The sequence below is a fragment of the Melanotaenia boesemani genome, chromosome 11 (genome assembly GCF_017639745.1).
Source record: "Melanotaenia boesemani isolate fMelBoe1 chromosome 11, fMelBoe1.pri, whole genome shotgun sequence".
In the NCBI taxonomy this organism is placed as follows: domain Eukaryota; kingdom Metazoa; phylum Chordata; class Actinopteri; order Atheriniformes; family Melanotaeniidae; genus Melanotaenia; species Melanotaenia boesemani.
The window spans coordinates 12,790,232-12,934,410 of NC_055692.1; the positions used below are offsets into that span (position 1 = coordinate 12,790,232).

Genomic DNA, 144,179 nt, shown 5'->3' on the forward strand with positions numbered 1-144,179 from the left:
GTTGGTGAACACCAGTGTTCAGTGATGCCATCAGGCTAAAGAAGAACTCCTATCAGGCCTTTTAGGCTTGTGGGACTCCTATGGCAACTGACAGGTATTGGTAGACTAAGCAGAATATGATTCACAGCTGAGTGTGAAGCAGTTGGGATGAGAATCAGCAACTCGAAATCCAAGACCATAGTCCTCAGACAGAAAAAGGTGGCGTGTCCTCTTCAGGTTGGGAATGAGGTCCTGCCCCAAGTTGATGAGTTCAAGTATCTTGGGGTCTTGTTCACGAGTGAGGGAATGATGGAGCATGAGATTAACAGGTGGAAGTAATGGAAAGAATAAGATCGCAAATACAAGCGGCTGCAATGAGTTTCCTCTGCAGGGTGGCCGAGCTCTCCCTTAGAGATAGAGTGAGAACCTCGTTCATTCGGCAGGAGCTTAGAGTAGAGCTGCTGCATCCTCCACATTGAGAGGAGCCAGATGAGGTGGCTTAGGCATCTGGTTTAGGATGCCTGCTTGATCCCTCCATAGTGGGGTCTTCCAGGCATGTCCCACCGTAAGGAAGACCCAGGACAGGCTGGAGGGACCGCATCTCTCCTGACCTAGAAATGCCTTAGGATCCCCCCAGATGAGCTGGAAGAAGTGGCTGGGGAGAGGGACGTAATGCTCCTTACATATGTAAATAGTGATGCCTGTTTCAAGTGTTATTATATGTCACCGTCCTCATACTTCCATGCGTGTTTTTTGTTGCCATGGTTGTTAAGTCAATTCCTCCACTAGTGGGCAGTGCAGAGTTCACTCCCCTGAGTCAACGCCAGTTTCACCATTTGGCAGCGGTAATGCATCCAACTGCCTAACATGCCCTAAACATTCTCATTTAGTCTTTCTTTAAAAGCTTGTGCAGTTTTTACAGTTGTGCTTGTCTTCATTCTTCTTCTGCTTTGTTCTGTTCCAGATCCTCTTCTTTGGTTTGTTTCTTTTGCTGGTTGCATGGTCAGCTATCCTGCTCAGCACTGCCCCCGCAATTTCCAGTGGTTTTGCTCCGTCTTTTGTGTTAAGCAACGGATAGCTAAGCTCCTTCAAAAAGGGACCAAAATACGTGCATAATCGACGTAGAAGACAGACGAAAGCATAAAATAGCATAAAAATTTCTCTTTAGAAAGAATAAGAATAAGAAAATCTTTATTAGTCCCTCAATGGGGAAATTGCTTTGTTGCAACAATACAGGTGCTGTAAGCAGAAGTACACACATGATTTCAAACAAGAACACACACATGCACACATACAAATAATATGTACAATATGGTCTGATAGTGTGAGTATGTATAGTATATAAATATGTACATAAACGTGTATCTAAATATGTAAAGACAGTTTACATACAGTGTTCATTGTAAAGTCTAACAATAGCAGTTAGGAAAGACCTGCAGTATCTCTCCTTCGGTATAGATAATAGAGGTACAGATAGATTTAGCCAAAAAAAAAAAAGTGTACACTGTTGAATGCATGCTGCATATGAACAAAACCATAGCAAGTCTGAACCAAAGTTATCAGCTTCTGCAGAGATCTTTAGCACTTTTTCTCATAAATGAAAAGACGAGCAAATATATTCTTGTTAATTTTAGAACACATTTGGGTTTGATAAGATCTGCAACTTGTGGGGACTGCTTGTCTTTGCAGTGTGTTACATAACCAACAATGCATGTTGATTCTATCTGCTGACATTTTAACTGACTACAGCTGGAGCTGAGGTGAAAGAAAAAATCCTTACGTACTAGAATCTGAAAACAGATGTATGAAAACCATGTCAATACAAAATTATCAAATTAATTTTAATGCTGTTGAGGCCCAGGTGTGGGTGGAACCTGAAATGTTTCCTCCAGCCTGAATTTTAAAGAGGAAAACATTTAACTTGCAAGTAAGTAAGTTAGTTATATATTTCCATCAAGTTTTCACACATGCTGGCTAGAACTGCCTGTCAAACCATGTTTAATTTTAGACCCGAGACCAACTGCTTCGACAGGTACCTACATTTAAATAAGATTTAAGGAGCACCGACTAAGATTTTTAAGCAAATAAACATGTAAACTGTCCTTTGGTAATTGAGAGGCACAGGCACTTGCAGCCACTCTTCATCAGCTTCTGCTGCTGAATACTTGTGATGATGACTCATGACTCATTTGCTCCATGCCCATAATGTCAATAATGCAGGCTTGGTGCTGACCCATTTTATGTGTAATTTCTTCTGGATCTTTTGGTTTCATTATGAATCAGTGGTCGTGTTTGTGATGGTGCTGGTACTGACTTTTCTTTGCTTCTCTTTTGGTTTCATTATGTGTCTCTTGTCATGAATGTGAAGTCACGTTTGTTTATCAGCTGGTTGTCAGGCGAAACACCCCACTCTAATTATTGGTTAGCTTCTCTGCAAGTCATCTGGATTATAAGAAATGTTGCTCCATGTGGTCCTTCAATATTTTAAATTTAAAGAAACACTTTTTTCCTGCTCTGCAGGTGTGCAAGCCCTAAGCATCATTTGCAAAAGAAATTGCTTATTTTTTCAACAAATTGCCAAAAATTATGGAGGGTACTTTAGATGGAAAAGTTTCTTTCTTTGCATTGTGGTGGAAACTGCGTGCAAACATTACTGTATGGAGCTTTAAGAACTGAGCTGCATGATGCCTCAGCTGCATAAAGATTAGGGTGTGTGCTGAAAGACAGGAAATCTGGAGGTTGTGTTTCTGGTAAATTCTAATTTTTGCAAAAATCAAAACAAAAAGCAAGTTAATTTAAAAATATTTTAGTTAGTTTAGTAATTTTAGTTTCATTCTGAGATCCTTTATAATTAGAAATCTAATATCTGCTTCAGCCATGTGGCCTCCCATCTCTAGTTTAATTTTGGCAGCTAGCTCAGTTGGGGCTATTTATAACCTTGTGTATTCTTATCTACTTATGTTTGGAACTTTTATACGTTTAACAAGATCTCAGAAGAAAATGTTCACATGTCAGATTTAATTTTGCTTTAATTGTTGTCATCTTTGTTTATCTTGCATTAACAGTATCTATCTTACATTGATTAAGTATCCATTTACCTAACTAATAAATAGCTCAAATTGGTGCTTGTATCTATTTTGTCAATAATCAATCATATTTATTCTATACTTAAGTAATTCAACCTTTTTTTGTGTTAATTTGTGTGTGTACTTAGCTTAGTTGTGCATATAAACATATATTGTATAGAGCTATTTCTGTTTCAGTATCCTCTGCTGCACTTTTTGAATGCAGTGCATGTGCTGAGTCTGGATCTTTAATTTTAGTCATTCACATATATTTTTTTATAGCTTTGATTGCTGGGATTGGCCTCACATTCCCAGCCTCTGGGAAGACCTCAGTTCTCCTCCACAAAAGGGCAATATTTAGACAGTTCAGCATCACTGATCACAGGAGAGTTCAGACAAAGTCAGATAAGATTATGCAAAGCACAGCCTGGAAAATGTTTGCAGATCACAAGTGCAATGCAATTGTGTTTCACACCATACTGGGTGCTTTGTTTAATATATCATGCAGCTGAGTCATTGCTGTACTGTATATGACCACAAATCTGTATGAATGTAAGAGAATTTCTTAGTAACAATACAGACTTGGCTTTTACATGATGTAGTGTGCTTACAGTAATGCTAATTTCAGTTGAGAAACCAAAACACACTGACAATACAGGCCCTGGCCTTTATCAGCATGTGATTAAAAAACAGTCTGACATGCACATGGTACATCATATGAACAATTTGTGTTATGAATGAGTATTTCACTATCAATGTTCTGAGGCCACTTTGATAAGTGGTTTATCAAAGCTATTCCGCTTTTTATGGTGTTATAGAAGGTTCTACATCACTGGCCTATTGTTATCATCACACAGTCCCAGATTCTACTTTGCACTTTCCGGTCTCAGCGCTCCCAGTGCAAAGCAAGGGTTTACAGAAGAACATGAAATCATATTTTATGATCTCTACCTGTTGATCCACAGATAGGGAGACTACTGAAGCACCATAAATTCAGAACCATGTCTATTTGGTGAAACAAAGGGAGACAAGATGTGTTTGAAATGGTGAGACAAAGATGAAACATAAAAAACTCCACTCAAAAACTGGCACATGTCTAATTATTTCAGGAAGTTGTTGCTAGTAGAGGCCTTCTGTTTGGAGCATGAAGTGATATCCTCCAAGGTCAACATGTAGACTGTGGAGGTTGCATATAATTTAATTGCATAAGCTTTTATCAACAGGATACTAAGACAATGAAGATAATGGGTATTCAGATTCCATAAGCAGAATGGACTGTTTAAAATGGGAAATTTAATTGCCATTTTGAATAGAAGGAAAGAAAAGAATAGCATTGGGCACCAAGAAGTTTTACACTGTGTGGGCGATGGGTCACAAGTGAAACAAGAAACAGGTCTTCCCTGTACTGAAAATGAGAGGGAGGGTCAGTAAGTGAAAGTATTGTAGCTTAAAGCTGCAGTGGTCCCAAGTTACTGGAAAGGATCATACATTTCTGTGACACCAGCCCTGTGTCTGTTAACAGATGGCTAAAGGGGACTGGAGCACATGCCCCTTTTTGCAACTTGACCCCAAAGTGCCCGCTAATCAGGGGCTTTTTTTGTGGGCAGGCTTCCTGTGGCCTTTCACAATTATTGTTATTAGTAATTTATAATAAGTAACTTTCTACCAGCCATTCCATCATGTCACCACATGACCCTTGACCAAAATTCTGCCATAGCATACAAAGCTGCTTAGCCATGGGAATGGTGTAGGGCCTGATCTAACACACCCTAGCACTTGGTAGCAGTATGCACCTATTGCTGGTTTGCGACCCGTTATTAATCAAGAAGAAGAAGCACAAAGCAAGCTGGAAAGCTGCAGCAGAGCAGGCCAGAGTGGGGTTGTCATCAGTCTATATTTCAGAATAACCAAATAAGTTAGTGAAGTTAAAGAATCGTAAGTGGGTGAAATAAACTGTACGTTGTTTTGTGTATTTTGCAAGACAAAGATCTGTTTAAGTAAGAGCCTGCTAAATTAGGGTAAAACTATAAATTACTGGACGTGAGATGTAGCCAGCAAGTGGGGCTGGGCGATACTGCAAATTTTGGTATCAATCCGATACCAAGTAAGTCCAAGGCAAGTATCACCGATATCGATACCGATACCTTTTGTTTAAAACTTCACAATCATTTAATGAGTTTGCCTTTAATTATCTATTATTATTATCTTAATCAAACACAATGTAAAGATTATTAACAAATAAAACATAAACTTATATATACTTTTACATATTTATATGCATATTCATATAAATTGTACATTATAAATTCTTTAAACTTCTTGAGTGTTTCATCATTAGCCTATATAATACTGTATATGAAAATCTGCATGGTTCCCAACCTGTTTTCCTTGGGGACCCCGTTCATGCATAGACTAAAAAATCATGGACCCCCTGCCCCACCCTGTGCTGAAACCATGCTGGTTTTATGCTTTCAAAAGTGAGATTCACACCATAAATAATGTATTCTGACTTCCTGTCCTTCGACAAATTAACATAAAGGCGTACTTTCTTTCTTAAAATAGGGATGATGTGTGGACATGGAGCATTCTTTAATGGGGTAATTTATACTGTCTGGACATCGTACCATCATTAATTTATTCGAAGTTTGATTTTTGAACAACCGTGACATTATTTCTTAAGACCATACCTATAGGGTACTTAGTTAGTTTAAAGATAATTAATCCCAAATATGTGGATTAATGATAGCACCTTTCAACAGAACACCGACCTTACCGTTCCGTTAAAGGAACAAAATGTAATCCGTAGCTCAGTTGGCAGGGCATCCGTCTCCAAAGTTAAGGACCTGAGTTTGAATCCCACAGGGGACATTGCTCAGACATCGCCCTCGAGGGCCTGTGCTGTCCTTCAGTCCAATCCTGACTCCTAGAAAGATTACTTAAAGTGGGATCTACTTGTTTTTCCAAAAGTGTTGGTGTAATTTTAAAGTTAAATTTACTCACATTTCCTAGTTATAAATTGTGTGTTTCCTATACTGAAAATATAAACTCAAATAGTTGTTTATTACATTAGGAGAGATCATATATGAAACATAAGTAACTCAGCAAATTATGTAGCAATCCATGTTCACAAAATTATATGACCTTTCATTATGTGTGGAGATATTCAGTCATGGAGCTGAAGTGTTGAAAATACAGATGGACAAGGTCTGGACACTCTCTGCCAAGTGGACAATAAAATAATGTACTCGGAACAATACCCCCGAGTCCAACACTGGGTATAAATATATTTGTTTAACTAGTATTTCAAATGATTTTGAAATTTTATTCAACCCAACACACAACTTGAAGTAAGGTCACATTTTTAATACAGTCACACACTGTACAGGATCTTCTCTAAAAAAGGAACACCATACACCTGAACAGTCACATTCCTTCAAATGGACTTAAAATTCTATTTGAGCCTTATTAACTACTTTGTAGTTATTACCTACTTTGTATAACCATTGCAGTTTAGATGAGAAAGCAAGTGCAATTGTAATTGCAAAACTTTTTTGTAAACCACAGAACCTGAAAATGTTAAGTACAAAAATGTTATTTGATTTTCTTTCAGAGGTTAAAGCAACAATACATATCTGCAATATGTATTTTGCCCACAGGTAAGTATAGAATGTGAATATAGGCACATTTCTCATATTATGGAGACCTTGTCCACAAGCCAGGTCTGGAAGGGGGTCTTATAGATGAGTACCTCATGGTCAGACTTATCTTGGGGTCCAGTCACAACAAGCCTGACATTGCTGACCCTTACCCTTGGTAATGTGTAAATATATTTTTATTATGTATGTTTAAAATCTTCAGAATTTAAATCTATAAAATCAATGTTTCATGTATACATAAATCTAAAATTAGTGCTCATTTTGCTTGTTTCCAGCAGTTACCTAGTACATCCTACTGTCTTGTACATATTAATTTTCCCAAATTATAATAGTTTATCAGTGATTTAGAACCTAAATATTTTAAGTATGCCTTTTAACTAATACTAGAGTAGTATTTACCACTATATTATATAAGAAGTTGAAAAATAGTCTTTTACTGCAGGGTTGTTGAGTAGGGTGCCATCCTTTCTGTAAGCTTCATTTGCAGCATAGAACAAGCTCAATGTCAAGAGAGAAGGTAGATATCTCAAACTGAGATGGTCGTTCATTTTAGACCAGGGATATTTTTAATTCATTTTTATACTGTTTGGAATTTAAATGTAATTAAACACGTTTTTCTAGACATTACTAGAGCTTGAATTTACAATATTAAGGTCTATATCTATTATTTGATTCAGTTGTCCACTAAAATCCATTTAAAAGCAAAAAGACCATGTATAGTTATGCGATTAAAATGTGATTAATCAAGATTAATTAATTACAAAGCCTGTAACTAATTAGATTACTTTTTAATTGAGTCAGAAAAATATACAAAAAAAAAATAATGTGTTAAAAAAATAATGCGTTTAATCGTAGTTTACGTTATATTGATGAACAAGTGAGAGCTCGGCTTAGACAGTGTTGCCAACTTAGCCATCTCAGATTTTTGGACATGAAACCATGTATTATAACTCTTCTAAATACCCCGAGGGTGCTGCCACAGGCTCCTCCCCTATTCAAAAGTCTTTGCTACACCAGACTGAAAATGAAACATGCAAAGCTGCCACTGGCTGATCCCGCTCTGGTGGTATAAAAAATGAATGAATGCAGCTATTTTACATGGGCAGTTTTTGATTCAGGTTTTTTTTCTAAATGCTGTAGACAGGATATAAATTCATCCATCCATTTATTTTCTACTGCTTATTGGGTTGCGGAGGCAACGGCCTAATTCTGTTCTGAATCTAGAACCATGGATCTGATCAGCTGGTCTCTCAGTGCAATTGACCAAATTTATTCGAACCACAAAACGGGGGTAGGCGAGCCCGCTTGTCCTGGCAGAACGTTCGCGTCTGGATACGTGATGGACTCTTGGGGGGTGTGGAAGGTTGTGTGTCTGTCGATTCTTTCCGTTGAGGATGCAGAGGACATCTATACATCTGGATTCATAATAACTGGGTTTCTGCTGCAGTTTCCTGGTGTATCTCAAAATTCGGACACTGTTGGAGGCCACTGGCAAGCTGGCGGATTTCTGTGCTAGTGTGTGTCGAGCTGTGAACAATTAGACTCTGGCGTTGCTGAAGCTTAATAGTAAACTGGATGCTATTCTAGCTCAGAATGGCAAGCTGGTTGCAGTTCCGAAGCTCGTACGCGGGGTGGACACCAACTTGGAGAAGTTGTCGGCTCGGCTGGGTGGAAACCGACACAAAATTTGGATGAATTGGAGTCGCCAGTGAGACCACTGAGAGACTCAAGGCAGACGAAACTTGCTTTAGCCTGAACCACAACAAGTGCTGTTATTTTAATCTGGCTTCCTGTACTGACCTTGGATGGCTAGTTATCAAGTTCTCCTGGAATGCCAATCTTCTCAGGCTGTGGACCTTTCCTGGATCAGCTCCCAAGGTCACCCCACTATCATCTGGTGGCAGAGACTGGAGAAAGGCACTAGGAGAAAGTTTACAGGTTCACTTACTTATACATACTTTCACACACATGCACGCACACAAGCAAGGACACTCACATACACCATTACAGACTCATGATTTCACTGCCTTGGTTGGTCCCTTTCCGCCCTCCCTCCAGGCGGCAGGTTGATTGGATGCACTTAAGTTAAGCTGCGTCCACACTTGACTATGATGGGAGATCCCTCCATGTTTTGAATGTCTGTATTATGTGCTTTCTATGTACTGAGGTGTGTTTTGTTGTATCTCAACATTGGGCCCTTCTAGCCTCATCCTGTTACTCTCCCTCATGTTATCTTTTTCCATTTGTGAAAAAGGCACGCTGCTCGGCGGCTGCTGCCTCAGTCTGCCTGATCCTGTTTATGTTTAGCTGTTGTTGTCTACTCTTGGACAGGTTTGTACTGGAAAAAAAATTTGTTGCACCTGACAATAAAGTTTCATTCATTCATTCATTCATTCATTCATTCATCATCGACCTGTGGCTTAGAGTGTCCTGGTGCCAAGTGCACAAGTGGATACTTATGGATGCCCGAACATGGTGTTCATTATGGACATTCCATGAAGAGCACAGAAGTCCAATAACAAAACAACACTCAGAGTCAGATCAGGGGGGTCGTTCTTCCCAATCACACCCCTTTAGGTCTCACTGTCATTGCCCCATGGGCAATGGGCCCAGTCACCAGGTGCTGGCCTCCATGCCTCAGAGGATTAACAGATTAATTCATATGTTTACATATAACTGTTTTCTAGTGGATTAAATGACATTTAAATATGTCCAAAACCTTAAAAAACAAATCAGTGCAAGCCAAATGTTTTTGTATTTAACATTGTTATTAATGTATCAACACCAAGCATCATCAGACTCTATACAGTCGTTTTACAGGTTGGTCTATCTTCTAAAAAATACTACACTGTGGTTGTTAAATTAACATAAAATTACAGTGTATTGTCTAAAGAAGGTAAGTGAGGTGTATGAAATTCCAGTTGGTCTGGCTCACAGTGATTATGGCCTCTTGCTGGTGCAACAAAGACTATCACTTCATTATTGCATAACTCTGTTTGCTGTCTGAGTGTTGGCCTGGTGCAGAGAAACTGAAGAGATTTTGACAAACTTACCTCTATATTACACTTTGCTTTCAGCAAAGGGAGCTGATAACAAAGTGTGGTTTCACTAAACTGTTGATTTTCACTTGAGTTGAGTCTGATATATAGTATAATTGTCACTGAGACGGGAGGTGAATAAGACAGCAAAACCACAAATTTACTTTGTAGTTACCATGCATTTGTATGTGTGTGTTTAAAGTGTCCACTTTCATTCCAACACATGAAATTTCTTAAAGAAAATGTTAATAATATAGGTACATTTAGAAGCCATTTAAGATGATCCACTCTTCCCCCTTCTTAATCTATATACAAAATCACTTTTTAAAATGCATTGTAAAGGAAAAGATTGCCATTCTGTGACATAACTTTCTTGCTCATTGACAAAAAACTAAAATCCTCTAAATGCATAAACACATCTAACATAGAAGACATTGTAAAGTGTCAGCATGATAACTCAGCTGTACAGACAAATTGATCTTTGCACGTACGCTCTCTTTGATTGCATCTTATATCTCTAATTCAGTCACTAATTCATTCAAACTATGGCACTAATAAAACTCTTGTTAGTCTGCCAAAGAGATGTTGACCGTCTACAGATGCTGATGTCTATCATTTATCCTGTTATCAGTGTACTGTTAATGTAATCTATTTATTGCTCAAGGTAATGACTAATCAATAGTTCCCTCAAAACCAAATAACAGATTAAAGTGCAGGCTGGAACATGAGTTTGCCCGCTAGGCCAGTGCCAGACGCAGCTTAGCTGTACATAAAATTTTGTATTACTGCTTTTTTTATGTGTCAACCTATGAACCATTATTGAGTTTGTAGCCAACATATTACACTTAGTATGTATCAATATGTTGTTTAAAGTGAAGATGTCTTTTGTCATTTTTATGTTCGACACAGGTTTTTGCATTTTTCCACTGAACATTGTGCATTGTTCATCCATGTTAAAAACTATATTAAACATGCATAATAAAGACAACATAGAGGGACATTTTGTGAAAAGGTAAAGGTGTTTAATGGTCTACAATTATTGCAAGATTTATTTCTGCATTACAGAAGTTGTGTATATAATTGACAAAGGTGTAAGATCTTATAGACTATGTCACTACAATCAACAGATGCCAAAATCCTGAGTGAAAAAATTTTATCTTTACAAACCGTTTTCTAGAAGACAAAATATTACCTCTAATCCTCTCTTTGTATGCACACACTCAGGAGCTTGCCAATTTTAAAAAAGAAAGGCTTCTGTGAGCAGGTAACCCTGCTAATAAATTACCATCGCTGAACTTTCAAAAATAATACAACTCTAAAACTTTGCATTTCTTACTCACAATGCAAACAGAACAAACTTTTGTAGTTACACTTTATAAATATCATCACATTTCTTTGACCATTTCCAAACAGGCATCAAGACAATTTCAGACGGTAAAAATTTACAGTAAATACAGAAAAGAAAAAGAAAAAATCAGTTGACAACAAAACTACTGATTGCAGAACTGCTTTCCTTTTCTGAAAATATAAGAGAACTTTAATAACAGCAATATCTCCTCTTTTTAAAAAGCTAAAGCTCTATTCTTTGTCTATAGGCCATAACCTTAGAAAAGTACGGTTACACAGGTTGTGGATGAACCGGAATGTTGTTATTGGAAAAAAGGTCTCTTCAGGCCCAGCAAACAAAAGGCAGATTCAATCCGTGTCCAAGCCTATTCATGCATTCATCCTGTGCTCATCAGTATTTGCCAAGCTCACAGTAAGCAGCGATAAAGCCTTTCTAATTAGTGGGTTGTCCTTTTGAACCAGCGCATTTATGATTTTAAAGTGGGTTGCTTAGTCATAGTAAGCCCAAAATTAGCTTCCCCAGCAGTTTTCCTTTGATTCATTTCCAAGCATTGCCATTTATAATGTATATGTCTTCATCATCTGGAGCCTCTGTTGATTTTTAGTTATTCTCTTTTGAAACTGTCGTTTCCTGGGAGAAGGATGACAAACAGAGGAAGAGTGAATTTAGAATCATTAGTCATAAAATCACATCCTTTTAAGCAAAGTCTGACATTTAAACAGGATTGTTAAAGTCAAGTTCCACATTTAACTTGAGTCTCTATCTGATCCAAAATCCAACTCAGACCATAGCAGCTGTTCAGAACTTGGAGCGTATATCGGGTTAAGTTCATTGTGTGCTTACACTCATGTACTTATCTTATCTCCCTCTTTTGGTGTTGCAATATAGTGGACTAAAAAGTCTATGGTCAAGGTATGCTTATCCAACTTATGGATTTCTGATAAGATTGTCGTTATTGGCAGGATGGCCAAAACAAGCAGACATCCTGACCAAGGCATGTTTTTATTTTACCCTTTTATGTGTGATTCTAATATATCAACCTTTTTTTTAGTTTGTTCATATGCAGGATCTCATATTACAAGTTTAAGGTTAGATTTTTATTTTAAAAAAATTAAACTGGAGTATTGCCCCCTCTTCTCTGCTACACCAGCAGTTTTATCATTACATAAGATGTAGAAAAGTTCTTCAAGGGAAGGTGTCGTAACTGCTTACATGCCCAGCTGCCTGGGGGAAGCAGGAAACTATAAAATCCTCCCAGCTCTTGCTCAGAGAGCATTTTGAAGAGGTGGCAAAGTCTTAATTCATTAACTGTTTGCAGTGTCCCTGTCTGTGGAAGTGTTTGGTAATAGCCAGTAATGTGAGCACAGTAAACAGCGTGTACTCATGATTAGCTGCACAAACAACATATAGATTACACCCATATGCATTTTTATACCTGGGTATGAAGTTAGGACTTCAGAAGTGTGTTTTTTTTCTAAAATTACTTTAAGTTTGTTGTCTTAGAATAAAATAGCCAAAACATCGGACAATCCACTCTTAGGTGTGTAGGTGTGTCAAAACTTTTGACTGGTGCATCAAAGGTTTAGAAGAATTTAAGTAATAAAAAGTCTCTTACAAATGGTGTCCTTTCTCCATATTTGCTCCAGAAGGTCATGCTGACCCTGTTCCTGTGGCCTGTCCTCTGGTCAAAGGTCTGGCAGGTGTCAAATGGAGGGCTGTACAGGTGCAAACTCACGGCACCCTCTGTGTGGCTGACATTCTCCACACGATGCAGGCCAATGGAGTCTAAAATATGCACACAAACACAAACAAAAAAAAACATCTTTAAAATCTGTGTTGGTCGAAGAGTTTGAACTGATGCACACAAGCTGTTACTGGCAACTCCGTAACCAGCAGCTGAGACCAAACATCACACCAGTGATATGTTTGATCAACAGCCATTTTGGAGAAGAGACCTAAATACCGTTCATTGTACAGTCACAACTGGCTGTGAATTCCTGTTGGGTCAATTTGGCACGACATAACTGGAAAGGCTGGAAACTGGGGTGCTCAAGGATTTAGCAGTTTTGCCCACAGTCCTAACTGATGCCAAACATGTCTAAGTTTCACAGACATTTTACATCAATATATCTCATGTTTGTTCCATAGCTCTCATCTCAACTGAATAACATTGTGAGTATCATACTATTTTACAATCTTTAGTTAGATAAACTATAACTACAGTTGGACTTCTTACCATTGATGTAAGCGACCTTGTTTTCCTGGAGAATTCTTTGCGACCTTGTGACCATTTCTCCCTGTGCTTTGTCTTTAGGCCACTCAAACAGAGTCTCTTTCAGCTGTCCCTGCAGCAGCTTCATGAAGCAGTGGGAGTCTGTGTGGTCATGGATGCTACTGCAAAGTGTTAAAGTACACAAAAGAATACAGCATGAGAATATGTTACCACTAGCTTTGATGTTGTAGTTATAAAACTGAATAAGGAGCAAATTGATTTGATTGTACTTTGCTAAATTAATCAGATGATTAACACTTTTTAAATTACCTGCCATGTCCTTCACCCCAACATAGAACAATAAGGTTGAACTTCCCATTGCCAGTGTCAACCAGGTTCCTTGTGTACCTGAAAAACAGGTGAACTTGCTGACTTGGCATGTAAACATATGATCCACAAAGCATAGACTCAGGGCAGATTAATAGGCTTTAAACGTTGGAGCGGTAATATTACAGTTTGTGGAACCTTTATCGGAAAAGTTATTTGGAAAAGCGTGACATTAAACAAACCCATACTATTTCAAACTTTGTCCAACTTATTTATGAGGCTTTTTGGAACATCAATATTAAAGCATTTTGAGTTTTTAGCGTAAAATAAAAAATTTGGTTTTAACTGGACAAACGTGCTCGAAAATATTAGTGCGTCACTTGAACTAAAGCCCATTGACGCGCGGACAGATTATTAAGCAGTCATTGACACTTTTAAAGTTTCTCATTTTTCTTCTTTACATCCCTCTGCCCAAAAACTCGTTCGTGGTTGATCTTTAATTGTGCTTGTCTGCACAGTTTTTCCTCTGCCGACTTCAAAGTAGTTTGAAAGCAGCCGCAGCTCCGCCAGCCATTGATCTCCGCTGCAGTCAGTTTGTGTGTCCCCGTCCTCGCTGTTGATTGGGCGTCACACTCACCCACCCTCCAATGAGTCAACGATAATCAAAACACCGCTGCAGGACGCGCTGGAGCGGCCAGATTGTACACAAACAAGATCTTATTGTAACATGGATTAAACTATTCCTGATCGCTTTATAATTTGATAAACTGCACCAGATAAGTGATGCATTTTCCCCATTCAAAGAAGAGTGATGGAGAATGGAGAAGTTTTCATTGTAGTGTTTCTTATGAGGTAGAGATTTATAGTAAGTAATGGTTAAACTTTATAAATAAGTTTTAATTTTGTGTCAAGAGATGCTCGTAGAATTAAAAAAAAATAAAAACAGCAGAAAAAAAACTAGACAAAATAGCAATGTGCAATTTGAGTTATCAAACCAACAAAGAATAAAGCATAATAAATGGATAATATCGGAATAAAGGTTTTACCTGTATGGGTCAAACTTAGCAAACTTTGCCCATTCCTGAGGTTTGCTCTCATACGACTCCATCAAGTCTTGAACCTCTTCAACATTGATGTTGTCACTCTCGAAAATCTTATGGAGTGCTTGAATGAGCTCATCCAGAGTTTCGGGCTTAATCACCTCGGTGTTTGCCATCTCAGTGCTGCTGCTGCTGTGGAGGATGAGGAGGAGAACTGTAAGTCTTTCCTTCCGTTCGAAGCTTAGAAATTGTTTGACCAACTTTGCTGCTGTGATGGCTACATTTATAGACAGGGACACAGAGAGAAGATGGACTGTACCATTATGAAAAAAGGTGAACGCCCACAACTGAGTCTAATTTAAATAAAGTGGCAGCGCATAATGAAATATTACAGAAATAAATAGCTTCTTGTTCCCTGCATCTGTCTTAAAGAAGACCATATTCTTTACATCCAAGTTTCCTGGTTTGATAATAAATGCATCTTAATGTCACACATTAACAACATGGGCTAATCCCCATCCCAAATCCACCCCCGCAACCCCCCCACCCCCACACCCCACCCCACATCCACAAACATTCCTCTAACAATGAATGTTACACCCTCTGTTTCACTCTCCAAGGTGTGTGCAGATGAGAATCTCATAAACAAGTGGGGAGGTACAGAAGCATGGGAGGAAAAAAAAAAGTAGAATGGAAATGTTTTGCTGGTATTTATTTTTACGGGTGAAAATTTGTTTTGAACATCTTTTTTTTTTTTTTTTTTTTTTTTTTTAAAGTTGAGTTTTGTGAGTGTGAAGTTATGGAAAGTGTAACTGCAATGTAGCCAATGGCATGCTATTAGAATGAAAATGAAATGTATAAACAGCAAAAGTCTTCTTACAGCACTTTGAATATGTTGCAGTTTAGATTAAATAAAATCTGTGCACTTTATCTACTTGAGGTGCTTCATAAAATGCATTAAGTCTATCAAACACATTAGTGTGCAGCAGGTGAGCATACCTCTCTCAAAGGTGTGTGTTGCTGCTAACCTGTGTATTTGTGTTTTCAGCTGCTTATGCTTTTTATGTCAAATCCGACTTCCAGTTTCACTATAAATCATTCTGAAACACGCAATGCATTCCTCCTTAGATATAAACATGTCAGTCACTCACAGTCCTCTGGCTCTCTCTCAGAGAAAACAACACTCCCTGTGAATGTGAGGTTTTTGTTACAGGCCATGTGTGATTAAGACAAAACGTACAAAATGTACAAAAGTTTGTTTTCTGTTGCCCTGCTCCAGGCTGCCTAGAAATAAAAGGTGTCATATCAATACAACTTTAAACATGAGTCCCTTCTCCGTGAAATTTTTGATTACATATTTAATAAGTTAAAAAGACACTGAATGGGTTACTTTGGACCATTTACCAGAAGCAAATTGTGAAATATTGTTTGATTACCACAGCTGAGCTGGGATATTCAGTCATCATGTGTCTTTATGTCAATGGGAAATCCTCTCCGGCTGAGGAGAACTCAGGCTATCATGTTTACTGGCAGCATGAAAAGGAACTTTCCTTGAATGAGTGGCTGAGCCCAGTTTAACTTTTAGCTCAGCTGCCACATCATCAGTACCAGATGTTCTTGGGCTCCACCCTGTGGCTGAAACTTAAATCTACTACACCTAGCATGGTCCATCCCTATGGAATTATAAACTGAGGTTAATGAGTTTTATAGGCTCAATGGAAAAAGACATTTAAAGTTTTTTTCTTTTTTAAACATACGTGTATATCTTTGTATAATGGATTATGTAATGCTGATTTGTTATCTGGGTATATTAACGGCTTCTTCTTTCAAACAAAGGTTTAGGTAGAAGATATTTGTAGTTTTCCCTTGACATGTTCCAACTGGCAATTGCAGTTTTCCTCAGGAGCATTAAATGACAGCTGCGTCGTGTTATTTTTCAGCTGTTATCCCTATAAGGAAGACGGCAGTTGCCAGTTGAAACATGTCAAGGTAAAATACCTTAACCCTCGTCTGAAGAAAAAAAACCTTTACTATATTAAGAAAGCATCTAAGAAAAAAATGAACTTTTTTATATATATCTGTGCAGCTGCAGGCAAGCTAACATGTGCTAATTACATTTAGTTTTTTGTTAGAATTGAATAATGCAATCCCATTTTTAAAAAAAAGTTGGAACACTGAAACACAGTTTGACTTTAACTTCTTATCTTTGCTTTCTTCTGTAAGTCACTCAGAGTAAAAATGTCTGCCCAGTTAATGTAATGTTGGGCTATATAGTGTAACTGATGTGATAATTCTTTGTTAGTGCATGAGAGGGTCACAGAGGCATGTTGTTGTAATATGAACACAATATGTTTTGGTATTGCGGATGGAAGCCACAAAGCCTGTACATATTGCAGGATTAACCCTTACAGATGTGCATTAGTACTGGTGTCATCTGCATGCACCCTCCCAGCATCATGGATGCTGGCTTTAAAACTTTGTGCTGGAAACAAGCATGTCTGGATGAAGCAACATCCAAGATGCTTTTTCAGAAAAAGGGTTGCATTATCAAGTTTGTAAGTGGTGTGCATGCATGCACAACAAAAGTCTGGAGTATTTGAAAAGCTTTTATTTATAATCAGTTGATAAGCCCTAATTGTGACTCTAACATAACCAACATTATAAGCAGTAAACTTTGCATGTAATGGGCATATTTAAAAGGTACAATGAAGAAACGGCACCAAAAGATTCAGAATACCTGGATTTTCTGGATGTTTTTGGTGGAATTGATGGTGTGAGGAGATGTTAAGTTATTTACTCTTTAACGTTTAGTTAATGTTAAAATATTAATTGATTACTTCTTATAGTAAGAAACAAACTAAACTAGACACAGATGAAAATTTAAAAGGAAAAAAGCACTTTTATCAACATTCACATCAAGTAAGATAACTAAACATTTAAGTGTAAAATTTACAATTAACCTTAAATTGCTTTGTCTAAATTTAGATTTAAGGTTCAGAATTAGCTACAGTTATTTAGCATCAGGAAAATGTGGTTAAAATGTAAAAACTCAGATATATACAGTATATTTCCATCATGAGCTAAACAGATTTTATGTCCTGTTGCGCCCTCGTGTGGACAAACTGAACATTACAGTTAAAACAGATAAAAGTCGTTTTAATTGTTCCCCATTGGTGGCAGAGGTTTGAGCCATCACGGTTGCCGTAGCAGGAGGAGGGGAAAAGATGACTGGTCTTTTGACGTGGAATATTTCCGTAAAGGGACGATGGAGAAGTAGCAGCGTGTAGCTCGAGGCCACCCCGTCCTAACCACGAATCGAGACGGGATTTAGCTCTGAATCTCAGTCAGGTGCGGGTGAACCAGGGCGGACAGACTCCGGTCTTCCATAGACTGACCCCTCTCTGCTCCCCGCCTCCCTCCGTTCAGCTACAATCATGATAAAAGCCATTTTAATATTCAACAATCACGGGAAACCAAGGCTTTCTAAATTCTACGAGCATTATGTGAGTAAAAAACAAAACAATGCAGTTTCATTGCTGTTATTTATTTCCCAAATTTGACCCAGAATAGAAATGACTGATTGTCTAAGATGCGGGGGGAAAAGAAGATTAAAAATGAAAATACTTTGAGTTCACTTGTTCAGATGGTGGGAGTGGTCTGTAAACACTAATGTAACACCGTGGCAGACTGTTTGAATGGGAGCGTATTTATTTTAGTGATGTGGCTGCTGTTATACACGGATCCTTGATCCTGATAAGACTAATGATATGAATAATTAAACGTGTGCAATCCAGAGCGAGGCTATCACATTCCGGTTGAACCGGTGTGAAGAGGATTGCTCCGTTTTTATTCAGGCAAGCCTGTTGTGGTGATGAATATAGTGAAGCGAGTTCAATGTTTGTCACATGACTTTAATGACGCCCTTGTGATTATCTCGTGCTCACTACCAATTTTTTAACACAACTGGTGCCTGTAGCTTATTGCCAGTATCTGAGACTAGTGTAGTGTACTTTCTGAGATCCTGCAGATAATAAATGACAGCTTATGTAATATTATTTGCTGGACAAGCTGCCCTGGATGGTTCTCATAATTGGATTTGTATCTCATGCTGGCTATCCTTGATTAATGTTGGTATTATGATAACAATGTGCACAGACAGTGTCCCAAACACACATCTGATTCAATTCTGGGCTGAAATGAGAGTAGATATGCTGATTAACTATTTTATTAACAGTAATTGCTGTTTATTATTATGTTGCATCATGTCAGATGAGATAATTTACTGATTTAGCTTCTTTTAAATTTTTTTTCTTTTTTAAATCATTACTAACAACATTTAAGCCTAATAGTTTACCGGTACTGTAGATCTAAAAAGCCCAACAAAACTTCCCAAAGCTGACGAGTTTAAAATTGCTTGTACAAAATATGAAAAAATGGCTCTGTGCTCTTTCCTCCTGCTGATTACTGTAACTGCTACTACATTATGTGGAGAGCAACTGTGCAAGAGCTGAACAACTCGGAGAGAAAAGAAAACCTGTTGACATATGTGCCAAACTCAGCCTCCAAGCCGAGCAGGTAGTAATATAAGAACAACATGAGTGTTTGCACATCTGCTGTATATGGAGTATAACAAGGTATTAATCAGACAAAACTAGAGTTGGAAAATTGTGACACTTATTCCTGATATTGATTAAAATGGATAACTTTGGATACATTTCACCATACTTATTTATAATGAAGACTATATTCATTTTAATTACATAATCTTCTTTTGAGACCAGCATCTGTTTGTTTGCTTCTCTGGAAGATGTATAGTAAAGAATTGGATTACATGGAAGGGATAGGTAGTCACCGTCTGTTATATTAGAAGCCGAGGTGTCAGCTTACTGGCTGGCAGGATATCATTTCCCTCATAAAGAACTGTGAGCTGTGGATGCCTTGTTTAGTTTATTGTAACTGCAGGAGTTTTGTTTGATCTGGAGGCTGCACAGATGATAATAACAAAAAAAAATGTTACCAGATGTTTTTTTTAAACGAGTGTTGTATGTGTGTGTGTGGAGTGGCAGAGCTGAGGAGGGGTTGCTGGTTCGGTAGAGTCGGTCTTCCGGCTCAAGCATAAAGCCAAAGCATCCTGGTGAATATCGGTGAGAAGAGAGTGAAATATTTGTACTTGGAAATCTGATAAAATATATACATTACTATTTGCCCAGGTAGACTTAATGATTTGGCCCCATAAAGGCCCAAATTATGCAAATGATGACTAATTTGACTCTGGTATGACAGAAAGGCCGTTCATAGCTGATATTTACTGAACTGCCTAAACTCAGATCACCACACACATTCAGTTCGTTCAAACTGGCTTAAATTCTGTCACCCAAAACCAGTCAAATGTGACGACCAGCACTATACTGGAGCTGATTCGCTTTTAAATGGGCTGCTGAGCAAAGCTGAGTATCCCATCAGTTAACCTCAGCTGGTTGTCAAGCAACCAGTTGTTGGTTGTGCATCCATATTATAATGTGTTTGCACCATTAGCTGATGTACTGATCCTCTGTGCTTGTGGTGCTGCGTAGACTAAGATTATTATCTTATTACCTGAAGATTATCAGTGGTTTATTATTTTAAAAAAAAAGACTGTGCAAGTCCATGGGAAAGTCAAGTATCTTTATAGATTTAGCAACACTTATTTGGTATATATTCGCAGTATATAAACATTAAATAATCAGTTTCTTATACACTGTATTGCATTTAAAAAGTAGTGAAATTGTCATTTTACCTGTATGCACATATAAGTAAAGGGAAGTGCATGAATGGTGGATTAAAATAAATAAAAAAAACAGTTGTAATGATATAAAATCTACAAAGCAGAAGGTATAAACATGATTTAACCTCTCTATGTCTGCTTGCAATTACATTACACTGTGTGAAAATATATCTGCTAGTTCTTGGGGAGTTTTTGCCTTTTAATAGACACTTTGGAATACAGCATGAAACTTGTGCTGAATCTAACTGAGGACCCAGAGTGTTTGACCCAGAGTTCGTTAGAGCCCTGAATGCAAGAAACATCTTCCTGCCGTTCTTCAGCCTCACTGCTGTGCTTGTTCGTATCACTAAGCCATGAGTACTGTTAATGCTCCTTGTCTCATGCTGTGTCACATGACAAGTTTAGCCTTCTAGCCAGCTGCATACTGGTCACCTTTTTCTCCTTGTGCTCACTGACCTGTTGTGGACCCAGAGAAGACATTATCCTCCTTTGGTGATGCTGGCTCAGTTTTGGGGTTACATTAAAGTACCAGATAAAATGCTTTCAGACGCTTTCTCCAGGATATTAAACATGCATTTTCATTAGAATTTACATCACATAAAACATGATTTAGGCCAAAGAATAATCAAATACAGAAGTCTAAGTTCAAACATGCTTTAAGATATTAAAGGTTTTGAACAGAAACTTGTTTATGGTTCAGCTTTGTGGCCTTTGGCTGTAGAAAACCAGTGTATTCACTGTATCAGTATGCTTATTCATGACAGGTTCTCTGGTTGGCAGTAATGAAATAGCTTGCTGGAAGCAGTTTGGTCCGTAAATAACACATTGTTTACAATAACATGTTTCCTAAGAGCTGTTGTCTTCTCATTGTTCCTGCAGAATGAAGACACAGAGCAACAGATCATCAGGGAAACCTTCCATTTGGTGTCAAAAAGAGATGAAAATGTCTGCAATTTCTTAGAAGGAGGAATGTAAGTGCCGAGCTGCTTATACTGGGTTAGGATTGATAGTAAATTAGAGTTTGTGTGCAGGTTAAAAAAGCAAGATGTATATTCCTGTAAATCATTTGCTGTGTTGGAACATTACATGAATGGTTTTTACTCAATAACGGAAGCTCTGAGGGCTTTATGCATGGAAATTGATAGCAGCAGCCATCTATCATTCATGAATGGGAGCTGAGCATTGTTTTCCCTTCTGGATCTACACCTCTTTCTCTTGCTCTTTTTATTTACCATTTAACTCACGTACTCATTATATTTAATAAAAACAAAGCTAAAAGACAAATATGATCAGTATGAAGCTGTAAAAAAAAAACTAATATTTCAATAATAATTGACTTTCAAGGTAAAAAGATGTTCAAGTGTCATTTTATTCACAGGATGTGTCATTTCCTGTGGTAACAGAAACAAGGCCACTGATTTCTTATCGACCTCATCAGCAGACTTCATAAGCACCGCTTGTCATATCTCCTCATGTTAGAGTATCTTGTGTCCTATCTTTTCCTTTATAACTGCAAACACCCTTTTTCTCAGCTTCTGGTTCATCCGTGTCATAACGTGTTTACTTCATGCTGCTCATATCGGGTCATGGCTCAGGGTAGAGCACCTGTGATAAACTTTACCTTCTTTGTGTCCAGGAGATTGATAAAACCTGAGATTAACCTGTGGAAAAGTACAGTAGAAAATATTTGATGGGTTGATGGTCCATGTGGGACCGTGCAGCTGTAAAGTTTTGTGTCTCCTGGCTTTCAGGTTGATTGGAGGATCGGACTACAAGCTGATCTACAGACACTACGCCACGCTGTACTTTGTGTTTTGTGTCGACTCTTCAGAGAGCGAACTAGGCATTTTAGACTTGATCCAGGTAAAAACCTGAGCGTATCATTTTCTGTTTGATTTGAGTAAAATATGTGATTTCTTTTGGGATTAATGTTTTTTTGTTTTTTTTTTACAGGTATTTGTGGAAACGCTGGACAAATGTTTTGAGAATGTCTGTGAGCTTGACTTAATTTTCCATGTAGACAAGGTAGGATTATTTTTCTTTATTTTATCAGTCAGTGATGTAACGTCTCAATTATACTGCTTGTTTGAACCTAGAAATGTCCATGATCTTTATGACATGCATATAATTTCACTTGTACGTCATTGTTGCCTGATATTATAGCTTATCTGATGACCTGTAATGTATTCAAACATGTTGCATAACTGAAGGAACATTGTTGTTGTTACAAACATCTTCTTAAATACAGTACACATTTAGAGCTGAGGGGATCAGGTAATTGGTTAATTAACTGTTAAATTAATTGATTAAAAAATTATTTATTTGTTTATTTAAAGAGGCAGTCTCGTCTTCTGTGTTTGAGCTTGTATCAAACAAACCACGAGACAGTCATCATACAACTCTGTCTCATTTTGGTGTCTTTAAGAAAAGACAGTTCAGAAGAAGAATCATCGTTAGGGTAGAATTAACCCTCCCAGGCTAATGCCCAGCATAACACTAGGACACATTTCTGAACTAAATAGCTTCATTAATCTGTTTTTTAGACTTTAGAAATGTTACATTGAGCTGTGATTTGATAAAATAGTGTGGAAAATGCACCAAAAGTTTAAACCAAACAGACCTCTAAACTGTTTCCATACCAGCATGGCAGCATCCCTGTTACTATAAGGAAAAAAGCCTGGATATTCCTGGCAGCCTCAAAACTTTCCACCATCCTAATTTTGGTCTGTTGGACCACATTTTTCATTATACCCATTGAAATTTTTTCCTGGGATTATTTCATTATTTATTATAATATATTTTTTTTCATTTAGTTTAGTTCTGCAGCCAATTTTACATTATGTTGTTGTTATTATTATTATTATATGTTGTGATAAATTGGATTGATCTGTGACTTACAGGACTGTGTCTCCTGTGTGATATTAAATAAATAATATATTTTTTAAAAACGATATTGATGCAGATTGCAACTAACCTGTTGTATTGATGTTCATTTGATGAGTTAATTACTGAAGTTATGTGTCACCATGGAGCAGGGGACACTCAGAAATTAGCATTTGGTGGATAATTTAACTGTTGCAACAGTGTTTCTCAGCAATAAATCTAAAACCATTGAAAGCCTGTTTATGTCCCTTTTTAAATAGTGCACCATTTGTAAGGAAAATGCAACTGTAGGATGAGCAGCAGAGTTGATTATGTGGGTTGTGCATATGAAAAACTCTGAATCTTTGCCAATATCAAACAACTTATTCTGCTACTGACTCTTGTTTTGAGCTTGGGTAAATGGAGAGATTTGTATCACATACACAGTGTACAGGCCTAATTGATGTATGTAGGTCTGTCTAATTTATAACTTAGTTGTACTTCTTTTAACTTCAGTTAAGTTGGTTATTTTATCTTTTTTTATTCCAGCTGTTATTGTGATTAATGTGTAAGAAGTGTGTTTGACACAGATGTTGACCAGCAGCCAAAAAAAACAAAACAAAACAATTGTTTTATTATAATTCATCACAAATCTAATTTTTCTCAGGTCCACAACATTCTAGCAGAGATGGTGATGGGTGGGATGGTCCTGGAGACCAACATGAACGAAATCATCACACAGGTGGACGCCCAGAACAAGATGGAGAAGTCTGAGGTAAGTGTGTCCCTGCCACTGCAGTGTATGTATGACTCGATTCTACCTCCAACCTCTCTGAAGTATTGTGTACCGTATGCAGGCATGTGTGTATGCTGCACCCTGCATGCTACTCTCCAGTGACTTTGTGGATGCTCCCTACCTACTCTTTAGTGTTTGTGATCTTTTTCGGCCTCTTCTCTCACTGCTGCGCTGCTCTCGACGCTGGTTAAGACTTGACATGTTCTCTATTGTAGACACGCTTTTACTAAATAAAGAATGGTATCCATCACTTAACCGTCCCATTGTCCAAAGCACCGCTAGAATCTGTCACCATTAAATCTCCCATATTCTTTAAATTTGACACACACATTCTCATTATTTAAGGAGAATATACATTTTTGGTTACTGTTGATATTTGATTAGTTGCTTTCTAAACGTCTCCAAGCCAGTGTCCTTGCCAAGACATTTTCTCTAAGCAAGTGCATTGCTTTGTTTTCCATAGAGCTTCTGCCTGCAGATAAACATTCATTCACTTATTAGAAAGTTTTAATCAGACAGACAGCCAGAGACAATTTCAACAAATCCATTTAGTGCTGCTCGGTATGGATTTTTTTTAGCATTTAATTGTCCTCAAGCTTAACTGTACTAATGATTTGGCTTTGTTTTACAAATCACAGCAAATTACATTCATAACTTTAAGATTTGTTTTTTTTGGGGGGGGGGGGGATTAGAAAAGCTGACAGTCACAAATTCATTGTATTGTCTAAGCCTAATGATAAAGTGCTGGGTTGCATTGACAGGTTTTGCAATGACTGAATTCTTAAGTCTTAAAGTATATTTTAGCAATAATCTGAGCTGCATTCTCTGCTTTAACTAGACAGACGATCCATGTTTGATTGACATGTTGTAAGCAGAATCTTTTACTGTTCTGTCATCGGAGCTGCTCTGTCTCTTCACTCTTGGACCGATCATAGACCACAGTTTGTTTTTCACAATGATGCTAATCAAAACTGACACTGTTCATTTATAGGACAGCATCTGGCGAACATGGAAGGAGCTGCCTTTCCTCCAGACAGGCAAAGACTAAGTTGCATTAGTCTTATTTTATTAAACTGAATCCTGTAATTTAGTGTCGATAATGTTAATATCACTTTGGAGTTCCCAGATGTGGTGTATGATGGGTCCTGTCACTTTCTGTGGAGAAAAACTGTAATTACTTTAATCTGCTTTAACATTCCTCATTCCTCTTTTTCCTGACCCTGTCCAGTTCTTTCCATTCTTCTCTCTCTTTACAGACGTTTATCTTTCAGTCTACCAGGCAGGACAGGTAGACACAGGTACTGCTAAATTTACAACCAAATACTGTAACCTTAACTGAAGTTGACTTCCCCATCGAGTCTCTCCACATGGTCCTCCATGTAATTGTAGACTGACGTCACTAACATGCAGTAGGAATCTTTCATGGCAGACCCAAAAATATTACAATTTCTCTTAAGCACAGTGCATTTACCCTGGTGACGCTGTAGGGGATGGACAAAATAACTGGGAATTATACACAATATACATTGTCAAGGTGCATCTAGTTTTGTTTCTTTTTTTTTTCTTTTTACTTTTAAAACTGTCTTAAAGTTTTAATGTCCATTATAGGATTTATATAAGTGTAACAAACCAACAGACATTTGGGAATTACTGCTCTATATAAAACAGGGAAAAAACATCAACCAGCTTCTAAAAAGTTCACAATAAACACATTTTAATGAAAAGTCTTGTATTTTCCTTTTCAAAAATTAGTTAGCTTTGATGTTTTAAGTAATAATCTGATGAACAAACGCATGCAAACCTCAATTAACTGAAGCGAAATTGAAAAGAAGACTCCAGATGGTAACATGGTGCAATGTGTCATATGTTCTTTATCTGAGGTTGTATTTGCATGAGTTTAAGACCTGGTGAGGATTGGATAATTAATATGTAAAATCTTAAAAGTAAAAATGGGCTTAAATGACTGATCTAAACAACCTAAATGAGTCAATCCATTATCAAACGTATGCTGTTACTTGCATCTGCAGGAAGGTTAGTTTTTGGCATCAAAAAGTTCTCGTTTCCACTATTAAGCTCCTCACCGTGTTCCAAATTATTATGCATATGCATTTTTATTTCTCCTAAGTATTTAATGCAAATGACTACAAAAATGACATGGTTATAGAATAATCCGACTTTTATTGAGCTAAACTACCAATGATGAAAACAACTATTTTTTGCAAGTCAACTCAAAAGACAGTGTTCCAGATTATTCTACATAACAGCTTCAACAAATTAAATAGGTTGTAAAGAACTGAAAATTGTACACCTGTAAAAACATCTTGACAGATAAAGTTACATGTTAGATGATGACAACAACGCTGTCATCCATTGGACTTGGAAGTCAATAGATAGTTTCCAACCGGATTTCATTTGAGGATACATGCAAAGTTGCTGTTTGCAGGTATATCCTCATAGATCTTCCTTTAAAGGGTGCTCCACATGGTTCTTCCTGTTACACCATGGCAGGAAATGGTCAGATAGCAACAATTTTGCAGAGGTCATTTTGAAACCCTATATGGGTTCACCATCTCACTCCCCATTATTTTAACATAAATAAGACTCCTTCACCACCTTGCTTCATCCATCTGGACCATCCAGTGTAGCACAACATTCATTAGTGAACAAAGCAGTTTTATAGTTAGTCTTCATGTATTTTTGAGCCTACTACAAACGTTTCTCATTGTAAGCATTGGTTAGGAGTGGCCGAAGTGCAGCTTTATGCACAACTGCAGCCTCCGCAGTATCCTGCATGGAGACGTTTTTGGGATTTCGTAGACACCAGCAGCTTCAAATGCCTGCTGACTACTCATCAGTAGGTTTTTAACAGCTGATCTCTTAATACCGTGCATTTGACTGACCAAGACGTTCCTTGATCTGCCTTTATTCCAGTGTGAAATGTTTTCATTCCTTTCACAAGGCATTGCAGTATTTCACACTTATCATTTGCTGAAAGGTCCCTCTTTTCCCCCAGACTGTATGGAACCTGGGACTTGCTTAATGTGGAGCATCCTCCTTAAGTAGTTTCCCTTAAATTAAGTTCACCTGGAAAACTAATAATCAAACCCATCTGATATTGCTATCAGTGATCTGATTTAACAGGAGAAACAACACAAGCTAAATCTTCCACAGAAAAACTAAAAACCCAAATGTTTAATCAACTGAAATTCAAAATGCAAAATAATTTAGAACATTGTTGAGTCTCCTGACTGGTCAGCCATGTTTATGTTTTCTTTAAAAAACATGCATTTTTTCAGTTTGATTGGAAAAATATTTAATGTAGACACAGTGGCAAGTTGCATTGAAAAGGCAAGTGTTTAATGCTGAAATTCTCTGAATGTCACATCTTGCCTTAAACCAGCAATAAAAACTGCAAAGTGACACCATTCTGTAGCTATGACATCCCTCACAGATCAGAAACTCTGCACGGCTTGAGCTTGTTTTTATTTTCTTTTATTTCTTTTTAAGTCTTTGACCTCCTCAGTGGAGAAAATCAAACCCCTGTTGTGTTTTTTCACAGCTGGTGTCACAATGTCTGCATTTAATCATGCAGCATTAGGTTTAAAAATCTACTATAATGGCCTCACACAGCAGGTATCTAGGCAACCTGCTGAAAAGGAGGGAAAAAAACTCAAGTCTGACTCCTGAATACTGAGGCCATGTGCTGCATCAGCATTCTTCTAGTTTAACGACACGGTTGCCCTCCCATCTAACACCAGTCTCCTTCATTCCTGGCAGAGGAAGGAGTCCCCTTCAGACAAATGGTGCATTGAAATAACCTTGTGAAAAAGGGAATTCATCTACATGCCAGACATACTTTGTATCACTCTGGTTCATTTCAGTGTGTTTCTAAGATATGCAGTAAGCTCTGTGTTTGAAGCTTTTAGGTCATTTTTGGGTCTGTCTGCTAAAGATTCATTTGGAGGCTCTCTAACCACAGTGGTTCTCAAATGTCTGCTCACACCTACAAGAGATTGATTTTCTATAGTTAAATTGCTCCAGAAAGGCTACCCTGACAATTTTCATACAAATTGAATTTTGCATGTACAGTTGGACAGTGAGACTCACTGTGTTAGAGTGTAGTACCTCCTCTGTCCCCTAGAGTAGGTCTCTCATTTTAGTTTAGCACCAATAGGCTTACAACCTCCTCATATCATCAGTAATTAACACAACAGATGTGTACATGGCACAATATTCATATTCCTCTGTCCATAAATTTGTATTTAGACAGAAAATGGTAGCTATTGTCATGTGTAGGCTCTCCAGAAGCAATTGGACCCACTTAGAGGTACAGTATGATCCGTATTATTATGGCTAAGCTTTGATGCACACATTCTATACCTACCTATCTACCCAAGCATCATTCCCGTCCGCATATCTAAATCCATTTTTCTGCTTTACCCAATTCTCTGCTTGCATTTTTACCCTTATCGGTCCTCAAGAGTCCGGTGGGTTCACTTCTCAAGCAATGCTGCCTTTTGTCCATCTGATAAGTGTCCAGTACTGTTCAGTACATGAGAATTAGAGAATGAATAGTCTAGTACAGTGTGTCCTCACAGTTGACCTTCAATTGGCTCTGGTTGTGATGTTCATCATTGTAGAAACAAATAATGCATGTGCATATGAAGCTATAAAAGCATCTGAATGTACATTTGCACACGTTGTCTGTCTCAGTGCTTTTGCATTTTGTCAGCAGTTGACTGTTTTTCGTCCAGTTCTCTGTTTAGCATTGTGTGTGTGTGCGTGTGCGTGCGTGTGTGTATGCGTGTTCAGTGTTTCGTGTCTTCTGGTGTACAGCATGTTTTTAGCTTCACTGGCTTGTATCTTATCAACCCTTCTTTGTGTGTGTTTTGTGCGTGTGTCTGTGTTTGTGTGTATGTACAGGCCGGTATTGCAGGAGCGCCTGCTCGTGCCGTATCAGCTGTAAAGAACATGAACCTCCCGGAAATGCCCAGAAACATCAACATTGGTGACATCAGCATAAAAGTGCCAAATTTACCTTCCTTCAAATAGTGGCAGCGAGATTGTGGAGCTGCAGATGTCTTCAGTGTTTACCGTGATGCAATCTGTTTACCAAAACCTCACATTACTAACTTTTATCAAAACTCTGCATCTTGAAGGTACTGTGTGATCTGACACTCCTTGCTTTGGTGTTATATCTCTTGTTTTCCTGTTAAAAGAATGTTTATTGGTGTTTTCTTATCGAAGGAGAAATTAAATATTTATTTATCAGTGGTACATTCCTTCTGCCTCCCTGGAGGCTGGCTCGTAACATTCAGCTCCTCCATCACAGATTTGTGGCGGCTTATAAGTGAAATGACTTCATTTAGACTATTGTTTACTTAAAAGACAAAGCTTGGAAGGTAGTGACATGGTGGGACAGCCTTACTGGTTTGGTTATTCCAGACCTGGGATATCATTCGAAGGAGAAAATGAATTAATTAAACCATTTTAGTTCCTAAATTGGAACATGTCTGCTACAGTGTTAAATACTAAATTACCTAATATTATGATTATATGACATTACAGATACTGTATGCTGTGTGACAAATATATAAGATGCTGAAATGACTTTTTTTTTTCTTTGTATGGAAAATATTTTAAAGAGATTTTTCATGTCTTATTAAATATTTCTCTTAGTTTTCATCTACGCATGACTTTTTTTTTCTTTTTCAACAATAAACTGTCAAAACTGAGTTTGTGTGTTTTGATTATTTCATTTGTAATATCTTACATTTTTAGGCTCTAGTAGCCTAGAGAGCAGGGAGTGATATGCAACAAAGAGCCCCAAACCAGGATTTTAGCCTCGATCGGCTGCATCAAAGAGCTGTAACTTCTATTTATAAGTGGCTACTGAACCAGTTGAGCTAAATGCGGTTCATTATCTCACATTTTCATTATGTATTTATCTATTATTATCTAGCTATTATTTATCTGATGAAAGACTACACTGTTTTTAACAAATACGTTAAAGTTTATTTTGTTGTAACATATGGGATGACAAAAATCTTTAAAATCTCTGAATGTAGTAATGGACCTGGGTGAAAAGCTGGAAACACATACAGAACCATGCATTAAAAAGACTTGGCAATGGTAGGATTAATCATTCAAAAGGTTTAATAATAAACAACCATGTCAACTGTCTCAACATTAATCTCTATGTGTCACAATGAACATGAAGCAAAGGATATTAAATATAGCCTCTAGGTTGCAAATATGGTGCAGATGACTAGTCTGACCTTATTATTTTAGTAAATATTTTCTATTTTCAAACCAAATATATTTGCGCTTTTACTGGACTGAATCATCTTTAGCAGATTTACTGAATACACTGAACATTAATGGAAAACCATCCTTCAAATCTTCTGCCTTTGTGGGAAACGTATTATAAAGTGGTAGTGCATGTTTCCATGCACTCCACTGTTTAATAGTGTGTCAAGCTAAGCTTCACAGAAAGCCACATAATGATGTGGCCTCACTTTCTCACCCTAGTTAAATCTTAAGAATTTTTGGGTCCTTTTCAAAATTAGATCTGTAGCCAGCAAAGACAATATATCTCTTCAAGCAGGATTGCTGCTTCCAAAAGTGTTTATTCATGAATGAAAAAGTGGTTTCTTTCTTTTCTTAAAATTGAGGGCAAGCAAATGCAAAAAAATAATTGTTATAACAATAGAAATTGTTGTGACTTAATCTTTATTTTTTACTATTATAATGTACATGGATTATATTCAGATTTCAATGTAATTTCTTACCTTGTGAATTTTGAAATACAAAATCTCTTAAATTGTGAAAAGAACATTTATTCTCAGTCAAATATTTTTATATTATATCCAGTTGCATCCACATTTCATATGTAATGTCATACGTTTATAGTTCAGTTTGGACATTATTCTGGATCTGTATGTGGTCAAACGTATTCCTGAGCTGTCCTGTGCACCTGTTCCATGGTGTCAGGGTTTGGCCAACACGCTTTCCATAATTACTGCTGCGCTTTAAAATGAATCATTTTCCGAGTTTCTACGTTAGAGCAATTTGAGCGTTCCAGGCTGTTATGTCCCCTGCCGGTTGCTGTAGAGAGTTCCTCTACACTTCACTGCGCATTATCACGCGCAGCTTTTACGGTCACGTGAGCCGTCTTGTGACAACAGGAAGAAGGAATGACAACAGTGTGAGGATGTTAGAACCGCTCTGACGCTTGTTAACTTTTCATTTGCAGAAAGAAAGAAAGAAAGAAAGAAAGACAACAATGACTTCTATCATAAAAGAAACACAAAGGTGGGCCAGTTTCTATTGAATTCGTGAACAGTTTTTTTTCTCGCTTACGTTAAATTACTTATTGCATCCTGAAGGGAATTTGGTACATGAGAGACAGCAAGGTGAATACTGATGCCATTATTAATCTCTGTCGGTTTTTCTTATAGATGTACAAATTTGTCTTGAGCTATTTTTAAAATTATACTCTTCCTAAGAAATTCACGACTTTTTTGTGCTAATATGAGCATGCATGGTAATTGTCACAGTAGGGGTTGTACTAAAATGATATGGCCCACTGGAGCAGTATTTTTAAGCAGTGCATTGTCATAAAACAGAAAATGAAATCCACAACAATGGACAGTGTGAAAAACAGGTGAAGAGACGTGTAGAAGCAGGTGGTAACGGGTTTGAGAAAAGTTTCAAGAGTGACGTGTGATAAGAGTATCAGCAAGAATGAAAGGAAAAGGTGTAAGAGACAGTAGTGAAATCAATGCTGTTGCGTAGTTTGGAGACTGAGACACTGAGGAAAAGACAGGAGGCAAAACTGGAGGTAGCAGAGACTAAAATGTTGAGTTCCTTTTGGGAGTGACAAGGATGGACAGGATCAGAAATGTGTTCATAAGAGAGCACATGTTAGATATTTTAGAGACAAAATCAGAGATTGTTTGGGCATGTACAAAAGAGGGATGGTGAATGTTTTTGTAGTTTCCTAGGGTTAGTTCCTATAGGGTTATATGGAGGCTGACGATTTGCTGTGGTGAACCCTAAACAGCTGAAATGGAAGAGAACAAGATGCTTTGTTTGTTGTTCAAACTAGTAATAAGTTTGTCTAACCATTTACAACAACTCAGTAAAACACATCTTTGGGTTCATTTGAGTATTAATGTGTGCATAAAAAGTCAGTATTTAACAATTACAAATAAAAATAACAGTTCTTTTAACTAAATCCTTTAGTGTATAATTAGTATTGTTCAATATTTTTACTTGTAATTGCCTGAAATAATGTTGACAAGAAAGTCATAATTAGAACTGAAGTAAGTGGAAAAAATGGAAATAGTTGTCTACAATATCACTAAATGTAATAACGTTATGTATGCTAAGATGCAAACACTGGACCTTACATCCACTGTGTTTTAAAGCTGATAGTTTTAAACATACACATTTTCCATATGCATTTGTACACAGCTAGTGAAATAATGGTATATGTACTTATGCATTACTCAAACAGTCTCAAACACATGGTGGTAGCTAATGTGTGTTTTGCTCAGTCTGTCTATTTTGGTTACTTTTTACACTTGTGCTATTGATCCTATTTACCCCAAAGAACCTGCTGCTTTGGTTATACAACAATAGCTCAATGTATAAAGATGCCCCTTGAATTTCACTGACAGCTAGAGTGAAACAAACTTGAGCTGTAAATTCCAATTTTGTTTCTTAAATTAAAATCCTGAACAATTCCTACATCACTGTCATCAGCACTCTTTTTTTCCAAACAGCATTAAAGAAGCAGTGACTTTCATCAATTCGATTGATGTGAGCAAGTTCACCAGACTCATCTCCCGCATCACACAGAAGCTTCATCTGAAGGTATGGAGGCTGCACAGTGTCATCAGAAGGGTCTCCTAAACTAAGATGAGATTAGTGAATTCAGTATTTTCAGTTTCATAATGACGGGGGTCTTAAACCCTTTGAAGATCACCATGGTAACTAAAAGCATCTCTTCAGTGATTCTTAATCTGATGATATCCCAGAGTCAGACTAAGATTATTTAAATGTTGTCTGATCAAAGTATTGACAGTTTATGTTTAACACTGTAAAAAAGCAGAATTTTCTTAATTGACTTTACATAAACAAAAAGTCTTTTGTCAACTGACAGAAAATCAATAATTCAGCCATCATTTTAAAAGTCAGCCAATCTGCCACATTTAGATGTTGATCAGTTTAACCGTGGTTAATGAACCAGTGATGAAATCCACCAGGGATTCAAACCTTCAGGGCGAATAAGTCCTAACCAGAAGTCAGTGTGAAAATTCAGTCTTAGCTGAAGGAGTACGTCATATATTCAAACCGGTTAAAACTCAGCACTGTGCCTTCCAGTTACAGAAACACAAGATGTGTGCTGTGCATATGTTTTATATCTTGTCCCAAATTGAAAAGAAGTCTGTTTTGAACTGGTGATATTGAATGTAGCACAGCTTAGTGTTTAATTAGTAGAATTAATTAGTCTAGGCCTGTATATCAGAAAAATATCCCTCTAAAACAAAAATTTCTGTTTGGTCCATGACTTGTGTAATTTCCATTGTCAGAACTAATTATTATTATGTGTTAGTGTCATAATTAAACCTACAGCTTATCAAACTAAACTTAATGTGCAGCTGTCATTAAATAAACAAGCTAATTTGCACAACTAAGAGTTTTCTGGCAGCTCATTTATTTATTTAAACAAATGAAGTGTGAGGTGGTTTCTTAAAATGTGTAGAAGGAGCATCAGATGACATCTAAAACTTCTTTTTATATCAGTGTGCACAGTCTGAAGAGTAAAGCCTTAGAATAAAAACAGCTATCAAACTAAGTTTATTTTAATAATTTAATGACAATCTTAGTCAAAATTTTATTAAAATAGGATAGTAAACTTTTAAAACATTAAACATTTGATATGACATTGCAGGGATACGAGACTTTCTGTTGCCCGCCTGTGTAAGAATCACAGCACCGTTTAGCTTTCTATCCTGAGAGGTAAAACTAAATAAGGAGAATCAGCATTTAGTTTTTATGCCCTTCATATCTGGACAAACCTACCAGAAAACCCAAAGTCTAAGTTCTTCTAAATTGGTTCTTAAAAGTCTTTTATTTGGAACTGCTTTTAATTTAGATAGGGAGGTTTTCTTTTCAGTGTATGTTCTTACAAGTGTACATTGGCAACGATGATGCATTTTTCATTGATGTCTGTTTGTGCCATATGTAACTAAGTGTATGTAATCTCCTGTCTGTCTCTTTTCATCACATTTAGCACATCGGGTTACGTTATGGATAAAATGTGCTATATGATTTAATTTGCCTTGCCTTGTTCAAGTTTAACAGATTTAAAATCTTTAATAAACATACATGTGGTCTTCACTTTAACATGAGTATTATTGCAAAATTGCTTTCAAAACTGTTGCTAAAACTTTGTAATTGTTAGTCCCTGTATTGATTTCATTTTTGATAAATCAGACTTAATTCAACACTGCTCCCCAAAGTGTTAGAGCTAATGCTGAAAGATTGTTTATTCAAGCAAAAAGCCATTTTGTGCTTATTTTAAATATTATTTCTTTCTCTTTGACTTTAGTCAAACACATTATTATTCAAGAATTCTTTTCACACTAATAAAGTGATTTTTCTTTGCAGGGAGAACGAACATTTAGCGAAGAAGAAGAGGAAAAACTCCAGGCTGCTCTCTCATTGGATAAAACTGCTCTCCATTTAGTCCTGGAAACAGCTGCTTTTATATTGGAGCAGGTGAGTGACCGACATCCTCGGTGATGTTATTAGAGTGGTATCATAGCATGACTGGAAAGCTACATTTGCTAGAGTATTATCTGTAGATTTATTTTATTTATTATTATGTTTTATTCACTCTTGGGATATCAGCATGAATTGTAGATGTGATATGACAAAAAGTAAATTAATATGATGGACTGATATGGTTTTAACTTTTAGACAGAAGTTTCTGTCCATTTTAAGTTATGGAAAATACTGAAATACATTATAATATTAAAATACATTATAATATTAAAAATAATTTAAATCTTGCTGTTGTTGGTTCTCCAAATTCGCTTATTGTTGTGATGGTTAATTTTTCATGTTTCTGCAAGGTTTTTCCTGTCATGTCACTAAGAAGCAACAATACAGTTTGTTTAAGAAAATATGATTAGAAACTCAACATAGCTGATTAGAGAAATGAAAAAGACAATGTCAGTACCTCTTTAATAATGCAATGACTCCATTTCTCCAGCTGGAGTCACTATTGTGTTGTGAATAGTTGAATGTGTTTAATGTTGAATTGGTTGTATTAATACTACGATCATTCATGTGCAGAAACCTGTACAAAATATCTATTTATTTGAAGTGATGTCATCTATTTATTATTATTTAATCTAATTTTCTTCTCCTTATCCAGGCGGTATATCATAACATAAAGCCGGCCTCTCTGCAGCAGCAGCTGGAGGTCATACATCTAAGTCCAGAAAAGGCTGAGGTGTTCTGTCAGATTTGGGCCACTGCTGGACCAGAGCTGGTGGAGAAACTAAAGCGTAACATCTCTGCCCCTAAGAAGGTGAACTTCATAAAGATTTTTTTAAACAACACATCCAGACACTGATTCATCATGCATACCGTAATAGTCACATGATACCAGTTTCAGAAACAACATGGGATTGCCCATGTCAGGGCTGATCTGCTTCTGGGTGAATTCTCTCCCGCTATGGATGTTGTTCTTTCAAAGCTTACACAAGTTGTAACATCAATTTTTAAGCTTTTTTGTGTCTGTAACTTGGTTAAAGAATGACACTTCAAACAGATCCAGATGAAGGATCTAACAGAATAAATAAGCAGCATGTACACATTATGCTGGTACTCGTGCTGCTGTCATACATACAGAGGTGTCACCTGGCTGTTCCTCACAAGTCATCTCTCACTCCCCCATGAATTTGTGAGTGAAAAGAGGTGACAGCCAGTGACTCTTTAGAGACCATCTGTCGCCACTTTGACAGTGAGCAAACAGTTTACTTTGTGTTTTCTGTCATCCACTTTTTTCTTTTTAAAGAGAATAATTTTTTGTTGTTTAGTAATTACTATGACTGTGAGAGACATTTTTCAACAATAGCCAGTTAAAAAAACCAAAACATTTCATTGCCAATCAATAAATAAATTAAATATTATCACCTTATTTCTTTCCAGACTTCATGCTTGTTATCCAGTAATGTTGTTGATTAATGATTTATTATTAATATCATTAAATTGGGAACATGGAAATAAAACCGTGACTTTGATTTTACTGCAGACAAAAAATTTCCCATTTTGTCAAGTCAATTTAATTAAATTTTTTGTAGTATACACACAAGTTTAACAAGTTTAACTGAAACACATTCAGTAAAGTAAAAATAGTTTTCACCACTTTGTAATATTTCCAGTGCTTCCAGTTATGGCATTGAAGATAATAAGCGATGCAGGAATTTAGGTGTGATTCTTTGCCAGTGTACCCTCTTCCTCTCCAGCCATGCCATTGCATGTGTGCTGGATGTCTTGTTAAAAAATGCATTGATGTCTCTAGGAAAGGTGTCATCTTAAAGAGAGCATGCTGCTGTGAAGTCTCCCTGTTCTTTTCTTTATTAATGCCATCACAGAAATGTGCTATAAAGTCCAAAAACATGATCGTCAAGTTTATTAGTGGTTCTAAATTAACATGAGGATTAAGCATGAGAGTGGATTTTTGTTGTTTGTCTCTAAGTTGGCCCTGTGAGCCTTCCAGGGTGTACTCTGCCTCCAACCCTGTGGCAGCTGGGTTGGCTACAGCTCCTGTGTGAGCCCTAAATTGGGTAAGGCAGATATGGAAAATTGATGGATGGATAGCAGAAGTGTAAATAATCATTGCCAAGGGCATTGATACAACCCCATATCATCCCAGACTCTGGTTTGTAGACTCGATAACTGCTGATAACAGTCTGGATGGTTCTTTTTGTTTTTGGTCTGGAGCACATATCACCCATTTTTATAGAAACTAGGTCTTCAATATTGATTTGTTTCACTGCTGTCCATGTTTTCACTGTGTGATTGTACTTTTCAGACACCTCTGAAACCAGAGAAGTCACACTGGACAAGTTTATCCTTAGGCTTCTTTTTTCATTGTAAAATTTTAAGTAGTATTTGTTAATTCAACTCCACATTGTAAGACTTGACAAAGGTTTCCCAAAATAAACTCTTGCCCATGTATATTAGCTTTTGATAAATATAAGTTATTAATACAGTACTGACTACAGGATGAAATATCTCAGCATTTTATAGATACTACTTTGTACTAAAACTTGTTTACAGTTGCCTTTGTGTTTATATATAAACCCGTGATTAGCCCTATATTTACCTGTATTCAAACCCAGGTATTTATATTGACTTATTTGCATTTGCTGAAACTTAAGTAAGTTTCATAATGAAGTTGTAATCTTCCAGTTATGAATAATGTGGTCGAACCATTTCCTACCTCGCACCTGTCCACCAATGATGTGGAATCATCCAAGCCTAATAATTCAAACATGGTTTATTGTTCTGGCCTCTGTCGGGATCGTGAACCACTTAAGTGCTCTGCCTTGACTCAGTGCAGCTAATCTATCACACTTCCACAGCTGACTGATGAAGTATCGCTCAGTAAATCAGTCTGGCAGGTTTCGGAGTTGGAGAGGCCTGTGTGAAGAGACACTACAAGGTTTTTGTAAGACTTCAGTATCACATGGACCTTCTGCTTCCTATTTAGATTTGATGAAAAAAGTTATGAGAAAATAAAATTTAAAAAAGACCAAACTGCAGCTTGGGAACATGTAACTTTAGATTAAGTAATGTCTGCAGTCAGAAATGTGTGGCATACATGACAGTGACCAGCAGTTAATACTCATGAAGATAATGGCAATAGCTGGTACGATAGTATTTTATTTCTTATTAATTGTATTTTGTTTATGTTGTTAGTTTTTGTTATTTAGCTAAATTAACTTGTTATGTGACCTATTTGTGGGGATCAGATCCATATGATGTCATGTAAAGCATCAGCGAGCACTGGGGTGGGCTTATATCTTTTCGATTTTTTAACCAGTATGAGAGAAGCAGTACGGGTCAGGAACATGTTAGATCTTTACCTTTTTTTTTTTTTTTTTTTTTTTTTTTGGAACAATGGGCCACATCAGCATACTTTTCACCAGAAAAAATTTAGTTTCCTAAACTTTGTCACCAGCCAAATGATTAAGTCATTACATCATTACAAGAGAATTAGTCTGTTTTTGTTTTGATAAAGGCTCAATAATTTAATTTAAGTTTATTTTATTCAGGGTCATCGCATGAAATGATTTATTTTACTTCATCTTAATTTATGACTAACTTATTTTTTAATTGTAAATTTCATTCTGTGAATATGATGTGATCACATTCTACAGGAATGTTTTACATATCTGATATAAAATTACAAAGAAAACATTTAAGATTTGTTTATTTAGATTAGCTATTAAATATAAATACTGTATACTGTACATTAAATCATTAAGAGGAAAGTGTGTGTTTATATAGAAAACATTTAAAATGACATTCATGACAGTAAAGTTTGTAAAAAAAGTAGGTAGAATATTGACAACAAATTGAGAAAAAAAAACGGCTCATTAAAAATCCGTATTTGCACAAACACTGTGGAAAAAGTGCAATTTGTCCCACAGTCTTTTAAAGGTGTCAAGATGATTTATTAAGTTGAAGTGTGAGAATATTATGTTAATACTAAAAAGTGGCTCTGTGTGTGTGTGTTGCAGCTGGAGTACGTCGGCTGGCAGCTGAACCTGCAGATGGCCCAGTCCAGCCAGGCTAGACTGAAGTCTCCCAGTGCTGTCCTTCAGCTGGGACTCCACAATGAAGACGCAGAGGTAGGAGCACAAACAAACAATAAACAGACACACACTTGCTGTGCTTGTCTTATATTTTCACTTATCTATTATAAATCCACTAAATTTGATTATGCAAAATAATCAAAGTGCTGTTTTATGTTTATGCCAAATAAGAAGCACCTCCCATCTGTCCTCATCTTTTAGCTAATTGATGGTAATCCCACTGCTGTCTGTCTTGACCCAGAGGAAGTCAGACATCTGGCAGTGGAGTAACTGTGATGTAAAAACCACAGAGCTTGTTATCTGAAACCTCCAAGGTCTCATTGTTCTCTTGAGAGACATGGACAGTAGCTTAAATTGGACAGTGTATACGTATAATATTTAGTCTAGATGTCTGCCTCAAGGATCGCATTAGTGATGATTAGTTATGCTCTCTATTTATATTCTAAATCTTTGCCCACAGAAATGAAAACAAAGGAGTTTGATAATGTGTCTTGACTTTAAATATTTGTTCGTAAAAGGAAATGAGAAGAAACATTATACAAACAGCTTTGGCTTTAGATTTTCTGCTGTGGTGCTTCCCTGTTTCCATAAATCTTTACATGGTAGAGGTTGTTTGAGTCCCACTTAACTAATGCCTAGTATTTACTTTAATAGCCCAGACCTTATGAGCCTTCTTTGCTCATTTCTGGATTTTTCTCCGGGAGAACCATTGCTCCATCGCTGTGGCAAAAGCAGTGAGAGCTGAAAAGGCTGTTTCTTTGTCACAGTACACGATTTTCAACCTTTGAAGTGTGGGAATTAATTGAAATATTTTCTCTAGGCTTAAGAGTTTGTTTCTTGTAACAACGTAAAAAAAATGAAGACAAATTTTGTGAGGTGCTGTTAATGAATATTTGAAATATATTCTTAAGACTCAATGCTATGTAGGACCTTTGTTTGTTGTCATGGATACTGAAAATTTTAGTCATGGCCTTCAGGCATTTGAATGGCTTACTTTAAAGGAGTTTTTGTTTCAAATCGGTGGGGCTGATTATCCTCTGAGCCAGGATAGTGTTGTTCCAGCTGACTGGTCAAGTGTCTTTCTTGCACGCTGCTTTGTATTCAGCCCCCTACAGAATTCCAGCTCAGCCTAAATATGGAATTAGGCATGACATATTTAAATGAGTTCTGTCTTAAATGAAAAAAAAATATATATATAACATATATATATAATTTTTTTTATATTAGTGAATGCAACTGTAGTAAAATTTTTATTTAATGTTTTGGACTATATTCAGCTGTTAATGCAAAAGAGGCATTAATTTATTTAAATCCACCTAAACCATTGCCCTTGTGGGAGGAGGTGGCCAGGGGGATAAAACAAAGCTGGTTGAAAGTGTGAAGGGATCAGCTTTACTGACATGCATTTCCACATTAACCTGCAGGGGGCACTGTTGTTTAACATGTGTGGGGCAGTGAAGTACCTGCGATGGATAACGTTCCTCTAACTTTGTTGTGAGACAGTTTTTCATTATTTAATTTCCATTTGTGTGTTCTCATCAAAGTTTCCCATCAGTAAGCTTGTTTTTTCACTGAGAATTTTCTTGCATGTTAAAGCTGTAATGTCTGAGAAGTAAAGCAGGTGTGAATAGAAATTAAGTTTAGGTTAAAGTGTCACCTGATTAGTGCAGATTTATAATACAATAAAACACTCACTACTGGTAAGTATCCAAAATAGAGAGTAAAGTGTAACTACAAATACAGTAGGGGTAAGTATGAAAAAGAGGTGAAAAAATGTGTTCAGTAATGAAGACAAAAAAAGGGGTAAGAGAAAGAAAATTAACAATAAGGAGTGAAACGAGAGAGTAGATGTCTATATTTTATTGATTGCTTGAAACCCAAGTGGAGAGTTAGAGACCTCCCCATCTAACCAGCCTTATACTTTATTATAACTCTCCCAAAGGAGGAGGAGGAGACGGAGGAGGAGTGCCAGAGTGCCTCATATCTCTCACACCAAACAATGTGTGATACTCAGTGTATGCACTCTAGAGTTCACTGGATATGATGTTGGCATTTGCATTTTATCAGATTTTCATTCATGTTTTCCCTGAAATGTTTAATACCATTAACAGGAGATAACACTCTGCCTTAAAAATGTGTGCATCGACAACATATATTGAAATTATATATCATCCTTTCTGTTTCCATGGAGCAGTAATTGGTGCACCCCACCCACGGGAGGTGATATTTCCTAAACTTAATTTGTATCGAGTTCAGGGAAAAGTTGCTGCTCTCTGTGTGGAAACTGAAGAGGCATAGAAGAACATTTGCTCACAAGCAGACATGTCCTCTAAGCGCTTCCTTAATGTTTCAAGAGTGAGATAATTAAAACACTCACATAGAGTGGTAAAAAGTATTGTCTCACTCAGTGCAGGTATGACACAAGACCTGTTGCGTAGCTTTTGACCACAAGAAAATGAAGCTGAAACAGAAAAAAATGTCTTAATTTATCTGCTGTCAGAAGAGGAGAAAAGTTAAAGCTAAATCATTTGATGTGAAAGGGAGAAGTAAAGGATGCTGGGGAAGGTGAGAAGAAGGACAAAATAACAGAAGATTTAAGAATGACAATAGAAAGATGATGGTAGGAATGGATGAAGATGAATTAAGGGAGAACTAGCTAAAATTTGTCCTGCTTTTCAGCTTTGAGTACTTGAAGTAATTTTCATAGTAAGAGTACATGCCTATACCTTGGGGAGTTGGCTTTGCCAGTTATTAATGATGTATAGTATGTAGTTTCACATTTATCAGCATGTGAAAACAACACAAATATGTTGTTTTCTCTGTGTCTCTGCGTTGTAACTGGATTTTGTTCTGTGCATTTTTATATAAATAAACATTTTTAATCAGATTAATCACAGCTTTCAAATTAATTAATCCGGATTAATTTTTATATGCCTGAAATTTGTCCGTTTTTACAGTATTGTTTCAACAGAACGAGCCATTGCTACTACAGATATTTAGTGTTAACTTGGCTTTCCTTGGATAATGTAATTATATATGTTGTTCTAAATCATCTCTACCATGTTCTAGATCATAATTCAGAATTCATAGATCATCATCTCACTAACCGTCTCTATGGTGAAAATAAAACCACCAGATCTGACGACTGAAGTTAAACAGCCAACATTGATGAAGAAACTCTGATAAAACTGATGATCTGGCAAAAAACAGGTTTTTCCTTTTATCATTGAAGTGTACATGTCTGTGCAGCAGTGATAGAAATCCTACAGCAGCATCACCTAAAGTAAACACCGTTGATAAAATAGATCATTGTCTGTTTGTTTTACAAGTTCTTCTTCACTTTTTTACATTAGATGATCACTTTAGTTGTAATAATCAGTTCAATATTTCATAAAATCTAGACCTAAAAAAAGGTCTAATTTGTGCCCCCCTTTTCCTGGTCAGTGCTCCTGCTTAGCCCACCATCAGAACTTTTCTAGACCCGCCCCTGCATAGCTGAAATATAAACCCTGTCTACCACCAGCCAACTACTATGTTAGAGAAGAGTCCTGCCAAAAACAACACTTTAGGGGGAATATGTGAACCATGAATCGTTAGTTTCCTCCTTCTCAGCTGAACAATAAACAAACGCAACAAAAGCCGATCAGCTGATCACCGACAGCCATAGCTGTACAAACAGAGACGACCGGAGACTCACTAGAGTAGACACGTTGGTGCAAAACGCAGCTGGGCTGTTGCAAGTTTAAAAAAAGAATACGGGAAAAGTGTGGGTGTGGAACCCTCTCACCGGGAAAAAAGTGTGTGTTAAAACACTTGCATTTTCCACAGCGGTGACGTCCATGGATTGTTCCATTAATGCTGTGTTTATTCTCAAGTCCATCCATATAGCCAGCCGAGTGATCTCTACCATCGTGCTTCTCCATGTCCCGCCGTCATAACAGAGAAATGACGGACAAGCATGGGGCTTGTCATGCCATGCATGCGTTAATTGCGTAAAAAAAAAATATATATATATATATATTTATATGTATATATATATATATATATATATATATCTATATATATACACACACACACACACACACATATGTGTGTGTGTGTGTGTATATGTGTATATATATATATATATATATATATATATATATATATATATATATATATATATATATGTGTATGTGTATGTGTATATATATGTGTGTGTGTGTGTGTATGTGTGTGTTTGTGTGGTATCCACAGAAAGTCCAGAATCTCAGCTACCAGCTTAGCAAAACCATTTCTATGACTAACAAACACAGTTAAGACAACAATAATTAAAAGACTAGGTACACAAAGTCTGAAAAATTTGTAAACAGATGATGTCTCTCCATGAACACGAACAAACGACTCCTCTACTGAAACGGCATTAATTAATCATTGCGTTAACGCGCGATTAACACGTTAATGTGCCCAGCCCTAATTTATATATATATATATATATATATTAAAAAAGCAATCAATGGCATTAATTTATTAATTAATGTATTAATGAAACAATAATGTGGTAACATGCCCAGCCCTAATATATTGTATGTATACTGTCCTATGTGAGCACAAATAAGTAGAAATGGGCATTTGTTTTTCTCTTGTAATGTGACTCACTGTGCATATTTCCTTTTTTAGTTCATAAGTTAAAAGTAGGCATGCAGCTATCACTTTGATAAGCCTGAAAGTTAAAATCACAGTCCTGAGGGTCTCTCTCGTTTTTCGCCATTAGAATGACATTCTGCTCCACTGGCCAGGAGTAGGGTGACATATATATAACACATGCCATCCAAGTCGGGCCCTTCAGAATTCAATATTTATCATGTAGCTACATGCTTGGCCACAAAGCAAGAACTTGTGAGCAAATGTAGCTTCTGCATGTCGGCTCAGGCTTCAGAGAATATATTTAATTGATGGCTTCGATAAGGTTGCTCAGAATTGATAAAACAATGTTCTCCTGGGTTTCAGAACTTAAAATGTCCCAGACTGTTAACAGATTTTTTCCTGTTTTAATTTACTAACACAGGTAATCAAAATTTGTAAGCTTGAACTGTAGACTTTTCCCTTTTGAACTGAGAAAATCAGTTTTTTTTTATTACAACAAACTGAAGAGCTGTTCGTCTTTGGAGAGGGTCTGAAAAGCAACAGATGTCTGGGGGGGTGGGAGGGAAGAAAGATCTGTACATAAACATTTGGGAAATACGATCCTGTGGAACGTCAAGAAATTTCCAGGTGTTGTGAAACAGATATGACTTAAGCCTCAGCATTTCCACTCCACCGTGACGAGCTGAGAAAAGGACAGATTGACAGATTACACAAACACATAGAAGTCGAAACTCAAACTTATCACTTGCGCTTGTAGGTAAGCAAAGCAAACATGCTGAAACCTTCAGGAGACTCATCCGTCATGTCAACCTGCATGATGGAAAACCGATTAACAAATATTCTGATGATTAAAAAAATGTTTAAATCATATATGAGGTTAAAATGCCAAAAGTTTGTTCTTTTTAGGCTGAAATGTTTTGCCTTTTTATCTGTCTGCAGTCATTAAATATCACTATGTTAGCTTTTTTGGACTTTTCACATCCACATGTGGATTTCCACATCAGGTTTTGAGTGTTGTTAAACAAAGGAATTTTAATCTTGGTTCATAGATCACACATCTGATTTAAAGTCATTTTTTTTATTGATTTGTTCAAGAAACATGTAGCAAGGCAAATTGATAATGCAAATACTAGTTGTAGCCTCACTCCCCCCTTGTACAAGATGATCAGAGGTTAACAGTAAAGGTCAGCTCCACTGAGCTGATACAGACATGGTGTTTGACTCCAGGTCATTTCAGCCTGCTACAGGATTTGCATTGAAAGGTCTCTGGTTATTGTCTTATCTCCCTTTGCAGTGCACAGTCTCTCCATTTTTGACCATATAGGATTTAGTTTTACCATTGTGTGTGCTGTTGTTGACTTGGCTGTGTCTGACCACTACTGTGTGTTTTTTATTATCCCTGGTTTTTACAGCGGGAGACCTCTGTGCGAACTGTGAGGAAACTCTATTGAACCTCAGAAGTAGTTTCAAATTTAATCGCAGTTTTAGATAAATGTCTTCAAACTGTTTTTAAAGTTGTTGAAAATTTTACCAGTAAACTTTAGTCTAGCTTCGATTTGGTTGCCCCACTTACAACAAAAAAGGTACAAACTAAACTGCATCAGGGATCTCCTACAGCTCTACGTGCCCAGCAGGTCCCTGAGATCGAGTCATCAAGATCTGCTGGTTGTTAAACCAACACGGCTGAAAACTAAGGGTGACAGAGCCTTTGCAGCAGTGGCTCCTGCCCTCTGGAACTCTCTTCCTCTAAGCCTGAGATCTGTGGACTCCATGATCTCTTTTAAAAAGCAGCTAAAAACACATCTTTTTAAACTTGCTTTTACTTAGTTTTATTTGTTTTTATTCTCTCTGTATTACTGTTATTTAGTGCTTTATCTTATTGTTAAGCACTTTGTGATTTTATCTTGAAAGGTGCTATATAAATAAACATTTACTTACTTACTTACTTACTTACTTATTGCCCCCTGGAGAAGCAAGGCAAGGGAATCAAAAAACTGTAAAGAACCAATTTTTTGTGACCAGCTGAGAATATATAATAATGCTATTTAAAACAATTCAAAAGGTCTCTTTTCTGCAATCAATCATTTATTTAACCCCAATTCTAGCAAATTTCAGATAACTCCTCTGTGAGAAGTTTGCTGATCACTTCTGAAAATAAAATAAACACTGGTCACTGCTAAGATTCTTGATGGTTTTCTCCACGGTGAAACCCACCACATGTATTTTAGATCCCGTTCCAACCGCACGTTTTTAAACATTGTATGGATCTTTCAGAAAGGAGCTTTTGAACATCCTGAATTGCTCTCAGCAGACTGGGGTCTTCCCTACTGCCTTCAAAAGAGCAGTGGTGAGGCCCCTGCTGAAGAAGAGCAATCTGGATTTGAATGATTTTAACAATTACAGACCTGTATCCAGCCAACGCAGTTGAGGTTAATGGGCTATTCTTTTTAATGCTTTTTTAAATCTGTAAAGGACTTTGTGCTAAATTTTATTGCATGAAAAGTGCTTCATAAATAAAGTTTGATTGATTTGGTTGATCTTACCTATTTCTGAATAACTGTAATTAAAGTGAAACTGTCCACAGTTCATTTGTTGCAGCTCCCGAAAAAGAAACATTAAAAAGTTTCTTTCCTCCACTTTTCCTCATGATTATGATGCTCCATAAAAGCTCACTAAACTTCCAGTAAAACATTTGTGCTTCAGAAATAGCTTTGGCTGCACTTGTTTCAGATTTCTCATTGGCTGAGTGTCTGTTAGCGTCATAGAGTCCCTGCTGTTAATTGTGCTCATTCATACACCTCTGAATTGCTAGATTAAAAAGCTGCAGCATCTTGTTTTATTATTCTAACTTAGCCCAAGCTTCACTTTTCATTAATCCCAAAATAAAAATTAAAATGCATTGCAGTCTTCTTCTATTATTTGGACTTATTCATATATGAATCTTTCATTTGTAGTTTGAGACTCTTGTGTGAGGTTTTCCCTAGCTAGCTCCAAATTATAAGAGATCCTAGTTTATGGAAACCTGCTTGTTTTTTTTTTTTTGTTTGTTATCAAAGCATCAGACTTGAAAGACTTCTTCTTCTTCTTGTGATTCTAATTTATTTTCTCTGTTCTGGCTTACAGCAGAAGTGCTGTAATCACAGAGGAGCGGAAGCTCTTTGTTTCAGAAGTGCACAACAATGCACACACTCACACTCGACACACATTTGGAACCATCCCAATGAAGGCTGCGACTTTATTTATTAACGCTGTTTGATGAGGAATGCAATTAAACATCCCGTTTTGACTTCTCGTGTGGAGGTGCTGTGATCAGAGCCTCCCAGAAGATCCCACCTCACGTGTATCTGTCAAACCAGTATCAGGAGCAGCAGGCCAAACTTTGAACGCATCTCAAAGCTCTCATGACGAGTTACGTAAATGCTCGGTTCTAGCCTCCCACATGCTGTTGTCATGTAGACCCCGCAAACAACACATCCAGCATAGATCCAAGCCTTTTCATTTATTATTTGAGGGATTACATGACCCAATCAATATATTGGAGAGCTCAGATGTAAATAGTACCATGTTCAAATCCTTCACTTCAAGCCACCCACCAGCCAGGAAGCACAAAAGCAGCTTTGTCTCAGCCTCTACTTGCCTTGCTCTACATGTCCCAAGATGCTTTGTTGCTTTATGTTCACATCTTTTTAAGGGTCTCCCTTTCTCCCTCCATCTCTCTCTGTCTCTTTCTCCATCTCTCCCTTGCCCTTCCACTTTCCCACTGGTGATTTGTTTTTTTCTCCTGTGGGGTTTGGGATCCCATTCATTAGGAGCACATTGTTCTGCCCTTATCCATTCCAGTGGATGGGCCCCGAGAGGCAGAATGGGTGACTGTGGGTGCTCTCGTCTCTGCCTACCCCCTTTCCCCCAATCCTCGTCACCCCACTCCTTACTCCTTGCCATGCAATGATGTCATGGCTTTTATTTGCTCCAGGGGTACTCATTGATTCTCTCTCCCTATTACACACTCTCTATATCTCCCCCTTCCACCCTGCTAACCCCCTCCCCACCCCCTTCTACCCCCATGCTAAACACCTCTTTTCCTCAGCCAGTCCCTCTTCCAAATTCTTTTGCCTCTCAAAAGATGCCTGGGGGATTTGGGGATGTTTGGATGTTGTTTACGACACCCACGATACATGCTCGACACCCAGATAGAAAAGCCATCAGTGCTGCAAATCCAACTGCAGCTCCCATTTAAATCTCATCGTTTTATATCCTCTTTTATTCTCACATCTCCCACTTCCATGATCTGCTTTAATTTCTCTCTAGTTTTTCAGCCAGTTATGTTTCACACCTATTTTATGAAGTAATCATTAATCCCCTGATAACGTGGTACAGTTTTGTAAAGGCTTGTAGTGACAGTAAAAAAAAAAAAATCATCTCAGTTTTTTGTTGCTGTTTATTTTAGAGCTCTGCCGCTGCCTCTTGGCTGAACTATGCTGGGGTGAGAAATCTATTTCAGTTTAAACAAGACGCACTGATTGCTGAAGCACAGTGCCAAATCACATCCATTCATTCCAGTGAAAGTTGTCTGATAGACATACATGTGGTGAAAAGGCTGTTTTATACTATTCAAATACCACATACAGATACTAATGTTGTCATATTATCACCTCCTGAGCAGGTTGTGATATTATGTTTGTGGTTTCTGCTGTGCTTATTCATTTCTGAGCTGTCTTTGTCTGCTTTGCTACACATTATGATGACATATATAAAGGAAATAAAAGGATATGAGCCACAGGCCTCTTCCCTGCCTTGAAATAATGATTATAATGATCGAGTTGGAGCCTGGCACTGTTGTCATCCGGCATTCGATGATGGAGCTCAGAGAGCTTCCTCTGCTAGTATCAACAGATCGTCACCAGTGTCATACTGAACGGCCAGCCTCTTTAATAGAACTCTGGTATTTGACTTTTGTGTTGAAAGGTGAAACATTGCTTTTGAAAATGGTCTCTGAGGTGAGAATGGCATGTATTTGGTTTATTTGCAGCACAGGTATGGAGGTATACAGAATGGTTCTGCCTCTTAACTGGAAGTACAACAGACATTATAAGTTCAACATGTAAACAGTTCATGTGTCATATACAATTCAAGTCCTCTGTGTGGATGTCTGAGGAATATGACTGTTAAATAACTGTTACTTGTTAAAACACCGTATTTGAAGCTTGGTTTGTGTTGTTGGTTAGTGGTGAAATATTTTTGCCTTATTGGAGGAGCAGCTACCATTGTCTCTTGCAAGCTGCACTGTAAACTCTTTCTCACCCCCCATTTTTTTTTACTCACACACATTTCAAACCCCCCTCCCTTCTCTCTTTTTCCCCTCCTTGTGTATGAGAGCGACAGTGTCTACATACCATTGGGGAACAGGGTGGCTGCCTTGGCAATCGTCTAACTCTGTCACATAGAGGGAAATAAAAAACAGTCCTTACAGTTGTGAATAACAGTTACTCCTCTTCTCTCTCTCTCTGAAATAGCCATACAAAAACACAGATGACAAGCAACTCTTTTGCCCATGACCCCCCTGCTATAATCTTGCCCAACCAGTACATTAAAATTCCCTTTTTCAAATAAAATACTTGGCTGTAGCGTCTGAGTGTCTCTTATCCTAGAACCTGGCATTGTGATACTTAGTTAAGGTAAGATGTTGGCTTGCTGCATTTTATTTTTAGCTAATCTACCCCGAACACACATTTAGAAGATTAAAGTTTGACACAGCTTTTTCTCTGTGCCAAGTTGTTGTAAGCAGATTCAGAGGTGAACATGAAGCTTGAAGGAAGGAGATTTAAATTTTGAATAGCACAACACTACATAGACATGGGCTCAGTATGCAGAAAAAACAAGAAACTCAAATGCAAGTTTCTAATATTAGTTCACATTATGCATTCAGTCTGTGGTGGCTGAACTTCATTTTCCAGTCCTGTTGGATAGGAAACAAAGTGCATGGGCTTGGCAGCAGAGGCTGGTACATGACATGGCATCCTCTCTCTTTCTCCATATCAGGCAAGGATAACTAGCTGCCACCTACATAATCGTCTTGTTATGGCTCACCAACGGCTCATGTTCCTTGGCTTATTTATCTTGGCGCTTATACTGATGGAGTTTCCATTTTCTTTGGCTTTCAGCGTCAAGCCTGCTGATTTAGAGGCTCTTAAAGATGAGTCCTTTCTGTTTGAACTAAAAGGCTTTATACATTTTAGAAAGTGGTTGTTAGTTCAGTAAATGAGGAAAATGTGAATTGTTTTTTTGCTACAGTAGTCTTTGGTGTCTGGCAGTCTTTTTCTTCAATGAAGGGATTATTGGTCATTATTATTAGTTCATTCACTTTTGTAGTACTTTCTTTTTTACTTCCTCTTCTCTACGCACCTGGTTTAATTAGCTAACTTTCTTCACCTGCTCCTTGTTTAGTTTGTTCTCCTGAGTGTATATTTATCCCTTGGCTTCTTTTATTCATTGCCAGATTGGCGTTGTTTCCCCAGTGTCATCTTTGTGTTTGTATGAGTCTGCTTCTTAGTTTTGGTTTTCCATCCCTGTTATTTTTTTTTAGTTATCCTGCCTTTGCTGTACCTTCAGTTATTTTCTTTAAACCTTTTATATCCAACTTCTGTCTGCCTCCTGCCTCTCCACTCTACCTTTAGGTCCTCATCCTCTATGCACTGTGACATTATCTTCCAGATAAACTTTTTGAGCTACTACTTTTTCAGGTATACAACAGAGATTCTAATAAGTTTACAGTGCAGCTAGAGAATTTGACATAGTTTTCATAAACTCTGTAAGTAATTATCGATGTGCAGCTGTGATCTGGGTTAATGTTGTGCATGACCTAACTAGACTCCACATGAGGCGCTACCAGCAGCTGTAACCTTGTTGAGAAGTTGGAGATGTGCAGGTTGTTGTCTGCAGCTCCTCATCTCACATCACACTGTGACCATGTCTCCTCCTTCTGTTACTGCTTGTAATATTGAAAAATCATTTGCTGCTAATTATGCCAAAAATATCTGTTGTCTTGTGGAAGTAGTTATTGTGAGTAATTTTGGTCAATGCTTCCAAGCTTTCCTTTCATACCATTCTATGTTTTGACTGTTGAATCCCTTTTATGAGAAACAGCAACACTAGAAAAGTTTGTAAAATTCTTTTGCTCAATTATGGCGGTTTCCTTGAACCTTGAAGAGCTAACAGTGAGATCCTGTGAACTGGATTTGTTGCATATTTGTTTTTTTAAACCGACTCTGGTCCACTAGGCAACTTATGTAAGTGTGATGGGAAAATCTGAAGGGTATATCATGTAGATATTGGTTTTGACTTATTTTAGGGAAAAAATACTGAATGCCATACTTAAACTTCTTTAAGTTATTTTCTTAAAGCAATGCTACATTGAGGTGCTTTGAGGCCACAGACTGGACAGTCCTCTATGAACCACATGGAGATGACATCAGTGCCACCAAGACTGAGTGTGTGACAGATTATATAAACTTCTGTGTTGACAGCATTGTGACAACAAGAACAGTGAGGTGCTTCCCCAGTAACAAATCCTGGATCACCAGTGACCTGAAAAAGCTGCTAAACATCAAAAAGAAAGCCTTCAGGGAGGGAGACAGGGAGTTATTGAAGGCAACACAAAAACAACTTAAAACAAAAATAAAGAAGTGCAAGGAGAACTACAGAAAGAAGTTAGAAAGTCGCTCCAGCAACATGAAGGATGTGTGGTCAGGAATGAAAAACGTCACCAGCTTCAAGTTAAACAGAGATCAGACTGATGGAAGTCTGGACAGACCTAAAGAGCTGAACATGCTCTTTAATGGGTTCAGTTTAGAACATCATTCAACAATATCCCCTCTGCCTCCAGCCAACAGGCTACACACCCTTTATGAGCCCACAGCATTCCTGTCACCCTGCAGCTCAGTCATGGACCTTAACACAGCCTCATCTCCCTCCACATCAGAACATACTGAGATCTCCTCTACCTCCATCTCTAGCCAGTCTGTCTCCTGCAGTCAGTGGAAGAAACAACTGGAGAAACTGAGCCAGAACAAGGCTGCAGGTCCAGATGGTGTCAGCCCCAGGGTTCTGAAAACGTGCTCAGAACAACTATGTTGAATTCTTCAGCACCTTTTCAACACCAGCCTGAGTCAGCTCCTGTGCTTTGGAAAACACCCTGACTTATTCCCGTACCTAGATTTCTCAAGTGTTTTTAATACAATTCAATGTGCTCTGTTATGTGAGAAACTCCATAAATACCAGGTGGGTACCTCCACAACCACCTGGATTTATGACTATCTAACCAACAGACCACAGTGTGTGAGACTGACAGGTTTCGTGTCTATGATATAGGTCAGCAACACTGAAGCACCACAAGGGACTGTACTCATGATTTCTCTTCACACTGTACAGCTCAGACTTCCAGTACAACTCTGAGTCCTGTGATCTGCAGAAATACTCTATTGACTCCACAGAGTTTTTATTTATTTATTTAAAAATAAAATAATAAAATACTCTGATTACTCTGCAGTTGTGTGGAGTATCGGTGATATGAAGACTGAGAACTGGTCAAAAAGAGATTGTTGACTTAAGGAGGAACAAGAGTAAACAAAACACTGTTTATGTCCTGGGAGAAGAGGTGGAGGTAGTAAAGGAATAAAAGTACCTTGGAGTTCAGCTAGACAACAGACTGGACTGGAAATGCTGTACAGATGCCATCTACAAGAAGGGATAGAGCAGACTATACTTCTTAATGAAGCTAAGATCATTCAATATCTGTACCAAGATGTTGCATATAGTCTATAAGACTGTTGTAGAAAGTGCAATCAGCTTTGCTGCCATCTGTTGGGGCACCAGCATCAGAGCCAGAGGCTTGAAGAAACTGAACAAACTGATCAACAAGAATGGTTCTGTGCTGGAGATAACTGCACAGAATGCTGCACAAGCTGCTGAAAATGATGAGCAATTCTTTGCATCCTCTACACAACACAGTGCAGAAACAACAGAGTGTGTTTAGTAAGAGTCTTCTTCAAGTCCAATGCAAGACAGAAAGGTACCGGAGATCATTCCACGCAGCAGCCATCATCTCCGGAAGAAGGCAATTTCTTCTTCTAATTAAATATTATTGTTTTTATTTGAAACAACAACAAACAAACAACAACAAAACAAAACCCTGCTACAACATTGTAGTTTTAGTCCATCCATCCATCCATCCATCCATCCATCCATCCATCCATCCATCCATCCATCCATCCATCCATACATAACTGCTATTCTTTTGTCAAATTACCTCAACAGTTTTGTTTACAAACCTTGTTCTCAAACACTCAGATTTCCCTCACCTACCATGCAGCCATTCACACTTGGTACTTATCATTATTTTAGACATTTTAGAAATGACTCTCTTTGTGAGTCATGCTTTGAAAAAAAACCCTGCACAGTGGAATAACGCTGAAGCAATCTGTAGTAAATTTATAAGTTAAATTCACTTTGTAATTCCTCTGTTGCACAAATGTTTAATCTTTAGCCCAATTCTTCTGTATTTTATTTGATTTCTTAAAATGCAAATATTAAGAATTTTGAGAGCTTGGATCAGCAACGCTGGTCCTCGAGGGCCAGTGTCCTGCAGGTTTTGAATGTTTCCCTACTAAAACACACCTGATTCAAATAAAATGGATCTCCAACAGCTTGTTGTCAAGTTCTGCACAAGTCTATTAATGACCCATTCATTTGAATCAGGTGTGTTGCTGCAGGGAAACATCCAATACCTGTAGTACCGGAGTTGCTAATCAAGGTGTAATGTTGACTCTGCTATTGCTGTTTAGGTGCTGCATTCACTGACAATTAGGAACTCAGAGTAAAAGGATATAAAACATTAGACAAATTACTACTAGATCATTCATGGCTTTTTCTTTTTAAATGAACTATATATAAACGCCTATACCAAGCAAACCAAAATGCAAGAGCTTAACTTCAACTTTCCATTTCTGACATGCAGAGGCAGCATGATTTGCAGGCTGGACAATTCTGTTTTGAGCTGGTTGTGTGATTTACTGGTATTCTGTGCATTTCAATGACTCAATTAATGAGATGTTTTCAAACTCAAGTGGCCCCTAACAAAGTTTCTAGGTTTTGTTTTGTCAGAGTTTCTTTAGTTGGTACTCACTTTACATGCCAGATACATGCTTTAAAGCACAGAAAAATAGATTTTCAGTTGGTATAGGCCTTTAGATGGAAAGGACTTTTATATTTATAGATTATGTTTTTCCAGCTTTGAATTGTCTAATTTTGGAGGATATGTAGAACTAATTAAGAATAAGAATTTCCAACCTAGTCATTAAAATTTTGTTTAAATAAGATCATTTCACACATAAGAAAACCAAATTCTTTTTCAAAGCGGAGCATTTTATATGTGTTGAATTTTACCTGATTGGGGGTCTATGTTGCTATTTCCTAATCTTGTAGTGAGGCTGTTAAGCATTTGAAAAAATAATTTGAATAATTTTTGCCGGAGATATAGTTTACATGTTAAACATTCTTCTTTTCTGTTAGTATTGACTGAATTATTAGAGCCAGAAGACTTGAGGGTTTAACTGTACACCTGTACATCTTACATGTTTTCCATTGACTACAAACAGTATTTACTGGATAAGTAGTCCAAGGAGGCCCATGGATAAACACCCAGCAATCATTTAAGTCCTGGTTTCGGCAGTTTGTAGTTGCCTAATGTGATTTGTCTTCTTGCAGCGTTTGCACCCTCCATCCAAGCAGTGTGGGAGGTGTGAACAAACAATGTGAAAGCACCAGGCTATTTCCAGACATTTCTTTTTTCTTAGTCAGGTGTCAGTCAGATACAGCATGCCATACTTGTTGCCTTTAAACGTCAAATCTATGGTTTTATTGCAGATCGGTGTTTCTTGTGCTACTGATCTCTGTTTTCTTTTGCTGTGATTTCATTTGGATCCTAGTGACTAATGCCTTTTGTTTTCTGTCTAAAGGTTTAATGTTTGTTTAACATTGAAATATTACTGTAACAAGGATTCCTCAAGGTCTAGAGGTTTTAGGTTTAAAGAGCAACCTTATGCCAAAACAATGGCTGGTTTTGTGTTTGCATTTTCAGACACAGAATCTGACCAGAGATGTGGGAAATGACATAAACCGCTTTGCTTAAAAAAACAAGCATATAGTCCTGCAAGTCTGTAGTCACATGATTTAGATAAATGGATATAAGCTGTTCTCATTAATTTTCTGTGGTGCAAATTGTTACACTATAAAACTCATAGATGTTCTCCTCCTCTCATGCCTTGTGTTTTGTATCCTCTGATTGTTGCTCATTGTTTAAGTTGGACAAAATGAATGAGGACTGTAGTGTGTGTGGTTGAAGCTATTTTTGGCTGCTCTAAATGATGAGTCACAGTAATATATTAATAGATAAGGATGATCCTTTCATCAGTTATAAAAAAAATAAAACACTTCTCCTACTTCACCATTCCCATAACTGCATCCACACAAACTGTAGTGCTGTTATCTTGATGTCTCTATACTCACTCATCAATCTCTTCAGTAGTTTACTCAACTCATCTCTGTGCTCTCCTTGCTCTTTTTTTCTTTACATCTTAATGAACACACAGCCATCTGCCTGGCTTATTTGTCTGTGTGGTAATTGCTACAGGCATCACATTGATAGTTAAAGCCCATGACAATTTGTATGTTCAGAGAATCACATTTGTCACCTGCTATTAACATTGCATTACGTTTTAATTACAAAACATACATGTCCCACTAGTAAAAGAGTTGTTGAATCTGACACTCACAGGAGCAGGTGTCAGGATGCCTTATGGAACCATCATTACATCTCAGAGCACAGATTAAATAGAAACAGGAACATGCCCCAACAGTATATGAAATATAATTGCCCCTTTTAATACAGCTGACACTGACACATGATGTTAACATTACAAGCAGCTGCTGCACCATGAAGAGCTTTGTGTGCGTGAAAGGGCAGCAATACCTGCTGTCAGGAATAGGACTCTGTAAAGTAAAAAAAAAAAAAAGTGAACCCTCTGAGGTTTTGCAAAAAAAAGGGCCTTAAACTAGAGCATTGCATGCCTGTACACACAGCACTGAATCTGAGTAGAGACACACAGTTTTGAGGTGGAGAAATTCTTATTTGTACACACACTAAGACTTTTTGAGTACAAGGGAAGAGATATTTCTGAGAGCAGCACAATATCTGAGCAATAAAACAAGAAATCTTTTTGATTAAAAATACTTAATACTTTTACCCTTTTTACACCAATCAACTTGCTAACATCTGGTGTTGAATCTCAAATGTTGAGAGGTTCTGATCAGCATTGATTGGAACAGAATGGGTTCACATATGGGTGTTGTGTTTAGGGCTAGAAGAGTAAAAACTCACCAAAACACAGCTGACCTTTCTTAATAGAGGCATACATTTACTGACTGTAACAAGCACCATAAAGGCCTTGACACTGGCATCAACAATTTGCATAAAAAGAGACAAGACTGATAGATTTAACCTGCCTCCAAGATAACTGGTTGTTTACTCTGTATGGGGCTGATTACCACGGTCAAATAAAAAATAATAAAAATAGAAATAGCAGAAATAATTGAAGGTAGTTAAAGTAGCTGGACCAGTTTTGAAAATACTGTAGCTCCCAAAACAGTGAGGGCAAAGACTGCTACTTTCTGTAATGTCTCTCTTTTTCTATTATTGTAGACCTGCATCGGTTCAGCTTCAATAAATCCATTTACATCTCTGTCTGTTATATACAGCATTTAAGATTAAGAAGTCTCTATTATAGATGAATGAAATTAATCAATTTGATAAAGATTAGAATCTGTTACTATATAATCAGCCCATTTATGTTAGAAATCTCCACAATACTTTTCTTTATGAGAGATGAGAGGCGAGTTTGACATCTGGCCATGCAGTAGGAGGATAAACCTCAACACACAATAGTTATAAATGTTTCATCTTTTCTCTGAGAATGATTGGGCCTTTCTAAATATTGCATGATTGTCCTCTTTATGAGCATGGGCTGATTACAGGTGCCTAAAACAACAAAAGAAATGTGGGACAGTGTTGAAAGAGGCTTTGTTTCTGCGCAGACGGCTCAATGAGTCATATTCTGACCTGTTTACAAGTCAGCCTGTCTGTTTCCTGATAATGTGGGTCAGAGAAAATCCATCGAGGTATTGAGAAAGAGACAATAAGACAAAAGTATTCACCATGTTAGTCTGTCAGTCTGCATGCTTTTTCCTGCCATCACAATCTGTAATACCTCTCATTAGCTCCAGGTTCTAGCTTTCCAGATATATTTTGTTTGCAGCTTTTGCAACCTTGTCAGCTCCCCAGTAGCAAGTCTGATGGGAACCAAACACTCTGTTCTTTGTTTAGAGTTTGTGCTATGAATTATAGATACAGGAAGATGCTCCAATATGCCACTTTTTTGAGATTGCTGCACACAACACAGACACACAAATTTACATACATTTTGAGGTAAATGTGTAAAAATGTATCCTAAACTGTGAAAATGGAACCATATGAATGCACAATAGAAAACCTGAACACACACTCTTATTGTAGACACATATTTGCATGTTCGGAAGCTATTCTTTCTTTTTCATTGTTATTCAGAGAGCTTTACCAAGGTTCCAGATACATACACCTTGGAAATGTATTCATCACTTGCCTTCACAGATGTTTTGAGATTTAAACTCAGGGCAAACACACACACACAAACATACACACGACAAACATGTGTTATTGAGGCACATCTCAGAACAAGCACAGACATATTTTCAGAATAATTGTCATCTTAACATTCACATCAACCAATGAGGTTAAATCTGTGCTCTTCTTTTTTACTGTTTACTCTCCTTTGGAAAAGACAAAAAAACCTCTTTTCACTTTTTCAACAGTTTTTTTTATTATTTTTATAACAAACTAATAGGTTTTGTCAATGGTGTGTTTTTGTACCTGATAATTAATGTGTATCTCTTCCACTGTACCACTTAGCTATTATCTTATTTTATCTTGTGTTATTGGATGTTATTCAGTCCATGTTGGTCTTAAAAGAAAATAAAAACTTTAATACAAGTGGCATTAAATTTCTAGTTTTGTCATCACTGCTGTTTGCATTATCATGTGAAAAAAGTATCACAAAAACTCAGTGATATTTGTATCAGATTAGTTTTTATCTAACCTTTAGCAAAAGGTTGACTTATGCTTGTATATTTTGTTTTTGTAGCTGTAGGTCCTCAACAGTAATGGCAATGGAGACAGATTTGTGATATACATACCATCTGCTATAGCAATGATGCTGTTTTGGTTGAACTTTGGCCTGAACCTGGTGTGTTGTTGGCTTGGGTTTGGAGTTCTGCTGCACCAGACAATCTTAACTGTTTGTAACACACACTTTTACTCAAGAAAAGGGTTATTTGGCCATCAGGACTTTGGTTTGCTCTTTATTCAGGCAATGTTAAAGGAAGCAAGACTAGCATAGACATAAGCAAAAGTAGCCTACGTTTCAGATGCAGGTTGTATCAATACAATGTCACGGTCAATTTTATTTATTTAGCACATTTATACAGCTAAAGCCTCAATACACATTAATGTGGTTTCATGCTGTAATTGAGCATATTACAAAAAAAAATAAGCCAAAATCTATCACAGCAGTGATATCAAATATTTTTTTATGTAAATAGATTTAATATTTTATTAAAACATTGGGCTTTGATTGCATTGGTTCTTCATTGTTTTCAGTGATCTCATAAAGCTGTTCAATTAACATCTGTCTAATCAAACGCAGCTCTTATGTTTAGTCTTACCTGAAATTATTATAGTATTAGTTTTAGTATTAGTAGATGTCAGCATGGAAGTACATTATTGTTATGGTAGACAGAAATGACCAAATCCAATGATTTAATAAGTCGATTGTTCTTTAATAATGATGCCCAATCATTTTATGTTTCCAGACTCAGTCTATTTATATTTGGAAATCTATTACCCAGCGGTCCTCGAGGGCCGCTATCCTGCAGGCTTTTGTTTCCCTGCTCCAACACATCTGATTCAGTTTAAATAGATCCAACAGCTTGTTGTCTACTTCTTCACAATGACCCATTAATTTCAGTCAGGTGTTAGAACAGGGAAACAACAAGAACCCGCAGGATAGCAGCCCTCGAAGCCCGGAGTTTGACACCTTTGTACTACACTAAAGTCTGAATGCCATACATTTTGACTCCACCTCACAAGACCACAATATAACTGGCCATTTAATTTGGAGATTCTCCAGAGATAAATGTGTCTGGAAATGCACCCGGGTGCATTTACTGGGACCACAGATAGATGTTTTTGTTGAGAGCTGCCAAAACTACAGACTATAAAAATTCTGAGTAGTTATTATGAAGCTTAATCTTGGAGACCAACGCTGGGCTGTCACATTTCAAACCTGACTTAGATTTGTTGTTGTTGTGCATCACAGTAAGTTTTTACTGAAGCACGGTTGAGCAGAGAAATAAGAGATCAATTCTTCAGTTTAGCAGTTTTCTTTTTAATGTCTACATAGGCTGATTAATGATAAATGTTGCTTAGTGTGGCAGCAGTTTTATTCTAAGGCCATTAGCCAAACCATCATATGCTGCTGCACTACAACTGTTTTCCAAATGATATAGGAAGGGAGCGAGAAGAACAGAGGAGTAAGCACTTCTGTTATCATCTCCTTGTCAGATCTTCACACTTCCAGTCCTCTATTACACAGTTAATAATACAGGCAAGCTTTATTGCTTGGATTGCTATCGCAGTAGGGTTTAGACTGAAAATGAAAGAAAGGCTGCTGTTCAGTTCTGAAAAATCCATATTATTTATTTATATTTTCTTAATATTGTAAAGGAGAAACTGAAACAGACAGAGGATGATGTACTTTCTCAAAGTGCAAAAACAAATGTTTTTTTTTTTGTCCCAAAAAGGAAACTGAGCCTGGGAAAAAAGAGGCCTGTGTGTGTGTGTGTGTGTGTGTGTGTGTGTGTGTGTGTGTGTGTGTGTGTGTGTGTGTGTGTGTGTGTGTGTGTGTGTGCAGTCTTTGAAGCTGAACATGTGTGGGAGGAAATAGGTGGAGTCAAGTTTTCTTCTGATACGAGATAAGTGTGATGCTGCAAGTTTAAAGATTGGAGTTTCATCAAAGGAACAAACCACCAAAAACAACAACAAAAAAAACTGTTTAGATTGAGGCAGATAGCTTTGCCGCATCAAAGTCCCCCTTTATCAAACTAAGCTAAATCCCCTGCGCTATCTGTTGTAGCCTTGGTGCTAAGGTCACTCAAATATGTGAAAATTAGCTGGATGGCAGTGTAGAAATGTGTTTGACCAAAACAATGCTCAAGGGTTGTGAGATGGCAGCAGATATATGGACACACAGATGGAAAAAGGATAAAAAAAAACCTGTCGTTTGTTGTTAAGTCATTTCACATGGGTTAGCTTACATGTTGATCCGACAGAGGCAGGAAGATGTTTGCTTAGTTATGTGAGAAGTTCTTACTGTTTACCGTCTTTGTAGAATTGAAAACATCATTTTGTGACAAGTGTTTCAAGGTTTATGTCAAATACCTTCTAGATTTAAATGGAACATCTATGTCTTTAATGTCATTTTATGTTTGACATAATGGATTGATGCAAGTAACAGAGTCAAGGAAGTGTTTATGAGCCTATTTTTATTTTGTGAAACTACAGTGACATTTCCATGGGTTACCCTTCAAGTTTGATCATATAAATCAGCTGTTTCTGTTTTATGTGAAGCAAAAACTCCTGCAGAACTTACATGTTTGTTCTTCTGCACTGTCAGAAGTTCTCAGAACACTTTGACAGGGTCTGAATATAGGCTAAGATAGATATGAAGTCTTTGAACACACAGAATCTCACACACACTCACACAAAATCTGCCCATCTCCTCTGAAATGCAAATTTACACTGTCCATCTTCATTTTATGCTTCCTTTCCAAATAGTCTCACATTCTCAGCCATCTTGAAATAGTCGTCTTTGGTCATATATTCTCTTTGCAGTGTAAGGGTTTGCTGGCTGACTTACTTTGTGCCTGTAATTCTGTTTTTGTTTGCAAAGAAAGCATAGGCATGGTTGCTGAAGGGTGGTCTACTGCAGAACATATATATTTATATGTGTTAGAGTGTGTAGGCATGTCTGGATTCTTGTCTGTATGTTTTGAAAGTGTATTTCAGAAAGTTTCTTGTCAGTTATAAATAATAGAGTGAGTGAAGTCTGAAAGTAAAAGCAGTCAAACTGACAGACGCGTCTTTGATGGTTTGGTCTTTTAAATGCTGAAAACCAATTAGGTGGGTCAGGGGCCTGGGGAGCACAGCAGAAAAGACTCCACTGCCACCGTTCTGTCATCAGCAGCTTCAATCAACACTGTGGTACTGCTAACACACTCTTTATTTCTCTCACACTCACACATTAAAGAGATTTATGCACATATTCAGGCGCTAAAGCAGCACTGAAAAGTCTAGTTATCTGTGTGGCTCTTAAACTATGTTTCCATTCAGCTGTCAAGTGAATTGTGAAACCACTTTGAAATACAGTAAAACATGTATAGAGAAAATCATTTACCTAAATGTCCCAAAGGCAAAAAAGCACTCAACTCAAGAATGGATTGATATGGTGTAGTTATGTTTTTTTTTTTTTGCATGCCTTTCAAACAAAAAAATAATACATGCTACCTCATCAAAAGTCACACACTTATATACTTTGTTGGACCACATTTGCTTTGATTACAACACGCATTCACACTAGTTTAAGTTTAACAAGTTTCTGCAATATTATAACATTCATATCCAAGCAGAGATAAATCTGCCAAGATTGTGTACTGGTGGCCCCACTGATTCCTAATGGTCTGGATACAGCTGTTGCTTTGGGGCAAAGTAAATCTGAAATTGATCACATTACCTTTTTCCATCTCTCCGGTGTCCAATCTTTATGCTCCATAGCTAAGTGTAGCCTTACTTTTCTGATCACCCTTACTGATAATTTATTTAAGGCTATTGTTTTGTCCCAGTAGAGTGAATTTTATTCACATTGGCCCTCATTTATCAAACGAACGTGGAAATAAGCGCACATCTGATCGCAGGAATGATCTTACAATTGGACCCATGTGTGATTAATGAAATGTTTGTATCTAACCGATCCCAGTGTAGGAATGATCGGGTCTTGATAAATGCAGTGGCTGATACCCACCGCATTTACGTTACACCCTTTATTATTTGTGGTCCAACATCTTGCCCAGTGAGGTCGAACAATGGCGAGAAGATGTTTAGGGGAAAATTTTCCAAGGTCGCGATCAAAACCCTCACTTGTAAACCTAAAAACCAGAGTTAAAGGCATGCATAAAAACGCACATGGAGGAGGATTACGGTCAATAGTCTTGCCATTGTTGAACAGACTCCGGCTGATGTATGAGAAAAATGCTCAATCAGTAGCCTATCTATATATATATATACCCACAATTAATGTTTTTTTGTTTTATTCGTTTTTATCTTCGATAATAGCCAATGCCTGATTACTGAAAAACACAATTCTTTACTTTGCACACTTGAAAATATAAATGACTCAGGGGTCTCCAACTCCGGTCGTCGTGAGCAACTGTCCTGCAGGTTTTAGATGTCTCCTACTACAACACACCTCTGCACAAGCCCATTAATGACCCAGTGATTTGAGTCAGGTGTGTTGCATCCCTGACAGGGATCTCCAACTCCGGTCCTCGTGAGCTACTGTCCTGCAGGTTTTGGATTCTACCCTGATGCAATATACCTGACTGAAATCACCTTACCGTTGTGGAGGAGTTTGCATGTCCTGATGATCCTAGTGTCTATGTTGTCAGTGGGGTTTATGCCCCTGGTAGGGTCACCCATGGCAAACCAGTGTCTAGGGGAGGGACCTGACGAAGCATGGCTCAAAACACCCCTATGATGACGACAAATCATGGACCCAGGTTTCCCTTGCCTGGACGCGGGTAACCGTGGCCCCCCTCTGGAGCCAGGCTGGAGGTGGGGCTCGGAGGCGAGCACTTGGTGGCTGGGCCTTTGTCCATGGGGCTCGGTCGGGCTCAGCCCGAAAGGGTGAAATGGGTCCCCCCCTCCCGTGGGCTCACCACCTGCAGGAGGGGCCATAGGGGTCGGGTGCAGTGTGAGCTGGGCAGCTGCCAGAGGCGGAGACCCTGGCGGTCTGATCCTCGGCTGCAGAAGCTAGCTCTAGGGATGTAGAATGTCACCTCTCTGGCGGGGAAGGAGCCTGAGCTGGTGCGCGAGATTGAGCAGTTCCGGCTAGATATAGTTGGACTCACCTCAACGCATGGGTTGGGCTCTGGAACCACTGTCCTTGAAAGGGGCTGGATCCTCTTCCATTCTGGAGTTGCTCCCGGTGAGAAGCACCGAGCAGGTGTGGGCATGCTCATTGCCCCCCGACTTGGCGCCTGTATGTTGGGGATTACCCTGGTGGACAAAAGGGTAGCCTCCCTCCGCCTTCAGGTGGGGGGGATGGGTCCTGACTCTTGTTTGTGTTTATGCACCAAACAGCAGTTCAGAGTACCCATCCTTTTTGGAGTCCTTGGAGGGGGTGTTGGAGAGCACTCCTTCCAGGGACTCCCTTTTTCTGCTGGGAGAGTTCAATGCCCAGGTGGGCAATGACAGCGAGACCTGGAGGGGCGTGATTGGGAGGAATGGCCCCCCTGATCTGAATCTGAGTGGTGTTTTGTTGTTGGACTTCTGTGCTTGTCATGGATTGTCCATAATGAACATCTTGTTCAGGCATAAGAGTGTCCTCATGTGCACTTGGCACCAGGATACTCTAAGCCACAGTTCAATTATCGACATTGTAGTCATATCGTTGGACTTGCAGCCGCATGTTTTGGACACTTGAGTGAAGAGAGGGGCGGAGCTGTCAACTGATCACCACCTGGTTGTGAGTTGGCTCAGATGGTGGGGGAGGATGCCGGTCAGGCCTGGCAGACCCAAGCGTGTTGTGAGGGTCTGCTTAGAATGTCTGGCGGAGTCCCCTGTCAGAAAGAGTTTCAGCTCCCATCCCGGGGGGAGGCGGGGCACATTGAGTCTGAGTGGGCTGTGTTCCGTGCCTCTATTAGTGAGGTGGCCAGCCGCAGCTGTGGCCGCAAGGTCGTCGGTGCCTGTCATGGCAGTAACCTCTGAACCTGTTGGTGGACACCGGCAGTAAGGGATATCGTCAAGCTGTAGAAGGACTCCTATCAGGCCTTTTTGGCCTGTGGGACTCCAGAGGCAGCTGATGGGTATCGGCAGGCTAAGCGGAACGCAGCTTCGGCTGTCACTAAGGCTAAAACACTGGCATGGGAGGAGTTTGAAGAGGCCGTGGAGAATGACTTTCAGACGGCTTCAAGGAGATTCTGGTCCACCATCTGGCAGCTCGGGAGGGAAAAGCAGTGCTCCATCAACACTGTGTACAGTGGGGATGGGGGGCTGCTGACCTTGAGAATCTGGGGACCCTGGTGTTGGCTCTCCCATCTCTGGGGCTGAGGTCGCTGAGGTGGTTAAAATGTTCCTCAGTGACAGGGCCCCAGGGGTGGATGAGGTCCACCCAGAGTTCCTCTGGATGCTGTAGGGCTGTCTTGACTGACATGCCTCTGCAGGATCACGTGGACATCCCCTACAGGGGGATCACGCTCCTCAGCCTCGCTGGTAAGGTCTATTTGGGGGTGCTGGAGAGGAGGGTCCGTCAGATAGTCGAACCTCGGATTGAGGAGGAGCAGTGTGGTTTTCGTCCCAGTCGTGAAACAGTGGACCAGCTCTACACTCTATACACAATCTTTCAGGGTCTTGGAGGGGGCATGGGAGTTCGCTCAACCAGTCTACATGTGCTTTGTGGACTTAGAGAAGGCGTTCGACCATGTCCCCCGGGGACTCCGGTATGGGGGTACTCCGGGAGTATGGCGTGCCGGAGCCCCTTGTATGAGCTGTTCGGTCCCTGTATGATCGGTGTCAGAACTTGGTCCGCATCGCTGGCAGTAAATCCGAATCGTTTCTGGTGAGGGCTGGACTACGCCAAGGCTGCTCTTTGTCACCAATTTTGTTCATAACTTTTATGGACAGAATTTCTAGGCACAACCAACGTGTTGAGGGGATCTAGTTTGGTGGCCTCAGGATTGGGTCTCTGCTCTTTGCGGATGATTTTGTTCTGTTGGCTTCATCGGGCCGTGATCTTCAGTGTGTCCTGGAAAGACCCAGGACACACTGGATGGACTACATCTCGTGGCTGGCCTGTGGATGCCTTGGGATCCCCCCAGATGAGCTGGTGAATGTGGCCGGGGAGAGGGAAGGCTGGGTTTCCCTGCTTAGGCAGCTGCCCCCGCGACCCGACTCCGGATAAGTGTTAGATAATGGATGAATGGATGAGTTATATGAAGCTCTTTGCTCCTGGGATTAATGTGGATTTCCATTTTGTTTTCAAAAATTTAACAATACCTGATTTTTATGATAAGGACTGACCTCCAGACAAAGCCAGCAGTACTCTGAGCAGTTGAGAACACAGCCATCTTTTTCCTCGATCCTCAAGCTGTTTGACCATTCAGCCAGCCAAATGTGCCAACCCCATCAAGGTGCTCAGCTTTGCCCTTTTCAATAATTCATCCCCAAATTTGCAGGGAGGAGTCGGATGTTAGTCTAATAGTTTGGCATACAGGGGAGAGCTTCCTCTAATTGGAGTGACATGCAGTCCCCTCCGGTCCACGTTAAATGCCATTAGAGTAGCGGCCAAATACCATGTGCTGTTAAAGGCACAGAGATTGAAAGTGGCTGTGTAAACTGTGGCTGACCTGAAAGGGATGAATATGATTAATGCAATGCTTGAAAGCACAAACTGCCAGGTGCACTTTATAAACATGAGCCATTCACTCAAACTCATTCATACATATATAGAATAAGCCATTGAGCATGCATATTTTTAAATGTTCTCATTTTCTCCTCCTCCTCTTTCTCTTACATATTCCTCTTTCTATTTCTAACAGTGTTTTATATTCAGACACACGTGTATACAAAATCACAGAAATTCAAATGAACCGGGTTATTCTGCACTCTGTGCTGCCTCCCCTATTTCCAACTCTAACTAATGCAACACTTTAATGGCACTGCTATTCTCATGGAGCTCATTAGTGAATATACAAAACACACATTTACACACGAGAAAATGCACATACACATGCATACATGCTATTTGCACCCATGGAGTCATGGGGAGGTGTAATTACAAAGTCTAATTTCTGTATTGTTTTACATTATTTATGAAGTAGTGTTGCCAGTGTCACACTGACCTTCTGCTAATAGTGGCACACACATGCACTGGAACACACAGGCATACACTGTTATACAAGTATTATGGGCAAACACACACATACAGAAGTACATTTAGATCCCCTACCTTTGACTTAGATTAATGTAATTCATGTTTACCCAAGCTCTAACCTTAACTTGTACATGGCTATCCTTAACCTTGAAGTAAAACGTAGTTGTCAGCTATTTCTTCAACAGTTAATTTTATGGGCTCTTCCTTTTTGTTTAAAAAAGGGAGTCAAATCTCCACAGTCTGACTATATGAATACAATTATGTCCCCATAACATGAGCTTGCACATATACAAACAGTTGAAAATCCATAATTCCCCATAGTGATATGAATATATCCCCATATTTCCAACCCCCTCTGAAAGGCTTTTAAGTAGCTGCCAGCTGTGACTTGGTGGTGGTTCAACAGCTTGAAGGTTGCATTCATTTTCAGTATAAATAAAGTGTTGTTGAGAGCCAGAAAAAACTGACACTGTTACATGAAAGACAACCAACTTATTGTTTTAAACAGGGGCTATAGCTTCTGGCACTGCTTTTGAAAATTTGCTTTGCACATTTCATGCGAATGGTAAAAAACTTCCATTTGCGATATCAGAGAGTGCAGATGAGGCATTCAGCTCTGTATTTGATACTGTAGTACCAGTGTAGGTTCAAATGGCTCTAGTTTAGCTATTTAAGTGATTGCCAATGGTGGAGATTATCTACTGCAGTATGACATATTTTTCATAAATCTGTGCAATTCTCCTACACAGTGTTTTTTCTTACCATTTGTCACCACAGCACAACATAGAGAGAACAATGCAGAAGTTGACGGCTTTTCATATAGGCCAGAACATACCAGTGTTAGTGGGTGGAGAGAAATAATCCACATTGTTTTAAGACTAGTACAAGTGTCAGAACCCACTTGTATATGTAGGCGTTGTCTGCCTTTATGTCTCATAGGCTTTGGCCCCATCATACATATATGTAAGTGTGAGCACAACAAGGTAGAGAAACAGAAACAGAACAGAAACAAAAAAAAAAGAAAAACAAAACATTCCCACAAACTATTTCAAGTAAATGCATCCTGTTGTATTGTGTATGTCAAAGCATTTGGAGCACAAACAAATTTGCAAGGAATTTACCATACTTTTTAGCTATGCAAGAAAATCCAAAGCAATCGAAGGATAAATGTGACATGCTTCGACTCACCAAGCCATTTTTTTTCACTTCGAGTTCAGCTTGTAAGCAAACTCAATCCAAAAAGTCTTCCTATCCCATCTTAAACATGATCTGTATGCTGGACAATACAGCACATACAGAAACGTTTCTGACCTTTTTTCTTCAGGTTTCATGTTTAAGAATAATGTTATAAATAATGAATAGAGTTATTAAGTTATGTAAAACAAATGGCTGATTATCAAATTTCAGTAAGCATTCTAACCTTACGACACTGGTACATTCGAGTAATATTACAGGCCCTGAGTGGAGACAACCTGTAGCCAAGTTAATTCACTCAAAATAACTGGGAGAGGCACACACCTGTCTGTACAGAGTCCAAAAGTTGATGATTTCGAAGGGCTCTTGGACACAAAATCAACATGAACAACCAGCAGCGATTAGTAGCTCCCTGCTGTGCTGCCTCATGTCAAGTATCTAAACAAGCAAAGTGGCATTTGAACACATTGCAAAGATGACTCCAGCTGTCAACCAGGACATACAGTTTACCTCTACACAAGAACTCCCCAGTGTAGAAAGGAACTGTAGTACATACACTATACAATAGAGGAAACCTGAAGATCATGTAGATTGTTTGTTTTGGAGAAATGAGGATGACAAATTAAAAGATATTGTGTAATGTGTTACCTTGCTATGTTGTGCTCTCATTTACCTTGCAGGACAACTAATGAGGTTGAGGTTGAGCACAAACAGACTGGATGGTTATAAACAGGATAAATCTGCTGAAAAAACATTGGCAGAGTCCAACAATGCTGATTGATTCCCTAATGCCCTAGGCATGCCCAGAGGCCAATTATTGGCCGGGTGTATAATGATCCCTAGACTTATGTGTATTTTCTGTAAAGGCACAGATCTGGGGAAAGATACCAGAACATTTCTGCTGTTTTACTTCTATCATTATAAGATGAAAGAAGTTTGCAACCACCAAAAGATATCTTATGTCTAACTGCCTGGCCATAATAAATAATCAGGTAAGAAGGTGTCAGTCAGACATCTAACTAAGAACACAGTGGCTGTTACCTCCGCCAAGGCAGAGCTCATGTTTTTGGCGGTATACATTTGTCTGTCTGTCCGTTAGCAACTCAAAAAGTAATAGATTTTGATTAAATTTTCAGGAAATGGAATAAGGGACAACTGATTAGATTTTGGGGGTGATCCAGATCACTACCTTAATCCAGGAAATTTTTTTAACAATAGAACCGCCAACATTTCAATAGCCCCTAGAACCGTCATTTTGACACTGCGCCAAAAATGATAAAGGTGCCATTTGCAGAGGCCTTATATTTTTCTTTGATTCTTTTTATTATTCAGAAATAGACGAAACTTCAATAAATAAATAATTTTTGATTATCATGTGGCATTACTTTGACCTTGTGTCTCAAATAGAAAATGTCAAATTTAGCTTACAGCATTCACCTATCAGCTAACATATATAACAAAATAGACTAATTTTTAAAATATATTTATGTTTTTCATGAATTATTTGAGGGCATAATTTAGATAAAAGCATCATATACAGAGTGCTGGATGTCAACTAATATTGATTCATTATACTGCACATTGAGAGCTCAGTAACAAATGCACGCCGGGTCATTCTGGAATTGTTCCAACTTTGGTAGAGGACCCATGCATTCAGTGCAGCCATGTCCAAAGCTTTTTAAAACATTACAACAGGCCAACTTTTAGGTGCAGCTCCAGATGAATACTGCCTTGGCATTGTCAAGGATATCTACTCCTAACTTGGTCTTATTGTAGTAAGAGTACTTGATAATTTCTCCCCCATCTGAGTCTCCTCATTGTTTGTTGGAGCATAGCAAAAGCTTATTCTGCATTCATTCTTTTGCTCCTGTTCATTTTTTTATTATTATGTTTTCGGCAGCGTTAGTTTGTCTGTCTGTTAGCAACATAACTTAAAAAGTAAGGGACAGATTTGGATTAAATTTTCAGGAAATGTCAGAAATGGAATAAAGCAACAAATGATTACATTTTGGGGGTAAACCGGTTCACTGTCTGGATCCAGGAATTTAAAATATAGGGGTTACTGGGTGGGCTGGTGGGCCTTTGGGGTTTTTCTCAAGTGAGTAACCTTATGGCTTGGTGGAGGTCTGTGCTCTCTCTGAGTGCTTCTAGTTATGAATGATATCCAGATTTTCTTTGTAGAGATGGTAAAACCTTACAAAAGGAGAGCCATCAGTTTAATACTCCACCGTTGAGGCTTATAAAGTCGAATGAACAAGCAGAATCCTTTTTTAAGAAACTCACAGACACATGAAAACCTGCTTAGAGTTTGTCAAAAGCAGGGCCATCCAACTCTGGTTCCTTAGGGCTACTGTCTTGCAGGTTCCTTCCCTGCTCCAACACACCTGACTGAAATCAAGCAGCTTGTTGTGAAGTTTTACACAATAATCCATTATTTTGTGTACTGAAGCACGGAAACATCTAAGCCCTACAGGACAATGGCCCTGAAAGGCCAAAGTGGACTAGCCCTGGTGAAAAGGCACCTGAATGACCACAAGAAGCAAATTCAAGTGATATGATGAATAAAAAGATTAAACTATAAGACCTTAGTTCCCAACAGTGTTTGTGGAGGGAAACGGGCACTGAGAATCACCACATTAATATCACACCTCAAGTCTAATAGGGCGATAGCAGCATCATTCTGTGGGGTTGTTTTTCAGCAACAAGAACAGAGAGACCAGCAAGGACAAATGGAAAAAGTAGATGCAGAAAAATACTGAGCAAGCTTGAGTGAAAATATTTTCAAGGGTTCTCTGTATCTCTCTGTATTCTTCAGTATGTACAGGCTGGGGCAAAGGTTTACATTTGAACATGAAAATGACTCAAAGCACACTGCAAAGAAACCACAGTAGTAGAGAGTCTCTTGGGAGACCTGCAGAAGGTTGTACAACAATATCCTACATGCAACCTGTTTCAGCTTAAATTTTTCTGCCAAGAAAAATGGGAGAAACCTCTGCAGATAAAGTGGGCCAAGCTTTTAGGATACGTCACAAAAAGACTTAAGGGTGCTACTGATGCCTGCATTGCTTTTATCGGGTTTTTAATTTGAAGTGTATGTAAACTAATCTTGATGAGTTAATTGATCTTATTTATAATAAACTAACAAAAAATGTTAATAATTTCTTCCTTCCTTTTGATTTAGAACTGTTGTGTTTAGACTAAGGAAGAATAAAAGAATTTCTTTTTAGGATGAGCATGTAGTGCAGATTTTAGTGCTCGCTGGTCATATAGGACAATAGCTCAAGGATGATAAATAAAGACAGTGAAGTAACACAAGCAAGCATTTGGAGGGTCTGTTTGTTTTTTCTTTTTTTTTTATTTATTTTTTTTGGTTATTCTTTTCTTTGTTTTCTGCAGGTTTGTACTATGGGTCAACCCCAAACACCAACGTATAGATATACATGTAGAGAATGTTGTAGATGATCACTAAAGGCTTTACTTTGTGTGTCTGTTGCTTCTAATTACAACCCCAGTTCCAAGGAAGGTTAAAATGATGTATAAAGACAACAATTTAAAACAATGCCATGATTTGCATATCTCATGAAACCAGAATTTTGTTTACAGTAGAACATAAAATAAATCAAATATTGAAAGTGTCACATTTTACTATTTATTAATAAATATTAATCTTGAATTTGATGGCAGCAATATGTCTCAGAAAGCTGAACTGGGTACAGCAAGACTGTTAAAACAGAAGTGGTACTAAAAAGAAATGGTGAAAGAACGTGTTGAAACTAATTTGGTAAATAGGCAACATGTCAGTAACATGATGTAGCATTTAAAGAGCACCACAGAGGGAGCAGATTCTTTCTGAAGTAAATATGAGGAGAAGGTCAGCAATCTGTCAAAAGCTGCATCTACAAATTGTTGAGAAATTACAGAACGATCTAATGCAAACCTAAGAAAACTTTGAATATTCCATCACCTACATCATGTCATCAAATAAAAGTCTGAGAAATCTCTACATGCAAGGAACATGACCAAAAAACATATCTGGTTGCCTCTGTTTTTTCGTCTGTCAGGAGGCGCAGCATTAAAAACAAGAAGATTGTCATGAATCACACTACCTGCATACATAAACACTTCCAGAAATTATTTTCTGCAAACAAAATTCACTGTACCATCCACAAATCCAGATTATCACATACAGAGGAAGCCATATGTCAACAAGAACCAGATATGCTGGCATCTTCTCTGTGCAAAAGATGACTTAAAATGGACTGAAGCCAAGTGTACAACTGTTTTGTGGTCAGACAAGAGACCATTTGAATTTTTTTATGATCCTCTAGACAAAAGAGAAGTGTTGCGGCTTGTTATTAGCACTCAGTAAGCATGATGGTGTGGGGGTGCATTAGTGTTTATGAAACTTGCTTCCCTGCATCTCAGAAGGCAACTTCAATGCTAAAAGGAAATATATACATGTTTTAAATTAACATATGTTCCCCTCCAGATGACACCTTTTACAGGAAAGATGTGTATATTTCAGTAAGATTATGCTAAACAGTATAATATTGTAGTAAAGGTTTTGCAGTCTAGACCTTTTACCAACTGATAACATCATAAAACAAAAATAAATAAATAATAATAAAAAAAAATCCATCTCCCAAGGGTCCAGCAACTGGGATTTGTGCATCAGTGCTGTCTGTTTCATTAACATTTTGCATACTATGCCAACGTTTTTGAATTGGGGTTCAATGTGGTGTAGATGGTTCAAATAAAGAGGAACAATATTCCCACTGGGAAGTACATATCTAACATCATAAATCTACAGGTACAGATGGATGACCATAGACGAATTTCCTGGCATGTCTATACATTTTTAGATGCTTTCTGCTAAACAAAGCTCAACCAAATGTTGCCGTTTTTATTTACATAAATGACTTTCTGTCATACAACACCACACCCTACTTTCTTTTCTGCCAGCTTACATACCTACAAGATGCCACAAGATGTTTTCATTAGAAATATAAGTTATTGTGTGCATGTGATTCCCCGGATCAACAATCAAAAACAACAGGTGCGGTTTGCATTGCTAGTCCAATACTCATCCCTGCAGAGTCTGAGAGAACAATGAACAAAGAGCAAAACTGTCTGCATGCCATTTCATGCTGTCTCTCTTTTTGTCAAACTCCTTCCTTTCATTCTCATAACTGATCTTACGTAAATTTTAACAGCAGGATTGTGTTTTTTTTGTTGTTTTTTTTCCTACCGACATGACTCATCACATATTCTAGGTTAACCGCTCTACAATAATATACACAGCCTTTATCTGTCAGTGAGTGTTTGGAAGTGACAAACGCGACAGTTGGCTGAGAAATGACAGGAATGAAGCATTGGAAACAAATCAGTGATTTATGGTTCTGAAGCAGTTATAGACAGAATAGACAGAAATAATTGTTTTGCAACAGTAAGAAACAAAAGCACATCTTTATTTATTCATTTATTTATTTATCTATTTTCCTTGACCAAGAATAAATTAAAATCACTTTGCCAAAATGCTGTTTTCATGCAGGGCTTTACTTACGGGCTAGGATTTAGATGTGTTCAGCATCTTATCTGAAAAAGGTGTCAGCTTGTAGCTTCACCCAGTCGTTTTTTACTGGTCTGGTTCCTCTTGACAGAATTCAGAAGACAGTTTTACAATTATGCCCATTAAGCACTTTTTTTTTTTTATTGCTGAGGCCCTTTGGGTAATTGCACTAGTCTAAACCAGACTTTTGTTTAGAGTTGATAAATCACTATGTTTGTGTGTATGTGTGTGTGGTGTGTGTGTGAGAGAGAGAATGGTATATGTGCTTGCTTGGGTATGCATTTCAGCCTCATTGTGACTGCCACGGGGCAGATAGGAGAGAGTGGGGTTGACAGTAGCTTCTGCTCAGCCTCGCCCACAGACCTGGGAAACCTTGATAAGACACTCAGGTTCTGAAGGCTCAGAAAAGACATGCTGATGTGCAGAGTAGAAGAACTTCTGGGAAGGAGGAGGAGGTAAAGAAAGTGGAAGACAAGCAGAAGGGAAAATGGTGGGCTGAGGACGGCGAGGATGCACAAAATCTTTTTGGAAGTTGCTCCAGTGAGAGAGTTTTCTCTCTCTGCCATTATGTTTGAAAATCCCCACAATCCTTTTAGTCACAGAGGAGATGGGGAGAAGCCCTAACAGGGAAACACATACACACAAAAACTCACTTACTGCCACCACTATTGCTGTTTTAAGAGTCAATCTTTTCCCGCCAATGGTTTGAAACTTGGTTAATTCTGTCTGAAGGCATGGCTCAGTCTTGCAAGCAGCTGTGTTTCTCATACAGATTTAAAATTCTCAAAGTTAACTTCCAAATTAGGTGTCAGAAGTATTAGCTTGAAGTTTTGATCCATATACCTGTAGCATGGAACAAACTTAATTATTAACGCAAAGCCAGGAACCATTACTATATGGGGATGTAGAAACACTGCACACCACTGTTAGCCATGGATGTAAACAGCAACATCTTAGCAGCAGAGCACCCTAACTCGCTTGATTCCTCTGTGATGTAGTAAGTACAGTAAAAAGTGGGGTAATTTCTTCACAGGATGCAACCTGCCTTCTTTGTTGCAGATATTAGTTTTGCCCCCAGCATAAAGGCAAGGCAAGGCAGTTTATTTGTATAGCACATTTCATGTACAGGACAATTCAAAGTGCTTTACATAAAACAAAGACATTACAGATATTTAGAATAGTAAAAGGCATCAACACATAATCAACACATAATCACAATAAAATAATAAATTACATTAAAATGATTAAAAGCAAGATAAGTTAAAAAAGTTACCGTGCAGATTTCATGCATAGGCGCATGAGAAAAGAAATGTTTTTAACCTGGATTTAAAAATGTCTACATTTGGGGAAAGTTTAATCTCCACTGGCAGTTTGTTCCATTTGTTTGCAGCATAACAGCTAAATGCTGCTTCTTCATGTTTAGTCTGGACTCTGGTCTGGACTAGTTGACCAATGTCTTTGGATCTAAGAGCTCTGCTAGGTTTATATTCTCTGAACATATCACAGATGTATTCTGGGCCTAAACCATTCTGAGATTTGTAAACAAGCAGAAGGGTTTTAAAATCTATTCTGTGACTGACTGGAAGCCAGTGTAAAGATTTCAAAACTGGTGTGATGTGTTTAGATCTCTTAGTCCTGGTTAAAACTCTAGCAGCAGTGTTCTGGATGATCTGCAGATGTTTAATGCTCTTTTTAGGAAGTCCTGTTAAAAGACCATTACAGTAATCCAGTTTACTGGAGATGAATGCATGGATGAGTTTCTCTTGGTCTTTCTGGGAGACTAAACTTTTAATTCTGTTGATGTTTCTGAGCTGGTAAAAAGCTGTCTTAGTGACAGCTTTGATGTGGCTGCTGAAAGTCAGATCTGAGTCTATCAACACTCCCAGGTTACGAACTTGGTTGGTGATTTTAAGAGCCCGAGTCTCCAGGTGTTTGCCAATGCTGACCCTCTTCTCTTTGCTACCAAACAGAATAATCTCAGTTTTGTCTTCATTTAATTGTAGGAAATTCTCCCTCATCCAGGTGTTTATTTGCTCCAGACACTGACACATTAAGTCTATTGGACTGCAGTCATCTGGTGACAGAGACACATAAAGTTGTGTATCATCAGCATAACTTTGATAATTAATGCTATAGTTCTGTAATATTTTACCCAAAGGGAGCATATACAAGTTGAACAGAAGAGGTCCAAGGACTGACCCCTGGGGGACTCCACAGGTCATGGCCACTCGCTCGGATTCATAGCTGCCGATCGTAACAAAATAACTCCGGCCTTCTAAATAGGACCTGAACCAGTTAAGAACCGCTCCAGAAAGTCCAACCCAGTAAAGACATTCTTAGCTTTTTAGATCTGAAGGCAGCTTCCATCTGCTAGCAGTTCATGGTTTTCCGTGGTTGTTTTAATGGTGGGAGAGGATGTGTCAGTGTGATGGCAATGTTGAAGAAACATTTACATTAAGGCAATCTGGAAGTCTTACTTTGCCCTCACAGATAAATAGCTTTTTCTGTAAGCCACTTGAGTTGACTGAATTTATCCAATTTTTTTGAGAGAGGGCAGAGGACCTTGACATTTTAAAATGCTTCACAGGCCTTCTGAAATTTGCCTGATGAGTTTCCTTTAGCACAAAGCATATTTAACCTCAGATAGTGAAAGCTCATTTCAGGGAGTTTTGCCGAAACAGCTCAACTACATCTTGGGAGCCATTTTCACTTGATTGTAGAGACATAAAAGGTTAAAGGTGGTGAGGATGTATATCTGTGTGAGAACGTGTGCTGTATGTGTACGTGCTTGTGTGAGCATGCTGGCATGTGAATAGAACAAGATGGATAGGGTTGAATGTTTTTATGTGCATGAGGCTGTGTGTGCTTTCAGGTTAGAAAAACATCAGTTGATGGATGAATGGAGGAGCAGGAGAGGGGTTAACAATGAGGAAGAAAGACACTGGGTGTGTTTTGATTTGGTCATGAAAGACTCAAAGATAGTGAAGGAATCCGCATGACACCTGAAGCTTCTTGTTCACTTTTTTTTAACCCCCATGTTTACTTTTTCACACCTGAAAAAGCACTCCAATCTGATTTTACTTACGTAATCAAGCTATTTTACTGATTTATCATGACTTAGCTCTGTCATGCCTTTTTGCAGGTTGAATAGTATTTCAGGAATGAACATGTTTCAAGCATTGTGACACTGTGCCTATTAATTTTAAAAAAATTTGACCTACATGCAAGTTCATCTAATTGACAGAAATAATTGATATGCTGTTACAGATTAACACTATGCATGCCTGCCGATAGGAAGGGGGGCAAACGGGTCTGTTGTCCCGGGCCCGGAAATTTTCTAAAATTTCAAAGCCAAAATGTTGGATTACTTTTCCAAACTTTAATCAAGTAGTTTTCTTTCCTAAATTTAAATCCAATCACTGAGTGAGAGCAAAGCCCTGATCTCCAAAACACAAATATATTAGAAACTAGAAGCACTCAGAGAGTGCAGACCTCTGCCAAGCCATTGTGTGTTTTGTTTTGTTTTTTTTTTTTTTTGCTAATTATTGTGGGCTTTAGTTTTTAAGTTAGAAGCTCTAATGGCAACATTACTCCTATCTTCCCATGGGGAGGTGCAAACCTACATCAGCTTGCTGGTGAAACCAAACCCCATATCATACCCACGTCCGTGTTGAAATGTGTAACTTGTCCTCATAGTTTTAAGTTTTTGGTTTTTGATAAAATGATCCATAATGTCATACATTTATATTGATACCTTCACTGTCAGGGCTAGAAATAGATATGAGGCGAATTAAGGTCACTGAGTTGTGTTGCTCCTCCAAACCAGAATGTCAGCTCTGCTCCGATCAGAGCTGCCAAGACAGATGCTGTTAAATAAGGCGGCACACTACAGCTGTATGCTATGTTAATACTAAAGATTTTCATGGGTTGCGGATGTTTAATTTTATGCCTTAGAACATAATTACTATGAATAAACCAGAGATTTGTTTTATTATTCTGATTTAACCCATTTTTATCCCAGCCAGACATCACGCCTTGATGACTAAAACACACTGAGAAGTGCTTGTTGACTCCTATCACTTAAAATTGCTTGATATTACACTTTCCGCTGGTATTTTTGGTATTTTTCTTTGTATAAATTCTGTGAAACCATCAAATGAAAGCTTTTTATTGCTCTGATTTAGAAAAGATTGCAACTGCTGGCTTGCTGGTTTGACCACCACAGCTTTCTGTGTGCTTTGTCTCAGTTATCGGACACACATGTGACTGTCTGAGTTTGGATGTTTTGTTTACAGTTACAACTGTTTTTGCGGTACAGTTTAAAGTTAACAGTGACTGAATAGTTTTTATTAGCAGTTATGGATCTTAGACCTGAGATGGCTGAGACAGAAAAGTGGAAATAAAGAGCTTTATATACCAGACCAGTCAGAAAGATTGAACACTGCAATCTAAATGCTGAAGGTTTTGAGCAGTCTCAAACATACTGCCTGCCTAGCAGGGCCCTTTCCTCTCCTGAAGTTTCTAATTGTAGAGCTCATTCAATTTCCTGCTCATGTCAAAAGCTTTTGCAGTTGGTGCATTCATTTTCTGTAACTGTGGTTTGCAGAAATGTTAAATGCAGTTTAGCTTTTATACTCTCAGGTTTCTCTTGAAACAGTCGTCACTCAGTTTTGTTCATATAACAGCAAAATACTCAGCAGATGAATTATTAAAGATGTTCAAATATCCACTGAGATTCAGTTGTGTAAACATCTGCACAGACTGCTGAGGAAGATTGCATTACACATTACAATTAAAAGCTTCAGAACAGATATAAAAGGATAAATAGGTTTTGCCAGTCAAGCTGGTTCTATTGTATTGTATAATACTGGATAAAACCTTCACTGAAAACCTAATCAGCTCATTCTGCTGAAGTAAATTACATCTGCTTATAATCATTTTAAAAGGAGAATTTTGTCATGCAAGGATACAACTTATCTAAATGTAAGTAAATTATAATGAAGTTTCATCTCTGCCTTGATTTGCTCTACTACAGATAGAATAAGAAAATTGCAACCACAGTTATGTTTGTTTGTTATACTGTATAAGAAGCAAAAGCCTAATAAAGATTGGTAGGTGAGAAGAGGAAGTGTTACTCTGTTACACCTCTAAAGATCCCCGATTATCACAATTTATCTAATTTGTTTAAAATATCCCAAACAGGAAACAAAAACACAACTGTTTGTGTTTGGGGAATTCATTCATTCATTCATTCATTTATTATCTGAACCGCTTCATCCATAAGGAGTTGCGGGTAAGCTGGAGCCTAACCCAGCATTTAAGAGGTGGCAGGGTACAGCCTGGTCAGGTCACCAGTCCATCACAGGGCCAACAAAGGGAGACAAACAACCATTCATGCTCACACTCACTCCAAGGGAGAATTTAAAGTAACCACTTAACCTAACATGCATGTCTTTGGACGGTGGGAGGAAGCCGGGGTACCCGGAGAGAACCCATGCATACACGGGCAGAACATGCAAACTCCACACAGAAAAACCACTTTCTCCCCAGTTCAAACCTCCCCCCAGCCGAGGCTCAAACCTGTAAACCACATCACCGTGCAGTCCCATCGTGTTTGGGGAATTGTGCGCTCTAAATGATTTTCAGGAGCAGCACTGTCATGATAAGGGTTCCAGGCAACCAACAGCGTCTCTGCTGGTTGCTCGGCAACTGTTACGTGGCCACTAATTGATTGTACAGCATAACATCATCTAAAATCAATGATGCCAAATCTTACTCTATGTCCTGAAGTACTCATCTGTTCCTTTGATACTGCACATCCAAACTTACAAGCCAGTGTGATTTCTTTCTTTCACCTCAGCCATCAGTGCGTGACAGACTCTGACACCTAAGATATACCACAAGAGGTGATTGTTTCACTTGTGAATGAACCTCACAGCACAGACTGAGCTCATTATGTTGCAATTCAGTGTTCTTGCTGCCAGCAGTGAGCCTGTCTGTAGGGTTCATTTATTATTTAATTCTAACTGTAGCTATACTGTGCAGGTGGCTTATGGAGAGGAACGTGTAGGAGAGCTGTAGATAAGCTGTAGTTAATTTATTTCTATATGTGTTTGAACTAAAAACAGACTTGCTTGAATCTTGGCAATACTACAAATTTTCTGTAAGTTGTAGTTGGTAAACCAACTTCAGTCACATCTAGATTTGTTTATGTGTTTTAACTCAATAGTCTGACTGTGGTTTGGAACTTCTCACATTCAAAACAAGTCTGACTAATATAGCAAAATATTTGCAAATTATTAAAAATACAGTGCAGGTCTTGAAGGTATTTTCACAGCCAGAAGCTAAATTTGAAATGCAGTGTGAGAGAAATAGCTGGGAACTAGATGAATAAATGAAATATGTCAAACTCTTGAGGAAAATCTTTTTACATTGAAAAAAACTTTTGCAATTTACATTTTTTGTATTTAAATTTGTGACCTTGGGTTAGATATTCAGGAGCTTAGCAGCATTTTCAAAGCATATGTTAAATTATAAAAAGTTCATTTGTATAGCACAATGTTAGTGTGTTTTGACAAAATGAAACGTGAAACATGGGTGGAATAGGTGGAAAGCAACCTAAAAACTGCTTGAGTGGTAATAAGACTCTAGGGATAACATTTGAATACTGTCATGCACAGAGAATGAAGAGGAATAAAACATAAAACCCACATAAATTCTATTAGAAAATCTTTTGATATGAATAAATCTTCTAAAGTAGCTATTTGATGTAAATTTCTTTTTTTCTCTTACTGTCCCTTTCTGTTTAGCTCTGAGTAACTGGGAGAGTAGTGGCTATATAATGGTATCCATTTCTTGATATCAGTGTTGTGAGAGTGAGCTGCCATAGAAGTCCTTCTCAACAATCAAAACCAGTAAAGCTGCAATAGACCCACATCATATTGCCTTTATCTTGTGTTTGACCAGTCAGATAAAATCAAGATACAATATGTTAAGACTTATAAAGTTAAATCAAAAAGCAATAGTTTTCTTTGTCAAATTGCTCTCCTATAAGGTTAATGTGGCTTCAGTTCAAAGAATGTTTGAAACATGTTCTTTTCTATATAGAATAAAGCACAGCTCATTAGCCTAAAGCACATTGCTCAGCCTGAGTGGCTCCTGGCCAAATTCAGCTCATACAGTGGAAGGTAATGATTACTCAGCCAACCTATAGATAATACGCTTTATCCCAAGAGTCCAATAGAGAGAAAGACAAGATGTCATTATCATACAATCAGACAGATGGGAAAAAAAAAGTGTAATACGTCATATATTCAGGTAGAAAGAATTACTGGCAATTATTTTATAACTGCAAGAGGTCAAGAATGTAAGACTGTAGGTTTTCAGTGATTTTTTTTCAGTTCCAATGTTTGATTAAAGCTAAAAAAAAAAAGATCTTTTTTTTTTGTGGTGGTATGTATTATGAACATTTCTCTTACAAGGACAGGATTTTGCATAAGTTCAGCTCTTTTTATGTTAATTGGACAGGATCTCATGACAGTTTTCTCCCAATTAAATATCTTGGATAGGTTAAAATGTAAAGTATGTGAGGGTCAGTATGATTTGGACTCATTTGCAAAAGTCACAACACAAATTTGGAGGTTAGACAAGTTTTCTTTAGTGGACAGGTTATGTTGTAAGTAGCATCTGCAGTTTGACACCTTTGTAAGTTAAGTTTTGGGTTTTTCAGAGAGGGTCACAGTAGCTCTGCCTTGTTTTGCTTAACTACTGGTTATGTAATCAGACTAAGAGTTAAAAAAAAAAGCATTTCAGTACGATTTATCACTTTTAAATGATGACACAAGGTGGGCTAATGGTGCAGGGAATTGTTGCACAAAATGCCAGCATGTATTTGGAAAATTGCTTTGAGAAAGCCTAGTCACAGTTTGTCTGTGAGCCTTTGTTTTAACACTTTGGTCCTTTTTTTAACTCAGTTGCTGCTGCAAAAGGCTAATTAATCTTTTCCACAAAACATGCCTCTTGATCTCTGGCTTTTGAATTAGTTGGACAGTGATGAGCTATAGCTTTAACAAGGTTGCCAGCCACGACTTCCACTTAAATAAACATCAAATCACTGTAATTGGTTCATATTTAGTTTGGTTTATTTCAAGGGGCTCATTTTTGCATTCATAGCTTAAGTTTGACCAGCCAACCAACTCTGCCTTGTCAGGTTCCCCCATTTAGCGTCAGGCTTATTAAGGGGAATTTCTGGGTGTTTTGATGCATATGGTTCAGACACTTTGGATATTGGAGAAGACATAACCAATAAAGGCCAGGACAGCCACTAATCGTCTCAGGCAGGCTTTTATTTTACAGAAGCAAGGGGTAATGTGTTTGCAGAAAATTGATGGAAGAAGGGAAAACAGATAATTAAAGAAATTCACAAGGAAAGAAAGGTTTATGTGGACAAAGAGGAAACTGTCTCGTACACCCAGGTTGTCATAATTGCAAAATTTATACCATACATAGATTCTTATCTTTCTCTAAATTAAGTCCATCTTTCCCCACCACTTATCTCTAAGTCTGGTCTTTGCCTGCCTTTCAGACTGTGAAATGGAGAGTGGTAATTTCCCCCGCTTCTCTCTGTATGTTAATGAAGCGCTAATCTGTTCCTGAGCGAGAGCCTTAATGAGGGCGACGTGCCCCTCGCGCAGCCAGCTAGCTCCTATTAAGCTACCATTATGGAAATAGCTCGGTACCGTGCGCCGTCCTGGGACTGGACTCAAATGTATGCCTTATTTCCACTTTTGAAGCTTTCTTCTCCCTCCTTAACAAGGCTGGGAGTTCCTCTGAGGAAGCGAGTAGAGATAAACAAACATGGTAATGACGAGCACGGGGAGAGGCTTCGCACTTTGAGGTCTGGCCTTTTTCAGATGCTGGATGCTAGCGGAGCAAAATAGGCCACAGAGGAGAGATTGTTGGAGATGGAGAGCACAGAGTGAGCCAAGTATCAAGCTTCTCCTCTAATATACACCAAGTCAGCTGCTTTATCATTAATCAACATTATCGAGTTTATGTAGTATTTTTTTTCCCCCTCTGGTACTGCTTTATGCATCCCATACTCCCTGACCGAGTTAAAAAATATATATTAAAATAGTGCATCAGCGGGGATTATTTACTTTAGTCTCCACTAAATTAGTGCATTCTATTGATTGTGTCAAATTCCCCCATCTTTCAACGTCTGCTGATGATGATAATACTTGGCTGCATTTACAGAAACACCCAAACCAGATTAAAAGTGGGAACAGATGCTGCTTGAAGCTGAACATGTTTCAAAGACTTGTATCAAAGCATATTATAGCTTTATTCATTTTGCATGTATCTAGGCCAGCCCAGCCCCAGCCACTCCCACAAACCACATATTGGTAGTGGTGTGGTGGGTGACTGTGAAATGGATTACCGTCTTTCTCTTGCTTCAATCAGAATTAAAATTTTCATCTTTCAGCTTCTGTCTTTGTCCTCCTCTCCCCAATTTAGACTGCAATCTCTTCACTGTTCTCCCCATCCTCTTCCCCGTTCAGTCTTCATCTTTCTTTCCATTATTTTGTGCGTTCATTCAGTTTGCACTTTATTGAGTGAATCTAGAAAAGATGTTTCAGGTGCAACTCTTTTGAAGTTATCTTCCCCACATTTCACCAACATGACCTAATGCAGAAATACAACCTTAACATCTGGTTTAACCAGCTTTAAGTTGACTTTCCTGTCTCCAGTGGCATCTCATCAATGTGCAGTTTCTTGGGAATCCCATAATTGTAAGCTTTACAGTGATAAAACAGCATAAATGAGTAAAATATATAGATCAGAGCATAAATAGTGCATGTTCCATTGGTAAGAGTGAACTTTAAGTGGGTGAAATATAAGTGTGAGGTTAGGATGTAAGTTTTTCTTTCTCTTTGTTTCACTATTTCTCCCATTAAATAAATAAATTCACTTCAGGTGGTGAATCCCCAGTATTTCTTTTCAGAAGATGAAAAGATCTTGGAACCTTGTCTCATATGTGTCTTTAAGTGTATGCTCTGGTTTTAACACTTTCTGGAGATTTTAGTCACCAGTTTTCAAGTTAAAACATCAATATGTGATGAATTGCAGTGTTTTTTTTTAAGATTAGATTGTGAAATTCAGGTGATTTGGGAGATGGTTTGAAGTACATGGAGTGCTTGTTCCTCACCCCTTGTGCAGAGGTTGAGTCGGAATTCCTTTAAGTGTCCTGCATGTGTTTTTTTTTTTGTTTGCTTTTTTTATTTAGCAACTGTCAGTCATGTTTTACACCTTGGGCCTGTAAGGGTGACTTGTGTGTGCATCAGAAATAAAATGTATTACAATAAAAAGTCCAGAGTAAACAGTACATTAAGTAATTTGGGATTTTTTTTTTATTTATTTATTTTTTTTAAGGAAACATAAATCTTTATTTTTTTTAAATCTTCTTAAAAATTAATAAAGTGTCCCAGATTCCTTTATAAAAAATTTACCAACTGTTTTGTTCATTGCATGGCATTTGCCAGTGTCTTTTTGCTGATGTTGAATCAGCTTTGTGTGACACTGACAGAAAATGCAATAAAACCTGGCTGATACATAATGTTGGGCACAAGTGCCGTTATTTAGTAGAGAAAATGACCAAGCATAAACAAACATCAGCCAGAATAAACCAATATTAGGTTTTTAATTGTAACCCATGAAGGCTAAAAGCTTGATTTGTTGATTTGTGACATCATTCTGTGGCCAAAATTTTTTTTTTTTACATATTAAATGAGGTAGTGAAACTGATCTAATCAATAGGGCAAGCATTATTCCATGTTTATTAGTTTAGCCTTAAAGGCTCTTTAACCACAGAGAAACAAGCAACCACAGCAAATGGCAGATGACGCATTGCAGACGTACGACAAGCCATGCTCTGTTTCTAATCAGTACTGACCACAGGATGGAGAGAGGAGGGATAGTGGGGTTTAGGAGCTGTCATATTTCCCTAGATAGGGGAGGGAAAGATTCCCATGTGGTTGAATAATAATGTGGCTGTATCTCACCAGCAAGAAGTTTGGAGGAGTGGGTTTCAGAGAGGGGAGGAGAGGAACCAGAACATTAGTCACAGAAGTTCACAAGTGTCACTGGTACCACAGAAAGCACTGCATTGCCTTTAAGGCGATGCAATTTGCTTGTGCGCATGCATGAATTTGTGCTGTGTTTTTAATTAAAGTCATGGCTGCTGAACAGTGAGAGGCTTGCTTGAAGGATGTGGTGGCGATGCGGTTGTCCCAGTCATCCTCAGTTGGGTAACAGAGGCCATGGAGGAGCACAGATGTCATCATACTCTCTCTGAAGCACCACAAGTGCTCGCCTATTGCAACATGTGAAGCAGATTTATATCAAAAGCTGAAGCTTAGCACAAGGCATCGAGCGCGTCTTACCAACCCTGATGGTTTGTTTAGTAATGTTTACATGGAAACAAGTGGAAACCCACAGCCTCCTCACTTGCTGATAAATGTCATCTTGTATTTATCTTGTGTCAAATCTACATTGTACTTTTGTGCCCACAAGCTACAGCTTTGACTCGTAGAGAAATATGAAGTCTATTCAGGAATGTCCTGAAAAACCAAGTCCCTGCACAAACATCTGGAAGACTTCCCTGGTAAGAATCCTAAAATGCAGAGGCAGCTCTGGTCTTTAAACATTGATGAACTTTGTTGAGTTTTTTCCATCAATGTTTTAATGCCTCAACAGCTGGAGCTGTTGGTGTGTTTCAGCCTTCATAAATGAGAAGTATTACAGCTGGGTTTGTTATAGTGGATAAGCCAGCCGTATAGTGTTTCAGAAGAGAGGTAGAAACTCAAGCCATATTTATTATTCAGAGCAACTTCATGGTCAAATCAAGTTGTCAAATAAGGTGAGACCCTCAGATCTGCATAGACATATTTACTGTCAAAACGTGTTGTAATAATTTTTTCCCTTGTAATTTAGGATTTAGTCTAATTCATGGCATTGTAGTCATCAGTAGACCTGAAATTAAATGATTTTTTAAATGCTTTATGTATGTCTTGCTATATTTGTTGCCTAGGCACTAATATATGTCTAAACAATCATTTTTAAAAAAAGGTTTTGTAGGTGTTTTTTTTCATGAGGTGGTGTCACATAGGCCAGCTGAGCTGACCAAAATCAGTGAGACAGGATCTCTAACTCCTGTGTTTACAGGTTTATACTTGTGTTAATTTAGCCACCTTATGGTGTGTTGTATTATGTTCATTTCCTGCTCCCATGTTACACCTGGATTTTATTTGCTGATCACCACACCTGCTTCTTATTTGTTGTTAGTTCCTTAAGCATGTCTTCTGCATCATCAACAATTATTATAGTTTGTCACATTCATCTCATTCAGTCTTGAGTTCTGTTTGCATTTCCCCCCCAGTGTAGTTAATAGAACATTCTGCCTGAACAGCACTTTCTGTTTGTTTCAGAATTAGGTTCTTAGTTAGATTTGCCTTCCTGCCTCTCTTTTTGTAGTTCTGCACTTGGGTCCTGCATTATTTCTGTTTTGTGCCCTGGTCTTTCATGTACTTGGATCGTTTATTAAACATCCTTCTATGAAAATATGTCACTGTGAAACATCTGTGTCAGACAGTATACAGTATAAATTGGATGAAGCTTGTACTGAGTAATATTTCCAGTGGCAGTAGCTCTGTAGTTTAAGCTTGGAACAAAAAGCTAAAATGAGTCCAGTACCAAATAATTCTGATTTAGCTTACAAAAGAGTGAGCTTCTGACTTTATGATTGTTATGAAGTTATTTAGTCTCTTAGTAATTAGCATTGTGTTTCAGCTAAGAAGTCACAGTAGATAACTATAAAGTAACTATCCATCTGTGGATTTGTTGTCATTTGGGTCCCATAAGGACAAATCTTTAGCTCAGTAGGCTTTTGCTTCACAGTTAACATGCCACTGAATGCTCTGTGAGCGTGTGTGTGTGTTTGTGTGTGTGTGTGTGTTGAGGCATGCCTTCAGGGAGCCTGTGTATGTATCTGTATTCGTGCTTCAGTGTGTTTCTGTCATTCTACTTCACTGAGTGACCCGCTGGGTGTAGACAATCCCAGTCTTTGTATGTATGTCCTGCTGCCATGCTCTGTACTGTACTGAATACGCTCCGGGGAGTGAGGCGTGTGAAAATCCCACCCTTGCCCACCTTTCAGCAGTGTGTGTGTGTGTGGACAGGAAAGAAACAGACGCAATGAGAAAAAGGATGCTTGTGTGTGTGTGTGGGTGCATGTTTTCCTGTGTGTGTAGGTTGGGAACTGGTGCAGAAAGAGGACACTCCACACCAAACAGCCACTCTCTGTGTTGGACATCATAGAGAGAATCTTTATTAGTCTTTTATTTCATTAACTGGGGAACCTAATAACCCGACAAATGACCCCCTTCAGAGGCCCAACGGTTACCCTCAGACTGATCAGTGCTGTGGTTGCCTGTTGGCTCTCTTTGTCTGTTTGTACCCGTCTTCATCAGGCTTTATGATTCATAAATCTCTTTAGAATGTGGTCATAAGCAGACATTTTGACATGCCTTTGACTTTGACATGTACAGACCTTATAATTAATATCAATAGTTGCTGCATTAAATGTAGCCACCTCTTTTTTCATGCTTATATATTATTATTTGATAGAAAAAGTATTTTTGGTTGATGTCAGTTGTCTGATTGGAACCTGTTTTTGCCTTTGTGTTTGCCATCATTGATCTCTACTGTACTGGTTTACATTTTAGTACCGAGTGAGTGAAAAGCATTGTGAAGTGACTTGATGGGCAGTCAGAATCATGTGCTGCCTCCCTCTGTTTGTAACGGCTCCATAAAATATGGACTTCAGTGTTGTTTCCCTTTGTGTTATTTTGCCTTGTCTTATTAAAGCAAAGAGTTAGTGTTGACACAGTCGATATTTAACTGATGTCATCTGATGTCCATGAGCACTAAATGGTCTAACAAATCACTCTAAAGTTTCATCCAGTTGTCCTGGGAGATTACCTACTCCAAGGTACGAGTTCAAAAAGATCCTAAAAATGAAGTTACAATGATCCTCATTTGAGTTGCAGGTGCAAGAAAGTAGTCTTTTCAAGTACTACCTCAGAGTGGCACTGCTGTCAGTGATTCATAAGCAACCCTTAAGGCAATGTAGTTCTTGGAAGCTCACCAGACTCCAGTTTTTCTCAGAAACTCCAACATGTTTGGTCTGAGAACATCTAACTTCTTTAAGCTAACACCTGCATTTATATTTTAATAAACTTCCGTGACCAAATAGTTGTTACAAGAAGCAACACTAGTATAAGAAAAGTGTTAACTGGATTTTTACATGGCCATGATCTATGTATTTCATAGGCTGCAAAAGCATGAACTATTTTCCAGATTTTCTACCTTTACACATTTTAATTGCTGTTTAAACAACATTATATGAAGCTGATATGAATGAATATCTCATGAAAGCATGCCACTTCTTAAATTACTTAAGAGCTCATGTCAACACTGGAGAATTCCTTTGCGATTATGGCTGCGATTATGACTGACAATTGCCATCTTTTTGTAAACAGTCTTTCACTTTGTGCATTCAGCAACCTTCCCTTTTTTTATTTTTGTGCCAGATGCCACACAAACAGTTTACTTTTAAGTCAACGTGGAACATTTCCAAGATTTGGAGGCCTGTGTATGACAGGCAAGAGTTAATTACTTAGACAGATGGAGCATTGTTTCCTCCAGATTTCATACCTGACATGGGCTTTTGTTTCCCTGTCTGTGTCTTGCTGTTTTCCAGTCTCTTCCCAGTGATTCATATTTGAATGGATGCCTCACATGGAACTCCTAGTCATCATCAATAAGTCACTCATGATTGTGTTGTTTTGCTGCATAGCATGTGAAGATTCAAGAGACGGATGTGGGAGCAGCAGACTCTGGTTGAAGCCTAGTTATGTCCCATTGTGTCCAGCCACAACACAGGATGTGGTGGATTCTAGTTTGGATGGACCATACACGTACACAAGCAAATAATGAACAGGCGCTCACGCTCAAGTTGAACAGACAGGACATAAGTGACCTCATTCATGTGAGGCAAAACCAATAGGCAAAATATCTGTCATCCTTTTCAGTCCACCACTGAGGATGTTATTTGTTTATCCACAGGGGCAGCCTCCTGCTGTTCATAGTAAATGTCAAGCTTCACCATCACTGAATGAGGGTTTGCTGCATAATTTGGCCATGTGCAGCGTCCCAATGTGTTTAATGTCTTGAATAAATGTGCTGTGTTTATTTAGCAATTCTTTTAGTCACAAACCTTCTTATTGTCTCCTATCTTTGTTACATCTCCCACTTAGCACTGAAAGTAGTGTCCCAATTTCTTTTCCTTTTCAGTAGCTCAAATATTGGTAAAATTTACAATCCTCCCTTTCTTTGAATCCCTCCACCTGTCTGCCTTCTTGATTTTTGAAGATTGTTTGTATTTGTGGCTTAGCCTCTCTGAGCATGTAGACATGTGCCGTGTTCTTCTTCTTCTAATTGGTTCTCTGTATTCATGAGGGGATGCGGAGAGAGGAGGAGAGGCTGCAAGCAACGCTGACTCTTAATAAATGTCAGTTCGCAGCCGGGATAGGGATGGACAGCTCACCGATGGGCTGCTTACAGCAATGCATCAGTTGATGCGAGAGGACTGGGGAACAGCAGTTAAGTTAAAGAGCTAAAGAAAAGAGACTCATCAAGAAAAAGCAGTGGTTCTGTTCTGGGAGAGATGGGCACAGAGAGAGAGAGCGAGAGAGCAAAAGTATACCACAGCAGGGAAGAAGATAGATGAGGACTTCACCTCATAATTTTGCAGCTTGAGGGCAGCAATTGTGAAACAACAGAGTATGTAGGATGGGAGGGAGGTCACACACAAGCAGTGATGATGGTGTGTTAGTGATTTATGTGTCTTAAGGCCCATTTATGCTCCCTCACATACGTAAATAGGTATGTCAATTTCAAACATTGCCCTACATTGCCTCCCTCATCCTTCCATGCATCTTTTATGTTGTCATAGTTGTTCAGTCAATTCAGCCACTAGTGGGCAGTACTGAGCTCAGAGTTCTGTTCTGCTGTCTGAACTGCCTTCTGCTGGTTGCATGTCAGCTATACTGCTCAACCTTGCCCCCACCGTTTTCTGTGGTATTGTTCCGACCAAACAGACCAAATTCCGCATGTAAACAATTATAGGTAACATTCAAACGTGTTCATCCATCAAATGGGCCTTTAGAGTAAACTAGTCGTTACTTATAACTGTGTACTATGTGTGTAGTCTTTTGTTTGTGTCTGTAGGGAGACAGTTTATGTTGTGTATGTGTCTGTCCACACATGTATTTCATGCAGTGTTTTCAAGTATTCATTCTTTCAGAACCAGAATTTGCTTCAGCCTCCTCTCAGCTCCTGTCTCCTCACACAACAAGGCTCAGATCCTAGTTTGTTGTTTAGTCCACCTTGTTTTTCTTTATTGTTGTCTAAGTTCCCACTGTCTCCCCTGGCATGAAGCATGGAATCAACTCTTCTACACCATTAGCTACTCCATGTGACATACCTGGAGTAGACAGTCAGGGGTTTTTGGGAGCGTTCCCAGTTGGCTTCATACAGTTAAGCTGGTGTTGTGGTCAGGAAAAAAAAACAAAACAAGAAAAAAGAAAAACATAAGGGCTACTCGCCACACTAACACTCAAACTGACTGGATTACAAAATATCAGAGTCTAGCTTCAAAATTTCTATAATTCACGTTCTTGCTGTAGGGCGAAAAGCTTTTTTCGAAAGAAAAAGAAAAAAATGATAAAGATTCAATTAGGGGCTGAAAAGCTCATGAATTAAAAAAAATAGCTGCTGAGGGGTGATGCTGCCCGCTGTGTGAAATTAACATGTTTTTTTAAGATGACAAATGAGCAGAGAGCTGGCAGGTAAAGAAAGAAATTAGGAGTCTGGTAATTACTATGGGATGTCATATTGTTTTCATATTGCCAAGAAAAATACCAAATCTCTAAACAGAGTATGATATTCAAATGTCATTTAAAGAAAGAAAAATGGAAAAACATATTAAAATAGCCAACTTATCAATTTCTTTTTCAGCTTTTTAATAGCAAATTGCCCCATCCACTGCTGACAGTGATGATGACTACAAAATAAGTCATGAGGAAGGGGAAGAAGTTTTAACACACACAAGGTAGACAGACTAATCCTATGTAAAATGTACAAAAGTGTAGGTTAGAGGGACAACAGAGGTTTGTCAGGTAAAACTGAATAAGGCAGCTTGTGTAAATAAATATTTATAGATTATAAATTGCATGTACTTGTATTATATCCCAAGTAGTAGGTTAAAACTCTTTAATCATTCAGTAACTCAAATTGCAAGTTAGAAGATCATCTCAAAGCTGAAGTTAGTGAAAAACAGCAAGAAGCTCACTGGCTCAAAAGAGCTTCATCCTTATATGTACTGAAAAATAAAAACTCATATCCACTGAGAATGAACAGTTAATCAATTTTTGTTTTAATATTTAAGAACCATAAAACAGTAATAAACAAAGTTGCAGGGATTGCAGTGACTAGAGTAAAATAACAATTCTCAATTGGACTTTAGTTTGTTTGTTTAATGAGTTGAAAGAGTTTAATGTGCAGTTAAACTCTGAGACAAATCAAAGACAGCATTCACATTGCCGGTCTTGATGCTCAGTTACTTTTTTTTTTTTTTTTGCTGAAATCAAATTGTTGATCACATTATAATTTAATTTGACCACCATTAGACTGAAGTATGAACGGTCTATGGCCCTGAAGGAAGACTTCATGTCACATGCAGCACTCCTGACGTAGAATCGTAATTTCTGTCTGACTTCAATGACATGAAAGCCGAAAGAAGTGGGACATGAACGTTCAGACTGAGGTTGCTTCAAAAGATATCAGATATGTGATTTAGTGCCACACGTCAAAGTGGCCTGGGTCAGATTTTTAAAAAGAAATCAGATTTGTCGTAAAAAGATTGGATACGGTTCACATATGTACAAAAAGTGCAACTTGTATGGCGGAAACGGAAGTTGCCCTGCATTAACCAAGAGATAAGCATAAGAGATAAGTTGTTTTGTTCATTTGTCTTCTCTTCTCCTTCAATAATTCTTGATGCAGTGCCACCTCAGGCAAGAAAAGGCAATACATTATTCAAAAGGTTCAGTTTGTTTGACTAAGTGCAGTGTGAAAGCAAACTAGGACCAAATAATAAGAACTAAACCATTTATTTTCTTTAACCATTTATGGTCTTGCAAAGAAAAGACCGAAGCTAGACTGAATAAAAGTTAACAGTTGAAAAAAAAGTTATAAAACAATGGAGTTTTCCAGCAAATAGAATATTCTGGGCCACTCACTGGCAGCTGGTTTTTCCATATCATTAAAACCGACAAGTTTAAATGACATGTTGGCTCTTTAGCAGATTTTTTCTCATGTCATCTTCTAGGTCATAATGACAGCAGTTGTGAAAATAATTTCTTCTCTGTCTTTCTTTTGTGTTTTTGTGTGGGCCTGCATTTGTGTTCATTTGTTGGTTTGTGCTCATTTCTCTCATAAATACCAGAAGTGATTGACAGTTTCTAGTGTTTGGCTTTGGCAGCTTGTGTTTGTTGCAGTCAGGGGGTTTTACTGAATGGCTGGCATTTTGAGGTTCCATGTCTGTCATTGTTCATTGAATGTAGTGTAATTGTGTGAGTGTGAATACTTGCTCATGCCCCCCACCCCGTTCTACCATCTATGCATACTGCATATGTGTCTGCCAGGTTTTTTTTCTGAATGTTTCTGGTCTCAATAGATCTTGGGAATATTAAATGTGGTCCCTTTTTGAACTGTTCATTTCTGTTTGTTGTTGCACACTGGAACATTACAGTTTTGTGAAAAGTTAATAAAGCGTGTTTTATGTGCTGTTTGCATGTTGGATGAGCACAGTATAGTGTACTTTTTCTTTAAATAAAAGAAAACATAGCTTAACATCTCATATCGAATGGAATGCTGGCATTACATACTGTACTGATGTTGATGTAGCTAGTTAATTTCCTATTATACAGTTCAGCACAGTGCCATGCCAAACACCTGAAGCTCAATAAATATATAAAAATATATACAATATAAGACACCACTCCAGTGCGCAAAGACACACAATGGCATATCTGGGACTGGTGGACTTTATGGCACGAGACTTCGGAGTGAGCAGATTTTCTGAGTCCAGCAAGATTTGTTGAATGGTTAATGAACTGGTTCTGCCTGCCATGTGCTGTGCTCTTGTACCTCCAGCGTTACGGAGACGCAACAGGAGGAACCATGCTGTGCTAGTCCCTGTGCAAGTGCTGACAACACTGGGTTTTCTGACAACTGGCACCTTCCAGAGGGAAGTGGCTGACAGGTCGGGGATATCACAGCCAACCTTCATCTGTATTATGCAAGACATGTTAGACGGCATCATTGATTTGTCACAATCTTACATTAACTTTCCTACACTGAGGGAAAACAGGCAAGCAAAACAATGAAATTTGCAGCAATGTCTGGTTTCCTAATCCAGTGGTTCTTAAACCTTTTTTTTTTTTACCATGCCCCCCTTTGAAGGAATGAACATTCCCCTTTTTTTTAGTGTCCCCACTTTCTGTCCAGATAGTCTCTATTTCCCACAACTCCTTGGCCACCTCGTTAATAGTGTTGTGTCCCTCTGCACCTGCAGGACTTCCTCTGAGGACACGGCTGCTGCAGTGCTGTGTGGAGTCTCTGGCCTCTCTCTCTCCAACCACAGCTGCGGCACCGCCGACCCAGATGGAATACCCAGGAACTATAAAGAAATATTATTTAACACTAAATAAATTGGTACCAATCTCAGTTGTATCTCTACATATTTATTTTATAAATTAAAATAAAGGACTAAATTACCGGCATGCGGTACCTTTGGCATGTTTTGCCCTCTGACACAGCGTCAACATCATCTGCCACCTGTTGCAGTTCCTCTGCCTTTCAGACACTGGTAATGACCATTCCTTCCCCACCAAATATAACCTTATCCGTTTTTCAACATGGTCCATCAGGATCTCAGTCTCACATTTTGAAAAAATCTTCCCTCTGTTTGCCTCATGAGTCATTATCGAAATGATATCAATGAATATTTATTATAGGTGTTCGTCTGACCTTTTATAAACACCATAATAGCGTTACAAGGCGCTCCCTCATGTGCGGCAACTTTAGAGCTGATCCTGATTTATAAATTAAAACAGGTGTGGGAAGTATGGAAGTTTTTGTGCTTTTTGTGTTTTTTGTGCATTTCCTTTTTTCCCTACATACTCTACCTGTAGTCTGCTTTGCTATGCAGTTTTTTAAATTAGGATCCTGATCTCCATCAGCCAACTCTATTTTCAGGTTAAATTAAGCTGACATTACAAAGGAGAAAAGGCAGTGATTTCAGTTTTTCCATTTAATTTTACAACTTTTTCCTCCTGTGAAAAAAGATTGATGGATAGGCGATGCGACTACCCACATCTCTACCTGCTAACAGTGACTAGCACCCAAAATGTTGCACTGCTAACTTGGCTGAGTTGATTGGCTGGAATCTATGCTAGTTTTCAATTAACCTTTCCTAACACCTTGCACTAATTTCTCATTTCACTGATACCTCACAGATCCTGCAACATGGCTGTACAGACCCATCCTGTCAGTAGTCAGCTGAACATCCCTGAGCTTGTGTATTATAAGGAAACATGACAGTTTTGCAGAAGCTTTTGGAGCACTACAAGGCTTTACTAATTCAGGAGAGGTTTTATTACGTTTATGAGTGACCACTTGCTGGCAAATAAATCACAGTTTGCACTGACAAAATCTAATCCACATACTAATTCCGAGTTCTGCGTTTGTACAACGATAATAGCTCGTCTGCTAACTGGCTAAGTGAATACCCTGCAGCACGCCTGAGTTTGATAAATGCTGGTTCTAATAGGTTGTGACATTTTTTAAAATTTTGGGGGTCAGTAGTCAGAATATTGTAATTGCTTATTATGCTACCTCCTTCTTCTTTACCAAATGTTGTCAGAAGAAAAAATTGATTTATAATTTATCAAATGTTGTTTCGTTACCTGCATTTCAACAGCATAATGCCTTAGCCAAATTTTCTTTTTTTCTGTTTTTCCCCTCAGCTCAGCCTTTGATCTGTCTCTGGTTTCCTAAATTAGGCCAGTCTCAGTATTACCAATAAAGTGTAGACAAATGGGCAGACAGACAACATAAGATGAGGCAGCACACCTGTAGCAACAACAGAAATCTTTATTGAGACATTTAGAAATGGTGCTGTGACAGCACAGCTGCATTTGTTTTTGTTTTAGTGACTGACAGCTATGCACCTGGACAGATGTGTGCATAACACATGCATCCTCAAGCACGTGAATCATGAGCCAAATGGGGCTCACATTTCAGTTATATCTCAATATTTGTTTTTGTTGAAAACAAACTGAAGCTATACAGTTCTTTAATGTTTGTTATTAAAAATTGCAAACAAAACTTGTATTGTAGAAAAAGTTTCTTCTCTATTTTTGCTTCCTATATTAGAAAAGAAAGAATGTCACTGACACTGACGTGACAATTCATTTCATATACCTTACCATTTTCTGGAAAATGCTACTCATCGTCCTTCACGGTTGCATAGCCAGAGACAAGCATGCCCCCCCTTCAGTGACTCCCGGTGATCGTCCCTCAGCAAGATGACAGAATGCAGCTAAAACAGCCAGGAGAGTTTGTGAATGCAGGCTGGCATAAAGACAGAGAAGGGGACATGCTGAGACTGGTTAGGAGACAGTTGTGTATTATACGCTGACTGACAGGCAGAAGTGCACAAAGTAGTCACTGCAAGCTGACCGACTGCAGAGAGACAGGAACGTAGTCAAGCATGCAGACAAGTTATCTCTCATCAGTTTTTTGTTGATGTGTGTTACCTTGGCAACGTAAGAAAGCAATACCAAACAATATGATTTATGACTGTGCGGATGTGTGGTGAAGCTTAGAAAAAAGAATGTTTGTGAATAAATTACAGTAAATAAAACGAAAATGACCGGCTTGTTTGTTTTGAGTGTGTTTGTGTGTTTTTGTGTTGAGAGAATGAGGATAAAGAGTAGTCAAAATCCAACAGCCTCATTCCCATGTGTGTGTTACACCTCTCTGGCTGTCTCTTCCTCTCTGAGTGTGGAGATCTCTCTGCCAAGTAAAAGTTGACAACCAGGCAACGAGTCCAGTTGGACAAACTGTCAAAAGCTCACAGTCTATCAATATAATGCTTTAAAGTTACAGGACTCTTTTAATGTACTTAAGTCTTTCTCTGCACAAGTCGCCAGCTGTTGAAAATATGGTACGCCTTTCTTTTGTTGCTATTCAAAGAAGAAGAACTCCATTATGAGAAAGTGCTAACTGAACTAACATAAATATCATTTTAACTCATTAACACCTGATTCAACATATTTAGGGGGTGCCACTGGTCATATTAAAAACAAATAATTTGCTCATTCAGTGCATGTGTTGAAACTTTTAGGCATTTTGAAAGCAGCATTGGATCCAGCAAACAAGCACACATTAAACTTTGCCTACTTACCGGCTGGATGTGTTTTTCTTTTTTGCAAATTTTAAATCATGACTAAGTGTGTAAGTATAACATAATTTTGTGGGAAAAGTGTCAATTTGTAGGTTAAGAGGTTTCATCATGAGGACCATTGTAGCCTGGAGGAAACACACTTAAAACCACAACCACAGGGACCTGGTTTTCTCCCCTACCTGTAATGTTTTTGACACGGCCGGGCGCTCCAACAAACATAGCAGACTTTGTCAGCAGGATAAGAATTTCATGAGAAAGTCATACAAGCATGAATCTGTTTCAGGCCCTAGGGTTAGGCCATGTTCAGAATGACTACTCTGCATTAAAAAAATGCTGCCTTCTTTATAAAAAAAATAAGCTGCTGTAAGCATGGGGGCTAATACAAGGGGCACTGGGCAAAAATATTCAATCTCCTCTGAAGAAGTTTAATATAGCAAGCCCCATAAATTCAGGTACAAGAAAACCTTATGGTACAACATTGATACATCACTGGAACGTCTCTCTAAACATTTTTTATTGGTCATTCAGATTATTTACTATATAACACTGCTGAAAATTAAGTGTACAAACCATCCATCCGTCCGTCCATCCATCCATCCATCCATCCATCCATCCATCCATCCATCCATCCATCCATCCATCCATCCATCCATCAATGATAATGTTGTTTTAATTCTGCTGCTATGCACAGTGCTGTATGTTTGGCTACAGTTCAAGTCAGCACTTTACCACCTTTCTTCACATTTTGAAACATTTCACTGTACTGCAAATGACTGATTGGCACTTGTCAACTTTTAAGCCTGATTTGCTTCACTTTGCAGCTGTCTGGTATTGACTTTTCATGCAAGTTTTAGGAATGCTTCACCAGGCACACAGCTTCACACTGACGCTGAAGTGTTGTCCTCTTTTCTGTCAATTCATAGACAGCTTTGTTGTTCTCTTGGGTTTGGCGTTAAATATGTGAATATGACGTTCTTTCTGTCACCAAATTATCTTTAGTTTGATGTTTGAGATGCTTCCAGTTGTTTGTTGCATTGTAATCCATGCTTTTTTTTTCAGTCTTTTACTTTTTACAGTTTTTGCTCTGTCATTGAATGTCTTTGCTAAATCCTCTTTCACTGTGCTACTCATTTCTCCACTTCCCTCTTTGTTTTTGTCAGCCTCACATCCTTGTCATCTTTAACTCCCTCTTCTACTCTTCTGCTTTCCACCATGGCTTTCTGTGCTTTAATGAGTCCGAAGAAAGAAACTCAGTTTCTTGAGTCAATAAAAGAGGAAAAAAACTGCTTTGACAAGTGTTTCCAGTCCAACTTATTGTTTAGTGGACTCCATTGAATTGTTTAGAAATTTTTTCAGACATTTCAGATAAGGACTAAAGTTTTTGAGATATTTTACTGTGCAAAAGTAAAGTTTGATGTACTTATTGCTCTAGATTACTTATCTTCTGGGTGCATTAGATTTTTGTTAAGAATTCATGGCAATCCATTAAAACTTTGCTTAAACATTTTTGTAAAACAACATAATTGTCTCTCTTACATTGGTACAAGGAAAAATCAGTCAGCCAGCCCCCCCCCCTGAAAAATACTTGGCTTAAACTTCTGAAACTTCTCACAAATGTCTCTAAAACGTCATGCAACCAAAACGCTTTCATTCTGGACCAAAGTCAAAGCAGTCTTTACAGTTATTGATAGTTCCATTTAATGCCAGCATGTCAAATAAAAACGCAATATTAGTGCATACAGAATGATAGCGATTATATATAAAACTTTTGTGATGTGATGTGATGTGAGGTGCCTTGTGTTGCTTCCAGATTTCAGAGTGTAACTTGCTGGTGTTCTCATGTTGAGTTATGCTATAATCCCTAAAGAGTGGCTTTATCCTTCCCTGACTTTGCTGTCTCTTCTAGGGAATAACTTTATTGTCAAAATCCATTAAACATTTACTGAAAGATGCAACAGAATATTTAGTGTCTCATATTAGAGGTGTAACAAGTGAGCTTTACTTGACTTCTATGACTTAATTGGTTCATTCTTATTATTCCTGTTAAGGTTATCATATCTTATATGCTGGATCACATACGTGGGATAATGTTTATATTTATGGGTTAAATCCTGTTTTCCATATCTTGTCACGCAGTAGTTTGGCAGATTAGAAATGTACAAGGATGTGTGTAGATGTGCGTGTGTGTGTGTGTTGGTTGTATGGGGCTATGATGATGAGGATGATGTGTCCTATCCCCATTAGTGTTAGCCTAGATCTGTCAGAGCTTTGTTGGGTTACTGCCTGGTAAAATCTAAACCCTGAGGAACAATGTGATGGGCCAAACACACATGCATACATACATACGCTAATCCACACTCTTCTGCATACATCTCAAGACAAACTGCAGAGTGCCCCAAAAATCCTGTCAGTCTCACATTCACATCAACACATACATGAACTTCCTTTCATCCCCAGCTCCTGCATAACAGACAGCAGAAGTGTGTACAGTCTAGTTTGGTGTCTTCACTTTCTTGTCGCTCAGTTTTGATTGACGCGTTTCACAAACAAATTGCACCTCTGCCGCGCCCTGCCTCACCTCTGTCAAACAATAATAGAGACGAGTCAGTTATCCGACTGTATATTTCTGTTTTTTCTTTTTTTTTATGGCGTTATTGTGACCCGAACACACTAAATGTCTTTAAGAAAAGTAAAATATTATGCAGCTCTGCTTTCTTCTTGTTTGCCACTGTGGAGATCAATAAAAGAAGATAGATGTGAACTGATATTAGTACTGCTGGAAGCAACCTTGCCAGGAACCTTGCTTCCTCTGAGGAATCATTCATCACCTTGAAAAGTTACTTTGATATGTATCTTATTTGCATTACACCATACTCAGTTACAACCCTTTAATATGTTGCTTTATTACCTGTTGGGATGTTTTTTTGCAGTTTTTTTTTACAGCGATCTCTCAGCTGTAGCTAAATTCAAGGCTGTCCTACATTTTCTCCGTACCATGGAGTGAGCACTTTGACAAGAGATAACAGCTCTCTGTGCTCTATTTTATGATCTTTCCACGTTGCTTCTAATTAACATCTCTGTCATTAATTTGCTGTGACACATAGCCTTCCTCCACCCACCCAACCAGCCAACTAGTTAGCTCAAAGCCCCCGAAGCCCCCTTTAATCTCTGAGCACCAAACCGCAGGGAGGAGAGCTGTTCATGAGTGTACCATCCACCAGCCACTTGTGGTTTTACCATCTCAGAGCAGATTTCTTCATTTTATTTGTTTGTATTTTTCGTGTCTGTCTTATGTTCTCCTTTGCCTCTTTTGCACGTCTTTCTGGTACAAGGAGTTCAGAGCTATTATCTGCATTTAGTGTAACAGCTCTGAGTGCTCTTTGCTATGAGGCTGCCCTTCTCATTCTGTGCCACAGAGAAACCATTTTATATATTACAGCTATTTTTCTCAATGATGAGTGCTGATAAAGTGTTTCAGTATAGCACCTGCTCTTTGGGGTGGATTATTGTTCAGTCTTTGTTTCTGAAGGGGTGATGATGATGAAGATAATAGTGGTCCAGTGATAGCTATCCTTCGCTTCCTATAGAACAAAAGAGAGAAAAAAGGAGGCGAGGTGAATCCAAGAGTAAGCACATAATAATGATTTAGTATTACAAATAGAGGCCTTTTCAAGAAAAAAAACTCCATCTGCTTTATTACCAACAACACAGATTATCTAATGTGTCGTGTAAATAAACCAAAGTCACTATTATTCACATCTCACCTACCGATTTCAAGTTTTTAACTTCCGTACCGCCAACAGTCCGATATCACACATTTAGCTTCCAGCCTCATCCGTCTTCTCCTTGATTGAAGTCTGGAAGAAGAAAACTTATTTCAAGGAAGAAAAAATGGAAATACTTGCTTAAGTCTAAAAACATGTCAGTTTATTTTTTTACATTGATCAGGTTTTTCTCTTAGTTCTTAAATCTTAAATCTTTCTTCACTGTTTTTTTTTTCATCATATTTATGTAGAATATTGGTTTGAAGAAATAAATACTCTATTATTACAGAGCTGTGCGTTTAAACAAATTTGAATTTTTACTGTGATTATGATTTCTTTTAATTATAAAACCTGTGTAATTAATAAATGCTTAATGCCCATCATGCCATGCTGCTCTGCTTTTCAGTGTTGTAAATGCAGTGAACCTTGATTTTATTTGTACTAAATTAGGTATTTTTTTTATTTATTTTTTTGTTTTAATTTATTTCTTGTTTATGTTTAAAAGTTTAAGTGCTAAACAAACAAATAAAAATTGATTAAGTGGAATTTTATTATCATAAAATAATCATGATTGTGATTTTTGCCATAGTTGTGCATCCCCACTGTAATATTTAACCCAATGTTACATTTTAGTACATATTTGGTAAAACCCTGTTTTAAATCAAGAAATCAGTACTGTGTGACTGAGAGGTCAACAATGGGAGTAACATTTCTCAGTTCAGTGTGCAGATTGTGTTATCTACTGTAAATAATATGATTTCTGAAAAGAGTCATGACAAATCTGGGCTGAAAGCTATGAAAAGGCCATGATCTTCAGATTTTAGACAGCACTGCATTGACTACATGTGGTATGCCTCCCAGAAAACTCTTTTCAGTGAAACATCCATTGCATCCTCAAACATAAATTAAAACTGTAACATACAAAGAAAAACTAAACACACATAAACAAGAACCTGTAATGCTGCCTTCTCTGGGAAATGAGCCTATTAAAGATGATGAGACTGGAGTAATATGTAAAATTGTCCTCTGATTTCACCGTTCAGAATTTGAAATTGTCCATGGGAAACTGTAAAAGCCTTATGTTCCAAGTTAAAGAGACTAACCATCGTTGCATTATATGTACAATTTTTTTTTTGTTTCAGCATTTGATACATTGTCTTTGCACCACTTCTAGTTGAAGCTTTAAAATATTCTGAAATGTTTATACAAAAGTGACAAATGATGAAACCCCTTCTACACAACAGAATGGAGAAGGTGATTTTCTCTCCAGGAGTGGCTGGACAGTGACTTCAAGTTTATTTTTAAGCACTCTGATGGATAAAACTTAGAGATGCAACATATTGTCCAGAGAATAGAAATAATTAATGAAGGTTTTTAAAAGAAAGCACAAGAAGCCAGCTCAGCCAGTCTCAGCCATGACTCTCTTTCGCATGTGCTCTTACTGCTGCTTTTCTGGTCTGCTCTCTTGTTTGGATACTTGGAAACTTACTTTTCATATCTATGGGTTGTTTTTTATTTTTCTTCTCAATCTTATCTTTGTCTCTGCAGGATCAGGAAAACGTCTTTGCTGAGTTTAACCACCAGGAGCTTCTTGAGTTCTACAACAAGGTTTGCCTGTTTAGTTTTGTGTGTGTGTGTGCATGTTTTTGTTTGTGTGTCACTTCTCAGTGTGTAGGATGCATGGTGCATTTCTTCCTGATTGGCAGACCCTGGCCTGACAACATCCGTCTGCCTACCTGTCTACTTTATACCTTGATACATTTAGCCTCTGTTTTCTGTCTGGATTTCTTCCCTCTTTTGTGTGTGTGTGTGAGGGTTTTATTCCATTTTTTTATTTATTGTTCTTTTTTTTCCACTCAAAATCTTGTTTTCTTTCTTTCAGCTTGAAATCGTGCAAGGACAGTTGGATTCCCTAACTTGATGCCCGGCGCTCTGTGTACAACCACACCCACACAAACACTGTGCTGTTAGTGATGATGCTGACAGCTATGCCAGCTGTTAGAGGCCGAGCAGCTCCAGTCTTGCTCTGATTTATTAGAGAAAACCGTCAAACATAGAGGAAAGAGTTTCTTTCCCTTTTGAGTTCTTTTCAGTCCATGTTTGTCCTCATTACAGAGTTTTTGTGTGAAAAATAACCTTTCGCTTTGTCTACATAAACTGTACGTAAATAATTTCTTTTTACCATTTTTTTAGATCTTGTAGTGAGAAGCATAATGCCATACTACCATATATATTGCTTCTTTTATCTGTTAAGTTGGAAAAAGATGTGCAAATACTCAGCTGTCTTGAAATTGGATTCATACCCTGAGGGGAAAAAAAGATAAATTAAATCTCCAGTGTAACTTCATTCAAAACAAATGAGTTTTGTTACTTGAAGACTGAACTACATTCCTTGTTATTCTATTAAATTCTGAATTGAAGATGAAATCCTTCCAGCCTGTTGTTGTTTAGTGAAGGCTCATTATTTCTCATTAAGACCAACCTGGACTCCTGGTTCCAACAGATGGGAGTTCTGGGATGCTTCAGTCTTTGAGTGTGTGTGCATGTGTGTAAGCGTATCTGTGTTGTGGGCACATTGAAATGCCCTTGTTCACAGGCCTGTTCTAACGTGTAGGTATTTATGTGTGTGTGTTTACATGTTTAGAAATTCCTTCACATTTTGTCAGGTGTTGTTATTCTCAGGAGACTTAGATACCCAGTCGGATCTACTAGATATCTCTGCTCTGGAGAGTAACATCAGTAATGTTGAGGTTGTTTGTAATTAAATTCAGCTTGTTCTGTATACAATAGTTATATTTTTACTGTTTACCTTTGTTCTGTGATTTTTTTTTTCTTTTTAAATAAGTTAAATGTCTATGTTCTGATTTTATCTCTGATTTATGGCCACAGTTCTCTGTAAAATCCCTTGGAATTTGTTTATGCAGAAAGTTTTTTGCCCTCCAAATATTTCAAGGTATCTTCATAAGTGAGAGAAGCATCAGCAGATGGTTCAGTTCATGTGTGTACTGGTGGGTCTTGGTAAAGAAGAGTTGACTCAGTTTGCCTGCCAATAGATGCATTTTCCAAACCACACTGAGGCATATCATTCGATGTTCAGTTAATGACACCTTGAGCACAGGCTGGGTAGAAACGGACAGCTTTGCTAGACTTCTGCTGATGTTTACATAATTTAAGCCCAAGAACTCACACACCCCCCTACAAAGAAGCCAAATCGCTGAGGCTACTTTATCTCAGCTGCTGCCACTGCCTCACAAACCCAGACAAGCACAAAAAATAAATTATATATTTCCTTGCCCGGCTCTTAAGGAATGTTGAAAATAGATTAGAAACAGCCTTTCATATTAAAAAGAATCTGTCACTCAGCAGGCTGCTTAACATTTAAATAATGTTCTGTTTGTTTCTGACTTTGGCACATGATAATCTGTGTTAATAGGACAATTGGCATGTGGAGAGGTCATAAAGACATAAGTACACACTAAACCAAACAGCGAAATCACTCCCTCTTGCACCTTGTAAAATGGATGAACAGCTGCCACCCTCAGAGATACCAAAACTATTTACAAATGATGTAATACACCAAACAACAAAACCAAAAAAATCTGATAACAATTAGAATATACAGATTGTTTCCTTTTATAAAAAGGCTTGGAAAGTTATTTTTGAACATTTTTAATGAGGAACACATATGATTCCAACATGTATGCAAAGAGAGAAAGTTATGCCATCTGTATTATAACATTTATACTCACTCATTAAGTGACTTTACTATCACAAAATAGACCATTTCCCTTTTTTTTTAAATTGGTAATTAGTTGCCACCATGTAAGAATGCCTGCAGCCAAAGAGAGTGCCCGCAGCATGGAAAACAGATGGTAAGGTCGAGCAGAAATGGCTGCTTGGAAAAAAAAGAAGAAAAAAGAAACACACATCGAGACTTGCACTGATATCCGGTTGAACACAGCACCCACAGTCCCAGTGAGAATGATAAGAGGAGTGTGTGTTTGTATGTCCAGTGAGTTGGGTCTCTGCATGCTCGTGTCAAAGCTGTTGACATGCTTTGGTGTGTGTTAAAGGACAAGCTGCTGAAAGTTTTTTGCGGGAAACCACACAAACATCAGTGTTTTAGTGTGTAGTAGCAAGGATTGTGTGCATCTTTTTTAATGGACTTACCTCAGTCTGTGGCTGTGGTCCTGTGGGGCTGACAGAGCTGCACCACAGATCACAGACACAGATAGCTGGATACACAGTAAGCTATCCACAATTGCACCCTGTACTCACCTGCAGCTGTACTTTACTCATGCCTGCCGTTAAGTGCCTACCTTTAAGGGAGCTTTTAAGTAATATACTGAACATAAGTGATTTTCAGTGATTGTATTTGTTGTTAAACCAAGTGGAAACCCAAACAAAGACTTTAAACATGTCAAAAAGGGAACCCTGTTTAGTTATTGTTTATATGAGAAAATGGAAAATTCTTTATAAGCTTTGTGACATGATGACTTGCAGGTTGTGCAATGTGGATGCTAAAGCTTTCTGCACAGTATAAAAAATGTGTCAACCAATAAAAGTTTCCTCTTCATAGGAGCTATGTTATCTAAGGTAGCTAACTTCAAAAAAGTCTGCTCAGTGGAAAATGTTGCTAGGTGGTCATCAGCAACAATTGTTAAATGTGAAATAAACACCACAAAAACTTCTTTGAGCTCCGCTTACAACATGTATGTAAATTAACTGGATTAAAGCTGTTGAGCAAAGATAAAATGGTATAATTGCTTTTTTTAATTTAATCTAATTATATAATCTTTGTTGCCTGCAAACCATAAAGAAATGTAACTATGGGTAGGGATCTTCTGTTTATTTATGTTCTATTATGTTCTTTCTAGTATATGCAAACATCAAGTTTAAAAAAGTGGGATAGGGGCGTGTTTAACCAATGTATTGCATCACGTTTACTTCTCAGAAAAAAAGTTTTAATCTGGGAAAAGCAACTGCTGTAGTTTTGAAGTCAAATGCTTTTCAACCTTTTTTCGCTTTACCATCCCATATCCAGAAAAATAGGTTGTTTCCCTTAAATACCACGCACGCTTTTAACATTTTTTATTAGTTAAACTTTTATGTCGTAGAGTTGCAAATAAATTACTTTTAGTGACTTCAATGACCAAATTAGTTATCTTTTGAAAATGTAAATAAGTATAGAGTTTGATGCCACCAAAATACTATCAAAAAGGTTGTGAATGAAATGGTAATGAAAGACAGCAAAGTTTATGGAATACGCCTACAACACTGGTGAGGGTGTCAGGGTTGGGTATAAAAGGAGCATTCACCAAATCTTAATCTTTCCAAGCAACTATGGCTTGTAACCCACCATTCTGTTCTAAACTCAATAAGAGAATAATTGATCAATTTTTTTTTGTTTTTGTTTTGTGTTTTGTGACGAAGCCGTCTCGTCACTGACAGCTGTCCCTACTGAGTCCATAAAAGCGCACACAGACACAGACACACTGTTATGGCCGCCAATCATTGCTGACACCTGTGGCTCGTCACCCATGCAGAGGCCGGCCCTGATTCCTTGTTTGGAGTGGCTGGAGCCATCACACCGTCGTCTCCTCCCCTCTGGTTGGCTCAGCACTCAACCATTCACAACTCCAGCTACAGTCCTCCAGCAAATAAAGGACTGCTGCTGAGGTCATTCGAGAGGGAGAAGCTAGATAGCACAGGCTGCTTCCCCTCACTCTGGCAGACTTATGGTGGCACTACTGTTCTGTGTGTTCGCTGTGCTAACAGGTAGCCTTGTGTTAGACTATTTTGTGTTTTGTATTTACAGCAGGGTTAACCTGGCTGTTCGTGTTCCCTTTAGGGATTTTGATAATAGTCTTGTTGGTTTGGGCTTGCCTTTGTATACACACAGTTTTGGTTTGAGCTGTGCTTTGAGTTATTATGTGTTCTGCCAGTTTTGTTAACTTTAGTGTTTAGTTTTGTTTAGGTTGTGTTGGGCTAGTTTAGTGTGTTTTATTTGTGACGATGGTCACACTAGTTTATTGGAACTGCTGCACTTTTGTTTATGACGCTGAATTAGGGGCACACTTTTGTTTATATGAATTGGTCTTAGTTTAATTTACTCAGCTGATTTTGGTAAAGGTTTAGTAATCCCCTTTGTGTTTCTTTCAGCAGTTTCACCAACCCCAACACTATTTATGTTTGACTTCCTGTTTTATCCCATATTTATACTCATCACAATAAAATACCATGTTTCATTTGTACATCTGTCCACGACTGTTGTTTATGTTGCGCCCCGCTCATACCCCTTGAAACGGGACGTAACATATGGGGGCTCGTCCGGGAGCCTTTCTCAGGTAGGGGTAGCCTCCCCTTTTGGACGTTGCCTGGAGAAGTTTCCCGGTTTTACATACGTTGTGGCGAAACTAGCTGGTGTTGTTGTTTTGAGAGGAGATGTGGGTATGTTTAGTCTCTTATTTTGTAGTGCTTCCTTTCTGCTGTTTCCAGTAGAGTCCACAGAGCACGGGTCTCGTGGTTGGGTTTCACTCTGGGTTTCAAAAGTTGGCACTCGGATGCCAAGATGGCTCCATCGACGTGTGTGTGGGGTAAGGTATGGTGTTTGCTAAACCTCCTGTTTGCGGCTTTCATAAGGGCGCTCTGGCCTAGGGGCGGCCCATTGTGTGAGGACGAAAGTCTTCCAAAGCTGATGGTGGCGAGTGGCAGGTAAGGTGCCTGTTGATCTCCTTCATGCGCACTGCTTTCTTTTGTTCTGACACCCTGGTGGGGTGAAGAAAGTTGGTGGTTTTGGCTGACAAGCTGCGTGAGTTCAGACCCCCCCCCCCCCCCCCCCCCCCCCCCCCCCCCCCCCCTTTTTGGTTGCTATCTAGGAGTGTTTGTTCACTCTGTTGGGAGGATGCCTCTTGGAGCTTGGTGCCTGGTTTTGACGATGCAGAGGTGAACTCTTCTTCAGCTGTGTTTTGTGTGCAATTTTGGAATTTAGTGATGGCCGTGTGGTCGGGACCTTTTTGTGTTTCACCATTCGTGGTTTTGACTTGTGATCTGTGAATGTTTGAGTAACCTGTTCGTGTTCTTGTATTTTTTGTTTCAAAACCCTTGAGGTAAGGTTTTGAAACTTTAGGGGGAGAGTGTTATGGCCGCCAATCATTGCTGACACCTGTGGCTCGTCACCCATGCAGAGGCCGGCCCTGATTCCTTGTTTGGAGTGGCTGGAGCCATCACACCGTCGTCTCCTCCCCTCTGGTTGGCTCAGCACTCAACCATTCACAACTCCAGCTACAGTCCTCCAGCAAATAAAGGACTGCTGCTGAGGTCATTCGAGGGGGAGAAGCTAGATAGCACAGGCTGCTTCCCCTCACTCTGGCAGACTTATGGTGGCACTACTGTTCTGTGTGTTCGCTGTGCTAACAGGTAGCCTTGTGTTAGACTATTTTGTGTTTTGTATTTACAGCAGGGTTAACCTGGCTGTTCGTGTTCCCTTTACGGATTTTGATAATAGTCTTGTTGGTTTGGGCTTGCCTTTGTATACACACAGTTTTGGTTTGAGCTGTGCTTTGAGTTATTATGTGTTCTGCCAGTTTTGTTAACTTTAGTGTTTAGTTTTGTTTAGGTTGTGTTGGGCTAGTTTAGTGTGTTTTATTTGTGACGATGGTCACACTAGTTTATTGGAACTGCTGCACTTTTGTTTATGACGCTGAATTAGGGGCACACTTTTGTTTATATGAATTGGTCTTAGTTTAATTTACTCAGCTGATTTTGGTAAAGGTTTAGTAATCCCCTTTGTGTTTCTTTCAGCAGTTTCACCAACCCCAACACTATTTATGTTTGACTTCCTGTTTTATCCCATATTTATACTCATCACAATAAAATACCATGTTTCATTTGTACATCTGTCCACGACTGTTGTTTATGTTGCGCCCCGCTCATACCCCTTGAAAACGGGACGTAACACACACACACACACACATACTCGCCTGGTCAGTTCCCCGGGGACAAATTCCCGCCGAAGTCCAACAGTCATATTACAGCAGTAAACCACACAGGAATGCAGTCTGCCTCACGTAGCGACTTATTAAGGGTGCACACTTAATATTTTGCTAGGCTGATTGATTATATGGCGTTTGCTGGTTACTTACCGTCCTCTTCCTGTCACTGATGTGGCTTTGGTCAAAACCGAGGCCATATCCAATCCACTGTTAAGTAGCCGACCTGGCCGACATCCGGAAGTGACGTCACGACCATGTGATCACTCCGCTCCGCGCCAAACAGTTTTATTTTTAAAAACCATTTATTACTTTGCTGTTTCTGCTACTGTGATTAATAAGTATATACGAAACGAATGTGTAGAATTTGTGTTATTTTTGTAATTATTTTATTTATGTGGAAACATAACAAGAACTTAACTAAAGTGATTTATTTGTAGAAATTAAGGATTATTGAGCATAAGGGGAGGGGCTTAGCATATTTAAAGGGAAGCCTGAGAAGAAGGGGGCATTCATTCATTGAGTTGCATTGCTGGCAACTGGAAGGATTGGTCGGAGACAGAAGGTTGGATTATTTTTGGCTGGTCTAGAGAGAGACAAAAGTCATATGTTTGTTGTTTTCCTTTTTCCATTCTTTTTGTAAATATGTAAATATAATTTGCACTGGAGTTTTGGACATTTCTCGCACTGCTGAGCACAGTTTGGGACCCACGGGCACAATAAATCCACCACAAACTGACAAACGACTTGCCTATTTTATTGGTTGGCGAAGATCCCCGCCACAGTTTTGTTTTTAGTTTTTTTTTTTTTTTTTTTTTTTTTTTTTTTATGAATAAAGCAAAATTTCAAAGAATTTTGTCATTTCACATCTACGATGAAAAGATTCAGGCAGTTAAAGAAAATCTTAGTACATAAAGGCCTGAAGACCATAAAGTAGCTTTCAGGTCCACAGGCATCACTGCAGCTATGGCTATGATTATTATAGCCACTGGTCTTGACGGCACCTTGGAAAACCATTTTCACTCAACACAGTCTGATGCATTACCCAATAACGTAACCCGAAACTAATTTAAAGTAAGCTCTCTGTTGCATTCATCTCAGATGGACATAAATAGAAGACAAATAAAACTCACCTCTGGTTCTGCATGCCAAAGATAAGAAAGAACATCCAGGCTTTTATTGGTGGAAAGGGGAAAACTCTATGAGGATGAAGGAATGTACCACTGTCCTTTTCATGAATGACTTGCATGGTTTTAGGAGATATCATTGATGGAGAGGTGTATATTGGCATTTTTTGAAGGCTATGGTTATTTCTGCAGGACAATATGAGACGGATCAGCCTGCATAGCTTCACAGATACAGCGTATGTGTGCTTGACTGACATGCCTGCAGTTCAGATCTGTCTACTATTGAAAAAATATGGAGCGACATAAGGAGGAGAATCGGACAAAACAACTATGAGTGTTGAGCAGATTAAATTTTGTTTGCAGCAAGAATGAACACATATTCCTTGTGCAAAACTGGTGCAGTTAGTATCCTCAGCTTTCAAATGATTGAAAAGTGTCATTTAAATGAAGGAAAATGCAACAGAATCATCTCAGTGTATTTTTGTCATTAAATATTAATTTGTTTATGTTCTCCAGAATAAAGCTGGTCAGCGAAGGCAATGAAGGCCTTTTAGCAATCTTCACACTTTTTATGGAATTAGATTTGAATGATTTAATCTGCTCAGGAGTTCTCTTTATTTTCTATATTTATTGTTTTGTACTTCACCAACAGGTGTGGACTGCATGGTTGTACTGTAAATCACTGTGATCATATCTGGTCTGAACATCTGGTCTGAACAGTCACATTTAATCTGGTCCATGCAAACAAAACACAAAGGGTTAGTAGCTCAGCATTGAGATTCTGCGTTCAGTCCCTACTACCAATAACTGATCGAGTTTTTCTCATTTACTGTGTGAGGAAAATAATTTTTTTTCTTTCTTTTTGTTTGCAGCATCATATTTCAGGACTGTAAAGAAAGAGTTTTATGCTTGTGCATGCATGTGCTGACATCAGCTCCACCATCACCACTTTCATATGACAAAGGAGACATGACCATGAATGTCTTTTGTAAAGCAACAGTGTTGAGCTGCACAGATAGTCCTTGTTTTTATGAGGAACATTCCTCCACGGTGACCAAGCAGGCTCATGAGCAGCTAATAAAAGTGAACAGTTAGCAGAGGGATCGTCACATTAAATCTGTGCTGTGTCACCAGCTCTCGTGTTTGCGTGCCACTGTCTCTTATGTGCGTCTGCTTATTGAAATATTTAATACTGTTCTCTCCAGCAGAGAAAAGTGCAACAACAGGACACTTATGAAATAAGAGCCCGGCAACCTCACACTTACTCCAGTAAATTACTACTAGTCAGTCTTTTTAGCACACATCCTACTGAGACATGTATTCTTCCACAGACACTCTCTTTCCCTCATTATTCACAGTTAATATGATTGTTAGACAGTTCAGTTAATGTTGAAGAAGTATGTGTTCGCTAAACAAAAATCCCATTTGAGCCTTTTAATAAAGTGATGCTCTAACTCAAGTGTTACTAGTCATGTGAAACAATATAAATACTTATTTGGCCATATTAGGTAACTATTAAATACTGACAGGTGCAGGTTAAAGCCCAAGTCCTACATTAAGTTTTTCCAGTAATTAAAAAAAATTATCATTGAGTGCTCTATCTGCTTGAGATTTTTCCTTCAGCTTGAGCAGTCCTCTTGGTTAATGTCCTATCGACTGAGTGGAAAATCTTTAAAAGAAATTGACAGAAGCCAGTCGTATTGATATGACTTGAGCGAAATATGGCTTTTTTGCAGATTCATTATGAATTATTTATGATCTCCCAGTCAGAATGTTTTGTTTTGATTTTGCCAAAGCAAGATAAAACTAATAGAAAAGATGGTGTTATAGTCAAGGCACCAAAACACCTGAGTAAGTGCTTCAGTTCACGTGTTTCTTGAGGCGTGTAAAGATGTGATGCACAAAAAAATAAAAAAAAAGAAATGCTTTCATAAGCCAACAGCATAATATAAATTCTCCTGAGGCCATAATAGATTGGAAACATTTGTCAGGTATTGTATACCAATTTACTGTAGATAAAAAGGTCCACCGGCAAATGACACAGCAGCCAGTCACTTATTTTTCTGATATCTGGAGTATAAATCCAACAGCATTTTTTCAGTCACCTACAATTTTTTTTTTTATGTTTGCCACAAACTCAGCTTAAAATGAATTTAGTTCATTTCTGTAGTCAAATGGAAATGATCCTGCCAGTAATTACTGTGGTATTAAAGAGGTGACGTTCAGCCTTATCAAATCAGAAGATCTTTCATCTCTGCGTTTGTCTATGGCGTTTTGTATTGGATGTTGTTTTTTTTTTTTTTTTTTTTACGTAAATGCCATCAATAACCCTGATAGTCAGGTTACCACATTTTCTTTCTGCAACCATGTAAACACCCTTCCAGGTATAGATTGTATCTTGTTTTTTTTGTTTTTTTTGTGTGTTCTCTGTCAGATTCTATGTTTATGTAGAGCAACCATTTTCAGCCATTTGCCACATCTGTTTAGTTTGATAGTTTAGATTTTATGTTTGGTCTACACTTGGCTTTTATTTATTTTTTTTTAACCTACAGAGCTTTTATTTATTAATGTTTTCAGATATATGTGCATGCGTCAGGTGTGTCTGTAGTTGGATCTACCATCTCTTTCATCTCATCCTCTCAGCAGACGGTACCTAATTATGATATCGATTTGAGAATATGGCTGGATGTTGTTGTTGGTCTTGTATAAAATACTGCCCAATTATATTTGCTGTTATCAACTGTAAGCCTTGATATGGGCTCTGATTTTTGCAAGCTTAACATTAGTATTCTAGTTCATATTTTTGGAGCAGAAAGATTTCCGATTGTCATGTCTCAAGGTTCGTCCTACTTACTGGAGAGTTGAGTAGGAAACATATGGGAATTTAACTATTGCTCCAGTTTTAGTAAAATATTTAGTGTTAACAGGAAGAAATTAGTTTGAATTTTGACTGAAAAATGCATAAAATCTGAAGTCTGATAAAAAATGTTTTTGCTTTGTCATTGTGTTGTATTGTGTTTAGACTGATGGTTAAATGGGAAAGTAGTTTATTACACAACAATATCAGTTGAAGAAAGATTTAAAAGCTTGACAAGGTCTACAAATGTTCCGTCTGCACTTTTAGCTTGATTCATATTGCAGCTGCTTTGTATTTGAAACATCTTCAGTGGTACTTTTTGTCTTCTAACAAAAACCTGAACCAGTAGTACAGATTCTCTTTTTCTTTTGTAAAGATAATGTTGTTGTCATGGCTTTAAAGAGTCCGCCCACTCTGGTAGTTTATAAAACAGATTCTGTTCATATTGCTTTTGAACTTTACTCTTCTGTCACTTTTGTTGCTTTGTCAACTTTGGAGTTGTTAACTCTGGCTTTTCAGTGTCACGTCTTCTCCCTTCATCTCTCCTACATATAAAGCTCTGCAGGTATAGCTGTACTGCATACAGATGTGTTTGCATACTTAAAGCTGGGAGAGTTTGAACCTTTTTGCACACTGGTATGAGACTGTAGTGTGGTTAAAACACAATCCATCCTAGTTCAAGAAGGTAGTCATGCATAACATCCAAGAGATCTTTCCTTATGTGACCTCACAAAAGAAAATAACTAACATGTAAAAATGTATAATATTGGACCTTTAAATAATCTCTTTCCAATGTCAAAAACAAAACTCTGTTTACACATTTTAAAGATTAATATACAAAATTTTAACACTGAAAAAGAACTAAATGGTATTACAATCTCTAAATGCCTTCATCTGACAGAGGGGGAAAAGGACTTTAGGCATTAGCTATTCATATTGCAGAGTAATGCTTAAAGGACAATGATGAACCAATAAACACAAGTGTAGTGGTCCTTGCTGCTGGAATCCACTGACCGAAGAGTGGTTCAGTTTTTCTGGGTAAAAGAAGTTTACCAACCAAATCCTGAAGCCCCAACTACCCATGTCTGCCCAGATTTCACACACATCATCTACATAATGTTGGCCGTATTGAAAAAAATATATCTGGAGCATTAATTGTCACCTTCTGCCTTCAATTCAGAAAGGGGCAATGAAATTTCAGGGGCGACCCTGACACCCCCCATCCCCCCACACCCCCAGCACTCTTATGACCAGTGGTGACTTTAAGGTAGAGGCTCAAAAACATTTCCGGCTCTGATAGACTCCCATTCAAAAATTTTTTTTTTCAAAAGATTTTTCTCTAGAAGTCATTAATGTCTCATAAGCCAGTTTCCCTTCTTCTGATCAGTGTGCTTGTGGTTCACACTACAAATACAGTAATTCCACAAATAATGAGGCCTCTTCTTTTAAATGGTCCTTTGTTTTAAAGTTGCTAGTCTGTAATTTACCATTTTGATTACCCTACAATATAAAATGCTGTTATTGTTAGTTTTCCAAGTTTACTCCGCCCTGGGGATGGGGACACCAAACGTATCTTAAGTGTCTCCTATCCCATAAATCCCAAGGTCCATCTGGCCTGTGTAATGAAAAAATTATAAATATACCCTTATAGTTTGTAGGTTACACTTTGTATGCCTGTGTATTTAGATAAGAACTCCTTCTCACACCTTCCCCCCCTTTCTCATCCCCCCAACAGATGTTGAGAGTTTAATGAGCTTCCTCCTTTGCACCCTTCACTCCGTAACATTTGTTAACAGCTATGTGAGAAATTTAAAACAATGACCTCCTACTGTGATGTTATCAGCTCATGCCTGGTATATTAACTAAGCTCACTTGTATCTCGCCAGACTCACACAGACAAACTCCTTTGACTGTGGGACCCTCATTGCTGATCAGCTCTTAATAAATAATACTTTGTTCGATTCTCACTTAGTGTGTGATCTTTGATAACTAAAAATTCCACAACAATTCTTGGCGTTGTCGGCAGGATATCTTGAGTGACTGACCGGAGGACCAGAACCCGTGATTGATCATCCTGAAGGATACTTCAGCCCCTGGGTCAGCCTTAACCATCAGGGGACGGCGGAGGGACTCCGTTCAGACACCACTGATATCCAGAACGAAGTCTGCGTGTGGAGCAGCACCCGAATCACACACGGTGAGAAGTTTTCATATTGGACTCCCATTTACCACCCTTCTCTCACTATCTTATGAAAATAGGGTAGGAATCCCACTATCTTGTGAAGACAAGATAGGTTTTCACTATTCTGCAAAAGCAGGGTAGGTCACTATTCTACTGAGGTAGGGTAGGTTAGTCCAACATTGAAGTGAAAACTTTGGTGTAAGTAAGAGGCTTTTTTAGTATTTTTTGTGCCTGAGTGCGGACTACTCGAAGTGAGAAAAAAACCAACTTGGAGACGTCCTAGTTGTATAATGGGAAACACAGCTGGTAAGGAGAGGGAGAGTAAATGGGACTCCCCAATTTTAAGAGATATGAAAAAGAAATATGGACCTGACTGCACGGACTGCATGACTTACTGGACAAAGAAATATGGTTTTCCAGAGAACGGGAGTTTGAGTAGAAAAGAACTAGATAAGTTGAATGAGGCAGCACAGAAGGACTGGGATGAGAAAAAGAAAAAAAAGAAAATCAAGGCAACGGATGTAGAGAAGTGGGAACGGCATAATAAATGCATTGAAATGTGGAAAAATGAGAGTGAATGTAGGGCTAGGAAAGCTAATACTAAAGAAATGGGTGGGGGATTAGATATGACTGGAGATATAGGAAACAGGAGGGATAATGCATCCCTGCCTAGTGCACCTCCACCATATAATAATAATTTAGGGCATTCACAACCCTCTCCATATCGTTCACTGCAGGAACGATTACAGGCGCTGAAGGTGGATCCAGATCTGGACTCCTGTCCCCCGGTGTTACAGCAACAGCAGCCCCAACAGCCTCAGCAGCGTCGTCCAGAGGACCGACGGAGAGATGAGACATCGGGTCCCGCTGACTCCACCCACGGCCAAGCTACAGGGGGAACCGAAAGACCATCAGCAGAGATGGCCAGCCCTTCACACACCAAGTCCGGGAAAATCTACGGACCGGAGGTGTCATCAACCTCCCCTTTTTACAGATTTGGGCAGGCTGCAAAGGACCTGTTCTTGGGACAAAATACTGCTGAAGATGAAGACACTGAGATTTTTAGTGCCCCCATGGTGGAAGTATCAGGACCCACCGGCCCCATACTGGTTTATCGCCCTTGGTCCCCCTCTGAAATCATGGAACATGCTAAAAATCTTCCTGACCCCACTGAAGATGGTGAGAAAGCTAGCGAGGAATGGAGAGCCTTCTGCCGTGAACACCGCCCCACTGGACTTGAACTGAGAAAAATTCTTGCTAAAGTGCTCACTGCTAGTGATCTGGCTAAGATCCGTCCCCACCTCCCTCCTGATAACACCTGCCTGAAAAATCCAGACTGGGACCATGACACGAACCGACCCTACAGAGAAGCCATCACCACACTCTGTGATGGCATAAAGACTGTGTTCCCTAATCGAGGAAGTCTGGCTGCCCTGAGAAATCTGATACAGGGCCCTGATGAGCGCATGGAGGCTTTTCTGCACCGCTGTGAAACTGTTTTCACCAGACATTCTGGCCTGGAGCGCCCTGCAGGAGACCTGAGAGGTGCTCCAGGGCCATGGGAACGCCTCCTCTGCCAGACGATCGTTGAGGGGATGAACAGAGATGTGTTGGAAGTGGTGAAGAGACAGTATGTGGGGATGAGACATGAGACCAGACTGGCTGAGCTCCAACGTCAAGCTAAACACGCACAAGATGTCATGGATGAAAACAAGAAAAAAGCTGAATCCAAGAAAGACAAACAGATGTCAACAGCCCTGACTCTGTTCACCTCCCAGAATCAACCGCAATACAACAGAGATGGGAGGGGCAGAGGAAGGGACAGAGGAAGACGAGGGAGAGGAGGTAGCCAGCAACGGAATGGGGCGTGTCATCGCTGTGGCCAATATGGACACTGGAGGAATGACTGCCCTCGTGTTCATGGGGCCACCCACAAACAGAGAAACCAGCAGGCTGACTGAGGGGCGGACCCGGGAGGCAGGACTCCAGAGGAGCTTTTTTCTCCACCCACCACAGTTTTCGCTGCAGCAACTGTTGAGGGAAGTGAAATGCACACACACACATACACACACACATACACTCATTTAGCTGCTATAGCTTATAAACGTTTTCCTTTGTTACATTGTCTGTAAATAATCAACCAGTTTCTTTTATGGTTGACAGTGGTGCAACTCACTCAGTTCTTAAGACAGGCACCCTAAATCCCACTCCACCACTCAGTGGTAAGACTGTTATTTCTGTGTCTGCTGGAGGCCATCATGACAAAGAAAAATTCACGGTACCTTTAACCTGCTCAGTACAAGGTGAGCATCCATTTACACATTCCTTTCTTTTGTCCAAAGTTTGTCCTGTAAATTTACTGGGCCGTGATCTGATGTGCAAACTGGGAATTCAGATTTCCTCTGGGTCTCAGGGGCTGACCATATCATGTTCATCTTCTGACACTGAGGAAAAAGATTTAATGATGGTTAAATATAACCCAAGAGCTCCCTGCTATGCTTATCAGTGGAAAATGGGAAGCTCCCCTCTTTCTTCACACTGGCTGTCCCTCTGCAGAGCCAGAGTCTCCCCTGGGGCAGAGGTGATGGGGGAGAGGGAATTACATTGCACATCCTACATCTGTCCTGATGGGCCAGATCAGCAGTATGAAAAAATCTTTTTTAGGGACTGCTCTGACAAACTGACTGTGACATGTATGTTTTGGAATGAGAGTATGTGTGTTTTGTCTGTCTCACTAACCTCTGACCAACAGAAGTTGTTTAAACTTCACACACACCCACACGTGTCTCTTTCCAAGTCCCACTCGACTGAGTGGAAGGATTTGGGCCCCTTTGTTGCTACTGCTCTCAGAGAGTCTCAGTGGCAATCCACTCATGACTCAGCAGTTTTGTTTTCTCCAAGGCTGGGTGTGTTTAAGCAGAGCATGCTCTCTGTGATTCACTGCCAGAAAAGTGTTCAGTTGGTAGATGATGATTTTCTGACATGTTTATCTGCTGACTCACCCTTGCCACCTGTTCCCCCATCTCTCTCTCAGGTTCCCTCTGATTTATGGGCCACTTCGCCCCATGATGTGGGCCTGGTTAAGAACTGCCCCCCAGTAGTCATCACTCCGAAATCTGACTACCGCCCCTGCCAGAAGCAATATCCTCTCAAACCTGAAGCTTTGGAGGGTATTACACCTGTCTTTAATTCACATCTTAGGAGTAGTATTGTTGTTTCTTGTCCAAATTCGCCTGTTCGCACTCCTATTTTCCCAATCATGAAACCACGTAAACCACCAGCCAAACCTGACTGGCGTTTTGTCCAAGATCTCCAAGCTGTCAATAAAGCAGTTATTTCACGGGCCCCTATGATGCCCAACCCCCACACCATCGTGTCGCAGATTCCTCCTACTGCTACACATTTCTCCGTGGTAGATCTGGCAAATGCTTTTACGCCTGTTCCTGTTCATCCAGACAGCCAATTCTGGTTCGCTTTTGAGTTCAATGGAAAACCATACACTTGGACCCGGCTTCCCCAGGGGTACTGTGAGTCCCCCACAATCTACAATGAGGTACTAAGAGATTCTCTTTCTTCTTTGCAGCTTCCACAGGGCGTAGTTTTATTAACTTACGTTGATGACCTTCTGCTCTGCTGTCCTTCTGCCTCCTTGTGTGAGGAGGCCACACTGGCCCTCCTCCTCCATCTTCATTCTGAGGGTCATAAAGCCAGTCTGCGTAAACTACAGTTCTGCCAGCCTCAAGTCATCTTTCTAGGGCATCACATTTCTGCCACCACCAAGGCCCTGACCCCTAAACGGATTGAGGCCATTCAGAAAGCACCAAAACCTGTTACCAAGAAACAGCTGATGTCATTTCTAGGTATGGTAGGGTTTTGTCGGGCCTTTATTCCACATTTTTCTGAACTTGAGGCCCCCCTGACTTCCTGTATACATGGTAAGAATCTATCTGCTCATGACCATTTCTTCTGGACCCCGGAGGCTGAGCAGGCTTTCCTGTCTGTGAAACAAGCGCTGTGTTCTGCTCCAGCCCTGGCTCTGCCAGACCCAGCCAAACCTTTCTTTCAGTTTGTTGATGAAAAACATGGTTTCATGTCTTCTGTTCTCCTTCAACAGCACGGCTCTCACAAGCGCCCGGTGGCCTATTACTCTTCCAAGCTCGACTCTGTTGCTGCGGGTCTTCCTGGCTGTCTGAGAGCTGTGGCTGCATGTGAGAAGGCTGTACTTGCATCACGTGACATTGTGGGATACAGTGAGCTAACTGTTTTTATTCCTCATTCTGTATCCATTATTTTGCTCGAACAAAAGACTTCTCATCTGTCTGCAGCTAGATGGCTGAGATACACCACAGTTCTTCTCGATATGCCTAACATCACTACGAAACGGTGTACATCACTTAACCCTGCCACTCTTCTTCCTACCGCAGAAGATGGTGTTCATCACTGTTGTGAGACTGTTCTGTCTGAAATCTGCACTCCGAGACCAGATTTATCTGATGAGCCTCTTCTTAACTCTGATCTCATTCTTTTTTGTGATGGCTCCTCCTTCAGAGACCATTCTGGTAAGAACAGAGTGGGTTTTGCTGTCTGTGATGAGCATCAAGTTCTCCTCTCTGGCTCCCTCCCTTCACAATTCTCTGCTCAGACAGCTGAACTTGTTGCTCTCACTGAGGCCTGTAAATTCGCACAAGGTAAGTCCCTGACTGTATATACCGATTCACGTTACGCCTTTGGTGTAGTTCATGACTTTGGTGCGTTGTGGCGTCACCGAAATTTTTTGAAATCTGATGGTAAGCCTATTTTGAACTCCACACAGGTTGCGGCTCTCCTTGACGCTATTCTTCTTCCTTCAGATGTCACTGTAGTGAAATGTCAAGCTCACACTAAAGACACTTCCTCTGTTGCCCGTGGCAACGCCTTGGCCGACCAGGCTGCTAAGCAGGCAGCTCTGTCAGCCTCGCCGCACATTCTCACCTCTTCTCCTCTCACAGAAGAGGATCACTCTCCTCCCTGTTCTCTGCAGGACATCCAGTCTTTTTCTACTCCAGAGGAACGCTCTGTCTGGAAGGCTAACTCCTGCACCCCTGATTCTGCAGGTGTATGGCGCTCTGTTGATAGAAAACCTTGCCTTCCTCGCCATTTCTTCCCCTGGTTTGCTAAGTTGTCACATGGGTTGGACCATGTGTCAAAAGGGGGGATGGTATCTTCCACAACATCTCTGTGATTCACAAAAGGCTTCACTGTGGTGGCTGAAAATTACTGTAAAAAATGTTTGATCTGTGCAGGCTATAACACCGCCCGCCCTCTTGCCTGCCCTCCAGCTGGTCATACACCACCTAATCAGCCTTTTGATCATTTGATGATGGATTTCATTGAGTTAACACCTGCAGAAGGTAAGAAATATTGTCTAGTTATGGTAGACATGTGGTCAAAGTGAGTTGAAGGTTTTCCAGCAAAGCATGCCACAAGTTCAGTCGTGGCTAAGGCTCTGGTGACCGAAATCATTCCAAGATGGGGGATTCCAGTTAAGGTCTCATCTGACAATGGTTCACACTTTGTAAATGCGGCCCTGAAAGAGGTAAGTGGACTATTGGGGTTCCAGCTTAAGACTCATTGTGCTTATCACCCGCAATCAGGCGGAGCAATTGAAAGAGAGAACGCCACTTTAAAAGGTAAGTTGGCTAAATGTTGTGAAGAAACAGGACTGTCTTGGCCAAAAGCCCTCCCACTCATTCTTATGCACATGAGAATGAGGAAACGTGCCCGGACAAATCTTAGTCCATTTGAGATTCTGTTTGGCAGACCTCCCTACACTGGTCTGGATCCTCCAGGACTCTCCGTGTCTACCACATACTGTGAAAGTAACATGCTTGCTTATTGTCAAAATCTGTCCAAAGTTCTCTCACAGGTGCAGAGTGTGGTGAAAGAGGCCCTGCCACGCCCAGCATCAGATCTGCTTCACTCCTTGGTTCCGGGAGATTGGATCTTGGTTCGAGAGACGAGGAGAAAGCACTGGCGGTCTAAAAGGTGACTGGGTCCCTTCCAGGTCCTGTTGGTCACTCATACAGCCGTGAAGGTCGCTGAAAGGTCCACGTGGATTCACGCGTCCCACTGTAGAAGGTTTCAAAGTACCCCAACTCCAGCTGACCTCTCAACCACAGGGCAGAATAATCCCTGAGGTCAGCCCCGTGCGAGATGGTCCATTCTCCACGGGACAACATGAAGTACACCCAGACTGCCGTGAGGGGATGGTCGTGCGTCATCCTCTTCATCCTTATCACCTCCCTCCTCTGGTACCTGGATCCAACCGGACCTCACCTGACACAACGCACCCCAGCTTCGTCCCAACCCGCCAGACGACTGCAGGGGACAGAAGCACCCTCCCTCAGGAGGCACCGCCGAGATAACCACATCCTTCAGCATCATGATCACACTGAGAATCTTTGGTGGCAAGTTGCCAATTTGTCTGCTCATAAATTGACAAATGACAGTTGCTATGTTTGTGGACTGGTGCCGCATGCCACACCCACTCAATCAGTTTTTATTCCATATCCAGTCCCTTTGAATACCACTTTGTGGACTCTGATCATGGGTAATAGATTACACCCTAGGAACATTACTTGGCCACACCAGCGCCCTCCCCTCTCCTGGAGGAGACCAGCTGAGTTTTCCAGCAACACAAACTCCACTTGTGTTTCATCCAGAACTGTCTTCCGCTTAAGGGATCGTACAAATCCATATTCTTCTCCACCTCTTTGTTTTCAGCGAAATGGGACAGATGCACTATTCTTTTTAGGACACACTCTAGGTTGTCAGCGTATCATTTCAGCCTCATGTATATCCTCACCTTGCCCCAAACGCTCTGACCCGTTCACTTTAAATCCTCGTGATTTATTCCCTGATAGTTCTCCCTCTACAGAGTGGGGCTTAGGAGTTGTTGTGTTTAACCTTACAGCTCTCTTACCTTTTCCTGACCTTCCTATGTACAATAATTCTGTTCTTAACACCATTTGGTCTTATATCCCATCAGATACCGGCTTTGGATGTCCTCAGAACATGGTTTGGACATGTGGCAGACACTCTTATATTTACCTTCCTGTCAATTGGTCTGGAACATGTTATCTGGCTTATCTGCTCCCTGATGTCTCTGCGTTTACTCTAACCCCAAATGGTACATTGCGGCCTTTTCCTGAACCCTTTCATCACCCCCATCGTGTTAAACGCGGTATCTTCTCTCCACAGATGAAAGGATTTATGATGGCTTTGCCCTGGTGGGGGGTTGGGGAACTAGCATGGACTGTGGAAGATCTATCAATCTCTTTGCAAAATTTAACCTCTCTGGTGGATTCTGGGTTTAGCTTGCTGCAAAAGGAAGTCCAAGCCTTGAGAATAATGTCCCTACAAAACCGGATGGCCCTCGATTTTCTACTAGCTGCACAAGGTGGCACTTGCGCTCTGATTGGAGATCAATGTTGTACTTTTGTCCCTGATACATCTACTAACTTGTCTGTGATTCATGATGCCCTTACTGATCTCTGGGACACCCTACATGACCGCAACAATGCTAATTTGCCCTCTAAGGGGTGGGATTTCTGGAACTGGCTTACTAGTGGTTCCTGGATCTTGGTTCTGACCAGGGTTGCTACTCTCCTGGCTATATTTCTCTTGTGTGTTCTAGTTGTTTTTTGCTGTGTTCTTCCTCTGATCAAATGTACGCTTAACAGAACATTTAATTTCCATGTTCATCATTATACCCCAGAGGATGTCACTCCCTATTATGACAGTGGTGATTTGGAATTCTTTGAGTGAATTTTTTCTTTATTCTTTAATTGTGATTAATATGTTACATTTTAATCAAAGGGGTGGACTGTAATGAAAAAATTATAAATATACCCTTATAGTTTGTAGGTTACACTTTGTATGCCTGTGTATTTAGATAAGAACTCCTTCTCACACCTTCCCCCCCTTTCTCATCCCCCCAACAGATGTTGAGAGTTTAATGAGCTTCCTCCTTTGCACCCTTCACTCCGTAACATTTGTTAACAGCTATGTGAGAAATTTAAAACAATGACCTCCTACTGTGATGTTATCAGCTCATGCCTGGTATATTAACTAAGCTCACTTGTATCTCGCCAGACTCACACAGACAAACTCCTTTGACTGTGGGACCCTCATTGCTGATCAGCTCTTAATAAATAATACTTTGTTCGATTCTCACTTAGTGTGTGATCTTTGATAACTAAAAATTCCACAACACCTGACTGACAGAGGAAATTAAAAAAAAAATGGTCATGTTTTGGGTCTTGCATGTGAAATTAAAATGGCCACACATAATTCTGCTGGCTTTTTGTCTGTCATCATTTATTTCCAGCAGGCCCACATCACATATTCACGGCTGTTCTCTATTTATTTTCCTTCCAAATGACCATTCTGCTTTGAGCACTAATAAGCCACCTGTGGTCAGACCCCACACAAACAAATGTTTTGGAAATCATTAGTTTCCCCTGCTATTCTAAAATTGAATCCTTTCAGTTATGCTTTTTTCCCTCTCTTATTATCTTTGTAGATTGAGCATCTCACTGCAGGGCACAGACAGAAAAAGATGTAACTCCAGTCTCTTCTCTGCATGTTTATGTGACGGCTGCTGACTTGAATGGAATGACATCCCTTTTTACTGAAATGAACTGGAACACAAGGCGTCTTCCATAAATTTGTCATCTTTTCTTTTTTTTCTTTTTTCACCCCAGCTTTACTCAGCCTTGAGCCCCAGTTGACCCATTAGTCTCCAGTTCCAGTACAGATAAAGACCCCTCACCCCCTCCTTTTCCTCTTCTGTATCCTAAGGGTCAAACTACTCAAAGTTTATAATATTGTCTCTCATATCTCAGCTTCTGTCCCTAATTCTCAGCTTTCTGTACTGAAGCCTTTAAAACAACTGACACTAAATGGCTTTGACATATAAATGTTTGCTTTTTTTCTCTTACTTTGCTTTATCTGCTTGAGATCTGACTACACGAGACGTCTCCCAGAATTACAAATCTATTTCAACATGTCAGAAGAATAAATCATCATCTCTATTAATGGGGGGCTGCCTCTGATTTTCTGTGCATTTTGTTTTGTGGTGTAGCATGTCTAAAATTAGTCCACATCGTTTTTTAATTTGCCTCGGGAACCGCTTGTTTACATACGAATTAGCAGCCGAAATGGAGTTCAAACATGGATCAAATCATAATATATGAATGTCAATAGTATTAAGGCTAGTAAATTGATGTAGCTGCCACCTATGCAACATGTGGAATGAATTTAAAATGTTGAATGTTTGTTTTTCTCCATTGAAAGACATCAAAGGACTGATTTACCTCATTAAGTACAAACTGTATGCTTTGTGTCCAACCAACAGTGTTCTAACACAAATTCCCTTATTTGTTTTTTTTTTTTTAACCACACAGGGAGCTATTTATTTCATTCATGAGTTTTAAAATATAAAGTATATCTTGCAGACGCTGATAACAGAGTTCGATATGTCACAGTTGGCACTGAGCCATCTTTATTTTAAGCTACATTAAAATCTTGTGAAGATTTTCAACATGAGCAGGGACTACTCTGAAAAAAAGTTTTAAGGTGATTTTGTCCCTGTAACACTCAGGATTTGCAAACAGAACATTTCCATCTAAAGAGTCAGGACATGCAATGTGTATCTAATTGAAAATAAGACCATGAAGAAAAATGTTGATATTTTGTACAATTGATGAAAATAAACACCCAAAATTTTCATTATTTTTAAACATTTAAACTATTTGCATGTGCAGTTTCAAACAGAATGATGCACATCTATCTCTCCATCTTTACCTCTGTAAGCCTCTTTAGGATTTACTGATCTGTTGCTAATTAACCTAATTAGTTGTGACAGCTGTCATTTTTTTAATATGTTTAAAACGATAATAACATATCACAGCTTAAACATTTGACGCGGCAGCTGTTTAATATTGATGATGTTTAGAAAATGCAAATCAGTGTATCTTGTTTTCTGTCAAGTATAATGTAAAGCTGATGTATTTAAATAAATATAAAGTCACAAAAACCTCCTTTACTGCAAGCTCTTAAATATATTGGCAACAACTAATTAATAGAGCTTCATAGCAACCAGTGTGTTTCAAAAAACTTTTTGCTAAAGACTTTTCTACTGTGTATTCACTCATTACTTTATTATCTGTACTATAAATGCTTATTGCAACAGAGCTAAATGTTTAGGAATCTTATGGTTTTATGCAATGTACAGGATAAACGAAGACCTATGTGGCTGCTTGGAGATGCTGGTTTATTTTCATGCTGTGTGGATATAAACAGTGGCTGGTGGTGAAAAGCTTTCTGAAGTGAGTGACAGTAATGTGAAGCATACAGGACAGGTAGAATAAACAACTAAAGGGGTTAAAGTGTGCAGTGCTGCCTGTGCAATGCTTTAAAAAGTTTCCTAACCACGGGGCACAGCAAAAACACCACAAAAGCTTCTTCATTTAAAGGTCATTCCACTGCTGCCATCCAGTTGTCCACATTGTGGAAGCAGATACATCATTATTTCTGTCAAAAACCAACTTTCTGCTCTCCTTTCAATCCCTTTTTCTTACTTTTTAAAAGTCTCGGCTCTTCCAGTCCCCTCTAGCTATGGCCATGATATCTTCCTCAAACTGTCATCTTTTTTCTATCTCTCTGTTTTTGCTTCTATGCTCTGCCTTACTGGCTGCAAAATTGGCAAAATGAATAGGCGCACTCAATCAGCTAGTGCCTCTCTGGTCCACTGCCCTGGGTGGCAACTCTGGGCATCCAGCCTAGTCTGGCATGGCAGAGTCTGGTTTCCATTATGGAGCCAATCGGGAACTGCCAGGCCTTACTCATGATTCACATCGTTTGCTTTCCCCTCATTCTCAAACATTACTTCAGTGAGTCATCTTTTCATCTTGCTGCCAGCCGTGATGCTTAGCCAGATGGGCAGATTTTCCAATAAACAAGTTGCCGTTTTGATCTTGCAGTATGATTTTGTGGAGTCGACCTCGGTGCAGGCAAAGAGCACCTGGTCTAAATAAGGGAATCTTGCTGCTGTGGCATAAGACATGTTTATTTTTAACAGTTTTGTTTTGATGTATTATGCAGCATATAGTTTAAGGAGGTTACTACCACGTGTTTAGGGAGGCTATCTGTCAGTGAAATGGAAACCTTGATACTGCAAGTCCCCTTTGTTTAGGTGGAAATTTACTTTTAGTTTTAGATCCTGGTCTTGCATTAACAGAAACACAAGTTTTTCTGACAGGTATTTATTTGTTTCTTTTTTCTGTGTGAATGTCAAACATAGATTGTTGCTATCTTGATCCGTGTTTAAACACAGACATATTTTAAGGTTGTCCCAAAATCTAGAGAAATCTGTTCATTGTGGAAGCCTTTTGCATCGCGTGTGGATGAGCTACACATTCTGAGGTATGTCATGGAGTAAATGAATGACTAGTATTTGTGTTGTTTTTATGGTTTGTTAACTGTTGTTGCAAAATACATTACATGCAGTCTCAAACAATAAAGGATAAACTCAATGAACATCAAACAAGCCTCACAGCAATATAAACTTTGAACATATCAACAGAATCAAATAGCAGTACTGCAAACTGCACAGAAAGCTCCGTCTCAATACACAAACCCACATGCATAGACATAAACATATGTGCTCACAGTCATTAATTGTAGACGGGAGGGAATTTGAAAGCTGTAAGTTTGCTTTTAAACATTGACACGTTATTGACTTCAGGTCAGCTTGTTATTGTTAGCTGGACCACAGTAATTGAAAACACCCTCATCAGATTTGATGTAATGCTATTTCTATCTTGAACATGGAGACACAGAGGAACCTTGCACAAGTGTGGAAAAAGAGGCACCACCATAAGCATCTGTAACAGCACTGTGTGGTGCAGCTGCAACAGCATAAACATCACAGAAATATGGTCAAATTTCTGTGATTATGCATGAACTCTACATGCTCCTAGCTACTTGACGCCAGCTAAAATGCAGTTGTCATGAGATAATTGTATGAAAAGTTAGCTACCTATACACTAGGAGTGCACCGATATCAGTATCGGGTATTTGTCTGATACTATGAGCATGTACTCGTACTTGGTATTCACAATACCAAGAACCCAGTACTAATTTGAAAAAAATATATATGTTTATTGCATTAATGCATAAACAACGAACGTATAAATCCTGCCATATTTAAAATATGAATTTGAAATTATCTCGGTGAGGCCCTTTGGACATGTAGATTCTTTGCGACAGTGGTGAATCTACCAAAAAAAAAAAAAAAAACCTGGTCCTCTTTATCTACGATGTTCCAGACAATCTTCAAGCCTTAAATTGATTATTTTTTTTATAATTGGGCATTCAGAAACAAAGTTATTACCGGTGCAATTTAAAAATCCAAATAAGGCTTTATCTCAGCTAGAAAAGCTTATTTTGGGTATGTAGGTGTTTTGCCACAGCTGTGAACATAATCTACCAAAATCCACTTTATGCTCCTTATTTATGAAGATTCTGACAGTTTCCAAGCTTTACGTTAAGAGGATGGCTGCAGGATGATAAATTTGATGTATCACACAAAAAAGCATTTAGTTGTCACTCCTTGTTTTTCTGGTCCATGTGCCAGTAAATTGTAATGGGATTTATTAGTACTCATATCAGTACTTGGTATCAGCAAGTACTCAAATTTAAGTACTTATTCTTGTACTGGGTTTAAAAAAATGTTGTACTGGTGCATCCCTACTACAGTCATACTGATAGTACAATCCCAAACCCCTCAAAATTGGGATTAAAATGTAAGTAAGTAATAAATGTAAATAATAAGAGAATGCAAATCTCATAAAGTCATTTTCTTTCCCTAATGGAACATATCAGATGTTGAAGCTGAGACATTTTCTGATTTTATTTTTTTTTATTTTATTTATTTATTTATTTTTATGGCAATACAATACAACATCTAATGCAACCCCATACCATCATAGAGGCAGGCTTTTGAACTATCCGCTGATAATAACCTAAACGATCCCTTTCCTCTTTAGTCCGTAGGACACATAGTTTCCAAAAAATTTAAATAAACTTTTTTATTAATCTGAACACAGAACAGTTTTCAGACCTTTTAAATGAGCTGTGACCCAGAGAACATGGTGGCATTTCTGGGTGGTCTTCAGATATGGCTGCTTGTTTGCATGATAGAGCTTTATTTTGCATTTGTGTTCACAAACAGTGATATCTGGACATGCTCCTGAGCCCATGCAATGATTTCCAAAAGGGACTTTAAACTGTTTTTAATGTGGTGCTGCCTGAGGGCCCAAAGATCATGAGCATCCATTATTGACTACCTGCCAACCCCCTGCACAGAGATTCCTTCTGATTCTCTGAATATTTTGATAATTTGCATCATGCAGATGATTAAATCCTTCATGACTCTGAAGAAGATAATGTCCTCAATGTCTTCACAAATTTTGTGTTGAGGAACATTTTCTGAAACTGTTCCAACATCTAAGAGGCTCTGCTCCCTTTAAACCTGGTCATGTTCCTGATCTGTTGCCAGTTAAACTAATTAGTCGTTAGATGCTACTCCAGTTGTTTTTGATTTGTGCCAGTAACCTTTCCACCCTTTTGTGCCTCTTTAACAACTTTTGAGCTGTGTTGGTGCCTTTAAATCCAAAATTAATTTTTTTTAAATTGGATAAAATGTTAACTACAACCTCTGATATATTTTCTATGTTCTATTAGACATAAATATGAATTTATGAGGTTTGCAAATCATTGCAATATGTTTTTATTTACAACTTCCTAACCTCTTTGGAACTGGGTTTGTAATTACTTATAGGTAGGAGGTATGTTACATTTACATGTTAAGGCATCTAAAACCAAAAAGCTGATAGTTGATTGCAGAGAGAATTTAGCTGTTATTTCTCCAGTGATTATTGAAAACCAGAATGTGTTGAGTGTGTGCTGCAGTACAAATATGGGTACTATAAATTATGACAAACTGACCTTTGAATCTCATGTGTATGCTGCTTGTAAAAGAAGCTTATCAGTGCACGTTATTATGGGCATTGAAGTTTAATGCTGATAAAACTTTCATGTTTAATTCTTGTTTTATTTAATTTGTTCTTAAATTCTGTTTCACACAGCTGGTATGGCACACTTACATATAAAATTGGAACAGATTGCAGTGTGTTAATAAGGTACACTATTATTATATTGTGTGTATGAGATAATATCATGTGACTTAATCATCATAAAATAGTTTTGGGTGATACTTTTTCTAACATTAACTATCCAAAAAATTAAATAAAAGAAAAAGGGGATTGCTACGAATGTAGCTGTATTTATGCAATTAAAGCTAGTTAGCTACAAATGCTAACAAGAGGAGACTGAATTATAGTAAACAATAGCACTACTGTGTACAGTTACATATTTTAGTTTTGAGCTAAGATATGACTCAGTAGCTACAGTAGTTAAAGCATGACTCCTTAAGTACTTTGAAAATAAGAATATATGGATCTTTATGCATAAAAACCACAAAGGTTGCTTTGTTATGGTTACTGAGCTATGATTAGACAGCCATTGTTTCGGACAAGGCTTTAGGTAAAGGTCAGCTGATGTTAATTTTTATATTTTTGAAATGCCTGAGGGAAAATTCATGCCATTATCTTTCAACAACACAATTACCATCACCTCTCTGAGGACTTTAGCTCCGTTCTGCTTCCACACAAAGCGCTCACGTCCTGAGCTGTAGTGTCTGCAGAAGACGTCTCCAGACTCTAGCTGGCACCGCTAAGACACAAAGCACTGTCAACAAGCTCTAGATTCTCGCCATCCTCCTGATCGTTTTTTTCGTGTCCTTCTTTTACCCCACACACTGCCTGTTTTTCTCACAGTTAATGTCCTGTCCTCACAAGCCTCATCATGTCTTGCCTTGTCTTTCCTTCTCCGTCAATACGTGTGACATCACCTCTGTTGTTTGTTCTGTCTGTCTTGTTGTTTCTTTGTCCCTCACTTGCTTGTCTTTGTTCTCAGTGCGTAGCTGTGGCAGATACTGTGGCAGCTGTGTCCTGGTTTTTTGTTTGCAGCTCTGATAAATTTAAATCTGTTATAATTAGTGTTTGCATGTGATTCTGGACATAATGACAGACAACAGTCAATGGCTGTCATTGCTGTTTAGGATAATGTGTTGCAGGGTAACACATTTTGGCAGCTGCATGAAATCATGCTTCATTTAGACAGTTTTTGGCTCTGCTGGTGTTAGTGTGACCTTCTTAAAATGAAATGTTAAATCTAACCAAAAGGAAATGTACATCAGCTTCATTTTTTTTCAAGCATTTATTTTGACATTAGACACACGTTGTCATTTACTCATATAACATTTTTCAGTGGTTGTTATTTATGTTGTTGTTTTCATTGCTATGTGAAGAGAAGCATGCAACCACCCTGCAGTGTCATGAACTCAGCAAGGTGGTGTAGGGTGTGTGTCTGCATGGTGTCTGCAGCAGCGGTGTGTTATGTAAACAGTCTCAACACAGATGGTGCAGCATGCCTCTACATATGGCAAGTTTACAAGACAGGGAGCTCATATCACCAACCTTTCCTTCTCTTTCTTTTTCTCTCAGTTTTATAGTGTGAATATCCCATATTGTGTTTATTTTGGTCTTCTGCACCTGCTTCACCCATGTCTGTTGGGGTATCATGCCATTTGTGTTTATCTCTGTGTGCTGTTCTGATCTCCACCTTGAGTCACAGAATGTAGAGGATAGTTCAGATTTTTTGTAGCTTGGATCTTAAGCTTTTTTGTGGATCTGATTAAGTCTTGCAGTGTTTGCAGCCTTGTCAATATTCATGCATCTAGTAGATCTGAACAACTTTTGGAATAGAGGTGACAGTTTCTGTCTAAGAAGTCTGGGGCCAGTTGCTTGAAACACCTTAAGATTTTGACTTAGTGATGAATGAGTTGGTTATACCATTTTTACACAAGTTGACACAGTTTTCTGAGGTCTTAATGGAAGGTTTCTACCACTGAGATATCGTTTAACAGATAATGTTAAAACCAAGAGTTTACCGCTCTTTTTACAGGATCAGGTTTTAGGGCATATAATGGGCACCTCAACCCAGTGTATCCCCCAACTTATGTCTTTAGACATGTCCTAAACCTTTGAGCTACTATACAAATAAAAAATTAGACAAAAATTACATTCAAGAACCTCTTGATGTATGTTGAGAGAACATATAGTAGCCACGAAAGCTCACTCTAGCACAAAGGAAAATGAGCTCACGTTAGAACAAACAAAAGTAATAGAAAAGAATATCAGTTTTATTTTTTAAATTATGAGATATCCCTCATCATGACCTGGTACTGATTCCTTTTTAGGTGCTCACTTCTGGTTGGAAAAAAATTAAGAATACCAATTAGATGTAAAATGTCCCAGTTTGCATAAGACAAATTACTGGTAATGTAATAATAAGTTATTTCTTTCATAAGTTAAGAGTGTTATATAACTGCTGACTTTGCCATTAACAGCAAAGAAGCAATGAAGAGCCAAGAAATTCAGCTTTCTAATTATGATATACAGCAAATGCAGCTTAATTTAAAATTGAAGTTGGGTTGTGGTATAGATTAAGTGGCTTCATATTTCTACTCTGAACTTGGAGTGCGATTTAAGAGTTAGCTGTATATCTGAATGGCTCACTGAAATAGATATTTCCAAACCTGGGGGGCCCAGTCAGAGTAACAGAATTCTGCTTTTTCAGGTTTTGGGGGACTTCAGACACCCAAATAAAAGTTCTCAAGCACCATAAATGGGATTTTCTTTATGAGTTAAAGCTGCAAGACAATAGAATATATAGTACACACCCTATAATAAAATATAGGGTGTGTACACACAGACTATGTAATGCCTAATTTTTTACAGCAGTGGTATGTGGAATTGGGTCATAGTGAAAGCAAGTTTAAGTTACTAATTCAAAAAGTAAGCACATAGTGTCTTTATACTTGTTCAGCAATTTCCTAAACCTGACTAATTGGAAACAACAAAAACTGTTTGCATTTCTTTAGTCTTTAAATTTTAGAACATATCCTGCATGCCATACTGTGTTCTTCCACATGTTGATGACTTTAGTTTTATTAAATCACCCAATATGACCACACTTCAAGCTGCCTAATATTAAGTTTGGAATATGTTTTAGAGGAAATCCATTTAATTGGAATTAACGAGTTGACATGTACAGTTTTCATGCCTCGCAGGCCTGTTCACTCACTGACTTTAAAGATTTTACTTTTTGCTGTGCTGTGCTTGCTCAGCTGTGAAGGAGAAAGGAGATGAGAAAATCTAAAAAGTAGAAACTTGTTTGCTTTTACAGCATGCTAAAACTGCAGTCTGTTCATTTTAGATGGATTTTCTTATATCCTGTGTGATTAGCTTATGAGTATGTCTATATTTTATTCCCTTTTGCATGTTCAAATATTGCACAAATAAAACAGGAACCCAGAAATGTTATAGAAGCCAATAAAATCTTCTCTCCTATGAAGGATAACTGTAATTCATGGTATCCAGCACTCTAATCTTGTTGAAACTTTCAGCTGAACGTTCCCACATACATCCAGAAAGTGATGTATTTATTTTTATTGGTGGTGCACTGGAACCAATGCTGCCATTTTCTTTCTCTGATGGAGGAGTGAAATCTAGGGATGAAGTCAGAGGGTGGGAAGATTTGAGAGGAGGAGGAGAAGGAGGAGGAGGAAGATGAAAAGAGGGAAAGTAGGACAGAGAGATGAGTGACTGTTACATCCTTCTGGGTAGTTTCTGGCCTAAGCGAGTCTTATGTTGAACCTGATCTGCTCACTGGTTCAGTGAACATGCTGTGTTACCAGCCAATTCAGCCAATTCAGCACAGGTGTCCCAGAGTTATGGATGAGGAGTTAAATTTTCTGTTAAATAATAAGTTTTCTCCAGCAGAACCTGCCAAGTTTGAATTATTGCTGCTTGGATAACTCTTTCAATTTACTGTTTAATCTTAAGTTTAGACCAACAATAATAGTTTTAATTGGTAAACTAAGCGTAAGGTATTACAATTACAAAAAATAATATAAAACACGAGGCAATCAATGTAATGTTTAGTGTTCAGTGATGAAATTAAAAACCTATTTATCATATATAATTGTGTCATAGTCATGTTGTCAGTGTTTAGTCATGCAGACTGCAGTGTACAAAATGTATTAATTTCACTGATTTTCTACACTAGCTTATTCCGAGGTCACAGAGGGGGCTGGAACCTATACAAGCAGCTACCAGGCAAGAGGCAGTGTACAACCTGGACAGGCTGCCTGTCCATCACAGGGCCAACACAGAAAGACGAACAACCACTCACTCTCAGTCCTGTGCATGTCTGTGGACTGTAGAAGGAAGCTGGAGTAACCGGAGAGAACCCACGCATACACGGGGAAAACATGCAAACTCCACACAGAAAGGTCTGACTCAAACCCCTCCCCCAAACCGAGGCACAAACCAGGACCCCATGGAACTGGGCCCGGCACCACTAGGGTGCGTACTGGGGCGTCGCCCCCTGGAAGGAAATGCACCGCTCCCTCAAAAAAAAAAGACAAGAAAAAAGTTTAACATTAGGAATATGTACAGAATTTTCCAGCACTTCTAACATTTGTTTAAAAAACCAACCTTTTCAAATAAATATATTTAAATATTTATGCATGGTGACCCCTAAAAATTCAAACGGCACAAATCACATTCACTGATTGGTTGGTGCAGGCCAACTACCAAGTTTTACGTCAAAGAACTGGTTAAAGTTGGAGCTAAAGAAGCTAGCTTCGTTTCTCGGCCTTTTGGCTAAGTCAAAGTGTGAAGCTAGTCTCCGGGATGCTTTCAAAGAAAATGGACATTAGAAAGTGGATGAAGAAAAGTAACTCAACAGATCACATTGGGATTTCAAGCTCTAACTCTGACCAACCAGGTGCTGTGGACAACACAAACTGCAGGATCCTCCACAGAGCAACCCACTGATACAGAGACCAGTCATATCCAGGCCAGTGTCAACGCTCGTCCAGCCAGACGACCTTGGTAAGGAGGCACCAGCTCAGCCAACACTCCGCCAAAATCAGCCTCTACAGCAATGTGCAGAAACTCTCTTTCTACACCGATGAAAAGTTTATTCCAAACACAGACACATGATACTGCACAAACCTGACAAAGCTGGCTTTTAAGCAGGACCGAGCCAGAAAATTCAAAGCGGAGTGGAAGGATCTTCTCCTGAGAGGATTGAATTCATCAGCGACAAGAAGACTGCAGCTCTACTGAACAATGGTAGGGTGAATAATAATAATAATAACTTTTAGTATTTTATAAATGTCTTAATGGTCTTGGGCCCTCTTATTTATTCGACTTGCTTTTAAATTATGAACCCTCGCAGACCCTGAGGTCCTCTGGTAGCGGTCTATTAGTTGTTAGACATATGGTGAGGCCTCTTTCCGTTGTTACGGCCCTCGTCTGTGGAATGGCCTGCCAGAGAGCCTCAGAGACTGTTGATGTTTTTAAAAAGAGGCTTAAGACCCACCTTTTTAGCTTAGCTTTTAACTAAATTTTATTTGATCTTAAGCTTTTTTTTATTTTATTTTATATCTTATTTTATTTTCATTTGATTTTACTCAACTGTATTTATTTTATTTATCTGTTTATTTATTTACTTACTTTTAGCTTAATGTTTCTTAAGGTTATTTAATATTTGTTTTAACTCCAGTGTTTTCCTCATGGGGATCCTCCACGCCGGGGGCTCTGCCTGCTCAGTTTGGGGGTTGTTGCTACGGTGATTGCCCTTGTCTGGGTGGCTGGGGCCCTATACTGCAGCCTTATGGCTGTGGTGTGGGCCCCAGTCTGCTCTGATCGGGGTGGTTGTCGTGATGGCTGCCTCTGTAGGACATGGGTGGACTGGCTCCTGGTGTGGATGGATCCCCATGATATTGTTTCCTCACAGCAACATCAAGCCAGATGGTTATCACTTTTAGTGTTTTATACTACTTTTAGTACAGAGAAAGAAATCAAGGAGTCGTGTGCTGAATGGGGGTGGGGGTGTATCTGCTTTGTGTGTATATATGCATGTTCCTGCTTGCAACTGTAACTTTTTTTTTTTCCTGTTATGTAGTTTCTTTTTGTCTTAATATGCATAAATTGATTTTTCATGTAAAGCAAATTGTGTTGCCCCAGCATGAAAAGTGCTTTATAAATAAAGTTTGATTGATTGATTGATTGATTGAAATAAGTCTTGAATAAAAAAAGGTTTATTCAGGACCACGTTTATTTTCTTATATAGCACATGTTAGCAGATATGATTTTATTTGTAACTGCTGCTATTTGAAATGGAGAGTATGGGACAGAGTACGGGACACACCACAACTGTATGCCAGAGGCACATGCTGAAAAAAAAAAAAAAAAGAAGCACAAATTAATAATAAAAACAGTGTCATGTTTTTTTTTTTTTTATAAAGAATACATTAACCTATAAATAACATAAATTACTATATTATTTACAGATTATAGAAATGGATTTACTGAGATCTGGATGGTCTTGTTAAGCTGCTAAAACCAACACAGTGTAAAAATGAGATGAAAGGTCAGAAGTCAGAGCTGGAAGCAGAGACAGAAAACTATTTACTTGCTAACCTGTCACCTCAGATATGTGTTTTCCAGTACAACAATCCTAATACTTGATATTGAATAGATGATATTGAATAAAGCAGAGAAGAGAATTAGAGTGGGACTAGAACAGCCCTTCTACTACTGAGCAGGTCTCAGTAAGGCAAGCTGATGTACTCTCTGCCCATCTTGTTTAATTTCCTTGTGCTTTTATTTGTTTATCTGCAGGTTTTCTGAGGTAAAACGTGACAATATCGAAGTCATCTTCTCTACTCTTTATTTTAATATCCTTGGTTCAAAGCAGAGGGAATAGGAAACAGATGCACAGTATAACAAGATATTTCTTGAATATGATAAAAATATGTGACATGGAACAGGGCTGTAAAATAAACTGGAAACTTTATTATCACCTTGTAAACGATCAGATTTTAAACTAGTCATGTCTGCCATTTGTTCCCGATCATGTGACAGATCATAAATGTATCTACTTATTTGTTTTGTGTACTCAATACTTTGCATGAACTGAATTGAATTAGGGCTGCATGGTGCTGTGGTGGTAAGAACACACAGCAAGGTTGCCTTACATCAAGAAGGTAGGCCATAAGTTGATTTAGAGTTAATTTCAGTGAGTGTGGAGACCTTTACTTGATAATCTGAGGGATAAGACAGGTGTGTTTTCAGTGAATAGAAAAACAGCGTGGGAAGAGGCTGAGCCATTCATAGATTTAAAAAAACGATCGGCACACTGACGGTACAAGGTACATTAAAATCAATTCTTTGTCTAACTGGGGGCCATTGAAGAGAAGACAAGTACAAGTGAATTAGGTGGTACATCAGTGTTTTGAATTAGCTGGTGTTTATTTAGAGGTGCAATAACAAATGCTTGACTGTTAGATGAAAAATCTCAACCTATTAACTGAAAGAACAGCAACAACGAATCCATGACAAGGACTATTGTGTCTCAGACCAATAAGTTGGACCAGCCAGGGGGATGTTTTGCTGTAATTGGTGCCATGTTTTCAGGGAAGTGTGGGGCTGTTGGTTACTAGCAAATCCACTTTTCGAACTCAGTGTTTAAGTTGCTAAAAATTTGAGGAGTTAGAATCAAATTAAACTTTGAAAAACTTCAGTGGCTCCTGCACTTTATTTTGTTACTTCTGCTTTAAGCCATTATGATTATTTTACCAGATTAGAAAGTTTGTTGGACAAAGCAAGTATTAGGTTTTGTGCTCTGCATGGGCTTAGAATTGGACAGGACATGTCCCAGTCGATGTTCAGAGCTACCCCTGCCATTTTTCATTACACAAACAATCCAACATGCAATCACTGCTTTAATTCCTCCCTTATAGTGCTTTTCAGCTGATATTGGCTCTGCATTTTCCGTTCTTACTAACATGATTGGCTGCTCCTTCTGTTGAAAGAACTAGCAGTGCTATAACAGTGGTGTGTCTTTAGTCAGTTGTTGCTTGTTAGTGTCAGCATTTAAATTTAAATCAAAAAGAGATGATATTTCTAGCTTCTAAAGGGTCATTAATAGTAACTAAGCAAAAAAACTTGTTTCCTTAGCATTCATCACTGTGTTATCTTGTCAAGCAACAGAACCAAAGCTGCCAGGTAATTTAGAGAGACATTCGGTGGCAGATGGAGAGGGAAAGTCACGGCAGGTGAGCTTTTAGTTCTCAGAGTATTTTTTGTTGAAATCCTGTGTTTGAATAAGAATAAGAATAATAGTGATGTAGAAATGAACAGTACCCTAATTTTACAAATTTCATGCAATGGATCACAATGATTACTTTTTTTATGTTGATGCACTGTGTAACAGTGGTTTATCGCTGCATTTACAAGTAGAACTTTTAATGGGCACATTTTGTCTCGTGTGTCATCAGTATATTATTTTGTCAGGTGATAAAAGCAAAGCTGCCGAGCAGCAGAGAGAGAGGAGTAGGAGGTAGGTGGAGAGACGGGATCAGAGATGAGATTAATGAGATTAAATGTTTCCATTTGTTTTGCCTTCCCCTAATAACAAGATTAAAATGATCCAGTATTCAGTATAGACATAAAACCTTGTCAATCATTAAAACTTTGGCTTGTTAAATGGTCTGTTTGCTCTAAATTACATAATGTCGTAAATAAACGTCTATAATAAATGCAAAAAAACAATTCCAGGGGCCACTTTCATGCCCCAATGTCAAAATCAAACCTTTGCCCTATGTGTTCTAAGATTATTTTCTAAATATTTACAAACCATGTTACTTATAGGAGGGAAGACCTGCTAAAACCATTTTTTCTTTCAAACAGGGGTGTCAAATAATAATTCAAAGCTTTTGAACATTGAAACATTGAGTGATTTGTACTATATATCAGGTAAATGGCAGTATCTGGTGTAGCAATGTAAACAAAAGAAAAAACAATTGTACTTTAACAATTGTATTTACCAGGAAAATAATACAAAATGTTGGCGTTTCATCCTACACTGAGATGTGTATGTTGTGAGTTTCTGCCTGATGAGAGGTGTGAGCTCAGAATATTAATCCCACAGGCGCCATTGTGAACCAGGAAAGTTTAGAAGCTGCAAACTGTGTCTTTAGTCAGCAGTGCTGGGCTCCCACTGAGTTTTTTAAAGTCTTGAAATGTTTCCACAATATCAATCAGGAGAATCTGAAATGTGTAGACATCCAAGTCTCGGTATGGTTTGAATGCATTTAAATGAACATTAGCAGAACTACTGATGCACAGCTTTCTTTTTTCTTTGAGATCTGATCTTAAGTATTCCCTTGAGATTTGTGTGGAGATGCATTACAATGCCAGGCATGAAGTGACACTTGTATTAACATCAGCCAGGACTGGTTTAAGGACTACGCCTTGTGGTGAGTTTGTAAGCATAAATGTGTATGAATGATGATGAATGAGATCCAAAATCTATCTCAACCAACCCCAGTCATTTTTAATTACAAGTGTTATCCGTAAAGCTCAACCCAAGGAAAAATGAGGAGATAATTCAAGATTTTTAAATGTTAAAGTCTTTATTTGGCCATTTAGCAAAAGGTAAATAAATAAAAAAATAAATACATAAATAAACAAACAAATATCCGCCAGAGAGCAGAGGGCAAGTATCAGATTGTGTTTTACCATAAAGTGATGGAAAAGGTCCCAAAAACTGTATCAAATATGACAAAAATGGCATTAAAGGGTTAAAATTTGGATGGCTGCATCAAATCTTGAAACCCAGAGAAAGCAAGGCGAAGAACATTTAATTCCTTGGACCTTCCTAATCCTTTTGACTGCTCTCTTCCTCCGCTCACTCCACAAACACACATCAACACACACCGCTCATTCCACAAACACACACACCAACACACACCACATGGGCTGACTTTTCTGAGCACGTTGCTCCCATCACATCCACATTATTACACAGCAGCTAATCCTGTTTTCCAAATCCCAGTACCTTGGACTCCGCTGAGAAAATCCTATTGGTGCTGAACATTTCTCCATACGGTTTAGCATACAGGAATCCACTGTCCTCCAGACTGCCTTTGTCTCCTTCCAGCCTGCCTTCCTGATGTTTTCTGCTGTAAATCACCCCCCCAAATCCCTGCACCCCATCCATAATAAGCAATGTCTCAAGTTCATTATTGCATGCATTGTTTTGAACAATATCTCAAGCAGACACAAAAACTCACAGACAAATGGGACACTTGCCATCTTTCTCTGCCTTCCTGCCAGTCTGTTGTTTTGCTGTAACTAACTTAGTGGTTTATTTATTGCTCTGTTTGTTTATTGATGGAATTTAAGTAAAGAATTCATGAGGGTGTAGTCTTTCCTATGAAACTGTGTTTGTTACTAAGAAAGAGGAAAGGATAGGCTGTCAGATCCCTTCCATTCAATCCAGCTAAGCTCGCTTACATTTCATGTATGTGTCTGTGTGCAAGGATTTTGCAACTGGAAAATAAGTACTAATTGACAGATATTTTTCTGTGACTAGCTGATGCATACTTCATCCTGTGTGGTAAGAGTCCTGTGACAGCGGTCTGTGTGTAACTGAGAGTATGTGGTGGATATCCCGTGCTTTCTGCTCAGCTGAATACCTGTAAGTGCTTTAGTGGCATCATGGGAATTCAGTAAGGTTGCATGTTTGGTAGTCTGCACATACCATCTGCCTCTCACTGTATTTTATGTCTGCCTTTGCCTATCCAGGTATATGTTCTGTATTTTTGTATGCATTTTGAAAGGCAGTTTGATTTTAGAAGTGTGTGACCTTTGATGAGAGTAACATGGACAGTCCTATAGGTAAACCTGTTAACACAGTCTGGCTTTTGCCTCCAGTCAAACAGGACATAACAGGCATCCAGTCCCGTGTTAAATGAACCCTGTGTTTGCACTGCTTCGAGGGCAGCAGGAGTGCTTTTCAGATTTGGTTTGGAGATAATTGCAAGTAACAGTCAGATCTTAACTTGTCAAAGTTCGGTGAGTAATAGAGAAGAGGAACCAAACATAGAACTGTTATGATGTTAGGGTCAAGTTAAGAGGAAGTTTGTTAGTTACAAAAGAAAAAAGAAAATCAAGGCCATGCTTATAGAAAGATAAAAAGAATAAAAACTTATAGATCATGCAGTTTGTGTTGAGAATTTGCAAAACTAAACCCAAGCAGGGGTGACATTCATTTCCATATAGTCACTGGAGACTGGGGATGGTAAGTCTAACTGATTATTTTACATTAGTTGTCTGTAAACCTATCGCTATTAAATGTTACATCAAATTATTTAGATCATATTGAAAAAAATCCTATTTTTTTGCATCTCATATTTCTGCGCTGAATTGCATTGTGCTAAATTGAATCATGTTGAACTGCACAGTATCACATTAGAGTGAACCATGTAGCACTGGTATATACTTTGTTTCCTCAGTGAATCAGATTATTGGCACTTCATCACAGTGGCCCCAGTTATACATAGAGATCCACAGGTTAACCATAATAGGCACCTGTCCTTTTGTGGTGAACTTCATTGAGATGCATGTTGCTGACAGATGTAGACAGGGTCTATGCTGCCTGAAACAGTAAGGTCTAAAATGCTCTGCAAATGACTCACTAATGCTTTCAAAAGCCAGTTCTGCCAGCATAGTGTGATTTATGTAAGGTTTTAACAATCCAGTCATGATTGAGGTGATTAGAAGACAAAAAAAAAAAAAAAAAGGCGTTTTTGCAAAAGAGCACTCTCAATAATTATTCCCTTGGAAGGGTATGTATGTGTGCATTTGTACAGCAATATTCAGTTTTTATTTTCTGAAAACCCAAAATGGTGGTTTGAGGTCAGGATTAGGGCATTTAAGGTCATTTAAGTGTAAGGGAATTAATTATTAAGTGTGATTGTGTGTGTGTGTGAGAGAGAGAGAGAGAGAGAGAGAAAGATACATTTATGCTTCCTTTGCCTTTATTAACCTCATGTCTGACCTCCCTTAATTTGTTTGGGTGAGCTCATAATACAGTCCAGCAGTCCCGTTTCCATAAAACTGTGGCTGATTTTCACAAAGAGAAAAATATTTGCACTCTCAAGTATTGCAGCTAAAGCATTTTTGATGGTGGTAAAGAAATTTTACTAGTTACCGCTGGTTAACTAAGGAAGATAAGTTATAATTTGGATATAATTATATCAAGCAGACCTCCCTTCTTCATCTTAATATCCAAGCAACACTTGCTGGTGTCAGGTATAATCAAATCGTTGCTTCCTTTGCTTTCGGTTGTGTCTGATTTGTCGCTTGTGAAAGGATCATTCATTGGTTTGAGAAGCTGCATTTGTGTGTCCTAATTAAACATGAGAAAGATAGATTCTCAAAGCTTCATTCTATCCATGAGTGCTACTGTCCTCTTCGCACACTTGTCACAATATTTAGATTGTGAACTATGTGAGAGATGGTAGAAGATGCTCTGTAGTTTGTTGTAAATGAGCTTGTCTCTGAAGAGCAAACATATCTGAGCTTCACTCTGCATTGGTGTGCGTGTGTGTAATTGAATATTTCAGACATAGCTATTTGTTCTCTCAGGCTTAGCAGATGTGTGGCGTGCAAGTAATACAGTAGTGAAAACACTTTGCAACATGCATGATTACCACCCATTCAACCGGTGTGAAATGCTGAAATCATATGATCCATCAAATAATGTGCAACATGTGCAGCAAGCATGTGTTAAACCCACAGGGGATAGATGCTGGTATACACTGGTATACATGAAAAGCTAACTGCACATATTAAAATGACTTAATAAAAACTAGTTTTTTCTTAGTCACTGTCGTCACAGAGTGTTGTTGAGCTGTGGTTCAGGGCTAAAAACAATGTTTCATCTAAGCCGATGTTTTTTCCCATTGTGTTGATAAGTTTAGTCATTTAAAAAAAATTATTGTACAAATAGTCTGACAAAATGCCCCTCAATCAGCAGTTCAAAAACATTTTAAAATTTTCATGTCGTATATATCAGGCTCTATCATGTGTGCAATTTTCCAGCAGAACAGCCAGCGTCTTCAACAAGGAGTAACTTTAATATAATTTGCATTATTTCTGGGATATATAGATATTTCTGAGTTAGTAATAGGTGCAGTGCTTTGCTTTATTGAATGGGATGAGGGAAGACTGTGATCAGCTGATGGTGCTGGAGTAAAGGATCACTATCAGTGTGAATAGAATTTTTAAACCTAAAATCACCTGATAAAATAAAATAAAATAACCCAAAAGCACCTAGGTCAAAGTGATGAACCTATCAATATCATTTGTGGAGCCATAATGGTAATGAGCTCCTAATTAAATAATAATTGTCCACAAGTCTTGTCATCATCTTTGTAATCTTTTTGTGGTTATGATTGTAGTTTAAAATAGTACAAAGAATCCTATGTTGTTTGTGTCAAGAGTGAGTATCATGCTCGTAAAATGGGCCCAGATGTACACCATTAGCTGGACCAAATTACTCATGCAAACAGCCAGAATAGCTGGTGGACAAGCAAGCAGAATAGAACAGAGAAGGAAAAACAATTTTGCATCTCTATCCCAATCACTTCAACATCTAATAACTATTAAAACTTCACATTGCTCTAACTTTTCCTTCTTCTTTAAAACATTTCAAATCAAGCTTTGGCCCACATGAAATGATATTAGTTTGTTCACTGTATGACCCCAAAAAACAAACAAAACAAACAACAAAAAAAACAAAAAAACAGGAGGAGTCAAATGGAAGTCATAGCCCCATGTTTTATTTATAAAGTTTTTATTCACTTGAATCACTGTTGTTTTCCCTGAGAACATCACAGTGAGCAGTTCATGCCAATCAGTGCTTCGTCCTTCCCCATCTGCTAGTTTAGTGACTGAAGGACAGTCAGGTGGTCCTTAGGGAGCTGGGGCCCTTTCTGGGCCCCAGGCCTGCCCACAAGGCAAGGTCTCCAGACAGCCCCCTGAGGCTGTTGGATGGCCCACAATACTTCCAGGCACTATCATTTAGAGAAATACCTTCTGCAATGACCCGAAACATCAAGTTAACTTCTAAGGACGTTTTAATCGAATAATAATATGACATAAAAGGCTTTTGAATGCCTTTGTAACAACTATCATCAGTTTTATCAGCTCCGATCAGCATGACACTAAAGTTCAATGTTTGAAAAATGCACTAATTTAGTTTTATGTTTATTTTGCTTTTATCAGGAGATTTTGATGAGTTTCTTCTGATGAACTGCTAATTAATATTTGTATATGGACGGTAGTAAGTGTAAAAAAACCTCTTTTGGTTAGAAGGATTTTATGAATTATGTATAATTTTTTTCCAACTTTAGTAATAAAGCATGTTCCGTTTCAGTAAACTGTGATAGAAAATCCAATAAAGACTAATTTAATGCAACATAAATGTAAATTCAAAATGTGTGCTGAGCTATGTTGCTTGTATTGTATATTAAAATGAAAGATTACAACAGGGAGACCAACAAAGTCTAAACTAACATGATTGTGGGTCCTAGTGTGTGTGTAAATAGGGGAGTGTGTTTCATGAAGAAGCACTGGCTGTCTCACTCTAAATTACTTTTTCCTCTACAAAGTATCTATATCCTCTTTGTGTGTGTGTGTGTGTGTGTGTGCGTGTGTGTGTGTGTGTGTGTGTGTGTGTCCACCTTCTCCTTACTATCTCCACCAGCCAGGAAGACACTTAACATCTGGAGAGGGAACCAGGTCTGGTGCGATAAAAGCCCCTGAGAAGAAAGCGAACACACAGTATGTATGTGTAAGTGTGTATCCATGTGCAATTGCAGAGTGAGGGGTTTGTCTGAGTTCATGTTCGAGGGGGAGGATGAATTTCAACTGATACAGACAGAGATACAGAAACACAAAGAGAGGAAAAAGAAAGGTATGTTGCTTCAGTACACAAGGTTTCTGGAACCAAACTGGTAACCTCCAGTGCTGTCAGCACATGAAATGGATGAGAGCCAACAGGCATGTAAATGGATGGAAGATGAACAACAGCAGCTGATGAGGTAAAATGAAAAGAATGAGAGGAGAAGGTGAGCAGGAGACAGCCAAGAACAACTGCAGAAATTGGGTGGGGTGAAGAGAGAGGGGACGGCCCCTGAGGAGCCCCATCTCCCATATCAATTATGGAAGTATGGTGTAGGAGGTCAAGAACAAGGAAACACAGCTGGAACACTGTTCTTTAGATACACAGGTCATGTCCCTGTGGCCCCTAATGCAGAGACACAAATACTCTAATCAGCCATATCTCATTACTCATATTATTTGTGTTGAAAATACAGTTTTCAGTCCACCTTTTGCAATACTTAAAAACAACAGATAAGATTTGCTGTTGAACAGAGTGGTGATGGAGATATTGAGACTGGTTAGAGCATTAAAATTATCATGTTCAGGAAATTTGATGTTAATGTTCCTGAAGTCTTATACAAGAGTAAATAGTTTCCAATTAAATAATGCACGAGGACAGATTTAACTTCCTTAACATTTGACACTTTGACAGTTTAATTGCCTAACAAATATGGTTTCATTCTGACAACCAGCTGGAATCATTATGTTTAAAAATAAAATCAATTTTTTGTTGAACCTGGATGAGATAACCCCAAAAGAGAAGAACATGCAGCAGACACAGTGACACTGTCTCTACACTTTGTCCAGAAACCGTTGTAATGCTATCCATCATTTCCCATGCCTGTTTTCTTTCTCCCTCAAACACAAAGTAGAATGAATGCTGCTCTAACATTCATCACTCTGCTGGAGAATAGATTTTTGTTTTTTAACAAATCACGCTTTTTGGAAGTATTTAACATGTCTACTCTAACTGATTCCTCCTAACTTTCTGCATGGCTTTAGTGGTTTTAAAGAACTGCACAGCTGATTTTTACATTTAAGGGAGCGAAAAGATTTGTGGTATGCATGATTATACATGGGCCAGTCTGGGCCAAATTGCCAGGGCCAATCTTTTTTCACACAACCACTGATTTTTACACTTTATGTTTGTGCTCTCTGAGCAAAATTAAACTTTTATGTATCCTTAATGATGGCAATACAATGGTTGTCTTGTGCAGAAGGAGCTGCATTACAGATAGATAGCTCGTTTAAACATAGCAGTTCATTCAGACAAAAACAATTAGACACACTAGAAAAATAGTTTTTTGTAATGTAGTCATTTTTGTTTCCCTATGATTACACATTATCCCTTTAGCTACTATAATTTTATGTTCTTGTAGCATTGTATTTTCAATTTGACAGCTATTTATTTATTGTCTCACCATTTACAGGCACCATATGAACATTTAAAAATTTATATTGCAATTGCAATGTTTTGTGAAATGATATAAGGCAACATTAGGTATATGTTAGTAATTTTTAGTTTTTTCTTAGCATCTTTTAAAATTTCTTATTAATCATTTGTTTATACAGTTGGGTGTTCATGAGTGGAAATGAGTATGTTTCATATATTTATACTCTGTAAGCATTGTTATGGAGCCAGCAGTGTACATTTTTCCATTACACAAACTATTATAACTATTATTGGCGACATATCATAATTTTATCAGGTTTTAGTGTCTTTCAGTATCAGACCATCATGCAACCACAGCACAACACAAGAACTTAAAAAATGTAC

General features: G+C 38.6%; 4 protein-coding genes across 10 annotated transcripts; 3 read left to right on the forward strand and 1 right to left on the reverse strand.

The window, feature by feature from the left end:
• Positions 1-10,738: 10,738 nt before the first annotated feature.
• On the reverse strand, positions 10,739-14,924 carry cdo1 (cysteine dioxygenase, type I). Its single transcript, XM_041999295.1, has 5 exons — positions 14,672-14,924; positions 13,629-13,706; positions 13,323-13,480; positions 12,702-12,871; positions 10,739-11,716 (listed from the first exon to the last, which is right to left on the reverse strand). The coding sequence occupies exons 1-5, from the start codon at positions 14,839-14,841 to the stop codon at positions 11,687-11,689; spliced, it is 606 nt and encodes a 201-aa protein (XP_041855229.1). The 5' UTR covers positions 14,842-14,924; the 3' UTR covers positions 10,739-11,686.
• A 2,938-nt stretch (positions 14,925-17,862) lies between these two features.
• Positions 17,863-29,774, forward strand: ap3s1 (adaptor related protein complex 3 subunit sigma 1). 3 transcript variants are annotated; one of them, XM_042000214.1, is made up of 8 exons: positions 17,863-18,168; positions 21,309-21,400; positions 22,181-22,292; positions 22,383-22,454; positions 23,959-24,066; positions 25,344-25,385; positions 28,569-28,574; positions 29,011-29,096. In XM_042000214.1, exons 1-6 carry the CDS (start codon positions 18,100-18,102, stop codon positions 25,377-25,379), a joined length of 489 nt encoding a protein of 162 aa, XP_041856148.1. In that variant the 5' UTR covers positions 17,863-18,099; the 3' UTR covers positions 25,380-25,385; positions 28,569-28,574; positions 29,011-29,096. The 3 variants fall into 3 exon arrangements, with proteins under 3 accessions (XP_041856148.1, XP_041856149.1, XP_041856147.1); XM_042000215.1 differs by lacking the exon at positions 28,569-28,574 and having other exon boundaries at positions 29,011-29,095; XM_042000213.1 differs by lacking the exons at positions 25,344-25,385; positions 28,569-28,574 and having other exon boundaries at positions 17,866-18,168; positions 29,011-29,774.
• Positions 29,775-31,255: 1,481 nt separating this feature from the next.
• On the forward strand, positions 31,256-101,633 carry commd10 (COMM domain containing 10). Its single transcript, XM_042000335.1, has 7 exons — positions 31,256-31,401; positions 32,877-32,967; positions 34,768-34,878; positions 35,540-35,695; positions 38,919-39,029; positions 100,755-100,814; positions 101,089-101,633. Exons 1-7 carry the CDS (start codon positions 31,373-31,375, stop codon positions 101,125-101,127), a joined length of 597 nt encoding a protein of 198 aa, XP_041856269.1. The 5' UTR covers positions 31,256-31,372; the 3' UTR covers positions 101,128-101,633.
• A 13,857-nt stretch (positions 101,634-115,490) lies between these two features.
• Positions 115,491-121,264, forward strand: LOC121649364 (endogenous retrovirus group PABLB member 1 Env polyprotein-like). Of its 5 annotated transcripts, XM_042000146.1 has the most exons (4): positions 115,491-115,666; positions 118,214-118,456; positions 118,646-118,753; positions 119,258-121,264. In XM_042000146.1, exons 1-4 carry the CDS (start codon positions 115,516-115,518, stop codon positions 119,389-119,391), a joined length of 636 nt encoding a protein of 211 aa, XP_041856080.1. In that variant the 5' UTR covers positions 115,491-115,515; the 3' UTR covers positions 119,392-121,264. The 5 variants fall into 5 exon arrangements, with proteins under 5 accessions (XP_041856080.1, XP_041856076.1, XP_041856079.1 ...); XM_042000142.1 differs by having other exon boundaries at positions 118,646-121,262; XM_042000145.1 differs by lacking the exons at positions 118,214-118,456; positions 118,646-118,753 and having other exon boundaries at positions 115,491-116,533; positions 119,258-121,262.
• The last annotated feature ends 22,915 nt before the right edge of the window (positions 121,265-144,179 follow it).

Bases quoted from the DNA above. Each gene is read 5' to 3' on its own strand.
- cdo1 (XM_041999295.1), bottom strand. From the start codon at position 14,841: ATGGCAAACACCGAGGTGATTAAGCCCGAAACTCTGGATGAGCTCATT. The intron at 13,707-14,671 runs GTAAAACCTTTA...CCTGTTTTTCAG, and splicing joins GCTAAGTTTGACCCATACAG to GTACACAAGGAACCTGGTTG. The intron at 13,481-13,628 runs GTAATTTAAAAA...AACACTTTGCAG, and splicing joins TGGGGTGAAGGACATGGCAG to TAGCATCCATGACCACACAG.
- ap3s1 (XM_042000213.1), top strand. From the start codon at position 18,100: ATGATAAAAGCCATTTTAATATTCAACAATCACGGGAAACCAAGGCTT. The intron at 18,169-21,308 runs GTGAGTAAAAAA...TTGTTCCTGCAG, and splicing joins CTAAATTCTACGAGCATTAT to AATGAAGACACAGAGCAACA. The intron at 22,293-22,382 runs GTAAAAACCTGA...TTTTTTTTACAG, and splicing joins GCATTTTAGACTTGATCCAG to GTATTTGTGGAAACGCTGGA.
- commd10 (XM_042000335.1), top strand. From the start codon at position 31,373: ATGACTTCTATCATAAAAGAAACACAAAG. The intron at 35,696-38,918 runs GTGAACTTCATA...TGTGTGTTGCAG, and splicing joins ACATCTCTGCCCCTAAGAAG to CTGGAGTACGTCGGCTGGCA. The intron at 39,030-100,754 runs GTAGGAGCACAA...TTGTCTCTGCAG, and splicing joins TCCACAATGAAGACGCAGAG to GATCAGGAAAACGTCTTTGC.
- LOC121649364 (XM_042000142.1), top strand. From the start codon at position 119,556: ATGGTCCATTCTCCACGGGACAACATGAAGTACACCCAGACTGCCGTG.